This window comes from Scardinius erythrophthalmus (assembly GCF_964197995.2).
Source record: "Scardinius erythrophthalmus genome assembly, chromosome: 4".
Lineage (NCBI taxonomy): Eukaryota > Metazoa > Chordata > Actinopteri > Cypriniformes > Leuciscidae > Scardinius > Scardinius erythrophthalmus.
Window position 1 is genome coordinate 7,785,568 of NC_138224.1, and position 119,272 is coordinate 7,904,839.

The following is a 119,272-nucleotide window of genomic DNA, read 5'->3' on the forward strand; positions in this document are numbered from 1 at the left end:
GACAAAGGGCATGAAAATATGCGATACACAGGGACAGCACACAAAAGCACGCGCGTACGAAGAACGATCAGGGCCAGATACTGACGCACTTGTTACGTTCCAACCCATGTCACCAAGACGTTCACAACAACTCATCCGACAATAAATAAATAGATAGTTAAATAGTGGAAAAAAAGGAATGTGATCAATATATAAGTCAACATGAGGCTCTCCCTGTGCATGTACACAAAAAGTACAGATTAACCAGGCTCTCAGCAGTTTAAAAGCCTTTTAATGATCAGTCACGAGACATTAATCAGATCGATTACAGCAGAGAGAATGGTGTCGAATATATATAGAGAGCCTTTGAGCAGATTAGCGCCAAAGCACCTGCGATTACTATTACTTCCTATGATCATCATCATTAGAATCAGCCAGGAAAAAGAGAGACTTTTACAGTTATCAACACCAACAAATCCAATTGAAAATCAAGCCTATGTAAAGATAAAAGATCACTGAATAACAGTATAGAGTGAATGCACAGAAAGGTATCAAGTAAATTCAGGTTTTTTTTGGTCGCTTTTCTGGAGTCATTTGAAAGCAAGTTGTCCTATGACATACATCACATAGTGGGAAACCTAATGCTTTCTGAGAGTTTGGCCTGGACACCTTGCAGAAATTGAGTATTTGATGTTTAAGTAGGATTTTTAGGATTACTTCAGCTACTTTAATCCTCAGACATGCACTTTGAAGTCTCACAGCATTCCCTCGACATCCACAGACCCCCAAAAAGCCAGGGAAAGTTTCTAGAAGTTTTAAATCGCTCGGTTTTTACGGCTATTTTTCCTGTGTCTGCTGGGTATTTTTGGTGTGTGTATCCACCCACGTATTCAGACATGATTATTATAACAAAAGGGAATTCTTAAAATACATGACACGGATGGAGAGTGTTTTTGGAAGGCCATGTTCCCGAAAGACTTTGGCACGCTCGCGCCTCATATTTTGGTATAACTACAATCTTTAATTAGAGTTACAGGAATGAGCTTGTGAATTACTTAAATGACGCCAGTCGATGTGTGTTAAGAATATTTTGAGGGCATTTGATGATATTAAAAAGTGTGCAATTTACTAAAAATACTTTTTTGTCCATACAATGCGAGTCAATGGGGTCCAAAACCAACAGTGAATCACTTTGACTTGCATTGCATTTTTCAAAATATCTTATTTTGTGATGCGCAGAATGAAAATATGTTAGGGTTTGGAACGACACGAGGGTGAGTGAATGATGACAATTTTTTTTTCATTATCAAGATGGGAGAAATGGTTTTCAAATAGCACTTCGGCTAGTTTTCTCCTTTGTTATGGAGCTGTAACCTAGGCTATGGCTATTTATGGGTGAGCTTTAGCCATCATTTAAGAATGCTCCGAAAAGTCTTGCTTCTGTTTATGAAATGTGGCAAAGCTCAGCAGGATTCTGTCAGAGTGGAAACTGAGACCTTGGGGATTATAACTCATTCTCGTGACTTTATAAATCACGTGAAGTGTAATATTCCAGGCGCCAGACCTCAAAGTGCATGGAAAAGCAACAATGTGTTAATCCGGATTCAGCGGCAGTTGCTACTGTATTGTTCGTGGGTTCAATCAAGAGACCACTGTGTTTATAAATTCACAATTCGCCATTGTCTAAAACCCAGGATTTAAACCCAAACTTGCAGTAACTATACATGTGAGAAGGTATCAGATGGGGGTCTTAAACAAGGGGGTGTTAAACAAGCTCCGAAGCCATCAGAGAAAGTCTGCTTTCTTCTTAAAAGTGCATTGGAGACACGAGGTGGGAGAGTTCAGAGTCTTTTCGAACACACGGCCCTCAGACTGACAGAAATCCGATCGCACACCTTGTTGAAATCCACATTAAAGGCTCAGCGGGTTTGATCAGTGGTGTAGAAGTTAACAGCCTTTGATGAGTCTGGATGTAATGCGGCATAACCCGGTATAATCTCGTATCTGAGGACTTAACAAGATGACGATATCAAAATAAAGAATCTGTTTTGAGTACCATAAAATGAGAGGCCAGAGTCAAAGTGTTTCAGAGGCACCGAATTCAAAAGTTGCCATCAAGTAACAAGAGGTCCTTTCTGTCCAAAAAGGCACAGTATACACTCCAGAAAACCAAGGCAGAGAGCAGGAAAGAGTACTACAGCAGTACCGCAATAAAATAGACAAACACCAGGACAGAGACTTGTAACACGGTTTTCTTGGTCTTAGTTTTAGCCGGACGTCCCCTAGATTCATCCGTAGCTGTGTGGACTGCGCGGGTTAATGGGGGACTCTTCGCGCCCGCTTTGGCCGGCCAGCTGGTGGAGGCGGTGACTGAGGTTTTGCACCTGGCAGGTACCGAGGACGCATCCGACGCGCATCAGCCGGCCGTGGTGATGGTTGTGTTGGCCTCGCGATTGCACGTTGCGACGGTCTCTCTGCCTAGGGCTTTCACCTGTTTCGCTGGATTCTCCTGCTTTTGGCTGACCAACGTGGAGTGGGTTTCCTGTTGGGTCTGGAGGTGGAGGTCTGGAGAGGATGGCCCTCCACAGAACGGTGCGGTCGATGGAGACGCCATGGTCAGTATTTGGGCGCTCAGTGACATCTGGAGTGATGGGGCCTTCCTCTCTTAACTGATGGAGTCTTGTCATGAAGCCCAACCTGCAATGAGACAGAAGTAGGACTTATAAATATTGCTCTTGAACAGCAATTTACATGTTATTCTATTACACTCTGGAATACTTAATTCTGATTGGTCAATCTGAATTATATTTGACCATATTTGTCAAACACACAATATGCAAAAATTCTATTGTTAGAAATATTATATGATTACATTACATTTTATATAGTGACCACTTAACACTATATAAAGTATAAAAAGTTATATGAATGTTTCAAGTCCATTTTTGATTTTTGTAGATATAGGTATATAGATGCGATTAGGTTTTTGCTTATCATAAAAATACTGCGATTAGGTATTTTTCAAAATAAACGACACTTTTTATTTATTTAGCTAGTGCATGAATATCCGTTGTAAAGGTTTTATGTACAAAACTATTAGAAAAAATTAAATAATAGCACATTTAATAGTGAAATTTTTATTGCACATAAAAGGCTTGATTCAACATTAAGCATCATTTACTGCTGATACTAAATGTGCAGTTTGGTCAACCGTGCAAACATCTACTGCAACCACACTGCTCACATTTACGGCAACCACACAATAAATGCTCACTGTTCAAAAAGGTATGACTCTTTGGGACACAGCGTACGGTAAACACACTTGATTTACTCCGGTTAATGGCTGAAGCCATCTGCCCTCTGTTTGATTATCACACTAGACACTGAAACCTTTGTTTTTTGCACAGGCCACTAATTCAGGTCTTGCTCTTAGAATTAGCAAGCAGCGGTTAGCAGATCATGGCAGGTGCACGTTAAGGCGGTGGCTTTTTTACCCCTCGTGATTCGCAAAGATCCCTGCATTTTTGTACTTTTATTTCCAAATGAAGTGGGAAAGCATAACTGTAAAAGAGCAACCCATTTATACAAAAACCCTAAAGCTGAAATTTGAGAAATGACAGGGTGTATTGTTAGGTTGGACCACACCATCTAATCTCACGCTGTCATACTAAACTTAGTGAAAAAACTTGCTGAGTATCACTGACTTGTGCCAGACATGCGTTTAGCATTTTTGCTCACACATTCTTGAAAGCTTAAAAACCCAATTTTCCAGAAATATCAGTTATTCTTGCAGTTGCTCTTTTTTCCATCCAAAAGTTGAATTATTAGGCCTAAAATATATTAGGCCAGCAGTGTGCAAACTATGCAGCCAGCTGGTTTTTTTCCTTTGCATTGTGGTCAACCAAAATACCACTTCTTTCAAATATAATGATCATCTGCCCAAAGTGTCTCAGATGAATAGTACTTTCACCCCTGTTTTAATGTAATGTAATGCCACTGGTCTAATATGTTCAATTCTTGCGAATTCAGCAACTAAGTCTCCACATCTCAGCAGCTTCACGTGATCAAAATTAAGTGTCTGCCCCCCCGACCAGTAGTTTCTCTTTGAGCTTGATCCAACTATGACTTTTCTTTAGATGCTTAAGCAGAGATAAGCTGCCCGTAGACTTCATCCGTGTGCCCTCTGACCTTCTCAGAGACTTCATTGTCACACATCCATATTTCTCAAATCCTTTAAAATGTCTGCTAGACCACCCTCATGGCTCATCCTATGTGTCATCAGCAAAACTCACTCACTTTGCAAGGAAAGTTGCCAGGATGTTAGAGCAAGTATAGCTGTTGTTTCTAGAAATGTCCTGTTTAACCATCCTATTGTGATCCTTCTGTTATTCTGTGAGTAAACTTGAGAAGGGCAGCCACTTTCCATATAATTGAACAAAGTGCTAATTAAAAATCTCACCTGGCGACATTTAACCAACAGATCACAATGAAATAGGATCTGTGATTCTGGGGTATTTCTACGCTGAGCATAGTGTTCAGCTAGGAAAATTAGCACCTGCCCCTCGAAATTCAACCCATCTTGGGATAAAGGTGGTAATCATGTTTTGCAGAAACTCTGTTTGAAATGCGCTGAAAAGACGAGGCACTCCCAGAAACCAGAGAACCAGTCAGGTTTTTCGTAGAATTAAAGTTAAGGCTCTATCAAATGAGCAATCAACCTGGTTATGTCCTGAAGTAACAGTCTTTGATAGTGGACTTGATAGTGGAGATATGATATTGATTGTGATTTACTACTTGACCCTTTTCTGAGAGAGGCAGGTCAGATGTATCCAGATCAATCCAGTATTATTGTTTGTTCTTGCAGTAAGGTTGGGATTTTTGCACCTCTATGAAACTGGTCATGGCTGTTTGTGAATTGGTCATCAGCTGGTTATATTTAGCTGGACAGAAAAAAGTAATTATAGTACCTGCACTCTTTTATGGGAAAAGTGACTGCGAGTCAAACCAAGTGACCTTCTCTAATTACTATGAGGTGTTTGTTCCATTAAAACCAGCTTTTATCATGGTTATAATGTACATAATGGGAACTTTATGTTCAGAAACAGTAGGATAAAAAGGTTTTTTAGTGTTAAATATTAAACATAATCGTTTTAATTAATATAATATGTTTAACATACATATGAATAATGTTTTATATCATTTTAAATTCCATATAATTTACAATGTTGGGGTTATGGACTGGAAAGGTGTTTAAATATATATATATATGGGCACTTTAAGCATTAAACTGTGGAAAGAAATAGTGAAACTCAAAAAAGTGAAAGTGATTTAAGTCTGTTAATGGTTAGATTATGGCGTTGATAAGGGCTTTTTAAGCCCTTCCTCCTCTTGTGTGTTTGTTTTTATGGTTTCTGATCAGAGTGGAAACATGCCGCTTGAGGATGAGGAGGAAGGAATTCAGGTCTTAGTTACTAATCCACCACGGAATTCTGCCAGACAGATGAGTTTTTCCTTTCGCCTCTAACAATAATGACCAAGCGGCGTGGTGTAAAATGCTAATGTTTGTGTTGTAAACGGAGGACTGCATAACTCAAGTCCAAACATGACCGGCTCAGATTCCCATTGAGTGTGAACCAACTTGTCATAGACAGCATGCTTCCCCTTGAGTGAACTTTAGGACTTGTTTCCTCCAGAGTTAACAATAGGAAATCAATAGCTTAACAGCATTTTACTTAATTGACAGTAGAAGAACATTGCTTTGTCTGATGCCCTACATAACAGACAGTAACATCGACTTCCTTAAATCCTGATTATAGAGGATCAAATGTCCCAAATTTCAGTGAATTATCATACAGAGAGCCAATCCTCTCGACCACAGCGTTGAACCAGACGATGTTCGCTTCAGTCATGGAATGCAGATGATACACTTTTTAAAAATAAAGGTACTTTACTAGCATTGATGTTCCATGAAGAACCTTTGACATACATGGATGGCACCTTTCCATTGCACAAAAGGTTCTTTATAGTCTTAAAAAAATAATTCAGATTATTAAAGTGTTCTTCACACTAAGAAAGAAATGGTATATAACAGATCCCTGAATGTCTTTTGGGGAATCTAAAATGTTTGTTCCATATTGTTGTGAAAACCATAGATATTTATACATAGATTCCACATGCAACCGCTCCAGACACGTCATCGACCGCCATCTTGGAACAGTCAACGTGTCGTCACTCACATTAAAGACACTTACTCTCAACATCGTGCAGATTCTGGTTGTGAACGCTGAGATTTAAATTTCTGAAGAAATAAATAACCTTTCACAGGTGAGAATATTAACTCAATATTACAGGTTTTCACTATTGTACTTTTTAATGTTTTTACTTTTACTATGGTAACTTTTTATTGTCGTGTTAGCTAAGCCCTTCATCTTGCCGTATTGTGTTAGTTTAGCAAAATCATCTGCTGAAGTCTATTGCAGATATAGATATTCAAACATGCATCTAAGTACGGTTGCAGACGCTCAGTCACCTTTGACCGGCTTTGACCGCTCCAATATGGCGGACGGCTAACATATAGAGGCCCATTGAAACAGTCGCTAATGAGGAATATATATATATATATACCAAAAAATACCAAAATCATGTTTAAACCACTACAACGGGCTTCACTAACCACCATTTTCGATTCAGGGACAGCATGTCACAGCATGTTAAACAATAAAATTCCCTGACTGATATTGCAACGGTTGCTGTACGTTCTGTGTACATGGATGGTTATCGAACACAGAGTGAGTGAGTCCATGTGAAGAACGTAGAGTTCTCTGAGATGAATTAAGACAAGAGAGACAAAAAGCTGAGAGGGAGAGATTTTGAAAGGTCAGAGATGAGATAAGGACTTCTTTTGCGATGCTCTTATCAGGCTTTTTGGAGATTTGAAGAACCCGGCCACTTCACTGTATGCAGAAGAGCAGTGTGAACATCCTACTAAACCTCTCAAATGGGTTTGGAATGAAGTGAGGGTTAATAAATGATGACAGATATTTTGATTTTGGGTGAACTGTCTCTTTAAAGTCCGCGTGAACCGGAAGTTGCAAACGACTTTTCTCCAGTGTTGTTCCAGTGAAAAGGAATATTGAACAGAGGGCAGGGTTTTACTCTAGCGCTCCTCCTCTCTATCTCTCACTCATAGCAGACTAACGGTTTGAGGGGAGTGGTTAAGCGTTTCCCAACCCAAGCCGTCAAACCTACATCCTCAGCCATTCCAGACCGGAAGTAACTTTTCAGACTTTGATTAAAGATTACGATGGCAAACAATTTTTTTCTGTGTATTAACTTGCACGGATTCATTTTTCACCATAAGACTAGTAATATGCGCTAACAAAGTAAATAGGGTCAATTTTGATTTCAGTTGGACTTTAAAGGCACCTGACATTATTGCAGAAATACGAAACTGTCTGACACCACAGTATTTATCAGCTGTTTATTGTCGCTTTGTAACTGTAAATCAACTAGTCAGACGCCTGTGACTAAATATCAGTCTAATGTCCTCACCAAATATGGCACAGACCAGCAGAAAAGCATGCGGAATGCATGTGCAACAATTATACTGTAAATATTGTAGGTCAAGGACAAATACAGTCCTTCCCTTGACATTATGGTTAGTCATGTAACAGTATTGGGTACAATAGTGTCACAAGATATTAATGAGCTGCTATGAAGGTAAGAAAAAGTTCTATGAAAAAAAACCCTACCCATTAAATTTTGGCATTCAGGGGGATTACAATTTTCTATTACAGCTTTTCAAAGCCTGAAGTATCAGTTTTAGTTCCTCTGTTCCTCAGGCTGACAAGATGAAGAGAATTGCACCGTTCAGCAAAACGGATGTGAGCACAATATGCAGGTGTCAGCCAGAAGAGGGCACACAGACACTCATACTTTGCAATTCATTCCTTTTGTCTAGCAGTCATCAGCCAGAAATAAAGGCTTGACAAAGCATGTCATTGCTTTAATACATTTAAATTGTGGTTTTCAGGAGTAACTACCCCAATATCCTATTTCAGAGCTTTGCTGCCTATCAAATAAAAAATACAGTATAACTAAAGTACTTGATACCACACCAATCTGTTTAAAAAAAACTACCATTTTGTCAAATTTGTTGAGGAATTATTCTCTATTTCCAGCACCACTCAGTCAGGCTGTATCTTATTCGCCAAACCTTGACTCAGAAATGATACAAACGTTTATCACTGCTCAAAAAAACACATTGTACATTCATTTGTGCCGCTTTTGAAGGCATGGCAGTCACAAAATATTTTATTAATCACATGATGAGCACCAATTGACTAACGACTTTTTTTGTGAGGGTAGGAGCCAAAAACTATATGATGCAATGACTTAAGCTGCTTACATTATTTAAAAGGGCACACTGTATATAGTAAAATTGTCTTATCTGAACCTGTTTAATCTAAGTTTTTACTCTTTGGACGCAAACTGCATGCCTTTTCTAATAAAGGTTCAGAAAAGTTACTGAAAAAGTGTTTATTCCTGGTCACAGGCGGGAAACTAGTCAAAAAGTTCCACAGTAAGATATAGCTTCTTTTTTCAAATCAGGCAATTTTGGGGAAAGGGAAATGAAAATACAATAATAAATGCACATGTAAAAGTACTTGGAAATCGACTTTTCATAATGTAACTTAGTCAGTTCCTTATCCAAAATGAGGATTTGGGCTTCCCCACTGGTCGCAAATTTTTCTGCATAAATTCGATGTGAAGTGAGCATGATTTATATGAGTAATCATAAGTATTATATTTATGCACGTTTAATGCTTCTATGGAGCTTTGACTCAGCCATCATCTTTCAGAGGCACAAACTGGAATTAATTAAACAGCTCTGGTCATGTGACTCTCAAACAGCATTCATATGCGCATTCAAATAGTTACTGTTATGCAAACTTTGTCTACGAGAATGTATATAGCCTAAACTTCTTATCTGTAGGCTATATTTATAAACTACTATCGTAAAGTGTTACTATAAAAGTTTGCTTTACCAAGAAGCAGGCGGCCAGCTATGCTGGTGAATGAATGGTGGGATGCGTGCGTTTATACAGTCACGTCTACCATCCTAACTGACCTTGTTCACTGCAACCAGCCTATCGCGAGTCGCGACAAAACATCCTCTCTTTGTGTAATAAACTCTTTTTTTTTTTTTTACATAATACATCCCTGGTGCCAGCCTACTTCGAAATACTTCGGGGGAAAAAGTTAACAGTGCATTTCAACAGTGTTGTTAAACTTTTTGAAGGAGCAAATATTGAATTTGCGCATTCGACTCGGTTCTTTTGATCAATCAGTTTTAAAGATTCATATAATATTTCAATAAAGCCGTTTCTTGCTGCTGTTCATGCATTTTAATACGGTTCATTATTGTAATTTCATCCTCATCCAGTTCATAAAAACATAAAGTCTTTAATATAATTTACATTTATAATAAATAATACTGAAATGTATACATTTATTGCTTATAAAGGGTTTTGCCGCTTTTAATGAAATGCTAGACTATTTATCAAAACCTACTCAGTTTGTCCAGTAGCCTACGTTGTAAAATTTCTGCGATTCGGAAAGCAAGTAACTTGCATTTTCAGACAGTTTTTGGTTTAAATCAGTGATTTATTGACTCGAGTAGCCTACCGCCGATTGGTGAACAAATCATTTAGACCGGTTTTGTAAACCCGTTCAGCGGATTCATTAAAAAAGATTCGATTCAAAAGAACGATTCATTCAATAGACACCTCAACCGTTTTTTCATCCCTCAGAGAGCTTGGTTAGATTACTTCACCACAAAAAACACACATAGGCAACCTCCCTACTAATAATGAGCATTCACAACAAAAAGTTGGACCGACCAACAACTCTGAGACATTTAAAAGGCGGATTCCTACCTGTTTCTCACCGGTAGTGCCAACAGTTGCGAGGAGAACAGGCTGATGCAATACACAAAAACCGGGAATAGGGCTCTCATCGTGGGCGAATAATGTTCTCACGCCCCCTTGGTCAGGAGGGGGCTTCCAATGCACCTGGTCAGTATTGAATTTCCAGCTACTGAAACTTCCAAGCTGGACCCAAAATGTCCAACTCCAGGGTACTGTGGTGTTCTTAAAAAAAAGAAAAGGAAAATATTAATTGATGCTTACTAGATTTTCTCCCCGCACATATTTATAACTCATTATTGCTAGCAATCTGCTTTGCATCAAATAGCCTACTTCTGGTAGAAATGCCGGCATTTTATACAATTATATGATTAAACAAAACTAGAGTGGTGCAAGTAGTAGCTATATTAGTCCATCAGCTCTAATTAGTTGCCAACTAATTATAACCTACACATTTCCCTTAGTTTCCTTTTTTAAATAGCCTACATTCTAAGTATGTTATACTAGCACATCATGTATATAACCTTTACTGACCTTTATCTCAGGTTAAGATCTAGTGCCACGCGCAAATCTGTCTTGAGAATTTTCCCACGGGTGTGCACGCGCTCGCCAAGATCAAGCTCTCGTGAAGTCTGAGGTTCAGCTGACATTGGCGCGTTTAAATATGGGATGGGCGGGACTACAGTGCGATTTTTCAAAGGTGTGTCGAATACATACTGGATCATACAGCTACTCTGAGTCATTGTTATATATGGACAAACTTGGTTGGTGTCAAATGCGGTTATTTTACGAATAACTTGCTTGATATTGCATTTTAGGGCAGCTCATTAAATGCACGCTTTATAATTTGAATAACAGGCGTTCTTATATCTTTATGAGATAAGCAAAATATAGTTTTTGCATTATTTGGTGACACTGACCTTCCACATTCTGATCAAAAACAAAATGCACCCCTTTAAATGGTAAAAGTAACCCAATTTACAAGATTTTTCCACATAGTTTTACCAATTCACTAACATTCACTAAACCCCTTCTCTTGTGTTTATCTCTAAGCATTGGGGTGAGTGTGCAGAGGGGATAAGGATGCTATAGAGACTTCCCCAGAAATTCAGGAGGACAGGACGCACCCTTGCATAATCAATGTGCGTTTTAGTGATAATTGATTGTATAGACATTCTCTTCTACAATGACACAGAAAGCAATGTGTCACAGAAAGCAAACACTTTGTGCACTTTTTTTGTTGTGAGATTATCTGCAAAGTCATTTTATGTTGTACAAAAAGGCCTAAATATACTATATAAAGAGGTGTTTGAATGGAGAATTGTACACTTGTGAGTATTTCTTTAGTTTGAATGGGCTTAAGTGTCTTCCGCAATTATGACATAAGCTTATCTAATCTGCATTCATTTCACAGCAATATTTTATTATGAATAGTGAAACTGTTTTATATGGTTGTCATGAACTATTATTATTATTATTATTATTTACTTACTCCTTTTTTCTTGTGTCTCTTACGTCATGCTGCAATTTCAATGCCAATTCAGCATGTGACAAACTTTGAACTTCAACCATTTGTGGTATTTTCCCGTTTTCCTTGAAAAATCAAGGTGTCACAAGCTCTTGTATGTTTAATTTAAGCTTCTGAATGATTTTATGAAAATTTGTCAGTGTTTGAGCAAGATTTCATCATGCAGATAAAATCCAGCATGAAATGGGATTTGCGATAGTCTTTTCTTCACTATATATAGTCAGGTATATCCGAGTGAAACGGCTACTCGAACAAGAAAAAATGTAGGACGGGACTTGATTTTGTCCATGGGGAATTGATTGGATGGTTGTGGTTTGCTATTGGTGGATCTCATGTGAGTGACAGGTTGCCCCGCCCTCACGCCAGTAAACACGTCATCAGAGAAGGGAGATGTCATAAAATATAAAAATAATGATGTGCATGGATAAATAATTTATAATAAATACTGTAATATTCCATAACAAAATAAATAATTGTCCATTTTCATTTCATGACTTTATATGAAATTGGATAGTTTACTAATCACATTCCTTCACAGTACCTCAAGGCTCCAGTGCGTGAATATATGTCACTTATTCAGGGCAGTGCTGGACATTTATTAAAGTTCTTTGTTTCTGTTTTAAATAAGTAAATGTGTTCTGCTGCTTTGTATGTTAGTGGAAAACACAATTAAAGTGAATATAAAGTGTATTGAGCCAAGGTGACTGATTAATGCTAATTCTTAGAGATCAGCAAGTTGTACGTGTCTGGGAACAGATCCTGAAAAATCATGTGACATCAGAACTGTGAAGTGGAGCCAAATCACAGACGAGAGCAATTGGTCTCTTCCTCTGATCTCTCATCAGCTGTATGTGCCAATTAGTTTACATGAGTAACCGCAGCCAATGAATCCAGTTCAAACCGCAAGCCGCCTGTTAAACTGGGCTGATTTTCCCAAAACATATGATGACGTGGATATTTTCATTTGCAATAGCTGAGATAAAAAACCCACATTTTAATAATTATGAGTATAAGAAAAAAAATCTTTGGGAAAAATTACATGCTATACATGTCATGTATATATTAAAACACTACAATATAAAATATGTGTTATTTACACGAATTTTTTACAGTCACTAAGAACCGTTTCTCAATTTTAAGGACACTTTTCAAAACTCTTCTCACAGTGAGCACAACTGTAGTCTATGTGGGCTAAACTGTGGATCATTTTCCATTGCTTTGGCAAAACAAAAAAATCTCTCGAATTACATGAATTCTTTTTCTCACTCAGACACAAACAGTGGCAAAACTATGTACCTAAGGGACAATTTGCACGTTTTATACTTTTTCCACAAACTGTTAAACTTAAGTTCAAATCCTAACACAATATAAAACTGAATAAGGTCATGTATGAAGTGTTTTGGTAGTTTTAATGCATTTTAGATGTGAAATGTATTGCTGTGAAGAGATAGATGGATAGATAGATAGATAGATAGATAGATAGATAGATAGATAGATAGATAGATAGATAGATAGATAGATAGATAGATAGATAGATAGATAGATAGATAGATAGATAGATAGATAGATAGATAGATAGATAGATAGATAGATAGATAGATAGATAGATAGATTTAGTATACGGTTGTCTCTTGTATGCTGCCCCCTAGTGAACATTACTATAACTACACTGAATAAATATCAACAATGTCATGATGAGAGATTTCGGTGTTCAAAACAGAAAGTAATAGTATATTTGATCTCCCAGCGGGAAATTCTCATTACGTTCAAAGTGCACGTAAACAACATATCTTAAACATTTCTAACACAAAAACAAACCTCTCCAAAGACGGTCTCTTTACTCTTCTTCCTCCCCAGTATGAAATAGTAAATCCCTGTGCTAAATCGATTTGAAAACATGCTTGTTCCCACTGAGCTTGTTTCCTTCGCATGTTTACGATGGCAGAAGGTTTGAGTTTGAGAACGCAACTGGTTTGTTATGGCTCACAATCAAGTTTATTTGCATTGCTGGGATGGACAGTTAGCAGTCATGTTTGTATTACTGGGCTTCTGTTTCTTTTTTGTTACCATTACCCATCAGCCAGTGCAGCTATGTCATACACTACACTTATCTTTAGATTTGTGTGTGGGAATGGCAATCTGCTTCAGCGGTTGTGTTTGGGTGTGACTGCAGGGGAACAATGGATGTATATTTCCACAAATGGATGAAGACAAAGTCACGAGACTCTGCTAGTGGTTCAAATTGCTGGCAGACTCAGTTATAAAAGATGAATGATTGTTGCAAACACCGACCGCCTCGTATGTTTCATCATGTCACTTCATCATCCACATGACTCATTGTTATTCCCATCCTGCATTTGAACAGGATTGATCTTGCAGGTACTGGTTACTTTCTCCTGCTTCTTTGTTCAAGTTAATTCGACTTTTTAAGTTTACCATAGTTTCTCAGCAGCATAGACCACATGGTTTACCTGGTCTTTTTTTTTCAGTTTCAAAGTACTGTGCCAAGGAGAAATGTCTTAAGTGATTGCATATTACTTTCATCAGATGTTTTATTAGTTTTTTTTCTCTCTCTAGTGATCAAGTATGTTTACGAGCTGTTTAATTCATAACATTAAAACTGAATTAAAACTGAATTAATTAATTAATTAATTAAATCCATAAAATGTGGGAACCCCTAAAAGGTTCTATGAAGCACCTGACAGAATCCTTTAAGGTTCTATATAGAATCTTTTCTTCCAAGTGTGATTAGCTTGATTGTTTTTGGATACAATATTGCCGAAATATCAATAAGGCACCAGTAATAGTCATAAAAATAAAAGCAATATTAATATAAAGTAAAATAGAGTATAAAATAAACATTAAACAAGACATTATTTGGTCTGTCAATTCAACTTTTTGATATGGAAGAGAAGAAACAGGGTTTTATCCAATATTATTTATGCATTGCCTATGTCTTCATGCAAAATTGTCAATGAATTTGATCAAATGTCACTTCCTGTCAGTTTTGCATGGGTTGTTAAGGTCTGCATCTGTAAACAACATGTTTCATGTTTTATGTTTTATGTCAAAACACAAATGTAACAAACTCAAAATGGCTGAATTTACTGTATACAGAACAGAATCAAAATAAAGATCATATAGCAGCTAAATATTGGTATTTTTTAACAAAACAACACAAATACAGTATAAGCGGCTCTCTGAAATGTTCTCTTCTCACATAGTAAAATAATGTCAGCTCAAATCAGAATTTTATGGCCATTTATTGATACGATGCAGTCAGTTCATTAGGACAAAATAAACACTTCAGAGTAATGAATAAATGAATGAATGGATGAGGTATTTATATAGCGCTTTCAATGAACTTTGGATGTACAGTAGTACATATGAAAGCCTTTCATATGTACTACTGTACATCCAAAGTGCTTTACAGTCATATCAGGGAATCTCTCCTCAACCAGTCCCAGTGTGCAGCATCCATATACAACGACATATACTCACCACACACCAGCTAAAGGTGACGAGGAGAGAGAGAGAGAGTGATAGAGCCAATTGAGTGGATAAGGAAGCCATGATTGATAAGGACCAATGGAGGGAATAAAAAATAATAATAACCATGCTTGGGGATTATTATTTTTCAATTATTTTGCAAGAATGACTGCACATCATGCCTTACTCAATATGCATTGTCTCTCTTTCTCTTGTCTCTCTTGTCTTAGGTGACTCCGCGTCTCCATCCTAATTGGACGTATGGAAGCGCACCAGCTGATCGGTCACCTGACGACTGGTGTCTTTTGAAATACACCTGGAGGAGGAGAGAATTGAGTTGGCGTTGTTGTCTTTTGTGAATCAGTGTGTCATTGTAATTTAGCGGACTTGCTGTTAAATAATTTTGAATGTTTATTTCTTTATTTTCTTGTCGATTACTGTTTTGTTTCTTAAACCCGTCTGTTGGTTGTTTTTCTTTGTTTTTTTTTTCTGCTGAGCTGGCAAGTGTGCCGCCTTTTTTCTTTAAAAAACTTTATTGTAAATAGTGCAAGTGTGAATATTATGGTGCTTTTTCACCACAGAGGCTGAAGGGGTGCCATTTATTTTTGATTGTAAATCCTTTTCTCCGGTTTTTGGTGCAGGAGGTCAGGACAGACCGTCATTTCTTTTTCTTTATTTTCACGTTACAAGTATATTGAGTATTTGTGGGTTTAGTCTGCGGTATCGGAAGAGATTGCCTGAATTTTGAGTGGTGCCAAATAATATATCTAAAATAAAGACAAGCACACAGTATCTGTGGGTTCAGATTTTTTTATTTATGTTTTTTCCCTGACCCTTGACCAGGGTTGTAACAGCTGTATGTATTTTATATATTTAATCATATATTCATATGAATTAATATGTGTATTTTTGTAATATGTTACTATATGCTTTGAAACACTGAGCATTGAAAAACACATTAAACGTTTAATTAAGATAATAAGAAAATTTTTTCATCCAAAACACATTTATCAATATTTGCAGGGTTTTCTGCATAGTCCACATTGTGACATAAGGAATCGGGATGCTCTGAAATGACCTATGATTTTCAATCAGCCAAGAGCCCACTTCCTGTCTATTGGTTTGTTGACAGGATGTCATGTGACTTTCAAATCCGGGCCAAAACAGCTCCGCTTTATATTCTCCCAATAGACTATGTATCATGCAATAGGGCCCAGACACCTTTACACACAGAGCATTACCTTTAGACACATTTGCCCTTCCTGTCACATGGCGCAGACCAAAGAGCCAAAGCACAACCCATGACTCTTCCTGCGGTCTTTACACTTGTCACTTTTCTGTTTCATTAGAACATGTGGTGAAAGATATACATGGGCATTTTTTTTTTGTGTTCAGGTGTAATTATTCTGCAATATCAAGCTAAATATCATTTCATGCTTCTCTGATTGGATCAGTTGTAACCCACAATGCACTTTTCTTACAGATACACAGGTGCAGTGCATGGTGGCCCTTTTGGCTCGATAGTGTGACTGGCTCCTTTTAGGAACTGGATATGGAGATGGCCCAGCTGCACGACTGTTAATGTTGCTTTTCTCAGGGCATTGTGGGAAACTTGATCACTGAGTCCACTGTTAATCAGGAGGGATGTGACTCCACTCCTCTATCTTTTTCCCTTTTTCAGACTTTCTACTTTTTCTTTTTTAATTAATTTGCTCTTTTTGGCCGTCACAATGGAGGGCTAAAGTGTCATGTGATTCACCTGACCCGCAATGAAATAACATGACTCCTTTGGCTGGGGATCTTTCTGACTTCAACAACCTCAGTGACTAGGAAAATGACCAACAAATATAATTTCATTATTAAAATAATTATTCAAAATTATAACTATACAAATATATATAAATACAGCCAATTCCCTGGGGTATTTTCCTATGGAATATTACTGTCAACTGTAAAGCGCTTGTTATTCGATGGCAGGCTGACAGTATAACATGCCTGTGAATGTTTTTAATTCTGCTGTGATAAGTACTCTGGGTCAAAGGACTTTACACAGGAAGTGTTGGAATTCTTTTGGAGGCGTGTCGATGCTGACAGGCAAGGACACAGGCCTCAGATTGTGGGATATAGGGGGGTTATCCGGTAGGCCTTTTCAGCTTTTTCCTCTGTGATGAGACTCATAAATGTAACATTTATGGAACAACTGTCCAAACATTGTGTCTTTATAGTAAAATCCACCAAATGAGCCACCTGTTCATGCAATCGGTGTGATTCTGTTACCTAAGCAATGACAGCTGAGCTGACTTTTAGGGGGCTAGGATTAAAGGCATGAACCACCTATTGTTTGTACAGCAACCTAAGAAAAAAAAGTGCAAAATAAAACAAACCAAATAATTTGTCCTCTTTCCATTTGCATGCATCAATCTCAAACATCATCTTACTTAGCTCTCACTTTATTACAGTTATCCATATAAACATTGTTGATGTTAAAGTATCATGATAATATCCCTATTTGTTTTTTTTTTACATATATTAATATTACGGTAAAATTCTGCAAATGCTGATTTCTCGGGCGATTCGTACTTTTTGCTGATAAAAACATACTTTTTTTTTTTTTTTCTGCAAGTTTACATTTTGTAAACACAAGTTTACATGTTCCTCTACGTAGAGCCTTTTAACTTTTATTTTTATTTTTTTATCGTATAATCTTAAAGTTAACAAATAAGTGTTCTTTTTTTTTTTTTTGACAGCGTATCTCGTGCACGAGCTCTAATGAATGACTACGCAACATTCCCTGAGCGTGCGCCCCTCCCTGCCGCCGCTGAGCTCACGGCGCATGCGCAGAGCGCTGTCAGGGCACGGCACACACTCGCAGCGACAGTATGGCGGCGGGCTGCTGCAGGAGGGATGCTGCTGTCGCCGCTGCCTTCACAATGTGATCGGAATATCGTCTACTTGCGGAAAGACTACAGTCACCCCCGAGGCCTGTCGCCGTGATCTCGATAAGATGACCAGGCTCGCCGATTACTTCGTGGTAGTCGGCTACGATCTCGATAAGAGAGGTAAGAGAGAGAGACACAGCGAGCGATTCTTCCTCCTCCTCCTCCTTCTCCTCCTCCTCCTCCTCCTGATCTGTTAGATTGGAGTGTATTAGTCGCGGTTTATTCACGGTAAACACAGCAGAAGGCGGAGGGAGAGGGACACAGTCCCGACACAGCTGATTCCGGCCTGGGATGGGCGAGTTACTATTAGCCGCGGATGTCCCAGGCCTCTGGATCTTTACTCCCGAACTCAAAAGCCGAACCCCACCGAAGTCGCACGAAGACGAGACTGTCTATATGCCCTTTTTCGCGATTCATGATTAGAAGTTTGACCGCGGGTACTATTTTGTTGTTTTGCCAGGGTGTGACTGTTCTAACAGGGATTTATCTGCGTAACCTTTGCCACTTGTGTTTGTCATGTAACAGGCTGTTATATTGACCAGTATGCGCCTGTAGAGTTGAATAGAAATGTAAAAGTTGCACCAGTTCATTCCTAAGACATGTCAACAAACATCAATAACATGCAGCATGGCACTAAGGCTTTTGGTAGTGTCTAAACTTAATAGGTTGCCTTAGACAGCATGCTTGGGCTCCTGTGATTCACAAAATGCTGTCTTAGTTGGCAACAAACTAGGTTTTTGTTTACAAAAAAGTAGCACTGTTTTAGCCTGCATTGTTCTGCATTATTAAAGGAATAGTAGTTCCTTATAAAAGTTGAGTCTTTCTGAACTTGTATGGCAGTAAAAGTTTTGCAAAATGCAAAAGGAGACATTTAAAAGAGTGTCTTGTTTGGACTATGCCATGACAATGAATGGTGACTGAAAATGTCAAGCATCCAAAAGCAAGTAAACTCACAATAAAAGCATCTTAAATGTGTTTTTGTGGGCCATATTGCGATAAGTTATACAATAACTTTGTGTAAGGGAAAAAACACGTATAATTTCTTTTTTGCATTCTTTGACATGACATGACAAACAGTTACCAGGACGTTTAGCAAAATTTCTCCTTTTTTGTTCCACAGATTTTGAAACAACATGAGTTTTCGAAATATCTTCTTTGGGTTGCACAGAAAAAAGAAAGTCCAACATTTAAAGTATACTTATTTGAATGTGAATGAATGTAGAAAGCTTTGAGCTTTCTGTAAAATCCTCTGTCTTTAGTGAGTTTTGTTGTCGGGAGGTTGAGTGTTTTAGTTAGTGGCCTAGATTCGTGCCATATAATGGTCCCGGTGAGCATGCATAATTTACCAACCCTAATCCGAAGAAAGCAAGTTGCTGGAAACTCGCATCAAACCTTTGAAACCTTTATTTAGAGAGCTGCCTCTGTGCATGTCTTATTCCTTATTTATGAGGCACACACACACACACAAAACATGGCGAGTCCCCTTTTTAACGACAGTATCGGGGACTCGTGAGATGAATATGCATGTTAAATTGCATGATGTGTGCAGTGGTCCGCTTCAAGAAGAGTTATTTGGCACAGATAGGTCTTTGGTTTTTGTTACCCGTGAGATGCTGCTATTCGCATGTGGCCGTACACGTAGTCTGACAGGATGTTGAAAGGCTGCACGCGCTGCAGAATGTCTTCCTTTCCTGTTTCTAGCCTTCTGCTGTGTTTCAGCATCTGGTAAGCAGACCTTCACATTACAGTAAAGGTGTGTGGAGGAAAAAAAACGGAGCTCTCCTGAAGTCAGGGATTTGCTCTTTTTATGCCCATTGATATCCAAGAATAAAAACACATGAAATTTTAAAAATAACATGAAAGTACAACAGTTCATGTTCTAGCTTGCAATGCAACATAGCAGCAAACTAAATCAGTCTGAATGGCCCGGATTGAGCTGTCCTATGGGCAGACCTGTGACGTTATAAAGCTGTGCTGTTGTGGTTTGACATCACATTTGTGAGATTTGTGAGGAATCGGCGGGTGAAAGTGTTTCTACATGTTTGATATCTGTCTCACAAGTTTTTTTTTTTTTTTTTTTAAATATGCAAAATAATGTCTAGCAGTTAGCAGACATGCTCTGCCATGTTGAGCCTTGGTGCTTGGTGCTCATGAGGGAAATTTGAGCTTGAATCTCACTTGCAACGTCTCCTGAATCCTGTTTCTTCTTTTTCCTGACAATTTCCTGTCTTTTGTTTGTTGTACCCATATACAAAGTAGGCTTACATGGATTGTTCACCCAAAAATTACTCCCAACATACTTTATGACAGTTTCTTCTGCAGAACCCAAAGGAAGAATTGTTTTAGAAAAAAAGTGTTTTTGTTTTGGTCCATGCAATTAAAGTCAATGGGGTCCAAAACAACCCTATTGGACCCCATTGACTTACATTGTATTCAAATGGTTTTGAAACAATTTGGAAAAAAAAAAAGACAGAATAAAATTTTTTGACAAAACTGTATATTTCAAAATATCCTCTTTGGGTTCCACAGAAAAAAATTTAATTTTTGACCAAATTCTGTGATTCTTAATCTTGTGATAAGTTGTCTGGATTTAGTTTTAATGGTTTAATTACGTTGTAATAATCAATGATTTAAGAATCAATTCTTTGAAATGTCCCCCCCCCCCATAAATTCTGTGTTGTGTATTTACATTTTTCTGGCAATCAAATGAACGCATAAAATATTAATTTATTTGATCTTTTAATCATGTGAAATTAAACAAACTTTTTTTTGTGTGTGCACAACCGTTCTGCACAACAGATCTTTACTGTTAAAATTAAAACATGGAAAAAAATTGTGATTATAAGTTTAAATAATAATTATTACTATTATTATTAGTGTTAGTTTTATTATTGAGACGTGGCTAAATTCTACTGTACAACAGTAATACATTTTTGTCATAATTTCTTTAGGTTAAAGTTAAACCAAACTTTTACTTTGACGGGTTGCCGTGTAGAGCTTGATATGACGATAGTTTTTTCTCAAATGAACGGTAAAATGCTGATGAAGTTCATGTATTCATGTCCTCATATAGTGAGACGGCAGAGGCTGAAATGCTTCGTCACGCATGCTTCAGTGTGTAGGCCTATGTAGTAAATGAAACCGTGCATCTGCGCCATTCATTCACACAGAGACACTCAGAGCATGCAGGATTCAGATTTAAATAGTCTTTTTGCAGTTTAATATTCACAGACATTAGTCTATATCGTGATTTGATCTAACTGTACTGACCTACTTTTGATTTATTCATCCAAGACTTGACAAATTCTGTGAAATTCCACGTTATACAGTAAATTCCGTTTTTATGACTGGATTCCACGATTCCACGGAAATCATAGGGCCCTAAGAGAGTCATACAGGTTTGGAACGACCCCATAATTTTACGTTCACTCAAGAAGTTTGGAGTGACCTATCCCTTTAAGTCCTGTTATATTAATGTCTCTGAGAGGTGTCACATCTCTGAAAACATGTAGTAAATGTGAGCCTGGACGTGTTTCAAAGGATTTTTCTGAAGTGCTGTTGAAGTGGTGCCTACTTAACACCCAGAGGGCTGGCGCTCTTAAATGAGATAACCTCGCTCAGTGTTTTGTTTACCAGTGCAGAACACGTCCTGACCCAGGGGGCATGTTCCTGTCTCGGGCCCTTTGCCTTAGTCTCCGTCAGTCACATAGCCCACAAATCACCATTCTTGAGCCAGAATGACTGCATCAGTGGAGGGCAGTGATCTGTCAGGGTGGAGTCGCCCAGCGTCTGTTGTGAAACTGCGCAATGCCACTTGTCCGCTTGATTTCCAGGCCCTGCGAGGAGATCGGCGCTGAATAGGATTCTCTGGACGAGGGGCTTTCTGTTTAAAAAACAGGAAATGGGAGTTGAGGCTCTTGGGAGAAGACATGATTGAATGAGAATCCAGATTGTGTGAGAGTGAGAAAATGGAGGTCTAGAGTTTGGGGTGTGCTTCACTAAAAGTGGACATCCATGGAAATGTCTTTTGGGGTTCAGAGTACAGCCCCCCCCCCCATTCTTTCTCGCAGCCCTCTTTCTCTTGCTCTCTCTCGGTTTTTCTTGGGAGGAGCCCGGCTGAAAACAGAGAGGCCCTAAACAAAAGAGGAGAGCGTTTGTTCTGTTGCACACTCATTGTGAGAGTTGTCTCTGCCAGTCTGTTTTCCTGTTTAACCCTCGCATGCCGTTGAGAATGTATGTTAAAAAGATTGTCTGGAGTATGATGAGCTACATTATTAACTCATAACCAGTCATCTAAAATAAAACTAGCCTAGATTCTTACAAAAATGTGCTTGTAAAACTTGCTGCCTCAAGCAAGGGGGTTTTGAGTGGATGTCCAGTAATCTGGTTCTTTAATCAAAACACTCATCACAACTAGTTCATTACGATTCCAGGACGAATGACTCGCTTCAATTGAGCAAATTAAGTTCATACTTAAATCAGTGTTGTTGCTAACTGACTGTTCATATGACAATATTTAGTTAAAGACTTTAGTCTTTAGGGTGTTATAATTGGTTGCCAGGGTTGCCAATTAAAAACATACAGCACAACCAGTTTAGTATGATACTTTTTAGTGAATAAAACACATTTTTAATGGCAAACTACAGGAATTTTAATAAATTATTTATCCATGCACATCATTATTTTTTAAATCATGTGCCCTTGTAATCTTTAATCAACATACCTTCCCCTCTTGCAGCGACATCCCTCTCTTCTCTGATGACATGTTTACTGGCGTGAGGGCGGGACAACCTGTCACTCACATGAGATCGACCAATAGCAATCCATCTAACCATCCAATCATTTCCCAATGGACAAAATCATGCCCCGCCCTCCATTTTTTTCTTGTCCGAGAAGCCATTTCATTCAGATATGTCACAACAGGGAAGAAAATACTTCCGTTTCATGCCGACTTGAAGATAAATCGAAGCAGAATTGTTCAATTCCCATTTCATCAGTCCAAATAGTAACATGCCAAATTGTGAAACTTAAAAAAAAAAGTTGGTGGCTTACCAACAGTGGCCCACCTTTAACAGATCTGCTCTCTGCCTTAGACAAACGCTCTGACCCAGCCGGACGTCTAGAAATATTCACCAGTAGAGTACAGAACAGATTCTTATTCATGAGGAAGAAAAAGGCCGAAGGGGGCCATGGCGTGACACGCTGGCCGCTCTGTGTTACCATGACTCCCCAATTCTGGTCATCTGGCTCGACTATAAACGGTTCTGTGCCGAGAAAAGGGTGGCTGGGTCCGTGGATACAGAAGCCCGGTCCCCATGCCTGCAGCGTATGGCCGCGAAGCTCTGATGGCCAGCTGGTGGATGAATACTTCTCATTCATGTGGCAGCCGAGGGGCTAGAGGGCAATGGAGATTGCCCTCATTCTGAGAGACAGGGGGGCTCAACACACACACAGACACGCACATTTTCAATCTCTTTTTGTCTTTAAAATGGTTTGCACTGTAGGAATTAGGATTGTATGCATATGTACAGTTAACACACTGTGAGGACAACCTCAAGTAAATACATTTGAAACTCCTAGACGTTAAGTTTCATTATGAATGTGGTGGACTCACATGATATTACCAAAGCGTGTGTGATGGAAATGTCACGTGCCTCAGTGGGCCTTTACTGCATTGTCATCTTATATTCGTTGATTTTTATGCCTTATGAGTTGGCCAACGTAGAATGTGTCGAAATTGTGAGAGTGACTTCGTATTGGAAGCATTATTTAGGTTAAAACGGAAGTAAGTTTTTTTTTAACTTTGTAAAGTGTCACTAAAGACATTTCAAATAAATAATTTTCTTTTGAACTTTCTATTCATCAAAGTATCAGTTTCCACAAAAATGTTAAGAAGCACAACTGTTTTCAACATAATAAATATTTCTTGAGCAGCAAATCAGCACATTAGAATGATTTCTGAAGGGTCATGTGACACTGAAGACTTGAGGAAGGATGCTGAAAATCTAGCTCACACACAACATCATTAGGTCTAGTGATGGAATGCCTCGATAAGCAGTGACTAGTTAATAGCTGTTCGTATGCTTCATATCCAGAGGTCTTGTGGGTCAATGAGCACTCTCTACTGGAGGGACGCGGAGGTCAGGGCGGGAAGGGGGAGTGTGCTCTCCATGGCCGCAAACCTTTCATGGTCTTCCCTGGTATTTTGGGAATGCGGCCCTCTCCTCCTCCCAAACCCCTCGGGTGGAGACTGAAAATCTTATTCTTCACATGCCTATGGGGTTGCGGGAAGTAATTCTTCTAAATCCTTTTTTTTCCCCTCATTGCTGACCCACTGGATTATATGTAGGGGTCTTTAGCATTGTGGCTGTTGGGATTCAGACACGGAGGAGTGAATTATAGTCTGGCGTCCCACTCTTTCTGTCTTAATCTTGGTTTCAGCTGCAGCCCACCCATTGGTTGAGAGTGCAGTGAAGCTGATTGGTCCATAGGTGAAAAATAAAAGCATTTGCAGAGAAAACGGAGCGGATTGGTTGGCTTGCTCTGATGTGGTTAGCAGGATTTTCAGGGTCTCTTTTGGAGGGGGTTTCCCTTCTTCAGAGGTCGTTTTGGTGCATCAATTTACAGGCTATTGTAAAAACGTTTAATTCGTTCATTCAAAAAGAAAACTGATGACAAAAATATTAATAATTATTATTCATAATAATATTTTAGTTTTTTTTAAATATTGTTTTAATAATAAAAAATTATAAATACATGTACTAATAATAAATAAATATTAAGAATAAATGCAAAATTCTTTTTTTTTGGGGGGGGGGGGGGGGGTTCAATATTGTAGTTATTTTTCCCCTTTGTGTTTGATTTGAACCGCTTGCTTTACTCACATCAGCGAGGGTTAAACTATAATTATTGCAGTTCGATTTAAACCATTATGTTGCAGTTTCTTATAAAGTCCACTGTTTTATTTGCTTGCCGAAGTCAGTTTCTCCAAACCAGTCAGCTGTTATTTTTTTGCCATTATTACACATTTCTGAGTCATCTAACATAGACATGAATCATTTATACTGCAAGAGAGGCCGTCATCTTTTGAGAGTTGGGTTAAAAGCATGAGAAGCTTTAAGCCTCACATTTAGAGGCAATGACAAAAAAACGTGCAATATAATGTCACAATGTCAATACAAAAAAAAAAGACAGTTTAATCTGTGTTTCTGTCGATATCATCTGTGACTGCTGTGAGTTAAAAATGCCATATTTACAATGGGGCGAGATGTCTCAAAGCAGAAATGTAAAGCTACGTGTTCAAGACGAGTTGAAAAATTCTATGTAAATTTGCGTTGTCACACTAGTCTCGATTTAGGATGTTCCGGTATAATGTTTTGTGGCTAAACTTTTGAAACAGTGTGTGTGTTATGCAATACTTTGCCTTATTGACTTTTATTCAGTTTAATTTTTTCTTTTTAACAAACTGACTGGCAAGTTAAAATTGCTTCCTGTCCCAATTGACAGCATGCCATAGATGCTTTCTCACAGAATGTTTGCTATGTGTTGTTGCCTTGTGGGAGGATAGTGAGACGTCAAACGTCCGCTCTTAAATGCTATAACTGTTGGTGATTTTTCTTTGTGTATTCCCTGAGTTCCTAGTGCTAATCTCTTTACTCTATCTAAACACCAGTCACACAGCCTCATTTCTTCTGGCTGCCTCTTTCATGGCCCTTGCCGGAGGAAGACTGACAAACCTGATGCTAATTTCACTACTACTTTCCATATGATTTCCAAACCTTGTCGGAAGGCTTGGAATTTCTGCTGAGGTGGAATGCCTATCCAATAGCGTCAGCATTATGTAAGCAAAAGGAGTCCAAGTGCGTTCTTTTAGTTTGCTTTTCGCATTTCACGCAGGATAGCAGTCACACACTGAGCTTTAGTCCTTTGCAATGTTTATTTATTGATCAACTAGGTAACAAGGTACCTAAAATGATGTAGCTGCTTATCTCTTAGTATTTTAGCCAGAGGTTATTTAAATATATTAAAGTGTGTGAGAGAGAAGGGGTGTCTGTGTTTATCTAGTGTCCTGAAAGAGATTAGTTGTAGTACGTGTGCGTATCCTTGTTAGGGCTTGGCTAATAGAAGTTCTGTATATTTGTTAGCATTTGATGATATTGAAAATATTGTTTATTTAAAAGGTATTTCTTTATTTATCTATCATTTTGGCCAAATAGCTGTTGTTGTGAAATACATGTGAAATACTTAAGGTAAAACGCAGTAAAAACCTTGTTAAAAATAATATATAATAATAATAATAATAATAATATAAATTTCCAAGTAAAAATGTATAAATGTATAAATATAATTTTCATTTATATGCAGAATAAAACAACAAAAAGAAGTATTTACTGACACATTTTTGTTGTTGTTGCTAGAACAACTTAAAAAAGGCCATATTTCCGTGAATAAGTTTGATTATTGAATCCGAGTTTTGAATCAGCTTATAGAAAATAATCTTTTGTACTGATTCAAACTTCTTAATGCTCTCATACTTGTCTGAAACATGACAATGAGGGAGGGCACGGAAGCAGTCTAATATATTATGGCCTTTTGGAAACTTAACGGCCAAATAAAAAGCTCATTAAAATCATTGCAATGTTTCTCGCCCAGTCCTAATCCTTGTTAATGTAGCACTTAAGGCCTCTGTGTCAGTGTGTGTAAGAGTTTATCCGTAATCTAAATAAAACTCGATTTATGTCTCATGCTGTGACAGTAGTTTGTCTTAGAAGCCCATAAGCTCTTTAAGATGTTTTGGAAAGGCCAGTACTTGTCCACTGAAAACCAAAGAGCCCGACCTAAAATATCTAAAACCGCAGGTTTTTGCATAGAATATAGACAAGAGACAGACACAGCTTCACATATCGCTGACGTCATTGTGGCTGAGCAAACAAATCTAAATTGTTGGGGTTCATAAAATTTGCGATATGTGATTTTTTTTTGAGCGACACCAAAAGCCACGTATTTTTAGAAGTAATGAGGTGGTGTTTTGTTGTAAAAACTAGTGCTCTCTCTAAAAAAAAGTGTGGAAATCGTCTTGAAGCTCGAGTATTTCCTCTATTGAAAAAGCAGCCAGGGCTGAATGCGGTTGTGGGACGGGTGGTTGCTGGCGTGCAGGAAGGATGTGAGTTTGTTGAAGAGCTTTTCTGCACAGAAAGAAAACTGCGCTCACAGTATCCCCGAGCAACAGCAGATTTTTGGCAGATGCAATTCTCTCAGTGCAAGTCCACCCAGAATGACCAAGGCCAAGAGTTTGGGTCTGAATTTGTACAAGTGCATTGAGCCATTTACTCACTAGCAGTGAATTTTGCATCAGAAATAGCATTTGTGTTTATTAGGGATGCAACAATATAAAAAATCTGGCTGATGTGAACAAGCCAGTAATTATTTTCGTTTGGCCGATAACTAGAATTAATGTTCTACGATTTTGTCTAAATATATAAAAAATAAAACATTTTTTTAATATAAACAAATTGCAGTCATAAGTGTAGAAATAGGAGAAACGTTCATGCACAATTAAATATCCAAATTCAATTTAAAGAGTCTTGTTTTGATTTTCACACAATTATTATCTAACTTGCACTACCATTCAAAAGTTTGGCTCAAGTACAATTTTTTTCTTAAAGGGCACCTATTTTGCCCCTTTTCACAACATGTAAAATACGTCTCTGATGTCCCCAGAGTGTGTATGTGAAATTTGAGCTCAAAATACCCAACAGATGTTTAAATTCTCACTTTTTGGGGCTCTGAAAAACAAGCCGTTTTAGTGTGTGTCCCTTTAAATGCAAATGAGCTGCTGCTCTCGGCACAGGGGGCGGAGCCTCACGAGCTCTCGCTTCAGTGTCGGGACAATCTCTCACGGAATGTTAATATTAAAACAGAAACTCTCAGTAGCGGTGTTCATTTCGACCCAGAGTCGGGATAATAATGCCCACAGATCCAGAGAATATATGCTGTATGGTGATAGAACAGGTATAGTTCAGTTTAATTACGGATAACATATTTGTCATCTGCTTTTATCCACTAAGCCTGCTGTAGCGGACACCGTCCGAATGATGGCAAAAAATATACTGATGAGTTCAATGAGGTTTATTGTACATCACACAAAAGATGAAGCGTTAGTTTTACTCCAGAAAATCACTGTAAGAGCTGAATAAACACATCAGAAGTGCACATTAAAGTCTTATCCATAAACTCTCTCTCCCTTTCATTATCAACTTACACAGCGAATTACACAAAACACTTGTTACAACTAACAGTAAACAAATACACACCTTTTCAGGGGGTGCTTAATAAACTGGTAAACTTTATATCCGTGAAACGACTTGATGAGCTGTCATAAAGTTCGCACTCTCACTTTCATTTCTACCGTGATCAGTAACATTAGGCCTGACGCTCCGGAGACTGTAAGCTGGATCACGAACAGCTGGTACAGATCCATCCTCGAGTAACAACGAGAGTAAATGAAGACTGCTATGTTCATTCTTACTTCTTGCATCTTATAACAAAACACCTCAATTGCTGCTCAGGTGTCGAAACAATGGCGGACTCATACGCAAATCAACGTATTATAATGATTTCTGAAGGATCATGTGACACTGAAGACTGGAGTACCACCACAGGAATAAATGACATTTTCAAGTATAGTAAAATAGAAAACAGTTATTAAATATCACTGTTTTTCTTTATATTTATTAAAATAAATGCAGCCTTAAGTGAGCAAAAGAGTCTTCTGTCAAAAAACCCAAATATTTGAACGTTAGTGGATGATAAAATGCATATACGTTGCAGTTCAAATGTCATGGATTTGACAGGTTATACTGCTTAAACTCATATCCTTCTTTATTCATGTTTAGTCTCCTTTTATTACTTATATTGAGTGTTTAGACCCACGACCCATTTTGGGTCACCACCCACCAGTCGAGAACCGCTCGTATAGATGTTGGTTGACAACTTCCTGTGTCTGCCCACCTAGCCTGTGCTGTACTCCCTGACATGCTTAACTGCGGCCTCTCCGGTCCTTGCTGCCATGGTGACAGAACTGTTTTGACAACGTGGGCCGCAGGCCAAAGGAGCAGGCTGCGGTTTTCTAGGTTTTGATACAGTGCCAAATCTTTCTCGAGAATCCATGTTGAACTCTTAAACAGACCGGTTTTAAGATTAGACTTATTCATTCTAGAAAAATTGCCAGGTGACGGCAAGACATTCTTTTCGCATTTGAGAGCTTTTATAATGCAACCCAGTCTTTCACTTTGCAAGCCTACATACTTGTTTTTGCAGCCCCACCCACATGCGCTAACACACGGTCGCAAACACACTGCTTGTCTTACACAAGCGTGATAGTGAATTCCTGTGGTGCGCAGTTGCTTCAGAATGAGATGTCTGCATGTTAAGGACGTATTACTCATGGCCTAACCGCACATGCTTTAGTTGTAATCCCTCTGATTGATACATGAGTGCCAGTGCCATATTGGTGGCATATATTAGAGGTCTGCTACCCGACCCGGGACTCACGGGTTTCAGGTCGGGTTTGGGTTTATGTTTAATGAATAGCCTCTGGTTCGGGTTTGTAACTTAGAAACACTATATAGGCTATAGGCTACATAGGCTATATCTAGTTTGCGTGCCGTTTGCTTGCTGTGTTGTGATCGTAATTATATGAGCACGCGAGAGAGAGAGTACGTGCGCAGTTTCAGCCGTCCTCCTATGATTGCGGTGTTGTGACCGAAATAGTGCGCGCGGGTGCACATGCACAAAACAGTTTTGTAAAATTAGCCTATATATTAATCATTTTTATGTTATCATATCGTTTTACAAAACTGTTTTGCTCATGTGCTCCCGCGCGTGCTATTTCGGTCACAACACCAATCAGAGAAGGCGCTGAAACAATCAACTCTCGTTGCTGTTCTCTTCCTTCATAACTCGTACTGAGAAGGATATATTTGTGTAAATAGTTGTGCAACTGCGCGAACTTTGTTTTAAAGTTTAATGTTTGAGTTCCAGGGGAATTTGTGACTGTTTCACCTGTTCAACCACATAAAAATTTCGTAATTAGTAAGTCCGTGCTTTTTCTCTCTTTTTTTTTTCTTGTGTGCTGACTGATGAGAGGGTCGCTGTGCCTTGGTGAAACGGTGTTTGTACATGTACCTATTTTTTGAATTATAGTTGCAAGCAATCATAAAATACAGCATATTGAAAAAAAAAAAGGTATTTACTGTGAAAAACGGACCTCTGGTTCGGATCGGGCTCGGGCTTAAAATATAACCGCAATGTTCGGGTCGGATCGGGTTAAATGATTTCTGGTACAGGCCGGGTTTGGGCTTAAAGGGATACTTCACCTCTGGAAAGATGAATGTGTATTTAAAATAGGTCATTTATGTAGAATTATTATTTTTGAATTTGGAGCTTTCTAGACTAAGAAAAGCCAGAAAATGTGTTGTATGTGGATGAAAGACAACAACTCCCAGAATACACTTGCTTCGCTGCCCTAGGAGGCCACTCCCAAGCCACGCCTACCGGTAAGAGAGGGCAGTTGAAAACAACAAAGCTAAGCTACTAGCGAGTCTCCGTGATGAGTTTGCCCTGGATTTCGAGATCGCCCAAAATGTCCGGGATTCGGCTTTTGCGTTCTACAGTCGCCATTTATCATGTTTACTGTGGCGAGCAGGACGAGGCTGAGGGGTGCGGGAGAACGGCGCGAGGCCGGTGGCGTCATTACTGAGACGCACCGGTCTCGCATCTCTCACGGAGGAGCGGAAATTTTCTTAGCAATGTTAAAACGCACATCAACCGATCACTTGTTTAGCGTTCATGTAAACACTACGTTCAGATTCACCAATCGGAATGAATTCAGCTAGATTGAAACAAAAAACAATGAATGGCAACCGCAGAAAGCAAAAGCCGAATCCCAGACATTTCGGACGATCTCGACGGCTGGACATGTCCGGGAAAAAGAGGATGGCATTGGAAATCAAACGCCCTGGCACTGATCTTTGATAGGTCTGTTAGCGCATTAGGTCCAACCCCCTATGGGCGGGTTTGAAAGGGCGGGAACTAGTGCTTGTAGTCTCAACAGAAATCCGCCCCTCTTACACTTCCTCCGACAATGATGCAAAATGATGATTTTTGCGTCATTGTGGGAGGAAGTATAAGAGGTAAATATGGATTTCTCCCCTCTCAGGGGAAAATGAGAGAGTGTTGCACGACCATTCAATAGTATGACTGGGTTTCTAACAATGCAAAGCTTAATGCAAATGGGTGGAGTGTTCCTTTAAGTTTAAAGCCTGTCCAGACCTCTAGCATACATACATCAGTTTCCTCATTGAATAAACTGATGGAATCATGTGATTTCTGTCCCGTAGTAACTGTTGTAGTGTGTCACCTGCCTTTGGTTTCACTTCACCTGCTTCGGTCTGACCAGCAGGACGATATGACTTTCGCGTGGCGTCTCTCTCAGATCCTTCATAAAGGAGCGGGTGAAATCTCCCTATTAATAACCAGACACTATTGTGAGTCATGGTAAAGCAGAAGTGCTTTGTAATGTGATCATTCATGGTTTATGGAGGCCTTGTCAACCTTACTCCAAAAAAGATCTTTGCAAAGTTTTGCACATATATCTGCATGTTTTCATAATTGGATAAATGAGATTTGAAAGCTCTGTAGTTGTCAGGGTCATAGTTTGCATAGTCCAGACCCATTGATTTGTTTGAACTCTCACCTATAAACAGATTTTAGCGGATTTAAGTTCTTTCAAGGCCATATTAAATGGTGTGTTGTGGTTAAAGCTCATGGCCGGATTGATTCACGCAAAACAGGAGCCCCTGAGTGATGTACTTAACCCCAGGTTGCTCCAGAGGGATTGACCCTGTATTAAGTTCACAGTGCTATTCTGTTGCGATAATCACGTGAACGTTGCAGAAACATCCCAACGGTTATCATCGTTGTGTGCCAATAAAAAATAATCAAAGGCACATTTAGCTTTAGGATCACATAAACCTGAGCATTGCCTTCCATCTAAACAAGCAGGCCTTGTCTGGGAAAGATTAATCGAAGTCTCATATGTCCAGATCCGTCTTGTGTGCACATTCCCCATGTCCACTTACCATACGACCCCATTCATGAGTCGAAATCTCAGGTGCAAGGTTTTTGGTAGTCTGGTCCCACAAACAATGTGTATTGCATTGACAGACCATTGAGAAACCTTGCACGACCTCACTGACCCCATTTTTCCTATCGGATTTCTGAAGGTTCTCAGACTTGCATTGACTTTGGCTGGCTGTGGATTTGTTCTCAACTCACTTGTATTGATTCCAAGCTTTTTGTTTTGTCCCTGGAGTCCAAAAATGAGGTCAGAATTCTCCTCCGATTTGTCCAAAGCCTTGTGTGCAATGTTCCTACTTGTGCACTTATGCAAAATCTTGAGTTTAAATGTGATAAATGCATGTGCATAACGTCTTTAACTTCTGTTTAGGTCTTTCGCAGCGTTCCCCTCGGGAATATTCTTGAGAAAAACGCAGGCCTCGTTTGCCGACTCAGCTGTTATCTGGGAGCACCAGAGTTCTGGAATCGGAATGCTGGAATTCGGCATGAGTGAATTAATGTTGCAAGAACAGTGCCTGTTTGTGCTTGGACGTCTCTTTTACTCCTTCACTCATCTAGTCACTTTCACTCTCATTCTAAGATAGCGGAAAAGCAGGAGGGGTGGGAATGAAAGCGAGTTTTAGATTTCCCAACAACACGTTGGAGGCCTCAAATATCAGTTTGATGTTGGCACGCTGTTTCTGGCTCAGATTCCTTCCCTGGTTGCATGTCTTTTTTTTTTTGGTAAGAGAAAACGAAGCTAATCCTGAGTCTGCACTCTTACCCTGGGGCACTAACATGTCAGCTCACTAAATGGGGGTAGAGTGTAGAGTGACTGCCTAGGGGGCCTTGGCAGCAGGCCAGAGTTGTATATGAATATCACCTGAAGTTGGTGCATTTGCTTTGCAAATCTTTGCTTAATCTTTATCCGCCCCAATCCCTGGAGAGATAAGGGAGAACTCAAGGCAAGTGCCATCCAAAGATCATTTTCACAACAGGCTAAATTTGGCAGCGTACAGTGTTGTGAATAGGCTCTATTGTGGTGCCTGTATTTTGGACACACTCCAGATAGACTCCAGGTATTATTTTGCCCTGTATCCACTCCAGTAGAATTGCATCTCTTTCTGCCGTAGGATACAGTCTTTCCTTTTTAAACTGTATCAAAAAGTGTTTTCATTACCCTGTCGGTCATTTTGTCTATATTGTGAGGAAATAAATGAAAGATCCTGGAAAACCTGAAAGTATCCTTCTTTTCTTTCTTCCTAATATTAATTCTTCCTTCCTTCCTTCCTTCCTTCCTTCCTTCCTTCCTTCCTTCCTTCCTTCCTTCCTTCCTTCCTTCCTTCCTTCCTTCCTTCCTTCCTAATATTAATCCTTCCTTCATAATATTAATCCTTCCTTCCTAATATTAATCCTTCCTTCCTTCCTTCCTTCCTAATATTAATCCTTCCTTCCTTCCCTCCTAATATTAATCCTTCCTTCCTTCCTAATATTAATCTTTCCTTCCTTCCTTCCTTCCTTCCTTCCTAATATTAATACTTCCTTCCTTCCTTCCTTCCTTCCTTCCTTCCTTCCTAATATTAATGCTTCCTTCCTTCCTTCCTTCCTTCCTTCCTTCCTTCCTTCCTTCCTTCCTTCCTTCCTTCCTTCCTTCCTTCCTTCCTTCCTTCCTTCCTAATATTAATGCTTCCTTCCTTCCTTCCTTCCCTCCTTCCTTCCTTCCCTCCTTCCTTCCTTCCTTCCCTCCTTCCTTCCTTCCTTCCTTCCTAATATTAATCCTTCCTTCCTTCCACACGTTTATGGAAAAGTAGTAGAAATTACTAGAAATAAAACTTTAAAAACTAATGAATTTCTATATTCAGCTTTCTTTATTATTTCTTCAGCTAGGAATTCCTCTTTGTGATCTCTAAAATATCTATAAAATGAAAATTCATGAAAAAAGTATGTAATTCATTCATATGTAAGAACTGTATTTTAAAAAAAAATATTACTATAGCAATAATATTACCATGATTCAGTCTCTCTGGTGAGTCATCTGCATCATTTGCAAGATTAGAGTGTCTGAGTTTCTGTCGATATTTGTTGTCTAACCTTTTAATGGCTAGTAGGTTGGCTTCTTTGATTAGGGAGCGGTTAAAGTCTTATTCCAACTCCAGACTTGTTTAATGAGCTACACGTGCCAATTTTTAGTTAATTTCCCACAATGCCTCATAGTTTATGACTCATCTGGCTCGCTCTCGAGTAAATATAACACTCTTCATAAGGCCGAGCTGAGGTAAGGAGGAGGGCGTAGCCGTTTACACCTCTGTTTATTATAGCGCCATCAACCACGTGCACCTTATCACTCACTCAACTATAGTCAGTCGCCTTTTTATACGTGCAAGTTTGCACACACACGAGGGTTGCACACACCGTGCGGCTTCACCTCTCTGGTTTTGTGTTCATGAGCTTAACAGTTCCCTTTTTAAAGGGATTTAAAAAAAAGTATTATTTTTAAACTGTTTAGGTTATTAAAATGGTTAACAAACTTATAAAATAAACTAAAATAAAATTATTAATTTAATAAAAATATGAAGTTGAAAAATATTACAGTAATATTCATATAGTAGTAGTAATAATAATAATAATATTAATAATAATGAATAAATTCCTCAGGAAGAAGGTTTGAGAATTTATCATTTTAATGTGTTTTTTATTTTAATTATTTAATTATTTAATTGTTATTTTAGTATTATATTTTCATGGAAAAGTAGTTGGAGTACAATTTTAATTCAGTTTTACAAATAATTTTTATAAAATAGATGAAAACAAAACAAAAAAGCATGGGACTCTTGACTCAAATACAGTGTTCATTCTTTACTTTTGACCTTTGTCCTTTACTCAAAAGGAGGGCTTTTCTTGGATAAGGCTTTGGTTTGACACTTAAAGTCTTGTCCTGCTGGTCATCGCGCCATCAGCATCACATGGGCCGGGTCGCTAACTCATTTATTCTGGGTGAAGAGGGAGGGACAGCTGTCTAAATGAACTGCTCAAATCCCATGATTCCTCTGTGCAATAAGAGCACTCTCTAACTGACAAAGTCCCTGTGTTCAATCTCACAAGACTTGCTTTTCAACAGGCCTTCTACAGTAGCTCAGTCGTGTGCATGTGTGTGCGGTTGCCACATATCTGATAAGATGTTCAAAGAGACAGATGAATTCCTGACTGATGGTTTTCTGGAGTGCTGTCAGCGCTGTACATTGGATCGTCCAGCCCTGCAAGATGATTTCATTTGTGATTCGTGCATCGGGTCTTGGAAGACGTCCCAGTCATTGTTTGCTTTGTAGTGGGTCTGTTCGTGGTTTTGTTTAGCTGTTGAAAGCCCCAGACAGGTGCTGTTCCTCCTCTCCTCTCCTGTTGTGACATTCTCAGCGCTCACTTGCACTGTATCATTCTGCTTCATACTTCAAAATGCTTTTTAAATGATATATATATATATATAACATAATATATTATGCTCTTTCTCATTTTATTTGTATTTTTTCAGCCAGCTTATTCAAAATGCTGAAATATTTTTGTTTGTTTTATTCTTTCGTTTTGTTTATTTTGTAATATTTGTAGTTATTTAATCTAATTATACTATATAACATTGTTTTATACACACATACATACATATACATATACATATACATATACATGTAATAACAAATAAAGCCTAAATCACTTATTGTCACAAATCCATGAACATAATAATGTTTTTGTTTATAGGTCAGGAAGTACTCATTATCAGCCTATTATGCCAAGTTATGTTTTTTCCAGAGAGGGTTATGGGGTTATCATGTCGTGAGCTGAGCTAAACGCAGTTTCTGTCAAGTCAAATTTGCAAGGCTTTACACGAGTTCCTTTCAATCCTTATGCGTCCATTTATCTTTTGTTTCTCTTTTTGTGTAGGAGGTAGTGAAGGTCAAGGCAGAATTCACCAGCGTTTCCCAGAGAAGGACTGGGAAGATAACCCCTTTCCTCAAGGCCTTGAGCTGGTAAGCCCATCACAAACAAACTCACAGCATATGATGTCCCAGAATTCACAGATTCGTCCAACAGTATTGAATGATTCTGGCTGCGTTTTCATAGGATCTGATGATTACATCGATTTATTTTTGTGGCATCTCTTTCAGTTCTGTCAGCCCAGTGGATGGCAGCTGGTTCCAGAGAGAAAGCCTCCCTCTTTCTTTGTGTCAGTTCTCACGGACATCAACTCCGAGCGGCATTATTGCGCGTGCTTCACCTTCTGGGAGTCCGTGGAGAACCCGCAGGTTTGTGCCGAGCACGTGCAGATCAACAGAAGGAATGTGAGAGAGAAAGGAAGACCGAAATTATGTAACAGGATACAATGGGGATGATGGGTGGGGTGGATTATGCTGGTTTAGAAACTGCTTTTTTGGTTGATTAGATGTCTAATGTTTAAATTATTTGGAGTGTGGGTGTTTTATGGGTTGTGTGTGTTCAGCTACAGAAAGGAGAGCCCAGTGAAGCCGACGAAGATGACGGTCCAGATGTGCTTCAGCCTGCTCAACTCTACGCTCCTAAAAGCCTGGTTCTCGTATCCCGTTTGGACCACACAGAGGTCTTTAGGGTAAGAGACGCGCTCACAGGAAGTTCACACATGACTGTTACGGTCCAACTGTAAAGATAATGAAGCATTTTTTATTGTCCTGCTATTATTTTCATTGACCTCTATCACAAAAAAGCAGCATATTTTATATATCAGAAAAAAAATCTGTATTTTTCTAGATTTTCTTCTATATCTAATTGTTTTTTTTTTATTATTTTAATTATTATTATTATTTTAATTATTTAAGAAAATGATTTAGTAGTAATAGCTGGAAATTATACATATATATTGTAACTCTTCAACAGATATTAAATATGGAAGCTTGTTTCCACCACCAAATAAAAAATAATAACGGTAATTGCGACTTTTTATGTCACAATTGTTTTCTTGCGATTGCAAGTTTATATCCCATTATTTTTATATCCCACAATTCTGACTTTTTTTCTTAGAATAGTGAGATATAAACTCACAATTTCTAGTTATAAAATCCAAATTGCGAGATTTAAACTTTCAATTGCGAGAAAAAAAATCAGAATTGCGAGATATAAACTTGAAATTCTGAGAAAAAAATTCATTCTTGCAATTAATGAAAAAACCTCATCTATGTCAGCCTGCTAGATAATGTTAAGTTGGTGACATTAAAATCCACAGAAATTTTCAATGTTAAATAAAAAACCGAATTTGGCATAAGTGCATAAAAACCTGTATGATGTAGCAACAACACAGAAGTGGCCTGATTGGTCAAATGACATCCCAATTGTTGAACCCTGAGGTCATGTCCTAGTGTTTTACACCAGTCATGTTTAGCCAGGAAATACAGGTTCAAATCCGGCCTATGGTGTGTCCTGATCCCATTTCCCTCCTCTAATAATTTCCTGTCCTGTCTCAAAAGTATCAAAACCTTAAAAAAAACACAAGCAATAGAGGTATGATGTTATTAGATTTCCCTATATTTAAATGTACTCATGCGTCTCTTTACTCTGCAGAACTGCTTAAGTCTCATCTACACTGTTCATGTGGATGGCCTCGCCGTTCCCATGGAAACGGTGATCGGAAACCTTCTCACCTGCATTATTCCTATAGCTGGAGGCTCTCAGGTAAGAAATGCGCACAATCTAATATGTTTTAATCCAAAACCAATGTCTTTAAATATTGTTTAAAAAAAAAAAAAAACTCCCAACACAGACTGGTTTTCTCTTGATGAATGCGTGTTTTTCTCTGGAGGGATTCTTATCAGAGGTTAAAGACACATTTGTAATTAATCCTATGCATCATGGGTAGTGCGGAAGATCTGCACTATTATGGATGCCACAGATGCTCTAGTCTTAATTCTGTCTCAGAATGATGTTCTCATGATGACCCTGAATACTGTGTGTGTACATTATGTACATTAGTGCACTTGAAGACAAAAATGATGAATCCTAGTTCATTTTGATATTTCAGTAAATAAATTCGTTAATGACCAATTAAATTATTTAAACCCATATCAGGTTTTTAAAGATTTAAAGGGACAGTTCACTCGAAAACGTAAATTCTGTCATTTAATTGTTACTCCATTGAAGAATGACTTTCTTTTTTCTCTCTCAGTGAAACACAAAATAAGATATTTTGAAGAATATCCTGTCTACTCTTTTCCATATAATGAAGATGATTAGGGGGTTTGAGGTATCAAGCTCCAAAATGACACATCTAAAATGTAGTGTGTGTGAATCAAGCGCTATATTCTGAGTCTTCTAAAGTCATAAGATCACTTCATGTGAGGTTGTACCTGGAGCTTGACTGCACAAAACTTCATTATGTGGAAAAAGACTGGCCAATTTCTCCTTTTGTGTTCTACGAAAGCAAGTCAACGGATTGGAACAGTTTTATTTTTGAGTGAGCTATTGCTTTAAATATGATTGTATTTTTTTTTTTATAACATGCTCACATGTTATCATTCTCAAGTTCACGTTTGGTTTTTGTGTTGCAAACAAATGATTCCCTCCCCTCAAGTGTAAACCTGACTCCCTTGTGTTCCAGATAAATGACCCCCCTCTTTGTAGTTTAACTGACTGGCTACTGGGTTGTTTCCAGGTAACATTTGCCTTTGAGCAGCTTCAACCAATCAACCCATCTGTGATTCTGCCTGATAATCAATCGTCAATCTATGCTCTGCATTTCCCAGTCATTTTGAAATCACTGCTGCTCATGCAAATCAACAACGTGCCTTATTTCTTTCTGGCTCTTTGGCTGCGATCGATTGCACCTGAAATGCATTAATCAACTTTGTTTTGGTGACAGTTTTTTCATCTGCTTATTGTTTGTTTTATGGGACAGTGTACAGTTAAACACTTAAGCACCTCCTCACACACGCAGAGGCTTATGGGGCCAGTCTTTGTGTCCTGGGCCTGGTTGGCGTGGATTGAACATATGGGCTGGGATGGTGGCAGATGGCGTCTAAGCACACTGCAGTGTGTATGAATGACAGCCTCAGAAACACACTAGCTACAGCTTCTGTGCGGCGTTTCCATTGGTTCTCTTCTATCTTGTGTGCATTGGAAAGGGATTATTTTGTGTATTACATCATTTGTAAATTTGGTTGGTTTTGACCTTTCAAATGATGATGGATTGAATCTGAATCAATTTCTAATTGGATCAGCTATGTTTGAAGCCATTATAAAATACAGATGCGAAATACTTTTCTCACTTTTCTTACTGGTTAATAAAAATACAACTGTTCATTGTGAGTTCATACCAGGTTTTAATTACGTATTAGTAAATGTTGAACTTAAAGGTGCGCTATGTAACTTTTTTTTGTTCAAAATTAGCAAAGTCAATACACCAACAATCCTTTTTCCAAGACGTGTTTTTGTCTTACCTTGACTTACTATGGTAAGCCTGTTATAAGTGTTTATATTTCAGACCAAGCGGAAATTGCATACGTGTGTCACTCGCTCGTGCGTGTCTTGTCATATCTGTAAATAGAGAAAAGTTGCTCCAGCTACTTTGACGTGTGAATGGTGTGGCGTAGATTAGTTGTCACAACGAGCCAGAAAGGCTGAGCTCAATATGTAAAATATCAAACATGCCTGCCCTGGATATAATGAATGTCTTTGTGATCGAGACTAGATGTTTGGCAAGCATCTGTGTGTTGGGATTGGGAAGCCAGTGGAATTGGTGAGTCAGGTGTGACTTGGTCATAAATCTGTGCGTGTATAAGCCAGCAGTGCTGAAAATCCATAGAGTCTCAGTTATTTTGGACTTCCTGGAGGGCTTGTTTTACTGTCCCTGACCCAGGGCCGCAATGCTAGGTAAAACACGTATGTCTGTTTTCCCAGTTGCAAGATAATCCATACTGATAAGGCCATACCAGAAGTCCTCAATGTAATATCTAATCTGTTATGCAAGTCAGAGTTTCCCAGGCCTCACGTTTAACCTGTTAGAACAGCAGCTGTATTTTCATATTCCTGTGACCCTTGCTCTCACAGCTGTGTTTTATCATCACAACTTTGTGTTGTGCATTTTTGTCATGGATTTCCTTGTTTTCTTTTTGTTTGCTCTTTTTTTTTTTATTGCAATGTCTCTCAATTTTGGTGTGACTAACGGTTTGTGTTTTTTGTTGCTGTGTGGTTGCTAATCTAGCCTGGCCAGGACGACAGAGAGGAGAGCTCGGTACGCCCCGTTTGATTTAGTTCAGCTCTTTTTCTTACTGTCAGTTCTGCTTTCCCCTCATTTTTGGCTCCACCAATTAAAAAACACATGCTCAACATCAGGGGAACCAATTAGATCACAGTAATTCAGATCAAAATTAATCCAATATGTGACTAACCATTGTTTAGACACTAACATCCATCCATCCATCCATCCATCCATCCATCCATCCATCCATCCATCCATCCATCCATCCATCCATCCATCCATCCATCCATCCATCCATCCATCCATCCATCCATCCATCCATCCATCCATCCATCCATCCATCCATCCATCCATCCATCCATCCATCCATCCATCCATCCATCCATCCATCCATCCATCCATCCATCCATCCATCCATCGACAGCATTTTAGCATTTTTTCCCCTATTTTAATCATTACGTTTTCAATATAAGAAGGATAAAATGTGCATTGCATGGCATTTCCATAATCACTTAAAATGCCCATATTTGGATGGTAATTTTAAGTGCACAATGATTAGGGTTGTCACAAATAATCACCATGAATGCACGATTGCAAATTACGCTTCTATGCAGTTCCATGTGTCATTGCTGTGGATTTGTCCCGTCGTGAGGTTTCATTACAGCAAGCATTTTATGAGGGTGTGTAATGTGCACATGCTCTAATGCAAGGCTGTTAAACGCTTGTGTGTGCTGTGGCTGTTTGAAGTGATGACATAACCCCCCCCCATGCTGTCATTTTACAGCTTCCCTCTTTACTTCCTGTCCTGATGTGACATTTACCCTAAAAGGACGGGTTTCTTGACACCTACTGACTTCACTTCTGCCTGAATATATAAAATCAGTCCTAATCAAAAGTCCCAAAATGGCCATAGCAGCAGCATGTGTTGGGCTCCGTGGATGGATGATAAGGACTAATTACAACTGTATAATGTAAATGATTTCCTTTGGCTGATTGCTAACTGACTTAGATGAATGCTTATCAGTGAATCTTATTATCTCTTGCTAAATTTTGAAGAGGAAATGTTTGTCATTGTCTGGCATTGCTCTAAATATAACCTTCTTATGACCATACCTCATTATATATAATGCAAAACATTGTATTATTCACTTTATACTCCTAAAATTAAAATTGTGATTTTTTTTTTATTTTTTTTTTTAAGATTCTTTCTGCAGCAAATTTTCATCCTCACTCTGAACGTTTCCAACTTTTTCATTTGTAACTTTCACAAAAAAGCAGTTATTATAAATGTGACTTATTCATAACAGGAAATAGATGTTGTTTTCTTTTTGGTGCTGGTTTCTAATTGGAGAATGGCTTTAAATTCTTTTTCCCCTTCTAAATAACCTCCTGTCTTTAGCTCACTCTACGACCAGCCTGCCGCGCACACATTAATCTTTCCCATAATGCCGTGGTGGAGGTGTTAGATGGTGGTGCTTTTCTTTTAAAGATGAGTTCACTCACATTTCTCATCTCCAATCTCTTTCCCCCTTATCTTTATTTTTGTTCTCTCGCTCTTCTTTTGGATTCTACAGAGGACCATAACACTTGGTGCGGGTGACAGGCAGGTTATCCAGACACCCATAAACGACTCCCTGCCTGTAAGCGGCTGCAGCGTGGCCCAGCTTTTCAGACAGCTCGGTAAGCCAATCAGCAGCAGGCTTAGGTGCTAAACAGCAAATCAACCTCATTAAAACAGCAACAGTTAGTGTCAAGTGTCAGATGTGGGACGGTGTAATATCCACCTTGTGTTGTTAAATAAATAACAGAAGAAGTGGGACTGATATTTTTAGGCTAAGCTCTCTCTCTCTCTCTCTCTCTCTCTCTCTCTCTCTCTCTCTCTCTCTCTCTCTCTCTCTCTCTCTCTCTCTCTCTCTCTCTCTCTCTCTCTCTCTCTCTCTCTCTCTCTCTCTCTCTCTCTCTCTCTCTCTCTCTCTCTCTCTCTCTCTCTCTCTCTCTCTCTCTCTCTCTCTGCGCGCAGGAATTGCGAATGTTCTCTGTCTGTTTTGTGCTGCTCTGACAGAGCACAAGATCCTGTTCCTCTCCAGCAGTTATCAGCGTCTAACGGACGCTTGCAGAGGTTTACTGGCCATCATGTTCCCACTAAAGTACAGGTAAAGAGGGATCATATGTTACCAGCGAATTTATTTATTTACTTGCTTGATATAAAACATTTTAAACATCCCCATCCATACCATAGTTGTTTTTAAAAGTTTTGAATAAATTGAATTTAAATAAAAGGTGAAATTTCTGGTTGATTTAATAATAATATTAGTAATAATAATAATATTTGTATTTATTTATTTATTTATTTATTTATTTATTAGTGCTGTTATTACTATTGTCATTATTAGTATTATTATTATTACTACTACTACTATTATTATCATCAATAATAATCTACAATTCAAAAAAATACAAACTAATTGCACAAAATAATAATACATTTTATTTATTGCTTTATATACAAAATTCTGAACATCCCCATCTGTTTTTCCCTCATCATAGTTGTTTTTAAAAGAGTTTTGAATAAATGTAATTTAAATAAAAGGTAAAATTTCTGATTGATTTTTGATAATATTAATAACAATTTGTTTGTTTATTTGTTTGTTTGTTTGTCATTGCTGTAATGAATTTATTATTATCTGTATTAATATATTGATTAGATTAAACAAAAAATTGCACCAAATAATAATACATTTGATTTGCATAGTGCCTTTCATGCATAAAATGCAGGTCAAAATCTTCAAAATATAACAGAATATAAAAATATTTTAGAAAATTAAAATAAAAACAAGACATTTTATTTATTTACTTACTTACTTACTTACTTACTTACTTACTTACTTATTTATCTGTTTTTCCATTTATTTTTTCTAATCTTGTCTTCATCTCAATCCTCTTCCATGACTTTTTCCCACTCTCTCCAGTTTTACATACGTTCCTATCTTACCGGGAAAGCTGCTGGAGGTGCTCAGCACGCCGACGCCCTTCATCATCGGAGTCAACTCATACTTCCGCTCAGAGACACAGGAGCTGGTGAGATGTTTCCTCTTTTCATTCTCTGTGCTGTGAGGCTGATGATGTTATGCTTTTTAGATAAGGTTTGATCAGATATCTGACATATGGTGCTGTGTAACGCATGAAATCACATGTAAGATGATACAGCGTTCCATGCCATGCACATCATGGGATTAGATGCAGGAATACATGTTCCCTCATACGCCTGAGTTGGTTTATCTCGATGCATCTCAACTAGGTTTTGGCCCTTTTAAAAGTTAATAAGCATATTTATTTGTGCCTGATTATGTGTTTGGTTGCATTTGTTATCTGGTTTTTGCATCAAATCTGTAACCCATGTTTTGTGGGCTCATTATCCAACAGTTTATTTAACATAAACACTGAATTATCATGGATTTATTTCGAAGGCCATGTAATAACATGTGACTGGTTCCTTGCCCTCACATATTTTACACGATTTGTTTTGAATTTCTGGTGATAAAATCCATTCGATGGTAAATTCCTGGCCCATTTTTTTTAGTTTTATCTTGTTGAACAAGTATTACCTGCTGTTTTTTTGTACTGCCGAATGCCGAGTAAACGGGTATTTACTCCAACAATTAAACCTGCTTGACTTTGATTATCTTGGTTAGCTTAGTTCAGGGGTTTTCAATCCTTTAAATGCCATTGACCCCCCCCCCAAAAACGATCATCTTCATGCCCCCACCCTAACATTTTAAAAGCATCTATTTAATTTCTTGTATAACGGCCCAATTTATATTTATATTTTCCTGCTTGTTATAGCACTGTACTAGATGCATTCTTTTTTTATTTGCTTATTTACTTTTCTTATTTTAATTGAATTTTATGTAATTATTTATTTATTGTAATCTAATTTTTATTTATTTTTTAATAAATTATTTTATTTATTTTTTATACAGTTTTTCTCTAAACATTTAAGCCACCCTGGCTCAGTTTACGAGTGAATGTTGGACATCCCTGAGCATGTTTACATGCGCTGATCTGTATGTAGTTGAGTTCAAATGAGAGATGATATGATTATGATTCCAGGGAATGATACTTGACCTGAGGTCACTTTGTTTGGACCTGAACGTTCCAACATGTCAGAATTTTAAACAAAAGACATTTGCGCAGGACATTGGGTCTCATTCAATAACTTTTTTTTTTTTTTTGTCAGGAATCTTGAATCGGGTCTGATGTGCATCATTTAACCAGTTTGGACTTGTCTAAAAGAGTTATTCAGTTCCCTGCTTTTGAAATATGAGTTGATGCTATGCATCTGCCCATATAGAACAATGTAGTTCAATGTGGGTCCATATTTACCCGTGTGCGTGTGTTATATTCACAGCTCGACGTAATCATTGCAGACCTGGACGGAGGGACGGTGACCATTCCGGAGTGTGTCCACATATCCCTGCTGCCTGAGCCACTTCTTCATCACACACAGACGGCCATCTCCATGGTAATAAACCCGTTTTACCCGTTAGGTGGATGTAAGGCAGTCTCGGCGTTGAGTAATCACTGGCAGAGATGACATTGTCATAGTGAAATGGACTTTTTTAAAGATAATTGAAGAAACCACAGTACAGGTTGAGGAAATGTGGCAGGTTTAATAGATTGGGGCTATAAAAACACGTGAAATAAATATTTATCTTCATGATGAGGTAAATAAATGGTTCTCGGCACACATTACTCAACCATGTGTACTTCCTTGTTTAAGTTACGCTCACTGAATTGCTAAGAAGATGATTGGGCTCAGTTATTTTTACAGGCAGCTTTATAGTGGTTTAAAGTAGTTATAGGGCAATATTCTATATTATTGTAATTGATGGGGAAAAAAGGGCAAAAACATGTGGAGGGTCCATAAAACATTTTATTACATGTTAGTTTTATTATCTTTTTCAAAAGAAATGACATTTAAAGGTATTTTTTACCCTTGAGATCGCCTTTTGCACATTTTAAAATTAAAAAAGTGTTAATTCTATAATTTATAAATACTGTATGTATATTTTTTTTAAATGTTCTGATACTGATAAAAAAAAAAAAAACACTTCAAAACATTTTTTATACAGGCTCTGACAGAGGATAAATATAGAAACGCAAGCGGAAATATCACATTTAATCTCTGGTTTATTGTTAACAATTAGGAAACGTCATTTTGAACTTTACAGTATGAGGTATGAGTCAGTTTCATACCTGTATCTTTTCTGAAAGGAAGTTATTTTTATTTTCAGGAAAGGGACAATAAATAGGGTTTTCCGTTTTGTTCTCATACCTAAAAGTGTCCGATTGTCTGTCTGTGTTGTTTTAGATTGCATCACAATTGTCACAGAAAGGTCCTTGTGTGTGGCATTCACATTTTGCCCCTCTGGAAACGAGCCCAGAGTCCCTCGATATGCGTGTGTGTGCTTTTCCTCAGTCTCGCAGACACTCTGCTGTCTCTCTGAAAAGTGCGTCTGTGGCGCCAAGGCAGACAGACCATCCCAGCAGAGGTGGCAGAGGTTGCGTATGTGTGTTTGAGCGAGGAGGGCTCACATAACCGCATCCCCTCAGGGAAATAGATGATAATCATGGCTGAGAAAAGAGATCGCCATGCCTCCGTTATAAACCCATTTCATCTGTTTAATTGCCTGGAAAGCGTGGGGTTTCTTTGTTTTCTTTTTCCTGATCCTCACTGTTCTTTGTCCAAAGATTAAAGATGCTTCCGATAGTTGTGTAGGCAACTACCGTCTTTGGTTTTTGTCCTATTCCTAATCCTGTACCTTATGAATTAGCTAAGTGAGTTTTGTTATTAGCTCCAGCTCCGGACGGCAGCTTTTCTGTAATTACAGGAGCACTTATGTGCACAGATGAGCCAGATATGGATACTTTCAGTGGGAATTGTATATCGAATCACAGTTATGAAGACATTTGCACCTAATTTTCCAGTCGTCACTGAAAGCAAAATACTGCACAAAGTGATTTAAAGGTCCCATTCCATGGATTATTTTTATTATTTTATCATGTTTCTAGGGGTGCCCTTATAATGTTAGTATGTTTTTTAGATCAAAAATTCTTATAGTTTAGAAATAAAAGGCATATTTCCTAGCCTGATTTCATTCCCTGGTTTGAACACTCTGTTTGAAGGGGCGTGTCTGCTGTGAGACTTCAGTGTAAACGCCCTCTGCTTTGATTGGCTGAAATGCTTGCATATGAAATATCTGGCATTACATGTGGAACTATCTGGAAAACTTTTACTATTACAGCTATTATACGTTTTTACTATTACAGCTATCGGGATTAACGAATCGTGAGAAGTTTTTTAAGTATTTAGATCTATTTCAATCATATAAAAAAATTGCAGTGATGATTGAGCAGATGACTATGGAAGCTTGTTTCCGCCAATGAATAAAACATTTTAAAAGATAATTGCGACTTTTTATCTCACAATTGCGAGTTTACATCTCGCAATTCTGACTTTATTTCTCAGAATTGCGTGATATAAAGTCAGAATTGCGTGATATAAAGTCAGAATTCTGAGATATAAAGTCAGAATTGCGTGATATAAAGTCGCAATTGCGTCTTATAAAGTCAGAATTCTGACTTCTTTTCTCCCAATTGCGACTTTATATCACGCAATTCTGACTTTATATCTCAGAATTCTGACTTTATATCACGCAATTCTGACTTTATAACACATAATTGCGAGTTTATATCTCGCAATTCTGACATCTTTTCTCGGAATTGTGAGATATAAAGTCCAATTCTAAGGGGGGGGGAAAGACAGACTTTTTTTTTTTTTTTTTACAGAATAGTTTATATCTCACAATTCTGACTTTATAACACGCAATTGCGACTTTATATCATGCAATTCTGACATTATATCTCCCAATTGCGTGATATAAAGTCAGAATTCTGAGATATAAAGTCAGAATTCTGAGATATAAAGTCGCAATTGCGAGAAAAAAAGTCAGAATTCTGACTTTATAAGACGCAATTGCGACTATATCTCGCAATTCTGACTTTATATCTCAGAATTCTGACTTTATAACACGCAATTGTGACTTTAAAACACGCAATTGCGACTTTATTTCACGCAATTCTGACTTTATATCTCACAATTCTGAGAAATAAAGTCAGAATTGCGAGATGTAAACTCGCAATTGTGAGATAAAAAGTCGCAATTATCTTTTTTTTTTATTATTTTGTGGCGGAAACAAGCTTCCATAGATGACAGCCTGTTGATCGCGTGAAAAAAGATCTTATCATTGCAACGTAGTTTCTACTTCCATATTAAATCACTACTTGTACTTACCGCTTGCTGGAATATAGTTGAAATTGTCCCCTTCGTCAGTATGAAACGCTGAGAGAAGCCTGCTTTATATTATCCCAGGTTAGAAAAACAGTCCGTGGTGAAATGGACAGAGCAAACTAACAACTTCGAATTAAACTTTTGCGGTATCCGATTATAGATAAACATCAACCGTCTGTTGACATTTCGCCATCAATACGCCTGTGTTCCTGTGGGCGGAGGTTAGTCTAAACACGGTTCTGGTTATGTCATTAATGAAGGACGTAGAGGGGTGTAGTCCAATCCAGCCGTTTTTTGTAGTCAACTTCTGTTAAATAAAATATCTCGCTTGGCATTGAACTTTGAGCTTTATCATTTTACAGATATTATTTATACTCTAACAACAACATTACACACTAACTAAAGTTTGAAACATGGGATCACGAAGAACGGGACCTTTAATGTTTAAATTGAACTATATGGAATGTGATTTCACTGTGGGCTACACAGTATGTAACACGCCGAACAGCTGACGAAATAACATTGCTGTTGTGGCTGGTCAAAAACTCAAGGAAAATCTGATTTGTTGCTTTGTCATGTCACGGACACAATGAACATTGTGTTTTAAACTGTTGCTGCTGACATTAAACTGATTTATGACTTGACGCTTAAAATGGTAGCATTGTTAAGTAGGGGTGTAAAAATGTGTGGTGCACAAATGAAAATTCAGTGCATTCATTACAGAATTAAATAATCAACTATAATAATAATAATTTTATGCTGTAATAAATTACGTTCATGTTGGATCCAAATTATGAAAAGCCACCACATCCAGACAGTGTTGTTATTTATTAACTAAAAAAAATAGTAAAAGTTCAAAATTGTATTGCAAAAAGAAAATATACATATTAAATGACAAACTTCAACTTTCAGTTAGTTGCTGAAGATTTTTTAAGTTTAAGTACTAAAATAGCTAAAAAAAACTTAGACTGAAATAAAAATAAATTAAAGCTTAAAAAATAATAGTAAAATTAAAATGAAAAATGAAGACTGAAAATATATACTATAATGAAACATTAACCAATGTGCCTTCAGGATTTTTTTGAAAATAATAAAAAAATTGCAACCAAATATTTAGTGAATTATTATTCTGACCAAACATAATTTCATGTGTTGAATCATTTAACAAAGAATCGATGTCAGAGCAAATATTTACATCCGTCATTGTTTGTATTGTAGAGTATTTTCCTTGAAAAGAAAATTTGACGTCAATTTTGCTTCTTATCACTGTGACTAGGTATATATAGGAGGCAATTAAGTAGAGTGATTGTACTGTAATCTTACTATATATATGTTTTGTGTAATAAAGGTTCTTGATCCAGAGCTGGAAGTGTCTGATCATGCGTTTCCTCCACCTTCCATTCAACCATCCACACCTAAGATTCAGGTACTTTTCTTAAAAAAATTCTTTTTAATCCATAAATGTTTTTCCTCCTTCCTTGTATAATCGTCAGCATCTGACGTCAAATCTAGAAATGCGATTGTTTTTTATTAATGTTGAATCTTTTATGGTGGTCGTGACATTGCAGGAAGTTATTGTTTTACGAGAGTGTCATTGTTTGCTGTGTGTGTGTTGCAGGATAAAGAGATCCGCGCTGTCTTCCTGTGGCTGTTCGCGCAGCTCTTTCAGGGCTATCGATGGTGTTTGCATATAATTCGCATCCACCCTGAACCCGTCATACGCTTCCATAAGGTACTGAAGACCCCTGAATTCAATTTCACACAGAAAAAATGGTAATACAGAAGCATGAACACGCCTATTAAGCTTGTTGTATTTTCTCCAGGCTGCATTTTTGGGGCAGAGAGCACTAACTGAGGATGACTTCCTGATGAAGGTGCTGGACGGCATGGCCTTCGCTGGGTTCGTGTCTGAGCGGGGTCCTCCGTACCGAGCCACGGACCTGTTTGATGATGTGAGTCATGGGTGTACGATGGATATAGCTGACATCCAATAGGAAATGGAGAAGGATGCCTTCTCTTTGTGTTGTTCAAGCTCTCTGATCTTTCTCCCTCATTTCCTTTCACTGTAGCTCATAGCCAATGAGGTGGAGCGCATTCGACAGGAGACGGGACATCCTCATAAAGTGATGAAGCATGTTAAGGAGCTCGCGGAGCATCTTTTCAAAAATGTACGTTTTTCATGTGTCGTATCTGCCGTGCACAATGTCTAATTTGTCGCAACATTAAAAATAAAACATTTCCAGGTCAAAATTGAGACTAAAACAGGTTTTTGTTCTTTTACTTTTGTTTTACACACAACTTTTTATTTTTTACGGCAATAAAGAATATTTGCGTTAGCGATGCGCAATAATATATCTGTACAATATGTTATCAGACAATATGGGTTTTCTCTCACTTAAAAGCATAGTTCACCCTAAAATTCAAAGTTAAGTCATTATTTACTAACCCTGTTGTTGTTCTAATGCCATATGTTCTTTCTGTCTTTTATGGATTATAACTTTAACGTTTATCTAATTTATTAAATGTTTTAATTCACTAATAATTGAATTGTTCGTTGTAATTATTATTTTAAATCTCAAAATAGAGATTTATTTTCCATAGGTGCATTACAGTGTTGTAATGTTGCAATTTACATTGATTGAGTGAGTGTTTTAAATTTAGCATAGCATTTTAATATTGCCATTATTTTTAAAATCTAAATACATATGTTACATTTTTTTATTATATTATAATACATAAGAAGTGGCATTTCATTGGGAAAATTATTTTTCAAAATTTTGTTAAGAACTCTCTAAACGCAAGTTTGTCTGTTTTTCTGTCAGGAAAACCCATACCCAGCGGTGACCATGCACCGAGTTCAGAGGACAGCTGAAAACGTTCTGCACCGGCTACCACAGTCCGTTTTCCCTCACCTGGACGAGGTCTCCGTGCAGCTCTTTATAGACCACGCTACAGCAAAACTCAAATCCGCCCCTCCTGTGGTCAAGGCCGAACTGAAGGGCATGGTTCCATCCGGACCTCCACTGGGTGAGATTGCAAATCCAGTGCTCAGTTTTCAACTTGTCGCACTAATCGATATGTACACAACTGTGTGCTAATCTTAATAAACCCTTAATGGGTATTAAAATGTTTTTATTTCTCTGGCTTCCAGCGGACATAGTGGACAGGAATGGGAATGTAATGGCAAACAGCGCCCGGAGGTTAGAGGTGGTCAGGAACTGCATCACATATATTTTTGACAATAAGATGCTGGAAGCCAAGAAGGTAAGGACCTATTTTGTCAGGCTTTTTTGTTTAGGTGCCCCTATAATGCTATTTTAAAGGCTCTACAATAGGTTTAAATACATCCAAGGTCAAAAAACACTTTTTCTCATAATATACATTGCAGCTTCGCCTCTTTTCTCACTGTGTCTAAATCCGTTTCTATCAAGGATCCGATCTCTCTAAACACCTCCTTTTGCTCGGCTCTGATTGGCCAGATGGCCCATTCTTTTGTGGGAAATGTCCATTACCATATCTGAATTTCAGCTCCAGAGGCTTCCTCAGCATTGCGTAATGCGTACACAGTGATACAACAGTAATGATGGCGTCGGTTTCACTGTATCAGTTCCTCTTCCTTTGGAAGCGCAGGCAAAGTTGATTTGCTTTCTCAGCGCAGAAAACAGTATCTTCTCGACATTTCGCTACAAGTGCTACAAGTCCAGTGTTTGAGGGCGGGTCAATGTAGACGTTGAATGACATAATAATAATAATAATAATAATAATAAACAGCAGCTGATAAACAGCTATTACACATGACAGGAAAGGTAATATCCAAAAGCATAATAGGGGCACTTTAAACATAAGCCAGATTTATGGTGTTTGTTTCAGCTGAAGCTTTTATGATCTCAAATTAGTACATTTTTATGTGCATGTGTGTGTTAACTTGCTTCTGTGTGCAGTTAATGCCGGCGGTGTTGAGGGCTCTGAAAGGTCGGGCGGCGCGTGTTTGTCTGACCCAGGAGCTCAACCTTCACGTGCTGCAGAACAGGGCCGTTCTGGACGACCAACAGTTCGACTACATCATCCGTATGATGAACTGCACCCTGCAGGTAAACCCCAGGAATGTGCTTGAACAGCTGACTTACAATGAATCAAATACAGAGTGTTTATGGGTATTTCTCGGATTGTTGTGCTGCAATAAGGAAGTGGATTATATGATGTTTTGGTTTAGTTTATGATTGTTCATCATCTATTTCATCTTTTACCTCCATAAATTGTGTTATACAAATGTTTTGATGTCTGCAGATTAATGCTTCTATTTTTATCTTCAGGATTGCTCACATATGGATGAACATGGGATTGCTGCTGCCCTGCTGCCATTGGTCACTGCCTTCTGTCGGGTGAGTGAATGGAGGACTTTTAAGTACAAATAAATATATATGGTTAGCATAAAACATTTAGTAGATTCCTTAGAAGCTCAGGAGTTGCAAGATAACAATTTTGTTTTGCATGTCTGGGATGAATAACGAATAGGAGACAAGAAGAACATAAAGATGGAGGATTAAATAGAGGAGGACTTGTTACATTGCAATTAAATATGTTAGTTAAGTACTCCGTAGAAAACATAACTTGGATTGCAGATGAAAACAGTTTATAACAAAAAAATAAATAGTATTTGTGTTGTTGCTTAGCTTTAAGATAATCAGATCTTAAATATAATAAAATAATTTAAACTCAAATTAAGTGGTTTGGGGAAATAGCCATATAATAAGTGGGATAATGTGCTGTGAACTTATTTTGTGATAATGACTAGCGATTTGGCCATTTTGAGAAGTTCAAAAATGAGTGACGTGTCTGTTCCGTAAAGGTTCTGGATAAAGGGTGGATTTTCTCTGACTTCAGCAGTTGAGTTTACGTTTTTTTTTGTGTTATACAGAAATTGGGGGGAGGCATCACTCAGTTCGCCTACAGCTGCGTTCAGGAGCACATGGTGTGGACGAATATGCAGTTCTGGGAGGCCATGTTTTACAGTGATGTTCAGAAACACATCCGGACCCTGTACCTGGAGAACGGCGAGGAGGCAGACGCATCCACCAATGTAATATTTTATTTTATTTTATTTTATTTTATTTTATTTTATTTTATTTTATTTTATTTTATTTTATTTTATTTTATTTTATTTTATTTTATTATTTTAGTTTTATTTTTTAGAATTTTAATAATATTTTTAAGTTATGAAAGTTATTTTAAAGTGTTGCCTTTAAGAAAACGCTACTGTTCAAAAGTTTGGAGTTTTTGGAAAAAATATTCAACAAGGATGCATTAAATTGATCAAAAGTGACAGTAAAGACATTTATAATGTTACAAAATATTTCTATTTTAAATATATGCTTTTGAACTTTCTATTCATCAGAAATTCCCGAAAATTATTAATCAGTGTTATCAGATAATTCTTATTATACTGTAATAAAAATGTTTCCTGAGCAGCAAATCATCATCATATAATGATTTCTGAAGGATCACGTGACTCTTAAGACTAGAGTAATGATGCTGAAATTTCAGCTTTGTCATCACACAAATAAATAACATTTTTATAATATATTAAAATAGAAAACAGTTAAAATTTTCTTTAAATTTATCAACCCCAAACCTTTGAATGTTAATGCATTTTTTTTTTTATGTTTGAAAATGGATGTTTATAAGGCTGATTTTCTTTTACTGCTGCCCCTTGTATTTGACCTTTGACCTCTGCATCTTTCAGGAGGTGGAGGGCATGGGGGGTCAGAAGCAGCTGAGCGCACTAGACTTGGCGTCAGAGCAGAGCCGTCTATGGCCCACGCTGAGTAAAGAACAGCAGCAGGAGCGCGTTCAGAAGGAGGAGAGCACGGTGTTCAGTCAGGCCATTCACTACGCCAACCGCATGAGCTATCTCCTGCTGCCGCTCGACACCAGTAAAAACCGCCTGCTCCGCAACACCGGCCTGGGAGATGTGGAGAGCGTCAGCAACAGCTACGTCACTAACAGGTGTGTGCTGCTATGCTTGGACAAAGCAAGACGCTTTGAACATAACATTATATAACAGAGTAAAAAGTACAATAAAATGATGAAAAATAAATTAAAAACTTGTATACCACTAACAGCTACATCACAATAGTGCTTGAAAAGTCCTTGAAAGTCCTGGAATGTTAAAGTCCCCGTGAACTGGAAGTTGCAAACGACTTTTCTCCAGTGTTGTGACGTATTTCCAAGTGAAAGGGAATATTGAACAGAGGGCAGGGTTTTACTCGAGCGCTCCTCCTCTCCATCTCTGCTCATATAGCAGACTGACGGTTTGAGGGGAGTGTTTAAGCGTTTCCCAACCCAAACCGTCAAACTGACGTCATCAGAGAAGGAACGCCATTCCAGACCGGAAGTAACTTTTCAGATTTTGATTGAAGATTCCCACGGCAATCAACTTTTTTCTGTGTATTAACTTGCACGGATTAAGACTATTAATATGCGCTAACAAAGTAAATAGGGTCAATTTTGATTTCATGTCGACTTTAAAGTATCTGTACGAACCCTGAATAAAATAAAGAATTAGAATTGAAATTGAAAAAAAAATTCTATTAAAAATATAAATTACAATAAAAAACAATAAAAAATGGAGCAAAATAAAGCCAAAAACAAAACAAAAAAACTACAGCTACATCACAGTTGTGCTTGAAATGTCCTTGAAAGTCCTGGAATTGAATTTTACAGTATCTGTGTGAACCCTGAGTAAAATACAAATTAAACAAATGACAAAAAAAAATAATTAATTAAAAATGTAAAAAATAATAAAACATAAAAAGTAAAGTTAAATAAAGATAAAAATAAAATAAAAATTGTAGACCACTAACAGCTTTGTCACTTACAGGTGTGTGCTATAACAAAATTCAACAAAATGCATAAAGTAACAAAGTAAAATGACAAAATTAAAAAGTAAACAAAAAAAATAAATAAAAGAACAAAAATATTAGACCACTAATTTTGTTTTTCATTCGTCCAGTATTGCGGGCAGCATGGCAGAAAGCTACGACACAGAGAGCGGCTTTGAGGATGCCGAAAGCTCGGATGTTGCGAACTCGGTTGTTCGGTTCATCAACCGTTTTGTTGACAAAGTGTGCAACGAGAGCGGCGTCACCAACGATCACCTGAAGGCCCTTCACACAATGATACCAGGTAAAATGACTTTCACAGACAATGCAGCCATCCAAACGGGTCTGAACAGTGCTACATTTGTTTTTCTTTTAAAAAGCTCATATACTATTGTGTTTCTCTTGCAGACATCGTTCAGATGCACATCGAGACATTGGAAGCTGTTCACAGGGAGAGCAAACGACTACCGCCTATCCAAAAGGTAACCAACTCAATATTTTATGTTCCGCTGGGCAGGAAATGCAGTGTAGAAAACCAGGCAGATCCACCCACATACCACTTCAACCCCTCCACCCTTGTGTCAGAGTGCCACGGCAGGTACGTTTGCGTGACGGCACTGCCTCACTGACCGTGGCCTGAATGATGCATGCTGGTCTTACTGGCCTGCTGTTCTGAGCACACTTTAGTCTGATGTTCTGCCATGCTTTCCTTTAACACAGGTTTGATTTTATCGTAGATCCTGGTGCAACATTACCATAACGTCTTAGCAGAATGCTCTAACAAAACCTTCATGGTTTATTTCATTTGACAGTTCATGTGTATTGTATTGCACAATCCGCTCTAATCTTAAAGCAGTCTTAAAGGGATAGTTCGCCCTAAAATGAATACAATTATCTTCATTTACTCACGCTCATTTTGGTCCAAACCTGTTTGACTTTGTTTCTTTATTTTATTATTTTATTTTATTTTATTATTCACCTTCATTGTATGTTAAATTATTAAATTAAAATGATCTTCATTTGCTCACCGTAATGTCGTTTGAAAATCTGTTTATTTTATTTATTTTATTTATTTTATTATTTACTTCATTGTATATTAAATTATCTTCATTTACTCACCCTCATATCATTTGAAAATCTGGTTAATTTTTATTATTATTTTATAATTTTATTTTATTATTCACTGTATGGAAAAGAACACCGGATAAACTTTTGTGTTCCATGGAAGAAAGAAAGTCATATGGGTGTGGAATAGAATAAATTGAATCCTTTTGAACTATTCTTTTAAAGGTCAAGTTCGGTATTTTACACTTAAAGCCCTGTTTACAGATCGTTTCTGATGAAATAGAACGGTTAAGATTAAAATTTGGACACATGCTGCTGTCCCGAGAATTTTAGGTTTATTTCGCTTTCCCCAAAACCTCTAGAATGGGTGCATAGGTGCACTGGAACAATCCTTCATAAAACGCATTAAACTTTCGTTTACAAAGACGTGAAACTCACCGAGTGGTCAGGGGTGTTCACTGATATGCTCACACAAAAATCGCTGCAAAAGATGCTTTCCAACAGGTTTTATCGTAGTTTTTGTCCAACTCCATTGACTTGTATTGAATGTGCTGTGTGAGGTACGGTATTACTCCGCCGCTTCTTCTTCTGTGTATTCAATGAAATGCCAGCGGTTTGCTTGCAATTGGCAAAGGTGCATTATCGCCACCAACTGGGCTGGAGTGTCTATTATTCAAGCTCTCAACGGAAGAATCTACGGGTGTGAGACGTTTGGAAAAATAGATCCACAGTTTTACAACGAATGGTAAAACACCTGTTGGAAAGCATCTTTTGCAGCGATTTTTGTGTGAGCATATCAGTGAACACCCCTGACCACTCGGTGAGTTTCAGGTCTTTGTAAACGAAAGTTTAATGCGTTTTATGAAGGATTGTTCCAGTGCACCTTTACACCCATTCTAGAAGTTTTGGGGAAAGCGAAAGAAACCTAAAATTCTCGGGAGAGCAGCATGTGTCCAAATTTTAATCTCAACCGTTCTATTTCATCAGAAACGATCTGTAAACAGGGCTTTAAGTGTAAAATACCAAACTTACCCTTTAAATGCCCATCTTCTATCGCAATGGCAGAACTGCACAGTGAAGTGTGGGTAAAGACTTTGTAGTGTTTTTTTTTTTTTTTTACTTGACTGTATTTTCACTCCACCGAGTTCTTAAGAAAAGTACTCTGTGCTGGAGAAGCCAGTCATGCATCTTTCATCACTCATTGCCTAGTAACCAGTGCTGTCACGGGACGCCATCATTGAACACTTTCCCAAGAACTCAACTAAGAGAGTATGAAAGGACTTCATCTACTGTACAGCTGTAGATAGATGGACTCAAGATCGCTTCCCGTTACGAGGACACATTCCTCTGAAAGACAGTAGATGCTCATGAGATCTGTAAACCGTTCCGAATCTCAGCATCGAATGTGGTGAAACTTGCTCTTGCGTAAGCGCCTGGAGAGTATTCTGGGTCAAGGAGCGCGTTGCTTTTTGGCCCATAATACATTTGTTTATTTGGAAAAAAAGAAAAATGCTAGCATCAGTTAAATAAACAGACTACTTTTCCCCGATGAAAATGCAGCTTCTGGCATTTCTGGACTTATGAAATTATATTAGAAGAACTGTGGGAATGAAAACGTTGTTTTACAGAATGTTTTACAATCTGAATTCTAAATATCCAAGTATCCCATGCTTTATGCCAACGTGAAATCCCAAATTGACCCCATTTACTTTGTAATACACGCCGGTCCTCCTATTGGGCATGATTCATCTGTGCATATTAGGGATAATTCAGAATTCGGAAAGGCACAGAAAATGAAAAACTCTTTCTACGGAGGTTAGGCTTGCTGCGGTAGTCGGTTACATTACAGTACATCATGATTTCACTTATCACATGAATGCTTTAATGAGAGATGACTGACAGGACGATGGTGGAGGATTTTGTGCGCAACAGATCCTGAGCATTACTGAGAAATATTGTGTAAAATATGTGGTCAGTCAGTACCGCCGCCCCCTTTACACAGAGTACGCGTGATCGCAAATTCGAAATATCATATTGATAACCCGCAAATTATATACAAAATAATTACCCAACTATATAATTGCTAGAGAGTGAAAAACCATGAAAATATTTTTTTTTCCATCACCGTGCCGCTTTAGGTGCTCTGTAAAATGCATAATTTCCTTTCCGAACATAGTATTCGGCTTAAGGCACATCCCTAGTGTACGTTGTTCAGTAGAAAGGAAAAATGTCTTTTTGTAATCTTACAAAAAATATGACAACTAGAATTGCTTTGTTGTTGTTTTTGGTACTGCAGTCTTTCAAAAATATTCCAATTAAAAAAAATCGAATAATTTAATAAAAAATGATGCGAGTTAAAAAAAGTGGATAATATAATTAAAAAAATTAGGTAATTTGATACATCGGTAATTTGTAAATAAAATTTAAATTTTAAAATATTTTTTTTTGGTTAAGTTAAAACATTAGGTTGAAATGTAAAAAAAATTGTAATTGAATTCCAGTTCTTGTTAATATATTTTGCGATAATAAAATTAGTGCTGTCAAATTGCATCATATACATAAATGTGTGCGCGTGTGTGTGTCTATAGATACTGAAATACAACTGTACACACATATTATATATTTACAAACTTTTACATTAGATGCGATTATTAATGGATTTGACAGCACTAAATGGAACATGATGATACGTTTGGAAAAGAAGGCTTACCCTTAGGGATCTGTTTAGATGCTCTTATGGTGGTTCTTATTTTGGATATGTAACGCCCACATTTTTCATGATCTAATCATTTCCCATAGATAGAATCCGTCCCACTCGATTGAATATCCTGTTTTACTCGAAAATAAGTCACCTTATAAAAGCATTTTCATGTTAAGCCATAACAAAATTCTCTTGAATTTGGACTGACACGTCCTCATTAAGCTGAATGTGTTTTTACATGCTCAAGTCCATTAACCTTCTGAAATATCACACCAACTGAGAGGAAATGCACCTTTGCGGTGTGCTGTATGTTTATGTGATTTGAATGGTCTGTTTCCTCCAGTTCATGATATGGTGAAGCATTCTGCATGTTTGATGTGAAGTGTGGTATGAATTTTACATTAGAGCAACTTGAGCATAATATACACTGACAGTCATTATTTTCCATTTTTGCTTTCCTTAATTTCTCTCTGTTTCCTCTTTATTTTCCTGTCTCCAGCCCAAGCTTTTGAGACCAACTCTCTTGGCCGGTGAGGAGTTTGTGATGGACGGCATGCGGGTGCACCTCATAGCAGACGGCCGAGAGGAAGCCACGGGCACGATGGGTGGGCCACCCCTGCTGCCCGCTGAAGGAGCCATCTTTCTCACCAACTACCGGCTCATATTCAAGGGCACACCCACCGACCCGCTCGGTACGCTCCTATTGGTCATGCTTCTCACTGGGATTGATTTTGTTCTTGTTCAGAGCAGCAAGTCTCTGCAGTCATGCTGTTGGTCATGAATTATAGAAATTTCATCCTTGTCTCAGCTAATTTTCTCAGTTTAAGAGATGTAGGGCACTTAACTTGACTCATTGAGCTCATACTGTGAAGTTTGTAAATTGAAATGAACACAAAAAGCCTTTTTGGAGGTGCAATAAATGATGCCGTGTGTGTTTGTATTGTGCAGTTGGAGAGCAAGTGGTCACCCGCTCTTTCCCCATCGCCTCCCTCACAAAAGAGAAGCGGATCTCTAATCTTAATCTTCCCATGGATCAGTTCATACAAGATGGTCTCCAGCTGCGTTCCTGCACCTTTCAGGTATTGAGCATCACCTGCCTTTCCTTTAGCTCCATTACTAACAACACATGAAATTATGTAAGTGCACAAAATCCCTTCAGTTAATGCATATTAATAATATATTACATATTTATTATGTAATTTAATTTTATTATTTCACAGCAGGAGAAACATGCTTAATAATGCTCGTTTTATCGCAGATATTCACTTTACGAGCACAGTTAGCATTGCTAAGACACAATAACATCTTAAGTTCATAAAGCGCGGAAGCAACACTATAATCAGACGGATTATGAGCTGATGCAAGTACAGCTCGTATATCTTTTAATGGGGAACATCAAATTCTCCAAAGCTGTTCACCAAGCTTACGATTAAAGGGATAGTTCACCCAAAAATGAAAATTCTGTCATCATTTACTCTCCCTCAAGTTGTTCCAAACCTGTATGATTTCCTTTCTTCTGCTAAACACAAAAGAAGATATTTTAAAGAAGGTTGGTAATTAAACAGTTGCTGGTCCCCATTGACATCCATAGTATTTTTTTTTGCCTACTATGGAAGTCAATGGGGACCATCAGTCGTTTGGTAACCGACTTTCTTCAAAATATCTTCTTTTGTGTTCAGCAGAAGAAAGAAAGTCATACAGGTTTGGAACAACTTGAGGGAGAGTAAATGATGACAGAATTTTCATTTTTGGTGAACTATCCCTTTAAATTTCATATTTAAAATCTCCCATGAAATCTGACAACAACGGTCTTGTAAATCTTGTTTCTAAATGCTCAAATCATGACGGAAAACTGAATTATTCATGCTGGACCAGCATAGTAATATGACTGCACCATCTTTATACATATGAGACCCTGGATCACAAAACCAGTCACATGTCGCACGGGTTTATTTGTGGCAATAGCCAACAATACATTGTATGGGTCAAAATTATCGATTTTTCTTTTATGCCAAAATTCATTAGGATATTAAGTAAAGATCATGTTCCATGAAGATGTTTTGTACATTTCATACCGAAAATATATAAAACATTTATTTTTGTGAGTGAATGCAGCACAATCGCGAACATAAATGGACAAATTTAAAGGTGATTTTCTCAATGTTTAGATTTTTTTGCACCCTCACATTCCAGATTTTTAAATAGTTGTAACTCGGCCAAATTTTGTCCTATCCTAACAAACCATACATAAATGGAAAGCTTATTTATTCAACTTTCAGATGACGTATAAATCTCAATTTCAGAAAGTTGACCCATGTGACTGGTTTTGTGGTCCAGGGTCACATATAAAGTCTTAAGCATTATTTAGAAGTTAAGCATTATTTCCACTGTATTGGTGGAAACAGTTGCTTGCAAATATTTTATTTCGATTTATTTGTGATTCAGTGGCATGCGAATTGATCAAGCCTTTATTCTCATTTATTTCAATGTTTCTCCTCTCTTGTAGCTGATGAAGATCGCCTTTGATGAGGAGGTAGCGTCAGATCTTGCTGAGGTGTTCAGGAAACACATGCATAAGCTCAGATACCCACAGCACGTCCAGGGCACGTTTGCCTTCACTGTGGGTCAGTCTGCAAAGCTGGTGGTGGAGCACAAGACCAAGGACAAGAACCAGTCACTAAAGTAAGACCTGAATGGATGTTTGCCCTTACACACAACTCTCAATCTCAGCACATCATTTCTGTTTTTACGTCCATCTTTTTCTCACACTCACATACATGCTTTCCCAGTCCTCTTCCCGTTTGGGTCATGCAACCAGTCCCACTTGGTTAAATAAAAACATAGAACGAGAGGAAAAGAAAGGGCGTGTGATGGCATTGTGCAAGCCATGAATTATTTAGCGGTGGGAATTTTGAAAGCTGTCCTGCATTAGCAGCAAATGGGTGCCATGGCAAATTCAGACGCGGTTCTTTTCAATTATCTTCAAACTCTTTTAAGAGCAGCTTTTAGCGATTTTGAAAAATACACCATGACAACAGCTCATTCACGTTATGTATTTAAATGGTGAGTTTTCCCTCCAGGCTTGGATAGTGCTTGATATTAAAATGTTTGAGTTGCTGTTTCTTTTAGAACGCTGTCTAAAAACCTGGTTAAGACCGCAAAGAGGACCATTGGGCGTCAATATGTAACCCGGAAGAAGTATTCCCCACCGACCTGGGAAAACCGCAGCAGTTTGCAGTCAGAGTTGGATGAGGATGAGATCTCTGGTGAGATAAGCACAAAAACACACTTATTCGTATACATTTTGATTAATGATTGTTATCACCAACACGTGATTATGCAATATAATGTAATTTTTTCTGACTGAACAGTGTCTGAAGAGCCGGACCAGAGTTCGCTCACGCTTTCCTCCACCATCCGCTCGTCGGACCGCCAGACCATGAGTAATGTGGTCGAGCGGGCCTGCTGTCGTGACTATCAGCGCCTGGGACTGGGAACTCTCAGCAACAGCCTGACACGCTCCAAAAACGAACCCTTCCGTATCTCTACTGTCAACCGGATGTACACGGTCTGTCGAAGGTCAGTCCCAGAATTCCCAGAAGTTATAGTTCAAATGCTGTTAATCATTGTATTAGTGTAGTATTTATGACTAAATCTCATTGGCTGTCTGTCCGTGTGCTTCAGTTACCCAGGGTTACTGATCGTGCCTCAGAGCATCCCTGATTCCACCATCCAGCGCATCTGTCGCTGCTACCGGCAGAACCGTTTTCCTGTGGTGTGCTGGAGGAACTCGCGCACCAAAGCTGTGCTGCTGCGCTCGGCCGGCCTGCATGCTAAAGGCGTCGTGGGCTTCTTCAAATCACCCAATGCACCCTCTGCAGGTCAGAGCCTGATGCAAATTTTAGAGATTCAAATGGACATTCCCTCTGTAGTAATTGTTTTTAATATTAATTATATTATTTTATATTATATTGATATGTATGTATGTGTATATATATTTATATTATGTATATATATATATATATATATATATATATGTATGTGTATGTATATATATATGTATGTGTATGTATATATATATGTATGTATGTATGTGTATATATTAGGGCTGTTAAAAGATTAATACATACATACATACATACATACATGCATACATACATACATACATACATACATGCATAATTTTTATTTTTAATTTATAATTTTTATAAGTTTTCATTTTAATTGTACTAATTTTGTTATGTGCTTTTGTCATTTTTATTAGTTTTTTTAATAATTCTATTTAGCTTTAATTTATATTTATATCAATTTAAGTTTCAGTAATTTTCGTGCTTCCTAAAGCCTAAATTTATTTTATTTCAAAGCAACATTTCTCATCTAATGTTATAATTTATTTTATTTCAGCTTTATTCCAAACAAAGTTTTCATTTTAATTAATTGTAATAACACTGGTATATTTATATTACATGCATACATAAGTATATTACATTATATAAGCTTTTTATGCATTTGGCAGTCACTTTTATACATTCGAGACATGCATTTGATCAGTTCATGCATTCCAGTAGTTCATGCAAATAATCTTTGATTGTTGGCATGCTGGCACTGTGCTCTTCTGTTTGAACTTTACTATTTAAGCCCAGCTCTCTAACCTTTACGCCACAGTTACATGAAGCAGATGAGCACAGGAAGAGACAAAACAGAATATAGTGAAGGAATAAAATGCAAATGCAGTAAAAAAAAGAAGAAAAGAAAGTAAATGAGGTTGTTTGGTTTCAGGCCCATCCCAGGCCGACTCCACCAGCCTGGAGCAGGAGAAGTATTTGCAGGCCATCATCAGCTCCATGCCTTCGTACAGTGAGGCCAGCGGGAGGAACACACTCAGCGGCTTCACCTCCTCACACATGAGCACCTCAGGTCAGACTGTGACCCTGACCCTAACCTTTAACCCTAACCAATACTAATCCTCACAGACCATGTCACACAATTGGATATACGTTAACAATTCACTTCTGAAATTCACACCGTATTTTTTGGGCCTCAGACTCATCAGACAAGCTGAGGCAGCCTAAAATTGGAGCTTTAATGAAACAAGTCATGGGGACTAAAGAGGACGTGCCAGGAACCTTCAGTCGAGGAGGTGAGAAGTGTGTTCGAGACATTTGAAAATCCTCGCGACTTAACCCCGCCCTTCATTCCTCTGTTCCCAACCATTTATATTCAATAATTTAACATCCAATCCTACATGACGTGTGCATTTTTGTATTGGCTTAATGCTATATGCTAATGTTAATAATCGGGCTAAAATAGCTGCCCGAATTTGTTTGCTGATAGTAATGGGCATTTTATGTCATCTGACCTTAGCGCTGGGTCAGAGGGCAAAGGTCATCTCCCTCTCCCAGCCTAGAGTTTCAGTCAAGGCCCGCAACTCGCCTAGAGGTACAGTAGGCCCGCCCCTGCTCTCAAATCTAACCAATCAAATTTCTCGACAATGACGCCAGCAAGTTTGAGCACTAAGTGTCCAAGTAGTGTTGTCATCTTCTTTTATCTGTGCTAACTAATCGTTGACCACCATGTTTGTTTGTTTTATTTGTACTGTTTGTGCGGATGTGATTAGCATCTCTTTGCATGTGATCCACCGGATTGTCATTGTCATCGTCTATAATGTGTTTGCAGAAATCACAAATTCTCTACACCAATACCCAAAATAAACACACAAATGATTCCACAAAGCAGAATGAATTGCCCATTCTCCATCAGTAAATGATCTTAATTGGTCCTCTTTGTGTTTCTCAGGGAAATGGGGGAGCATTCGTGGAAGTGGCCGGCTCAGCACGTATAACCCAGATGTGGGGAACAGGCTGGCTGGGAAAGAGTCTCCTCAAGCTAACGGAGGCCCAACCGAGACCTATTTCCTTCGCCAACAGAGAGCGTACCTCTACATCATTGGAGACAAGTCTCAGCTCAAGGTTACTGTCTTAATTCTTTTTCGCCATTGACGGAAATTTCCGGCTTTCCGTATTTTCACTGTTATATGGTAGGGGGGGTTATTGTGCATCTTCTGAAAGAGTATTCAGTCTCCTGATCAAAACAAAGGCGAAAAAGAAGCAGAAACAAGTGATAGCATATGTAAGCAGATGCATATGTAAAATAACGTAATCATCAACATTAAACAGCATACAAATCAAAAGTGCCTAATGTTAGCAAATAAAATGTCGACCCAGGAAGTGGTATAGGACCATGCAAGCTTTGGGGGTGTTGATGGACTCGATCTACTCCATCTATGTTTTGATCATCGTTCTGAATCGATGTCTTTGACAAAAACGCAATTTTCTCAGCTTTTTGCTCAAAATGTTGCTTTTTTAATGAAACTTACCCGCAATTGTTGATGAAAAAAGATCGGTTCTTTCTTTTGACATATTGCATGTTCAGACATTCAACAAAATATTCTGGGGGGCCGTGAAAGTTTTGTGAAAATGATCAAAAATGCTGGCAACTTTTTTTTGTTTTAAACGCTGCTGGGGAAAGAGTTAAAATATATTAAATTTCATTGGAATATGACTCTATGTATGAAGTAACTTACTTACCACCAGAACTAATACACATTTCATTTTTGTAATTTTGAGGTCTAATGAGATTACTATGATTATTAATAATAATGATAAAGATGATGGTCATAATAATTGTATTTATTTAGATCAATAAATAATAATGTTTATTATACTAACAATACTTTTATGTATTTGTTGTTTATATAATTATTTTTACAATTATTCTTAAATATGTATTCTATTAAAGAATACATATTTTCAAATATGTATTACACTATTTATTACTATTATTGTTATTCTATTGTGGTGTTCTAAGGGTCTAAAATTTACTTTTTTTTTTTACAATTCCTACAATACAGATTCTAGATTCAAACCTATTGATTGCAATATTGAATTGTGCCTTGTGGTGTCGTGTTCAGGGTGGAAAGCAGGACTCGTTCCAGCAGTGGGAGGTGGTGCCCATCGAGGTCTTTGATGTACGGCAGGTGAAGAACAGTTTCAAGAAGCTGATGAAAGCCTGTGTGCCTTCCACAACCAACAGTGATCAAAACATGACTTTTCACCGTTGCCTGGAGGAGTCAGAGTGGATGAATCTGGTACCGTACACTTTTTCCCCTTTTAATTGGGTTTATCTGACAATTATGAAATCCAGTGTTTTTTTTTTATGTTTATATTGTGTTTGTGTCCCATAGCTTCACAGGGTTCTACAGGTGTCTGTTCTTGTTGTGGAGCTGCTGGACACTGGTTCCTCTGTCATGGTTAGTTTAGAAGATGGCTGGGATGTCACAACACAGGTAGGACACACATTTAAACGTGCATGAGTGGTGTATGCCATCAATTTTTTGCCATGTGTGCATTAATGCTGTGTTGTATTTAGGTGGTGTCCCTGGTGCAGCTGCTGTCGGATCCATACTACCGAACGATTGATGGATTCAGGCTGCTCGTGGAGAAAGAGTGGATGTCGTTTGGCCATCGATTCAGCCACCGTGGAGCCCAGACGCTGACCAGCCAGAGCAGCGGATTCACACCTGTCTTCCTTCAGTTCCTCGACTGTGTTCACCAGGTACGTGTACTGGTGGCTGTTCGATACAGGTTTTCCAGTTGCTAGAGGGCAGGGTGGCTGATAATATTCTTAACCTTCCCAATATTTTGCTTGTTAAGAAATTAGTAGCACCATCAGTAATAGTACATCCACACACCTTTGCAATATATGCCAGTACTTTAATATTTTTGCTGAGCAACTCATGTTTCACCATTTTCTTTATGCACTCAAATGCATGCTATTTTTACAGACAGGATGTGTCGCTTGTTTATATGCGTTATTTATATTTATTCAGTTTTTCAGTGGAGCTGTTTCTGGAAAGTTCTTATCTTGTGCACTGTAATAATTACATCTCCATAGTCATATTACTGTTTTGTTAAATGCTGATAAAAGCAATCACTATTTTAAAGGTGTTAAAAAGGGAATAATAATAAACTTTATCTGTTTGGTGATGATGTGAGCAGGTACAGTAAATTCAGCTGGCACGGGAAAGCAGCTTGTTAATACATGCTCCAACTTCCTGCTTTGTCACTCTAAACCTACCACACCTTTGAAGATGAGATGCCGTACTATAACTTAACGGGATTGCGCAAGCCTTATCCAGCTTATTTACCCTGAAGATAAGGACAGATTTTCTAAGATTGCTTCATAGTGGGATTTCAGGGCATTGGATCTGGATTTGACAAGATATCAAAGATGATTGTAATCTTTCACACAAGGAAAACGATTAAGCTTCTAGAAATCCAAGAGTTCTTGCTTCTTATCCTACGTCCTTCTCACTATATATCTGCTTTTACCTTATCACTAGGACTCCACTATAATATATACTGTAGGTGTCCCACAATGTTCAGTCTTGGGTCAGGTTCTTTTCCTCATATATACTGTAGATATGGTGGTTCTAAAGGTATTTTTATAATTTTATTCTGACATTCTTATTTACAGTCATTGTTTATGCAACAAAATAAGTAAAATATTTTTTAAATATTGTGGTGGGAAAAAATATATCTTCGTCCTTTTCAAGTAAAAGCCAATGTGTAAAAAAAAAAACTTGCCCACTCTATTCTCTGTTCCTTTAAAATGTCTTTTACCTCATCGCTATGATTCCACTGTTTGTAGATGCCTTCATAATTACTTTTCTGATTGATCGAAATGCATAGTAATGATTTACAGATGACCTTCTATAAGTGTTCCACAAGGTTCAGTGTTGGGCCCGGTTCTTTTTGTCATATATATACTCTTTTATATGGTTTTGTGTTGTGGTTTTGGGCATATAAACCTGGCTGTTAACAATTGCAATTTGCTTTTAGTACTCTTATAATGCTTTTCCTGTCAGTCCATGTTTAATGCCAGCAAATTTAATTAGTTGTTCTGCACATTAAGATCTAATAGATGTTACATTTCAATATTCTCCCCTCTGCTCATTTTCACAACAGATCCATCTGCAGTTCCCCATGGAATTCGAGTTCAGTCAGTACTACCTGAAGTTTCTAGCCTACCACTACGTATCCAACCGCTTCCGCACCTTCCTGCTGGACTCGGACTATGAGCGCATTGAGCTTGGTGAGTCTAAATCCACAACCAATAATCAACAAATTTGCAACAAAATGCCTTGTATAATCTTTGACTCTCCTAATGAGATGATCAAATCTTTTTATGTTATTGTTCCTCGTGTATTACTGTCAAATGTCAAATTACTTTGCGGGAAGATTCATAATGCATATTTACAGTTTTTAATCATTAAACCCTATTTTGTTCCTATCCCAATGTGTTTTCTGTTTAGGTGTCTTGTACGAGGAAAAAGGTGAGAGGAAGAACCCTCAGGTGTGCAAGTCTGTCTGGGATTACATTGATCGACTCAACAAGAAGACCCCCATATTCTACAACTACATGTTTTCACCGGAGGAGGAAGAGGTCACTTTCTAATTTTGTTCTTGTCTTACTCGGTTTAGTTTGAGATTGTTGACTTTTTCTTTTCATTATGTAATTTGCACACAATAAATTCACAAAAAATTGACTTTCAACCACTACAATATTTAAAAATATTTTATTTTAATTAGGGCTGTCAAATTTAGCGCGTTAATAACGCGTTAACGCAAAATCATATTAACGGCACTAATTTTTTTAACGGACGATTAACGCAGCGCGTATTTTCTGTTTGACCCGTGGCCCAAAACCTAGTTGGAGAAATGCAGATACACAGTGTTGGCAACTTAGCCACACTGCAGACCCCTTTAGCGATTTTTTTCCCTTCAACAAAGCGCCCAAACCTTATTTAGTTTCTGAGAATATACCGGTACCGCCGGTACTGCTCTCCCAGCACGCGCGCGCGCCTCTCTCTCTCGCTCTCTCTCTCTCTCTCTCTCTGCGTCTCACGCGGAGGAGCAGCGCTTTAATTCAGTTAAACACAGATATTATGTTGCTTCTCTAATTTTACAAATATAGCCGAAATCAGAGCACGGATATTGTCTTTAGCTTATGTGTATTTGATTTCACCAGACGACGGCTCGATTATCAGAATTTTTGTGCAGATTAACGTCTTGGAAGGGAGAGCTGGTTATGTTTATTTGGTCGCGTTTCAGTCACCAGTTCAAATTCATTCCGTTGTTTGACAACAGAAACAGTAAAATATACGTTTTATTGAGAATGTATTGAGAATTTAGCTTCATCAAAATGGGCACAGAGAGAGACAAACTACAATGTAATAATAAATGCTAAATGTACATTTAGCATTTTCAGAAGAGCTGCCCTGTCATGCAAAAATCTAAACATGTTTGTGTTAGTAAATTGCTCAGTGCAAAGAAAGAGAAGTAATGGGAACCTGGTATTTCTTTTTTCTTTCTACATGTGTCTAATAGACATGAACAAGTTCTTTGAAAAACATCTATGACCTTTGAAACATGTCTCGTCTTCATGCTATATTGACTATGGTTTCAATAATAAACATACATTTGCATAAAGCATCTATATTTATCAATGCCCACGTTGATTAGAGTATTACAAACTTGAAAAGTATTAATTTAAGGTATATTTAGAACAAATAAAAAATGTGCGATTAAATGCGATTAATCGCGAGTTAACTCATGACAACCATGCGATTAATCGCGATTAAAAATTTTAATCGATTGACAGCCCTAATTTTAATGCATATTCTTCTATTTATGTTAGTTTTTTTATACTAGTAATACACTAGTGCCCTCTTTTGGTTATTGTGTGTAACCCACATTTCTTTTTTTCTTTTTTCAGGTCTTAAAGCCCTACAGTTTCATCTCCAACTTGAAGGTTTGGGACTTCTACACGGAAGAAACGCTTTCTGAGGGTCCGTCCTTCGACTGGGAATTAGTGCGGGGTCGACAGGAGAAGCCACAGGAAGAAGCCGGTGAAAGGCAGGAGACGACAGCACCCAAGTCCCAGCGGAGGATAATCTGGCCTTGCTATGACAGCCTCATTAAAGTAGTGCCTGATGCCATCACCAAACTCTTGCAGGTGAGGAATAAAGCTAAAGTCCTTATTATAATGAAATTATTTTCTTCATACATGCATCCTGATTATCGTCTTATATGTGTGTGTGTTTGTGAGCAGGATGTACAGAACCTAGAAACTGAGTTGGGACAACCTACGGAGAAATGGAAGGACACGTGGGACAAGATTAAGACTGCCCAAAGGGTTGAGTCCAGACTAGAGAGCAGGGTAAGAGTCTCAACAACATCTTATCTCCATCTATAAATTACTAATGGGATGGCGTACTTATAGTCTGTTTCTCTTTCCTCAGAACTCCTTTTCCAGCTCTCTGCTCATGTCGTCTAATCTGAGTCACCAGCGGCGCTCTCAGGGTGTGTATCTGCAAGAGAGCGGCGTCGGCTCCTCCATTAACCTGGCACTGGACTGTGAGGGCAGCACCACGTCCACGCCTGCAGCTGGTCGGCCCAGTACCAGCACGCTCTACAGCCAGTTCCAGAGCACTGAGAGCGAGAACAGGTCTGTGAAGGCTCTCTTCAATCTTCACCGGCTGCCGCTGGGTGTGATTTGGGGGAAATTACACTCTTGGCTTGTATAGATGTAACGAGTTGATGTTTCACCTAATGTGCTTGGGTAGAGAATGCATGACACATCCATGGACTTTTACATTTTAATTTATATGAATGTATAACTGAAAATCTAAAGTGTGGGTCCTGTTACTTGTCAACAAGTTTTTTTTCTTCAGATTTGTACTTCTCAGACTCATTTTAAATGGTCCAGTGGGGTGCCTAAATTAATTTTAACACATTTTTTAAATAAATATTTTATAATATTTTCTTAATTACTTTTTTTTTTTTACCAGTGATGTTCTTATGTTAACTAAAACTATTAAAACTAATTAGTTTTTTTAAATAAAGCTGAAATACAATTAAAAATATAAATTTTAGATGAAAAACTAAACTGAAAATTAGAAATGTTCCAGTTCTGATTTAGAATTATAGCTAAATAGAAATATTTGAAAGACATGACAAAATGACATTTTTTAACTAAAATAAGCTAAATAAATTATTATATATTTTAATAACAAAATGGCTCAATTTTAAAGTAAATAAATTATTCAATAAATTTTTTTATTAAATAACAAATACTTTTAAACTAAACCTAATTAAAAATTTGAACAAATACTATAATATTATATAAAAAAATACTAAAATAACAGTTTTTATTTTTTACATTTTTTAATATGAACTCTAAAAGCTATATCATAAAGAATTAGCAAAATGCTCTTTACTGTAGTTTCAAATGCAATATGGATTGGCCTAAGTTGAATGTTTGAAGGCTGGACCTTCTCTTTAATAAAAGTGATGTATTTTTCTTTGGATATAGGAGCTTCGAGGGTATTTTATACAAAAGGGGCGCTTTGCTGAAACCTTGGAGACCACGTTGGTTTGTACTGGATAAGACCAAACACCAGGTAATTCATTGCAATTGAAAAATATTAAAAACATTTTAGGATTTAGACTCATAATAGTTTCAGTATGCGGCAGATCTTAGACGTTTTAAATTAAAAATGAACTGTTTTCGATCTGTTTCTGATCAAGAATAATTCAAAGGGACTGCTATTGATGCTCCCGTTTCTCTTTTTCCTAGTTGCGATACTATGAAACCAGGCAAGATAAAGAGTGTAAGGGAGTGATCGAGCTAGCTGAAGTGGAATCTGTCATTCCGGGGACGCCCACCATGGGAGCACCGAAAAACATGGATGACAAAGCCTTCATTGATGTAAGACCTCAATAATCAGCTCACATTGTATTATTTGTTCATAATTCACAGTGTTGTTTAAAGCACGTTAACCTCCCCTCCCTCTCTTTCAGCTCAAGACGACCAAAAGAGTATACAACTTCTGTGCCCAGGACAGCACTTATGCACAGTTATGGATGGACAGTATTCAGAGTTGCCTATCTGATGCGTAGGGGGGAGGAGCTTTGCAGAGGACAGAACTGTGACAATTTGTAGGGGGGCGGAGCCAGTGATAGACAGTGCTCATGGCCAATGGGCAACGCTTCCCCGGAGTTTACAGAGGAAAGTTGGAACGGGCTCCCGTGTTGGTGGTATTGAACTTTACGATGTCGCACCTCACCACATTTCAGCGTTTTTTTTTTTTTTTGTCGAAAAGCAATGGAAAAAAAAAGCGAAGAATTCCCTTTAAGACTGCTATCTGTGGTCTCACCCGTACTCGGCTTGTTTTAAACAGTCAGACCCCCTGGATGTTCTCCTACGGTTGTTCGAAAAGGCATGATGTGCTACCGCTCGCATCCCACCACATTGCTCCAGTACTGCCAATGGCACCTTTCAGCTATGCAGGGGCTCTACAAATGCCCAACAACAAAAAAAGTGACCCCTAATGTAACATTTAACCCCTTCTGATCTCCTTACTGTCGCTATGCCACCGCTTGGAGCCGAAATGCACATCACATGTCCCGCCTTGTGGGCTAGACAAGTTCTCTCGCTCCCTTCTGATTGGCTGGCTTCGTCAAACAGGGTCTCCGTGCAACGGTTCATGAAGGATTTGTGTTTAAGACTTTATGTTATTCACATCAAAATAATATGAAAAGATCCGTCGTTGTGACAGTTTACCATGTCCAAACAGTAAAGTTATCTGGAGGTTCACATTTCGACTGTTTACAAACTAAATTCTTGGGTTCTTCCGGTGAAAATAAAAACCACTATTGCTTTTGAGAATTTTAAGGGATGCTGAAGGAAAAGGAGGGATGTATTTTGTCATAATTTATGCACAAAAAAAAAAGATGATTCTTTGATTTTTCGAAGACGAAAGACAGACTAAAGGGGGAGGGACGGTGTGTGTGGATGAGATTTATAACCTCTTCGTTTCATCAAGTTTCTGTTTACACCAATCAGAGGCCAGAGACTGCAGCTGGTCGCAATGACAACTGGGTTCCGCATCATTTCCTGTAACAAAAAATATATGCAAACGCTGAATAACATTCCGAATGGGTACATTCAATTTCAGTTTGAGATGGGGAGTGAGATATCAGACCTGCCATATCAATTAGCAAAGTTTTGATCACAAATCTATAAATGAAAACCGAATCAGCCTGTCCCGAAATCAAATGCGGACGCCCGTGTGAGGCCAGTCGTCATGTGCTTCTGTTCTCCAGCCTCTGAGCCCTGGATCTGTCAGAATCAGTGTTTTAGTCAGTCTGTTACCTGTTCTGTTTTGAATCCTGTACATAGAGGAGTTTGTTTATATTATTCCTTTAGAGAAAGGGTCTATTTTGCTGGACTTGGTGAGGATGCATAAAAGTATCACCTGTTTATCACAGTTGCAGGTTTTTTTGTTTTTTTAAATTCCAGATACAAGAACTAACACACACACATACACACACATGGTGTAAAATAGGATAATACTTAAGATCTGTTGACAACAAAATTTGAATTGTAGATTTTTGTTTCAATAACTCCCTTTGTATATAATACTCAAATGTGTATGTTAATGGTAGTAATTTATTTAACTTTGTCTCCTGAATATGACAGTCCTCAGAGCACCACTTAACTTTTAAATTAGAAATCCAATATGTGCCATTGTTTATCTCTGTTAACGTGACTAATGATCATATATATATATATATATATATATATATATATATATATATATATATATATATATATATATATATATATATATATATAGGAAACCTTCAGATGTGACTCATAAATAAACCCTACATTTCTTTTTCTTTTCTTTTTAAAATTCTTTTTTTCTTTTACTTTGAAATGATACTTGATCAGTACACGTTCACACAATTAGAGTCCCAGTTTTGTAACATTCATAATATCTGAAAGCAAAAACGGCATAACATTTTTAATTATTTATTTTTCATACTTTTTTTAATTCGATTTATTTAATCTGATCCAGGTTGTGTTGTCAATCATGCCATATATTTTTTAGGATTAAACCACTGTGAGGTTCATGGCCTCCTGACATTTGTGTGTGTGCTGCTTTTTCTCTTTGTTTACTAGTGTCACTACAAATATTCATTTGAATTTAAAAAATGAAAACATAATAGTCTAAATATCATAATCCCTCGTTTAAACGTTGGTATATCTGCTCTTTGACTGCCACTGTCAGTCAAACAGTGAGAGGGTTTGAATAATTTTACTGTTAAGAGGTGTAATTCTTGTTTTCCATTATGGACAAATTTACCAAATATTTTAATTGTATCATCATTTAATCACTCAAATCTGGTTCTAAACCCGTGTGACTTTTTTTTCTAGAGATTATGGGCAGAATGATTGCTTTAGTCATAGTCACCAATTATTTTTTTATGTGTTCTACGGAACAAAGATATACAGCTTTTGATCACCATGAGTGTTAATAATTTTTGTTAATTTAAAAATATTAAAAATTATTTTGGGCGATGTCTGTAATTACATAAAATTAAAATTAAATGCATGTAAATTACAAGGATTTATGCTTATGTCATACCTGTCAACATTTGGATACCAAAATACGGGAAATCTGAACGCGCGGGGGTGGGGGGGTTTGGGGGAATGGCGGGGGGGATGGGGATGGCAGAGGCAGGCTAAATAGACATTAATTGCGCAGATATTAACATAAATAAATACATACATACTATCCAATTAAAATAAACATAGGCCTAAGACTTATTCATGTTTCTTTATTTATTTTTATCAATTGCAACAATTAACTACATTAATTAATCACGATTAATTGCCATTAAAAAAACTTACATTTTATAATGTAATAATTTCACAATTAATCTCCAAATTAATGTAGAAAAACATAAAACAGTATATTTTAAATATTTGTCTAACAGGTAGGAAAAATATACAGAAATTGAAGTTATAAAACAGTTTGCACTGCATACAATTTAAATTGTACATAGATTAATCCTTATTAAAGTAAAAAAAAAAAGATCTTTAGTCAAGAGCAGTGAGTGCTTTTCTCTGTTACCTTTGTTCTTTGATTAACTTTACTGACAGAAAGCTTTATTGGCTACTGTCTCTTTAAAAACAGTCGCTGACGGATCTTACACGCGTCTCATTCTCTCACAACTCTTTACTTTCATTTACGACTTTTTTTTTTTAACTAATAGACTGCTCAGACTGTTCTTATGAGGATACTCGACAAAACGGACATTTTGACATAATTGCGTGTGTTAATGCCATCTCTCTCATGTTCATCCATCCTCGGATGCTGCTGATCTTTGCGCGATTTTTCCCCCCAAACTACTTCAGTGGAAATCCCGCCCTACAGCCGATTCTAAAGATTTTATTGGTCATGTGAATCACAGTACTGATTGCCTACACCAAACACTGACCCCTAAACCTACCCGTCATTGTAACCTTAACCAATGAAATTAGCTGCAGGGCGGGATTTCCGCTTAACTGGTTTGCGCCCTTTGGGATTTTTTAAAAAAAATTATAGAAAGATTACAAATACGGGAGAAATACGGGAAAATATTTAAACGGGATGATAGCGGGATAGCAATGTAAAATACGGGAGAATCCCGGGAAAAACGGGAGGGTTGACAGGTATGGCTTATGTGTGGGTCCATAGCACCATCTGCTGGTAACTTATTAACATTATAGTAGCCGTATTGGCTACATAATGTCTTGTAACCTAAATGTAGATCTGATAATATATTCATATTTTTTTAATTGTTGGCATGAAGCCACTATTTAGTTCTCGACAATTTCTTCTTCAACCGACAGAGAACGATATGCACTGCAGTTACTCCAGCGTTGTGATTGGTTGATGATAAACTAGCTCAGACTGGTCGTGGGTTCGAATCCGGCTCGAAGGAAATGTTTACTTGCTTCAGTTTATTGTCAACCAGCAGTTTTAAATCAACATACTGCCAATATTTACGTAATACAAACAGTAACCAATTTAGTATAACAATATTAAGCGTAAAACTAATAGAAATCTAACAAATTCCACGGTAAAGAACACTATCATAACCCTTCGATAGCTCAGTTGGTAGAGCGGAGGACTGTAGAGGCTCAGCATTGTCATCCTTAGGTCGCTGGTTCGAATCCGGCTCGAAGGAGTTGTTTTTCCAATTACATTACGAGACTTTGAAGGATTTAATTCCAGCTTTATGCTGATGCGGTAGTTTATCGGCAGTGTGTATTAATAACTAACATGCCATTTAATTTGGCAAACAATGAAAATAAATGAATAATCGTATTTCAGTACATCAGGTTTCTTGCTTCTCTTTCCTAAGTGCCCTGGAAAAGCCAGCTTGTGCTCTTCCTATTTATATTATTGTATAAAATACAATATCTTTAATTATATACGATAAAAAATGATACATTTCTTCTTCTTTTTTTTAAAATGTATTATGATTTTGCCATTAATAATTGGGGCTTTTATTTTGAAAGAGTCTTTAAGGTTCCTGTTGTTGTGAAGCCAATGACGTAAAATAGCGATTTCTTCTTCACGCTGTTCTCACATGGAAACCTTAACATGGAGAATTCAAGCACAGAGAACGTAATTGATGGCCAGGTAAAGAATATTCTATATCCTTGCGTATGTTTTGATCATTCATATTCATTTCGACACGTTTGTTATGTACTGAATAAGTATTGACTCTTAGAAAAGTGTAAACTTTTACTTTAAACGTGAATTATCAATAATTCAGCGTGCACATCAACCATGAACATTAGTTAGGTCACTTTTATTAACTGATAGTGGGTGATAAAGCTCACGTTGGAAATTAATTGTTACATTTTTTTATACTAAATTGGAATGCAAGTCACTGCATCACTTATATCCGTGCTACTTAGTTACTTTAATCTTGCATGCTGGTTACTTAAAGGTACACGTTTGTTAAATAAAATAAATATTACGCAAAAAACTATGAACAGCACTTTAGAGGAATATTGTTGAAATGTTTTTTTTTATTCACATGAGGTAAAGAATCTAGACATCAGTCTAATAGGGGAAATAATACATGTTTATTCTACATGTAGCGGGTCGCCCTCTCATGGACGAATGTTGATATCACGTGACCGTATAGGAGTTTATCGAGTTAAAATAATAATACAAATATAACGTTTGCTTTCAGTCACTGCTCAAGGCATTTTATAAAGTATAAACGAAAAAAAAAATATCTAAAGAAAATAACAGACACAATATGCACAACATCAAGTTCAAAAAGCATAGCATATATTCAAATCAATTTAAATTTGTGTTTGTATTAGTCTCTCATCTCATCTGTTCTCTTAATCTCATTTTTTTTTCCAGGATCAAGATGATACCAAATCTAAAAATGAGAAAATGCAATTGGATATTAATAATACAGAGTTTCAGACTGAAACGAATGGTGATCAGAGCTCCGGTCCTCAACTCAGACCGACAGATGAAACCTTCGCCAGTGGACAGTCTGAACAAACAGGAGATCAGTGCAGCAGGGGTCGGCTTGGACCAGCAGAAGGTCCGTACACCTGTGATCAGTCTATAGACACTGGACATCAGAGCTCCGGTACTCCATCTGAACAAACTGGTGAACAGAACTCAAGCGGTCAACTTGTAGCACCATCAGAACCGTGCACCAGTGATCTTTCTGGACTGGCAGGAGATCAGATGTCCATTGTTCAGTCTGAACAAACAGGAGATGAGAGCACCAGCGTTCAGACTGGACCTGCAGAGGTGCAGTGTGGAGTTGTGGTTAGTCCACACTCTGGCACTGGCTCATTGGCTCTGTTGAGCATGCAGTACAGAGGGAACAGCTCGGATGACAACTGTTCAGACAGGTAAAATAATAGGACCTTAAAGTCTTGGTCCTTGGTATCTTCAGTTAATCTCCTTCTGCTGTAGTAGCATCATTTGAAGCTCATATACGATCATTTTATGCACATAAAGAATGTTCCAAAAAGCTAGTCAAAAAGACTATTGATTATTTAATGATTACTTTTGTGTGATTCAGTGACTCAGACTCTTCGTCCTCCACATCGTCCTCTTCATCGTCCTCATCCTCTTCTTCCTCTGAGCCTCTTGAGGTAGTGTTGAAGAATGCAGATGAAGATGATGAAGTTGTTGCAGTGAGCAATGAGAAGAGGCCAGGACCAGTGAAAATTCATGATGAGTTGCTTATCGAGGTGAGGGGAATGAGCTGTAATAGACCACTCCCTTTTTCCCCTAAACAGCAATCCACAAACCAAATTGATGTGTTTCTATTGGCAAAATTTCTAATTTTTTTGATTAGATTAGAATAAATCTGCCTTGTGATCGAATCAACCAAGATGTTAATACCTGGCATAAATGAGAAAAAAGGTATCTTCTGTGTGTTTAGGACCTTCCTGCAGTGGAGAACCTGCTCATCAGCCTTCCAGAGGACACAGAGATGGAGCCCGTTGGCACAATATCAAGCATTGTGGAGCAATTAGGTATTCAGGCTTCTGGCTAAGCATATATAAAACAATAATATTGTGAAGAAAATCTAATCATTCTAAATAACCTCTTTCTATTTTAATATATTTTAAAATGAGTGTAATTTATTCCTGTGATGGCAAAGCTGAATTCCAGTCTTCAGTGTCACATGATCCTTCAGAAATCATTCTAATATTTGCCAAATTATTTTTGCATTTCTTGTGTTTCTTAAGCAGCAGAAACATTTCATACATTTCTTATTATCAGTGTTGAAAAGAGTTTTTTGGGAAACTGACAGGATTTTAAGTATGTATATATATATATATATATATTCCACTGGGCAAAACAAAAACCATCTTAGCTAGAAGGCACCATGCAGGTTTTGTCTTGCCTGAATTTAAAGGCCATCTCATACAAAATGTATTCATGTTATTTAGTGATCGTGGAGTCATACAAGAACACACCAGCGCTGAATGAAGACAGTGTGTTGTTCAGCAAAAACAGAAACTCTGTTGGCAAGGTCAGTAACAATTATCCATCTGTGCCAAATTTATCTCCCAAACTTTTGTAACTGTATATACAATTATTTTAAATCTGTTGTCTTGCAATGTGGAAAAACGTCGTCTTTTAAAAGACATATTGTGCAATAAACCGTTGTTTTGTGGTACTAAAAGGTTGTTGGTTTCTCCTCAGGTCTTTGAAGTCTTCGGGCCGGTTTGTCAGCCCTACTACGTTTTGAGGTTCAACTCCCATGACGATATCGACCAGAAAGATCTTAAAATTCGAGACCCGGTTTACTGCGCCCCTAAAATTAAAGATTTCACAGACTACGTCTTTACAGAGCAGCTTCAAAGGTGAGTACCTCAGCATTCGAGCGGAAAGCTTGGGTTTTATTGAAAAAATGCTTTGATGCTGTTCTTCTGTGGTATGTTTCCTCTAACATTTACAAATGATACCTCTCAAACAAGGACCAAAGGCTCAGATGCATCCTGGAAGAATGACCAGGAACCACCCCCTGAGGTAAATGTGCCCTTTTCATAACAATTGTTTGGGAAATCAGGTCAGCAAAGGCTTAATCTCTATGGAGAGAGTGATATCCTGCCTTAATAGGTCATCAGTGTTATCTGTTAATAAGTGATGGTTTAGCCTCTCCGCTGATTGTTTTTTATTCTGTGTAGGCACTTGACTTTAGTGATGATGAGCAAGAGAAGCTGGCCAAACAGAAGCTGAAAGAGAAAAAGAGACGGCAGCAAAACGATTCTGACTCAGGTGGGTCGAACAGTCATTTTATGTCCACATTTTTCTTCCTTTTATTTTTAGCAGCATGTTGCGAGCTGGATTCGAACCTGCGTCGTCCACATGAGCGCTATGACTTAATGCGCACATGCTTAAACCACTCTTTCTTATCCTCTTTCTTTGGTTCCTTTACCAGAGGATGAATCGGACGTCCATAAAGAGCCTCAAAAAGCAGGCCGGCGGAAGCCCAGGCAGAACCGCAACATTCCCCGTGGGCAGCACCACAATCGTGGCGGCGGTTTTCATAGCAACTATCACGCTCACCCCCACTTCCAACCTGACTACATGTTCCACCATCAGGACCCACACATGTTTCCTTTCCAGCGCCCAATGATCCCACCCTTTCCCAGACCTCCACCCTTTCACATGGGCATGAACCCGTGGCCCCCGGGGCCCAATCAGGGCTTTATGTTCCAGCCCCCACCTCCACCTCCTCCACCACCACCATTTAATCAATAAACCTGTGACTGAATCCTCATCACAACCTGCACCCTTAAATGGATCACAATCTTTGCATACTAATATAACTATATACAGGTGTGAATCAAACTTAACTGTATATTGTCAGTGCAATTTTTCATTTTGTATTAAAAATTATTAATTTCTTTATACTGTATATATATGTATATATTATGTGTCTCTTTTACTTTGTGGTGTTAGACATGATTAATCTATTTTTAATGCTGCATTGTACATTAAGTACAAAGTATACACTTCAGTAATGAGATTTATGTTCCTATTTTTAGTAGTACGGCCCGGTAGAAAAATAACAATCGTCAATCACCTGGACAATGTAGAAAAACAAATTTTGACAGTTTGTTAAGAAAAAATGTGAGTGGTGCTTGCTCACTGTCTGTCACTGTGATTTTGCCAAGTAAGACATGTTCCTGGATCAATATATTTCAACATATTTTTGTCTGCTGCATACATCATTGAGCCTGCCTGGTAATAATAATAATAATAATAATAGAAATAATAAAAACAGCCTTGAGAAGATGCGATAAACAATGACCAATCACGAAACATTTATTCCAGGGATCAAGCGCATAGGAATGCGCACCTATACAATGATTCAGTTACCTTTTACAGCTCAAGTAACCTGGCTAAGTGAGTGATTGTCTTTTTCTTAACAATGTTGCTGTGATAAATGATGTCTAATTACCAGTTTTGTAATCTAAAGGCATCTGGTGAATGAAATGAGTAATTACATCCACTTCCCTTTGTTTTTTCTAAATAGAATGATTTTTCATGATCTCCAGAAGAGCATTTATATATAGCATAAGGTTTTATTTACTCCTGTGGTTCTCAATCATTTTGACTATATATTTAGCATTTTAATCAAGATAGTTAATATAACTTGAAATTGAAATAATTTTAAGACTTATTGGGCCCTCTTATTGGGACTGAGAACCACTGATTTAGTCCAATCTAAAATGACACCCCTGGTGGTCTGTTCTATTGTTTTTCCATCTTTACCAAAGATTTTCAAAATAGCATTATCTCTATCATCCCATGATCCCATATCCCTTTTCCTACAGATATTATGGATGTCCTGGAATGCTCTCGTCTTTCTGTTGTTTAGAAACTGTAATTCCGACCTCAGCATCCCAAGTGTTGTGACTCAAGGTCACAGTGTGTTTCCATCAGATTGCCAGTGCCCAGAGCAACCTAATCCATCTGGGAACTGGCAGTTTAATTTGCTTCCCTGCAATATGGGGCACCTGGATGGAAAGCATGGACTGCGATTGCTATCTCAAGCATGTTTGAGCCACTGAAACAGGAAGGAAACTTGTGTGGGTTATTTTGCAGTTACCTCAGCTCATTGTATAATTGGGGGTACATTTACTAAAGAAAGATTTTTGAAAGATGTTTATTTTTTATTAAAAAATGTATGCAAAATTCCAACATTTGCCAACCATAACAATTTATCCAATATTGTTGATTGCCAGTTAGGCTAATATACCCCCTGACAATCTGTTATTGATAAAATATTGAAAAAAGGGAAAACTTACAATAATGTAGTTTGACCAGTCACAAAAAAAAAAAAAAAAAAACATTTTGGTGTTGGACATAGGCTGTTTTGATTAACCAGTTTTTAGTTGCATGGGTTTGTTTGGTCAGTGGCCCAACATAGTTGACATTTTTTTGCCAACAAAAGAAAATAAGATATATAATCTTATTGAAAATGAGTCTTTTTCTTAAGTATTAAGATTTTAGAAATAATTTTAACATAATGTTGACTAATACAGGTGGTAAAGCGGCCACGTGGAGGTAAAAGGTCGTAGCTCTCAGAAAATTAGAGTTTAACACGTAAAAAAAAAAAAATCATTTATCAACAATGGACATTTAGCAACCCTAAATTGTAGAATGACGCATCGATCCTTTGCTGTGGCAGATCGTAGATTTCTGCAGCTTTAATAAGAGTCCATGTCCGTTTGTTGGCCCTGAGCTTAAAATGTTGAATTCCCTTTGAGCTTTTTTGGTGTGTGTGTTTATGTGAAACAGAGAAATGACCGAAACGGAGCGTGTTAACAACAGACCCCAAAATAACCACGTTAACCTTGAGCAGGTGTAGCTGTGTAAGTATGTGATTAAACTTTCAACTTACACTACACAGAAACCCTATCAGTTTCTGATGGTGTCTTTTTGTTTTGTATTGCGGTGTCATTTAAGGGCAACATTCCTGGCCCTGTTTCAGCGGTGATTCAGTTTCCTTTCGGTGACGGTGCCAGCTCGGTTGCCAAGCAACGCTATCAAGTGGCTGTGACAGAGTGGCAGCTCGTCGCGCGCTGCCTGACACGAATGTCCTACAATCTGAATGGTTTTGCTAACAAAGATTATAAGCTTCTGCGAATGGCAGAATATGTCTCTCAGGCAGCTGTCGTTTCTTAATGAGGGAAGTAAGTTTCCTTCCCTTAGGGTAGTGGATACGCGCAATACATACTGTATGTTGCATCTCAACAATAATACAGGTCACTGTACATCGATATATTACGTGTATATGCTAATTTAAACAATATGTGAGTAGCAAAGAAGAGTTTTGCTAAACAAATTACCCCCAATTATCATTTCTAGTCTTGTTTGATCTAGTATGTTTGTGTTTATAGTCAACAACAGTATGCAGTGTATACTGTTCTTTCAGAAAGTAGTGTGCTGGTTGTCCATAGCCTGAGACAGAAAGTTAGAGAATGAACTTTTAAACTGTTTCAAAATGTCTATTCTCATAAAAAAATAATAATAATTGTTTATGCATGTTAATGAAATATACATGTCTACATACATTCTATTTCAGAATGTTTTATTTTTCAGGGCTTTGCAACGCTGTCGTCACATCTTGCTTGAACATCAAGACCCTGATCTGGGCTGGGAGTTTCAGTACAAGGCCTTCATGTTGTTTGAATTCGCCTTGCTGGGAGAATGAAGACCAGATCTGCACAAATCACAGTCAGAATGTAAATATACCCTGCCTGAAATAGCTATGATGCAGTTGACTGCCGTGATATTGACTCACATTTATGAAAACGTCTTCAAAATCTATTGAGGATTATGGAAAAGTCGATAATAAATACAATTAATAATACAAATATTATTAATTATTTATCTGAATTATTTAACTTCGATTAAAGAAATCGATTAATCACAATTAATCACACCTAACAAAAGTTTGTAAATATGTGTGTGTGTGTGTGTGTGTGTGTATATATATATATATATATATATATATATATATATATATATATATATATATATATATATATACATATGATACATGCATATTGATATATATATACACTCACCTAAAGGATTATTAGGAACACCATTCTAATACTGTGTTTGACCCCCTTTCGCCTTCAGAACTGCCTTAATTCTACGTGGCATTGATTCAACAAGGTGCTGAAAGCATTCTTTAGAAATGTTGGCCCATATTGATAGGATAGCATCTTGCAGTTGATGGAGATTTGTGGGATGCACATCCAGGGCACGAAGCTCCCGTTCCACCACATCCCAAAGATGCTCTATTGGGTTGAGATCTGGTGACTGTGGGGTCCATTTTAGTACAGTGAACTCATTGTCATGTTCAAGAAACCAATTTGAAATGATTTGAGCTTTGTGACATGGTGCATTATCCTGCTGGAAGTAGCCATCAGAGGATGGGTACATGGTGGTCATAAAGGGATGGACATGGTCAGAAACAATGCTCAGGTAGGCCGTGGCATTTAAACACTGCCCAAATTGGCACTAAGGGGCCTAAAGTGTGCCAAGAAAACATCCCCCACACCATTACACCACCGCCACCAGCCTGCACAGTGGTAACAAGGCATGATGGATCCATGTTCTCATTCTGTTTACGCCAAATTCTGACTCTACCATCTGAATGTCTAAACAGAAATCGAGACTAATCAGACCAGGCAACATTTTTCCAGTCTTCAACTGTCCAATTTTGGTGAGCTTGTGCAAATTGTAGCCTCTTTTTCCTATTTGTAGTGGAGATGAGTGGTACCCGGTGGGGTCTTCTGCTGTTGTAGCCCATCCGCCTCAAGGTTGTGCGTGTTGTGTCTTCACAAATGCTTTGCTGCATACCTCGGTTGTAACGAGTGGTTATTTCAGTCAAAGTTGCTCTTCTATCAGCTTGAATCAGTCGGCCCATTCTCCTCTGACCTCTAGCATCAACAAGGCATTTTCGCCCACAGGACTGCCGCATACTGGATGTTTTTCCCTTTTCACACCATTCTTTGTAAACCCTAGAAATGGTTGTGCGTGAAAATCCCAGTAACTGAGCATATAACTATATATATATATATATATATATATATATATATATATATATATATATATACACATATATTTACAAACTTATGTTAGATACTATTAATTGATTTGAGTTTGACATTTGAGTTTGACAGAGTTTGAAACCAACTTTGCAATAATAAATACAATTAATAAAAATATGAAAATATTTTTCAAATAAGGAAGACTTAAAATAATAAACTTTTACAATATTTAATACTTAAAATTGTTAATAATAATAATAATAATAATAATCAAATAATATTAAATATCTTAAAGGAATAGTTTACCCAAAAAGGAAAATTCAGTAATTAATTGTTCACCCTCATGTCGTTCCAAACCTGAAAGACTTTTGTTCATCTTCAGAATACAAATGAAGATATTTTTGATGAAATCTGAGTGATTTCTGTCTCTCCTTTGACAGCTACACAACTACTTTGATCCGTCAAAAACTTCATAAAGAGATCGTAAAACTAACCCATAATGAATTGAGTGGTTTAGTCCAAATTTTCTGAAGAGACACGATCATTTTATGATGAACAGATTGCGTAGCTGTCAATGCAGGGACAGAAAGCTCTCAGATTTCATCAAAAAGATCTTCATTTGTGTTCTGAAGATGAACAATAAACTTTGTTACTTTGTCATTGTGGCCTCAAATATAAGTGCTAAATCATCAAAATGCTCCCAAAAGCCAGATGATTTAAATCTGTGATAAAATGGACCACACAAAGCAATCGAAGAGTTAACAGATGAGATGAGAAAAGAGAAAAGTGAGGCAAAAGATAAAGGGGGAGCAAGAGAGCTAGATGGAGCGAGTGAGCGAGAGAGAGAGAGAGAGAGAGAGAGGGGGAAGGAAGGAGGGAGAAGAGACGAGAGGAGGGCACGCAGTAAACGACAGATAATACACAGCGAGTAACGGAGACGTAAGCTGTCAGTGTCCTGAGCTGCACACAGATCTCATTAAAGGTAAGCAGACCAATGCTTTCTGTGTGTTGGAGAGTCAGAATGATCATGTTGCTGAAATATCCTTGATGCTGTGCAGTGTTTCAAGCTTTGTTTTGCAAGGAGACAATAAGAAACAGAGAGAGAGAGAGGAAGAGAGAGAGAACAACACAGTTATTCAGGAAGAGCAATAAACCATCTATAAGCAGGTTAGACGGTGATGTCTGCAGTTGTTTAGAGGGATATTGAACTGATCTGTGTGTATTTGTGTGTTTCAGGATGTATCGACCGTCGCAGCACAGTGTGTGTGGAGCCTGACATTCCTCGCAGGGCTGTGTGTGTCCCTCCTGTTTTCTGACCATTATCACTGCGTGTGTTTGGACATTTCACCCCCCTCCAACCCCCACCCCCCCACTTCCCGAGGCCTGTCGCCACGACAACCATGGACTGCGGATTGCGTCTGCCGCCCGTCATTGAGGAGGTCTTGGATCCTGCAGGTGTGTGTTTGTGTGTGATGTGTCTACAGGTGTTCATTTGTGCAACAACGCATGACATAATTATTGTTTTCTCTCCTCCTACCTCCATCTGCATTGTTTATCTGGTCTGTCATGAGGCAGAAAGTTAAAAGTTAAGAGAAACAGAGAGGTAATCTAGTATGTCAGTTTCTCAGTCAAAGGTAGATACACAACAAAAGTCAAAAGAAATGGTTATTATGATACAATGGTTGCTTTCTGTTTATTAGTCTTCTAATGCACTCGCTACAATGCAAAAATGACTTGTTTATCAGTATATTTGTCTTGGTTTCCCAGTACTTAAAGCCTTTATGTATAATGCTTTATAAAGGTATTTATAATTTATGTTATAATGCATTATATCTTCTCATAAATAATTGTAACCAAAGTTAAAATATATTTAAAATATACATTTTTACATTAATATATAATATTCGGAGATTGCTTGTTACATCTGAAACTGGCTGTTTGTCATGTGTTTAATGCATTATACTTTCTAAAGGTGTAAGAATGAATAGATAAGTAGTATATTGTATTATAACTGTTATTTATGATACATACAGTGCATTAAAAAGTGCATTTCAAGGCATAATATGCATTATTTATAAAGGCTTTAAGTAAAGTTTTTACAAAATATCTGGACATTCTGAAAACAAGATAAAGTTCAGTAAAATATTGCAATTTATTTTCAGAGAGTGTTCTTCAGTTAAATATTTTTCTTACATCATTGGCAATTTGATTCCCTTTTTTTAAATTCTAACAAAATTTAGCTAGTATTTATGTTTAATACAGCAACAACTAAATATTTCATAATTAATATTAAATAATAATTGTTATTTGCCAATGGGATAAAAAAATCAACTTAATTCAAGATATATTCTCTAAAAACAAGACTTATATTAAATTTTCTTAAGAGGCAGTTTTTTTAACTGGGATAAAAATGGATTAAGATTAAAAAAGAGAGACTTTTGTATGTATGTATGTTTATACAGAATATCTATATATCTATATCTATCTATATATTTATGTATTGAGTAATGGTTTCAAACCACAATTTGTACTTTTTGGGGAAATTAAACTTATAGTTGTCTCTGCATATTAAGAGATAGAGAAAGTATTTTAACATTCAAGAAATATATACTATTTAGCTTTCCAAAATTGCAAATTTTGACATCAGTGGTTCTCATGCTTCATGACTGACCTTGTCAACCAAGAAAGTTTGGTGTACTGTGGTCTGCTTGTGTGTGTCGGCTAATAAATTAAGCCTGTTTTGTTTTTACATACTGTATATTTACAGGAAAATGGAGTAGCTTTGTTACCGTAAATAAAAAGTCTTTGAAGACGTGCAGCAAGGGGTTATGGGAAACCAAATACTTGCTTTCTGATATGTTGCGTGCTCACTAGGGTGTTGTTATGAAACTATTATATTTCGAGTGTTTGTGCGCATCCATTTTTTGTGCACACTAATGCTGTAGTTTTCTCCTCGGAAGGGCTTTTATGTCTTAAATAGCTGTTGTCTGCAGACTAGAGGGATTGTTTTAAATTGTGCCTCTGATCAAAAGCAGCGCCGAATGTGAACTTCAAAGCTTCATGCCCAACGTCTTCATCTCCGTTAGTCCGTTCCCAAAGAACCTCGCCCCCTGCGACAAGATGCAGAAGTATTGTTTTACTTGATCTCACTTGGTATTACCGCAGTAAATTGGGATATATGTTTCTGTAGGTGGACTTGAGATAGATTGAAGGAGTTTTAGAAGCTTGTATGGTGTTCGGGGAACAAGAGAGGATCATTCTAGCACAGCACTTTCATGTCACACCACACACATGCCTCTTATTTGCAGTACTTCCATGACAATTCCTTCTAAATGCCCTGCTGATTTAGCCAGCAGTGATGGTGCTGCCTACCTCTCCTCCATCCACCAGACGCCCACATGCTCCACATTATTCGAGTGCCACTTGCATTCCCTGTCCACCCCCGGATGATGAAAACACACGTTCTTTCTCTCACCTCCCACATTCTGGGTGCCATAGCGTCTACAAAGTTTAGGTCCAGTCAAAACCCAAAAGTTTTTGCTACCGCAGCTCATTTACTTATAGAGGCCCTTTCTCATTTCATGCTTGTTTAAGTCTTTGTCCATGCGAATTGTTCTTGAAGAGATTGAACGGTTAGAATTTCCCTGCAGCCTGTTTTTTTTTTGTCTTTTCGCATTGAAAGAGAAGTCCGTTTTTTGACTAGTCCTTCAGTTTGTGAAATCTAAACAAAATTACACCTAAAATGCACTTAGAATGAAAGTCTATGGGGCATCACATCGAGAGAAACGTTAAAATACACAGTTGTGAAAGTATAGCCAGAAGACTTAAACATTATGGCCTGGTTTCACAGACAGGGCTTAGATTAAGCCAGGACTAGGCCTTAGTTAAATCAGGACATTTAAGTATCTTTTATATATGTGCCTTAAAAAACATTACTGATTTGCAACTTGAGACAAAACAATGGCACTGACATATTTTAAGATATACCAGTGCAAGTTGCTTTCATTTAAGACAGCTCAAACATGCATTTTAGCCTGGGACTAGACTTAAGCCTTATCTGTGAAACCGGGCATGTATGTCTTAACATGAGACTATATAAATTTTATTCTTATTAAAGTCATTAAACCTGTTACTTTTGAATTATATACAAAAATTACTTTTGAATTATATACAGAAAGACACCAGAAATGCTTTTTTTTTTTACAACGATCCACATGGAATAGCCATTCAAAATATGATTTTGGACAACTTTCCATGCAGCTGAAAAACGTTTTTACAAGCATACAGGCTGCAAAATTTGTCTTAGAAATGTCTTGTTGACATTTCTTCAAGTGCACTTATACTATACACATTTTTTGTTGTTTGTTTGTACAAACTGAAAGATGTATTGAAGTTATTTTCTGTGGTAATCGACCGCATGCTACAGCTGCACGATTAATCGTTAAAAAATCGCGATCTCGATTCAAACACCAACACGTTCTCATTCCTAAAGTGTCAATTAAACCTTTAACAAAATCACACTGGAACATTCAAATCTGCGTTGGCGCTGCCACTGACCCAGAAAGCAGTTGTCATGTTTAAGTATGAAACAGCTTCACAAACAGTCTTTTCAACCACACAGTATACTTATTTTTGTGTTAAAAATATTCAGTATAACGGAAGTACTGGAATAAAAGTTTATAGTTCAGATATAAACACTGATATCTACGGAAGTGATAAAAAAAGAGCAAATCACCTTTTGAAAGTAACTTGGCGCTTCAAAGAATTATTGTATCAATTACATCGTTACACCACTAGGTGATGACTGTAAAATAATGTATTTGTCATTAAACCAGTAATTGAAGAGATTCGTTCAGAAACGCTGATACATCCAGTTATGAAACAAGTGAAGTATTTATGAGTGAGTCATTGGACCCTATTTTAACGATCTAAGCGCATGGTGTAAAGCGCACGGCGCACGTTCACTTAGGATGTGTCCAAATCCACCTTTGCTAGTTTAATGACGGGAAAAATGGTCAATGCTCCCGGCACATGGTCTAAAATGGTTGTCCCTATTCTCTTAATGAGTAATGGGATTGTGTTTTGGGATTTACATGTGTTAAACCAATCAGAGTCTCATCTCCCATTCCCTTTAAATGCCAGTTGCTCTCACGCCATGGCGGATTCGCTATTCACATGACGGAATTTGATAGTGGAAAGACCGAAGCCGTCCCCAGAGCGCAAACGGATCTGCTCGTGCACGAGGTAAAAGTGTGCAAGCAGACCATCTACGGGACAAGCCGGATTCCACCATATCTTTATGTACACCAAAATCATCTTTTACATTATAATCCTAATATTTTAAATATTTGCTGTGCGTCCCTGTGTGTTTAATAAACAGAGTGTACGTGCATTGTGGATCCGCCTATAGGCGCACATTACTAAGGCGCTGATTAAATAACAAAAAAAATATTGTGCCGTTGACTTTAGACCAGGTTTCAGTTGGTCAATGGCGCAGTCTATTTCTGTTGCCTCAAAATAGCAACGCGCCAACAATGCGCCAGAACACCAGATTCTCAGACCAGAACGCCCATGGACGCACAAATGGGTGCAAATGCATTTGCTTATTAAAGGTGAACTAAGTAACTTTTTTTACCTTAACTGAACAGCTTCGGAGTCATTGGAATGGTTATATTACTTATTTCGGGTTGAATGGTGGTCGTTTCGCACCCCCTGGTGCCCGTGAGCTCAAAATACGCACTTGCAACTTTGAGCCGCCGGCCACCGCGTCAGAAAGTCTCGCGTGATATCAGGTCTCGCGATGTAAACAATTGCTTTACGGCCAAAAGAAATCTGCTAAAATGCTGTCATTATTGCGCTCCCTCACTACTGAGTGCTGCTTTAAACAACGTGGCGCAGTACGTGAAAATGATAACTGCGTCGGACTGAAACTAGCAAAAAACACTTGTGTCGCGCTTGGCACTGCATTGCGCCGGGTATAAGATAGCGCCCATTGAATCATTCATTCAAACCGATTTTTAGTTTAACAGATTTAAAAGACTGCAGCAATTAGACCTAACATTTTGTCAGAACCTTTAGTAAACTACATGTTATTTTGTTTAGTTGTCTGTTAAGAATCAGGATCTCTATTTGAAACAAAAAATTCATCCAGAATCGTGCAGCTCTAACCCATGCCACAGATAAAACTGATTTATTCTGAACCAAGAATGTTCCTTCATTCTTGTTTACATGTTGCAGAGGTTTACATATGTTGACCGAATGACAAAAACAAGGCATACTGCAGCTTTCCTTCCTCTAAATCTTCCTCTCCTCCTTCCTGCGGGTTTCCTCCCTCTGTTGCTCACTGACCCCATCGCAGATGTTAGGATTGGCTCTTTAGAACATTCCAGAAGAGCTGACGGCGGGAATCTCAAGGGCAGTTCGAGTGAGATCACGCTTAGCAAGAAAAGTTACATGCAGAGAGAGAGATGGTGTATATGCGCCGCTTGTGTGAGGGCCCACACACACAGAAATAAACTTTCTCATGAAGGAGTCCACTGAGAGAAACAGCTTTGGGAGTTTCTTCTTTTGGAGTTTTAGAGATTGAACTCACTTTTCTTTCCTCCTTTTTCTCTTTCTCATAGTGTTTGTGAGTTTTGTGTGCTTGTTCTCATAACATTAAATTCAGAATTAACCCATTTATTTCTCTAATCCAGAAGAGCACATTATTCTAAAGGGAAAAAAAGGCCGTTCTTCATAGTTTTCAATAAAACTTTCTCCACCCTAGCATGGACAGGGAAACATAATATGAACCCAGAAGATTTTTGGCTAGTTTTGGCCATGATTGGGCGGGTTATGTTATGCAAACCTGGCAACCCTGGTTAATGCATCGCAAATACTATTATCAATTAAAAGTAGCCTATTATAATTTGTATTTCTTGTTCTAATGTATAGTGTTTAAATGTTCATTGAATGATTGTTTTGGTGTTTGGTGTTTTTTTCCTTGCATTATGTAACTCCTCAGATGACGAGATTGTGTATGTAGCTTTTATTATGCATGTTAAAGGCCCACTGATGTGCCTCGCAATGCGCAGCATTATTTAATGTGTTGATGTAATTTCTACTGAAACAGGAAGACAGGGTGGGACATATCGAACAGCCCCTCCCCCTTTTTTAAATAGCCAATAGCGTTTTGTTTATTTCGCCCAGAGCCGTTGAGCTCGGTAAAGCTGCAGTTTCCTCCTAATCTCTAACCGTTTCTCCTCGCAATCTTCTCCGTATCGTTTTTAAATACAGCATTCTGTGCAGAATTCAAATGGGTCCAATATGTTTTATGGGATGCGCCGACTTGCACATATGATCCGCTCTGTGCTATCGTGTTTTTGGACCGGAGCTGCGATGGTTCGCGTGACACTAACGTGAAACCAGACTTCATTCGCCCCAATGGAAAGCATAATTACACTTCCCTCTCCGTTCCCTGTCCCCTATATAGTGCACTGTGTGCCATTCACCATGTAGAAAATTGTAAATGTGTGATCAAATGACCAATTTCAGCCGCAGCTTCAGCGTCTATTTATAATGTAGGGGGCGGGGCGCTTCAGATTTTAGAGAGCATTTGATTGGACAGAAAATCTGATGAGAAGCTGAAGTGCAGAGTGATGTTATCAAAATCATTGAGGTGATACACTGTAAGTTTTGAATGCTTGTATCTTCTAAATGCGAATTTTGCTATTGTTTTGGAGCACACTACCATATAGATTCAGTAAGGCTAACATATTCATATTAAAGCCAGGAAACTTCAATTTAAGTGCAAAAAGATTCTGGTAGGAGCTGTTGGGGCTTGGGCAAGGGGGATGTAACCATGGCAACAAGGCGAGAGCGTGTGAACTCCGGTAAATGTCATACAGCTCCTCCTTTTGCGTCTGTCAGAGTGAGAAACCAACAATCTCGTTTTTCGGTGCCACTTTCTCCTTGCCTTCTCCAATTTTCCTGCTTCCCACTTCCGCCCCTCCTCCCTTTTTTTCCTCTCTTTTTTTCCTCTCATTCTACCTTTCTTCCTACCAAGCCAGGGTAGAGGCGGCGTGAATAATTCATGCCACTCCTCACTGCGCCAGAAATGTGACACGCGCACACACACACACACACACACACACACACACACACACATTTAAAGCACTCTAATGCTTCTGGGACCCAGTGATATCTCACTTAAACCCAACTCTCACCTTTCCTAAGCCAAATTTATGCATTTTTCCATTTGAATCATTTATTTCAGCTTAATGGTGTTATGACACTCTGGTTTATTCTCTTGTTCTGGAAAATGCGTTTGGTTTTGATGTTTTTTCTGTGTGTTTGTAGAGAAATTAATCCTATTGGGAAGGACACTGTCAAAGTGAGCCGTTTGTAGGCTTGTCTTACCGTGCTCCGCATGTGTGTGTAACGGTCAATGATGTGTGTCTGTCAAGGTTTCAGACTGGACGGCTCTACCTCACAGCGGGCAAAAAGCTCAGATATTGTGCTAACAGGACCAACAGAGATAAAGGATATATTTGGTCTGTTCTAAATATTTTATGTGTTTTTCTTGTGAGACTAGGGAGAATCTTGCTCCTATTAGGGAACCAAATAACTAAGAAAAATTACAGAATCGTTCGATAAAGCTGGTTGTTCTGAAGCGTTTTGGGTCACACTTTATATTAGGTGTCCTTAACTACCATGTACTTACATAAAAAAATAAGTACAATGTACTTTTGGTGTTTATGTTGTATTGTTGCTATTGAGGTGGGATACGGGTGAGGTAAGGGACAGGTTTGGTGGTATGGGTGGTTTTAAGGATGGGTAAGTGTAAACTGTCTATTAATAGTCCGGCATAAAGTTTTCCAAGTAGATTTTTAAAAAATTGTCGACCGATATAATCCCAGAATCCCTGCTTTCTTGATTTTACTCACTCATTATGTGTGCATGAAAGTCTGATGAGATGCTTTCTGCTGCTTTGGTAATGTCTAGGTTGTCATCACTTAATGAGAACTAATTAACAGTGTTATAATAGAGAAGAAGAGAGCAGACATATACATAATTGGAGAATACGTAATCATCCCCCACCTGTGAGGCCTCATTGATATTCCTGAAACACAAGTCTGTGCTCACGAGCGGATGCTGATTTACATCGTGTTAGTGTGTGTATTTATGTATGCGTATGGTAGGGCTATGCAAGCGTTGTTTAATGCTTGTTTTTGGACTGATCGCTATATAGAAAATGTCACTCAGCACCCTTCTCTCTGTTCTCTCTATGTAGGCAATATGAAATCAAAATCAACCCTGTTTACTTGCTTAATAAATGCCCTTATTGGACTTATTGTGCATAATTCATCAATGCACATTATTGTAATATAAAAGCCTTTTATATTTCATCAAAACTTTCTCCGTCTCTGAAATGACTCATAATTTTCCTGTCACTACAAGGCTATGTGAAAGATTATGCTGATTAATCCAGTCAGTGCTGTTTCACAGAGTAGTTCACAGAAATAGGGCACTTTGTCATTTATTTATGAAACCTCATGCCCTTCCAATCCCATATGTCGTAATGTTCTCCATGGAACACAAAAGAAGATGTTTCACAGAATGTCCTGGTTATAATACAGTGAAAGTGTATGGGGATGTGGAGCTCAAAAAATGCCACATGACATTCTTCCTATCTACCCTTGATCTTAAATTTTATTTGCATTTGCATAATTCAAATTGAAACGTCATGCCAGGTTTGATGTCACTGATGCCAAATTGCCATATGTTGTGCCTTGTTACTTTTTAAGATGGAGTTCAATAGACACTATTCTAAAGTTTGCCATTTTCTTCACGCAGAGCTAACTCAAGTCAATTTTATTCATATAGCGTTTTTCACAATACATATTGTTTCAAAGCAACTTTTATGTTCATAATATTTTAATATCTTCATGCCTTATAGTTGCACTTAGCAAATTAGAGCCGGGCAACAGTATCATTTTTTGTGACATAAACAATCAAGCAGTTGAGATTTGCTATAGTATATATAGCTTTATGTGAGTTTACTTTATATGTGGGTATATTTGGACTTACTTGGTTGTTGTTGTTATTCAATTGTTACAGTATGTGGATGTCAAGGATTATGAAACGGTTTTGTTCATCTATAACATTTCTTCCAATGATTTGGTGAAGTATAATATCAATTGTCATGATTAAGTGATGCATACTAATGACAGGGTTAACATTTGGATCATATTGCCCACCCCTAGGCAGTTAACTTGAGGAGCTAATTGAAATTCATGACATAACACATATTACGTAATACCTTTAGCCCCTTAAAGGTGGTATCAGTGATTTCAGGCCCAAAAATATTTTTTGTGTTATGACCAATCACCGACAGGGGGAGGGTGTTGTGAGGTTTTGTGCTCGTGCACGGCTGCACGCGAAGTCAGAGCTGAAGAAAAAGCTGGCTCAAAACCTCACAACACCCTCCCCCTGTCGGTGATTGGTTGGAACACTATTTGTTTTGGTTTTGAGTGTTTGGCTAAACCATTTGTTTTTGTGTGCAGATCTCAGAGCCTAGGCTGCCTACAGAGACGCGTTTTTTTTACGGCATGCTTATGGGGCGGGCAGCTAGCGGATCGTTAGGAAAGATTAGATGAATGTGATAAAATATTTTTGGGCCTGAAATCACTGATACCACCTTTAATGCACAAGTGTGACAAGGAATGAAAAAAATTAAATTGTATAATGAAAAAAAAAAAAACCCTGTTACCATTCACTTTTATTATATGGAAAATAGCAGCATGGACATTCTTCAAAACATCTTCTTTTGTGTTCCACAGAAGAAAGTAAGTGACAGTGACTGTTATAGACCCCTTTCACATGCATCTGTTTTTCACCAGAGCTGTCAGTTTAATAACCAACAGGCACTGTTTAGCCAGCTCAGTCTAGGTCCTTTTTGCAGAGACGTTGCTATACTTATCCTGTGGTTTACTGCAGGCTTATACGACACCAAACACCGACCGCATCACTTCCCTCAGTCAAAACCCTGCAACAAACGATCTGGGAGCTCGCTTGACTTCACGAGCAGCTGTTTAACATCGACAAGTGTGACTTTTGCTCCATTACAGAAAACTTTAGACTTTGCACAACACTGCAGCAGCAGTAGCCTACTTGTTTTTGGCTGATGTTAACTATGGAAAAACAGCTCACTAGCTCACTGCATTGCAGTCATGCTTTAGTAATGAGGAGGAATGCAATTTAAGTAGAAAATGCCTTGCATGGTTAAGTGTGTGTGCAAGTATCTAGTTTTGTAGGTTAGTCTTTGTGTTTTGTGAATGTATGTGTGTGGAAGGTGTTTGCTCCTTGATTTCCCAGGGGCCATTGTGACTCTGTCCATCATCTTTCCTCTTCTCAGAGCTGTGCTGAGCTTATTAATGATGTTTAGACTCTGATTTTCATTGTGGCTCACATGATGGCGACAGACTGCATTAAATTAATCGTTTAAATGTTATTTTAGGATTTGATGGATAGCTTGAGACTAAAAGGCTGAAAAGGATGTATTTGTTTTAAGGTTAAGGTCAGTGTAGTGTTACCCTGGTCTAGCATTGAGAGTGAAAGCAGCGCTATAAACAGGAAACTGATGTCACCATCTGGATTTTAGCCAGACACGGGCTGGTCATGGACTGAAAGTGTTTGTGAAATGTTAGGCCAAACACCCTGAAAGAAGAGATGGAGTGGTGACCCCCCTGTTACATATAAAATTAAATTGAGTGTTGCATTGTAAACCTGGCCTATGATAACATGCATATGAGACTATAATAATGTATTTACATGCTGCTTTTATGATGAAAAAGCATTTAAATAATAATTATTGATGTACACAGTCAAAAACTTGTTACATTTGAAATGAATGAATTTTTTTGTAATTTTTTTGAATGAATGAATGAAAAAAAAAATTTTTTTTTTTATATATATATATATATATATATATATATATATATATATATATATATATATATATTTTTTTTTTTTTTAATTTTATTTGTATTTTTTTTTATTTTATTTTATTTTAGTTTAGTTTAGTTTAGTTTACCCCTGCAGTTTTGCCCTGAAATATTTTTCTTTCTCATAAACAGTTGCAAATGCATATAGTTGTACTTGCCCCTCCCTCATTGAGATCATACCACTCTGATTGGCTGTTGACAGTATTGATAGTATTATTGATATTTCAGTATAAAGGAGATAACATAATCAAAAATACTTATGTTTAAAAACAAGTAATAAAAACTCAGTGAGTGTTTTAGCGCAATTTTCTGACGTCATGGGATCACAACACTAAGAGATAGTAAATCTTTTCCTGGATTTTTTTTGTGCGTTCCCGAGATTAGACCTTCCTTAACATAATGCCGAAAACCCGAAGTGTCTAGGTGGTCTGGTTGAGGAGTAGATAGAAGTGCAAGATTGGTGCGCACAGACGCACAGAACAGAAATCATGAGTTAACAATCGCAATTTTGTCCGGTGGAAAATTGCGCTAAAACAATAAAAAGAAAGGAGAGAATGAAAGTGACTAAAAAGGAATTACGTAATATATAGTTTCTGATTGATGTTGTTTTTGTTATGAAAACTGCATCAATCACACATCATCAACATCAAATAACAATAATTACTCTGGATTTCTGCCAGTGCCACAGGCTGATCCCAAAGCTATGCTTGTGATTGGAATGAAATTAATTCTCTGAGCTCATGAGAACTAGACGAGAGCTATATTTGTGTTTGTGTGTGTCACGATCGTGATGGAACTCTTTGCGCGTCAACATTTAATGCCACTCATGATATTAAGATTTACCTAATATGGCCTTCCGGTCATGGTCTGAAATGAAATCGTTTAATTTTGATTGTTATCTCCAAAGCACCAAGTGCTCATTTTCAAATGAATTGTGTCAGTTGTTTAGTAAGTGAATGTCAGAGTCTCATTTTAATGGCATTTCTCATTTATTTATTGCAACGGCAGAAAGCATCATGAAATTATAATCGGCAAAATGACAAAAATTAAGGAACGGGACTCTCGCATTCACTTAAACTATTCTAACTATGTCTATTAGAACAAAGAGGCCTATTATTGGGCTGTTTCCATTAGGAATCATTATGCACAAGTGAAATCACAAGAATCTGAGTTCAACAGGAAGTGAGGCCTCTGTTCTGTCAGGCACATATGGAGCATGATGTTTTTACAAGAGAAAATAGGTTCAGTCCACATGTGTTTTGCATTCTTAGTGTTAGATTGTGCTATTTAATATGGAGTTGAATGTACTTTTGTGATGCAGTATACAGTTAAATGTGTCATGTATTTATACAATTTTAATATAATTTAAAAATAATTATAATATAACGATTATAAAGCCAAGGTTTCTTACACAAAATCACTTGTTTTATCATTTTAAATATTTTTTAAAATATTTTTTAATATATATAATTTAGTTTTATGACCATATTCCATCTTCAGCGATCGAAATTTCATTATAAAACCCCTTTAAATTTTAAAACGGGATATATATATGTTCAGAGAGAGAGATAGTTTTAACTATAAGTTCTGTATCAAAGATCATAGACTGATTAAACTGCTTTGTTCTAGTTATTTTGAAAACCACAGAGGCTACTGTTGTGTAACTACATGGCCTTATCCGTCCTTAGGGATGCTTCATGATTGTGATTTGTGTTACCTATATCCAGTGATGTATCCGGATGTCTGTGTGCATGTAAAAGTAATTTTCTGTCCCCACAGAATAATTCATAGCTCAGATACACTGGAGAAAGCTGATTTGGTGCTATCAAAGCTGCCTGTAATCCTGTGAGCTCAAGACCCTGCTTGTGCTGCTGCTTCTGCCTGTGTGTGTGTGTGTGTGTGTGTGTGTGTGTGAGTGTGAGTGAGTTTCCTCACTGGTTCATTATTATTTGATAGATGTTTGAAAGACTTTAATCTGCAAAGCATGATCAATAATACAGTACAGGGCTCATTACAGTGGGATAAATATCATTCAGGAAGAGAGAGGGAAATGAGAGAAAACCAACCAGAGGAAAAGAGAAAAATAGAGAGTGAATGAGAGAAAGAAAGTCTGAGGAATGGAGGGGGAGGAGTTGCTGGCAAGACAATTCATTTTCCGCACCGACAGATTCCGTTAATCCTACAAAGACATCTGATCTAAGAGGATCAGAGAGATGAATCGTCTAGTCAGGTCTGGCGTGGCCGACTGTCTCCCATGTCCTGTGTGTGGACTTCAGATTGTTCTGAGTTTGTCAAAGCAAATCCACACGTCACATATCATACCAAAATGCGTTTGAGGGTGTATACAATATGTCACGATCAAATCTTGATTTCAGGACATGTTATTAATGTTTTGTTCAAGTCATCAACAGTGCCAAATAGTTGTAGAATCAGTCATATATCCGATTCCTCACACACACAGCTCTTGTGGCATTAGTGAGATTGTAAGAGAGATTAAGTGTGTGTAATTGCCTCGCCAATGGTCTGGCTCTCTGAGTTCAGAGGTCAGAGGGCAAGTGAGAGAAACCTAGAGTAAGGCTAGAGTTATAGATCAGCCTGGAGGAGGAAGAGAGACGGTGTTTAGAACGAGGTGATAGAGATTTAGGAAGAGAGGAACAGGTGACTGTTGAAAAGAGGGATGGACCCGGGAAAGAGCAGGAGGATCATTTGGATAACGCAAATGAAAATAAGGTGATGTGAATGGTAAGGAAAACGAGGGAGGAAATGAGTGTGTGAGAAATGGAAGAGAAGAAAGGGAGAGAAGAGGAGGACAGAAGGGCTATTTTTAACCATCTGGCTCCTTAGTTCGGTGGGTGATTAGCACAGACTAGAGCGGAGAGCGACAGCAGGAGGAGATCTGCTGCTCACTTTACATGGGGATGTTTGTCACAAATCGTTAATGTCTTAGAAATATAATTCATTCATTCATTATTTAAAATATTTATTTCATTATTATTATTCTATACCTACTCCTTCTGCATAGCAAAAAATAGGGTCGGCTTAATGTCTTATTATATATAATATTTTGTACCTGTCAAAATGTATGTTTTTGAAAGAAGTCTCGTATGCTCACCAATTAAGGCTGCATTTATTTAATCAAAAATACAGTAAAATCAGTAATACTGCAAAATATTACTACTAATTAAAATAACTTTTCTATTTAAATATTTTAAAATGTTATTTATTCCTATGACGTCAAAGCTGAATTTTCAGCATCATTACTCCAGTCCTCAGTGTCACATGATCACAACATTTATGATTATTATCAATGTTGAAAACAGTTGTGCTGCTTAATATTTTTGTGGAAATTGTGATACTTTTTTCAGGATTCTTTGATGAATAGAAAGTTCAATGAACGGCATTTATTAAATTGATTTATTCCATTTATTAAAGCATTAATTAAATATAAATATTTTGTAACAAATGTCTACAGTTTATGTAACAAATGTCTACACCAGGGGTGCCCAATCCTGCTCCTGCCGATCGACTGTCCTGCACAGTTCATCTCCAACCCTATACACACCTGCCTTTAATTTTCAACTTGCCAACTTCAGTGATCCTGAAGACCTATTTTTATTTGCTTTAGGTGTGTTTGATTAGGGTTGGAGATGAACTGTGCAGGACAGTCGATCGGCAGGAGCATGGGCACCCCTGCCCTGGTCTATACCATCAATTTTGGTCAATGTGTTGCATCCTTGATGAATAAAAGAATTTCTTTCTTTCTTTCTTTCTTTCTTTCTTTCTTTCTTTCTTTCTTTCTTTCTTTCTTTCTTTCTTTCTTTCTTTCTTTCTTTCTTTCTTTCTTTCTTTCTTTCTTTCTTTCTTTCTTTCTTTCTTTCTTTCTTTCTTTCCTTTGTGAATACCCTCTCCTGCCACTAGAGGGCTCTTTGGCTCTCTCACACTTTGAAAGGGCCACTGCTGCTGCAGGCTGTGATTTCTTCTCAGGACTGAGTGTGTGTTTTGTGTTTGTGAACAGACAACAGGTGAAGGCAGAGGGGTGATTCATGGCCTAAATCCTTAATATAGCACACATTCCTCTAGCGCTGAGGCACTTTTGGCCTTGGTTGGGTGTTTAGATTGCTTGAGGGGGGTCTGGAGGTCTGTGAGAGTCTGGGGTCAGCAGGTGATGAAGGGCTTCCTCAGATGAAGGTGGTGGACTGGATTGATTTAGTAAGTCCCCACCAGAGATGACAGGTGGAGGTTGGGGGTGGGGGTCTGGGACATGCATAGCTGCACATCTCCAAATGTGCATGTCATCAAGGGAACTTTTAAATGTCATTTTACTGGATGAGCAAATAATTATTAGCGCAGAGAGGTTTTGGATTATTGTGGGTTCAGCACAAGGTAAACTCAATCAACATAATTTTTGGCATAATGGTGATTACAACAAGTTCTGGGTCACGTTGATTGAGGATCTTCCAATGGAAATCTGTAAATGTTTTACATACCCAATGTTTCAATAGTTATAACACAAGACGTGAACAAAAAGTAGATTTTAGTGTGAAAAAAACCCCACTGACTTATCTAATTTTACAAATTTGTCACCATGACAATGTAATGATGAAAAACCCTAAACGGTTGTAAAAATGTATTTAAACAGCTTTACAGCTGAAATAATACATGTTTTAACAAAAGTACTTTTGTAATGTTAAAAGCTTCACATTTTGTCTTTATATCCTTAAAAAATCTGTAAGTGCCTCACTATAACCATGTTTTTATTATTATTTGTATTTAATTTTATATTTTTTTATTTATTTAATCTGAGGAAAAATATACTGTGATACTGTTTATTCAACCGTCATATATATATATATATAAATGACTGTTGAATACAATTTAAAACGACCATTTAGAATCAAGTATTACATATGATCAACTGATTGATATCTTTTTCTGTCTCAGACGATGTGTGTGACTTGAAAGTGGATCGGCCGGGTATAGGCAGTGAAATGACGGCCAAAGAGCGAGGGTCACTGGAGGAGAATGAGGAGAGAGACCTGGAGGAGGTGGAGGCCGGAAATGGAGAGAAGGGGCAGGAGGATGAGCCGGAGAAGAAGGAGGTGAAGGAGGAGACAGCAGACGAGGAGGAGGAGCGAAGAGGAGTGGATGAGGAAGATGAGCTGGAGGTGCTGAGGTCACAGGTGGTGCAGCTGCTTTTGGAGCTGGAGGAGACCAGAGAGGTGTCCCAACGACACGAGGAGAGCTACAACGAGCTGCAGGGTGCGTATGCTAATAAAAGCTGTTTTTAAGGTGTGACATCATCACCGGGAGTACCCTCTGAGCATGTCCAGCTGTCATTGACCGCGTCTTTCTCGAGTCATGTCTTCACACAAACGTTCTTGGCTTTTTAATATTGTCAGATGCCAGAAATAAGTTACTTATTACTCATTTCCAATGAGATTTCCCTCTTCTTTTAATGTCATTCTTTGACTTTCTAGGTCTTTTGGAGGAAGAGCGTCTGGCAAGCGCCCACCAGGCCGAGACCTTTACGAGACAGATCCAGAGACTTCAAGGTGAACAGAAACTCACATTTACTAACAGAAACAAATGTGTATTCATCTTAAATGCAGTGCTAATAACTACACTAATAACTGCAAATAAATCAAATGAACTTAGAATATGACAGATAATAAAAATAGTTTTTTTTGTCCAATGTCAAAAATGTCCAATGCCAGTGAATAAACATTCTTGATTTATCTAGCTGTTTTATAATTTTATCAAGACCACTAATGATTTGAAGAGGCCATTTACATATTCATATTTTTGTACTGTGTTAAAAAATAGAAAACATTGGCAATGTTTGGAAATATAATACTCTTACTATATGTATAACCTGCAGACTTTTGTATGCGTTAAATACCCTAATAACATTAGACACAAGTCACAATAGACAGTATAGTACTTTATACCACAATGCAATGTGCTTGAATTTTGACAATTGACACGATCATGGATTAGTTGGAAACTTTGATTATTTTATTTTTCTAATTTTGTTATCTTATTTAATTTATTGTGTCATCTCATCTTATTTTTTTTTATTTTATTTTTTTATTTTATTTATTGTGTCATTTTTAATCATGCAATCTTATTTCATTTATCATGCAATATTTATTTTTAATTTTAATTTTATTTTATTCATGTCTTCTTATTTCATTTGTGTCATTTATTATATTTTATTTTATATTTTTGTGTTGCAGAAATGATAATTGGACACGTCACTCTAAATTTGACAGTGTAGTATACTACTGTTTAAAATGTTCCCATGTTCCCATGACATCCTGTTCCCATTTGTTTGGTCGACTGCTACTTGGGGTGCGAGTGTTTGAGCAGTGGAGAGATGGGAGAAGCAGAGGTGATGTAAATGTTGTTCTCTTCCCCAGTGACTCACTTTCACTCTCTCAGTGGCTGCGCTGTAATTAAATTAAATGAACTGTGAGGAGGCAAAGTAAACCAGCGTTTGCAGAAGTGCATGAGCTATGCCAAGATACCATCATGAGTAATGCAATCACAAATATGAATAACATAACAAACATCTGCCAGAATAAGATTCACACACTGTATAGCTGAGAAACTGTTTTTTTTTTTCGGTTTAATCACAGTCTGTGTTTTTTCTTTCCTGTCCGTATTGCCGCCTTGCAAGAAAGAGGCTGATTATAGTTTTTCAAAAAAGCCCCTGTAGACTAAAATTCAGGCTTTGTTTGGTTAGTTTGAGAGGTTTTGACATTTTTTGCTACTCAACAACAGGACATGCAGAGTGATTGCTGTAATGAGACATGAAATGAAGGCATATTTTTCACTTCAGATGTGCTTGTTTTCCAGTGAAGTAGCTGATTATAGACCTCATATGGTCTTGGTGCCCTTAAAGGTGCTCTAAGCGATGTTGGGTGACGTCACTTCTGTATTGTCAAACAAAACGGAGGCTGGCTCGACCCTCCCTCCTCCTCATCCCGTCCCCTCCCCCTACATCAGCATCTCAAAATTCAAGAGACTATAATTCTAACGTTAGTCGTTGTCGTTGTCTAGGACATCTCTTCTCTAGCTAACGTCCCTCTTCATGCTTCTCTCTCCTCCACTCCCCACACCCCCCCCCTTCATGTGCACGCGCACTAACCCCTCAACCCCCACCCCCAAATCATTCTTGTCGGTTATTGGCTTGAACACTGTTTGTTATGTTTCGTGGTCCAGGCTGGGCCAGTTTGTTTTTCTTGCCGTTTGTGGAGCCTGGGCTGTCTACAGAGTCCGCGTGTTTTTACAGTGTGTTCAGGGGACAGGCAGCTAGACAAAAACATGTTTCAGCCTAAAAAACTTGTGACATCGCTTAGAGCACCTTTAAGAGGTTCATATATAAATGTTACATGGATTTTAGTATTTGACAGTTCACACATATTCAGAAATAGCACAATACTCCTACTATTTCTGCAGTATATACTATGTATGATGTGCATAGTATCCATACTTTCTGAATACACTAAATATCTAGATGACCCACAATATTAAAGGGTTACTTCAGGATTTAGCATTAAGCTTTGTATTAGTAGAAAACCTGTATTATTTTCGAATTACCATGCTTTCCACCCTCATATCCCCCTGAGAGGAGAGATTTATGTATTTTTTGTCTGGAAAAAAATCCTCCGATGACGCAAAAATCGTCATTTTGCGTCATCGGAGGATTTTTTGTCCAGAGGCTAAAGACTACAGCCAGTAGATGGCGTTGTTCCGCATGTTTACAACCCGCCCATAGAGGGTGGGATCTCACTCACAGAATGTACACAGTATCAGCCGTCTTTCTTTGGAAGCTAAGCTAGCATGCTATTGTTCTGTGGAGAAAGCTGAATAATAGGAGAAAGCTGAGTAAGTAGGGGTTACCATCTTCCTTTTCCCGGACTTGTCCGGCGGGCGAGACTGTTAAAAATGTCCGGGATTCGGCTTTTGCGTTCTGCGGTCGCCATTCATTGTTTACATGCACACCTCTCGTTTCAATCTAGCTGAATTAATTCCGATCGGTGAATCTGACTGTAGTGTTTACATGAACGCTAAACAAGTGATCGGTTGATGTGCGTTTTACCCTTGCTAAGAAAATTCCCACTCCTCCGTGAGAGATGCGAGACCCGGCGCGTCTCAGTAATGACGCCACCGGCCTCGCGCCGTTCTCCCGCGGCCGTCAGCCTCGTCCTGCTCGCCACAGTAAACATGATGAACGGCAACTGTAGAACGCAAAAGCCGAATCCCGGACATTTTGGGTCTCTAAATCCCTGGCAAACTCATCACTTACTTAGGCTAGCCTTGTTGTTTACAACTGCGCACTCTTACCGGTAGGCGTGGCCTCCTAAGGCAGCGAAGCAAGTGCATTCTGGGAGTTGTTGTCTTTCATCCACATAAGCCAAAAATACATTTTCTGGCTTTTCTCAGTCTAGAAAGCTCCAAATTCAAAAATTTCTCCACATTTCTTCTTCTTAAATGACCTATTTTAAATACACATTCATCTTCCCAGAGGTGAAGTATCCCTTTAAGTATTTGAATTAGCTTTAATTTTCATATTTTTAAACTTTGTTTATATAGTTTACATATTTCTATATAGCAGTCATTTATTTTATTTTTAGTAATTTTAGTGCTTAAATTGGTTTAGTTAGTTGCCAAGGCAACATTTATAATTTTCATTTGTTTATTTTTTTTCATCAATTATTTATATTTTATTTGATTTCAGCTTTATTTCAATTTCCAAAAACTATTTTTAATAGTTTTAATTTTAGTTAACAATAAAAACACTGCAGGAGTTAAAGATAGTTTTACACAAATGTAGATTAGAAATAAATGTTATTTTATTAATTGTGTTTTTTTTTAACATTTCCAAGATAATAACTGGACACCACATGCTGAAATAAACGTTCAATGTTGTGATGCCATGTGACAACAATGTACCACTGTTTAAAATGTGTATTGTTGCATACTGTTTCACATACTATTTAAAACAATAGTAAGCAGTATAAAAGGCCGTATACTTTTTATAACCCAATTTTCAGTTGAAAAATGTTGTTCTGTCCCGACTTGTGACCCACAGGCCAGCTGCGCTCGGTGCAGGAGGAGCTGGACAGCCTTGAGGAGGAGAAGGCCAGCGAGCTGTGGGAGGCTCAAGAGGAGCTGCGTGTGGCGCAGGAGGAAGTGCAGGAGCTTCAGCAGGCGGCGGAGGAGGCGGCGGCCGAGCGGGAGAATGACATCGCCCTGCTGCAGGAGGAACTGTGCCGTGTGCGTGCCGAGCTGGAGCGTCTGCGCGGCACCACGCAGGAGTACGAGCTGGAGCTGACCACGCTGCGGGCCGAAATCAGCATGAAGAACCAGCGCAGAGCAGGAGGAGAAGGTCTGATTCCCACCACACTACAAGCTCAAACTATAGGGATATCTCTAAAAAGACCAGTTTATACCAGCTTCAAGCCTAGTTGATTCTGGTTAGTGCTGGTTTGGTGCTGGTCTGGCTGGTGGATCAGCAAAATTAACTAGTGAAGCCTTTTTGGCCAGCATGAGATTTCTGATGCAACTGGTTGGACAGGGATATTCTGTTAAAGTCAACATGAAACGGAAGTTGTGATAGCCTTTTCTTCACTATTGGCTTCTCAAACAAGAAAAAAAGGGCGGGACTTTATTCAGTCAATTGATTGGATTGTTGGTTCGTGTGATTGTGACAGGTTGTCCCGCACTCGTGATGAAAAATACTTACCGGTAAATAAAAAATTTAAATGCTGCCTTGAATATGAAGTAGTGCAATAAAACTATTGGAAAAATGGAAATATAAATTAAAACTATGTAGAAATAAATGATAAAGTAAAGATAAAATACAATAAAATAAATATAAAATAAAGCTGAAATAAAATATAAATGTTTGATGAAAAACTTGAACTTAAAATACTTACTGTAAAGTGTAAAGGAAAATTAAAAATTTTGCCTTGAAGTACAATAAAACTAAAACTGAAATACTGAAACATAACTGAACAATTAATTAAAGCTATGTAGAAATATATATAAAAAAATAAAAACAGAGAAAATCTAAAAACAAAAGCTAATTCAAAATATTAATAAAAACTATAATAGTATATAAATAATACTAAAATAACACTGGGCTTAATAAACATACTAAATAATACCTTAATTAAAATGTTAAAATGCAAAAATGTTTATGTGAGGATTAGGGGATATCTCAATATAAACATATTAGAAGTCAGACAAGTTAAATCTTCTGTTCTCACAACTCTATGGAGTCACTTTTTCCAGACCTCATCTGTGTTTTTGTGCATTAGCCAGCTGAGATTTCTCCAGCAAGACTTTTCTTTATGTCACATAACCTCATTGCAGCTTTATAAATGGCAGATGCTGATAGCAAATAAACCCTGTTGTGTGATACAGGCATTTTATCAACTTTCTTCCCTATTGCCAGTGCTCTGATATTACCCAGTATGCATTGCCACTGACAAATGTGATTGTATTACAGGTTCTTTCAAGGTCTAAGTGTCTGTTTGACATTCTGACAGAGTGCAGGACCTCCACTGAGCCCCATTTGTCCAGTGTTGATGTCTTTCTCTGCCTCTAAGGGCGCCGGGGCTGCTTTCTGCTCCCATGATGCTTTAGAAGTTTACTATATTAAGATCTGAAATAAAAACAACATACCAGCGATTGCTGGTGGGGCCGTGGGGTTAGACACGCTGATCGCAAAACAGTGTTGAACACGAACACATCAGAGCCTGTGATTGAGGCATTCATGTTAACTCTGATCTGAGGTCAGATGCAGCAGAGGCGAAGTTGTTTATCAGTACATGCGCTTCTGATGGTTATTTACACCACATACACACTCAGGCCTGGCAGAGACAGAGTGCAGATGCGTGTGAGTTGTTTTTACAAGTGAGATTCCTTCTAGATTAGAGACTGCTATCGGGGGTTGAACGTTGCACCATGGGGGATGTGCAAGGCAAACATGACTCTTGATTGACAGGTCAGACTGCTGCAGAGGGAAGAGAGGGTGGAATTGGTTGTTTCCATGGAGACTAGTTATAGGGTTCAGTGTGCATTTACAGCTGTCTGGTCAAATGTTTAATTTTTTCCTGCCATAGACATGTACCCTTCGTATTGCTTGCAGTTTGGCCCTTAGGACAGTGATTATGTATGTTCCAAGTGTTATACTACTGATAGCCTATTTTTTATGTAGTATGCAGCATGTATACTGGGTAAATATTTTTAGGCATGGAATATCTTAATATATATATATATCAATTTTAAATGTGTAGTTTGCAAGCAGAGAACACTGCATGGAATACTGTATCCCACAATGCAATGTGCCCAATCTTCCATTTTAAGTGAAACAGAAGCAATATCAATCTCCTTCTTGATTCACAATTTGATTGTACTGCTAAAAATGTAGACTTAAAAAAAAAAAAAAATATGATGAAATATACATGATGACTTAACACCACTCACTTAAGTAGCAATTCAACGAAGGTCATGTGACAACAATGGATTGTAGAAAATAATAGTTTGAAGTGGTTATCAATATGTACACTAGCATTTGAATGTTTGGGGTCAGTAGCATTTTTTTCCCTTAAATTAATACATTTATTCAGCAAGGACACATTAAATGTAAAAAACATGGTTTCCACAAAAATATTAAGCAGCACAACTTCTTTCAACATTGATAATAATAATAAAAAAAGCTACTTGTGCACCAAATCAGCATTAGAATGATTTCTGAAGGATCGTGTGACACTGAAGACTGGAGTAATTACTGCTGAAAATTCAGCTTTGCCATCACAGAAAGAAACAACATTTTAAAATAGATTCAAATATAAAACATACTGTACGGCATACTTCAATAAGTAGTATTGCAGTATTTAATTTTGAACATACATTTATAATGTCAGAAATAGTAAGAGTATATGCTAACATTCTGTATTCAGTGTTTCACCCCATTCTGCTTTGACATCTGTTCTCGTGTTGTAATGGGACAGGTGACGTGGACCAACTAATTGAGGAGTGTCGCTCCTTGAAGGACGAGTGTCAGACTCTGAAGAATGGCAACATGCAGCTCTCTGAGAAACTGGAGATGCTGGAGCAGCAGCGAGCCAGGTGATTGGCCACAGGGCCTGTCAGTCACACACAAACAAGATAAATCAGCCAGTGAGCATCGCGAGCGGTCTCTGTTAATAAGGCTGGTGTGACCGATGAAGCATTTAGCCATAATCTGTCTCAATGGACACTCTCACTAAAACTATTTAGCAGCTATGAAAGTGTTTCACAGCAACATGCAGCATTAATGACTGTGTATTTCATCTAATCCAAATATACTGGCTGTGAGATGAGCCACAACTATTTTAAGGCATCAAGATCTTATCTGATTTTTTTTAAACTAATGCTTCTGTAAATATACAGTACCATCATGTTTTTCAAACTAGTGCTAGATGTTTCAGCTCAAAAGAATAAGTTCTCTCCGATGTGAGAACAGCTGATTATAAACATTTTAAAGTTTTGAAAAATTTAAATATCATAAGTTGTCTGATTTGAGTTCTGGCCAAATCTGGCCAAACACACATATTTCAGCATATGAGCTAATTTTCTAATTAATGGGATTTGTTTTATGTATTTTGATTTTGAATAAATAATTATGAAAAGGATTTGATGATGAGTATGAGTACACACACACACATTCACACATTCACATTCACAGTCACAATATGAAGCTAATCTGAAAAAGTGCAGCAGGAGCTCACAAGTTCAAGTACATTAGTGATAAAAAAAAAATGCACCACTGCTTGTACATCTATCTATAATAAATGTCCTGAACGTTTCCTTGTCCCATTTCTATCGTGACAGCTCAGCTGATTCATGCCTGGCTCTAGAAGCAGAGCAGAACGATGGAGAAAATAACACAGAAAAGGAGGTGAAGGCTGAGGGATTTGTCAGCACATTGGAGGTAGAAGGTGGAAACTGGGTGGACGCTTATACCCAGAAGAACATCTCGTTTGAGGGGAAGCCCGTCACCCCGACAGGCAGGAGTGGAGGCTTCTCAGAGGTGTTTTCCCTCCGAGACCAGCTGAAACAGGCCGAGGAGAGAGCATCACAGGTCCAGAGAGAGGTACCATGCCCACTTGGCAAAATAACACTTTAGAGTGTGCATTTTCTATTTTAAACCTTATTGTGTCATTTTTAGTTAATGTTGTTCAAAATAACCACCTGTCAATTTTCACTTTGCTGATGGATAAAATCAAGAATTGTGCTTTGTGAACAGTTTTCATGTTAACTTTACTTTCTCATTGATCTGTATTACATAAGAGTCTGGTCCAAAAAGAGACATTATATGTTCAATTTATATATATATACAGTACACACACACACACACAGTATATATAATTTGTGATGATATTATCTAATATTCAAAAAAAATCTTTTTTTAAATTAATTTATGACAAAAAATACTATTAAAAATATTTTCCACTCTCAGTATGGGGTAAATTTAGTCATGTCAGGTTGAAAATAAACCCATCTGTCGTGGTATTAATTTGTTATTTTACCTTCAGTGGTTCAACAGCATGACTGAAATATTGCTGAATATATCCTGACAGTGTGACAAAAAAAATTTGATTCGTCTGTCCACTATTGAATAATGAAATGATTAAACAAAGGTTTTTAATTTACTTCTTTTTGCCACACAAGCTAAAACTCTCCCCTGTCACTGAATCTATTCACTTATCCTGTATTATTTGTTATTTCTCTATATCTCTCTCTTTCATCTTTCAGTGTGAGGGAATAAAAGGAGAGCTTGTGGAACTGCAGGGGCTGTACGAGAGCAGCCAGAGGGAGAGGGCGGAGCTAGAGGCGGAGCTACAGCGCTGTAGGGCGGAGCTTGATCGGCTGGCTGGGAGGAAGGCTCAGGTGAGGGGTCGTAAAGGGGCATCAATCAAAACACACTACTTTCTTCCCAAAGGTTTTGGAATGTGTGGACTTCCTTGGGGAAAAAATGTGACCTCAAATAACTCACTGTACTGTACACATGCTGAAAACAAACAGACATTACTCACACAGCAAGTAGGGCGAGATATTATCAACAGAATGACACCATGACTCCATCGATCTACATGTTTGTCAGCGTTTGAAAATGCTCTGTACATGACTAACGTTTTGCATGTGGGGTCAACCACCGCTGAAGTGACTGTCTGTCTAACAGCAGCACCTGTCTTTCAAAGCGCATCCTGTCTAACTAAACCACTCCGCCATTTTCGGTCGAGTATGTATGTTTCACTTTGGGTTGCTTTTTGCCCTGTCACACAACATTGATTCTGGGCTGCGTGTGTTTTCACATCTTGTGTTTGTCAAACCTCTAGCAGCTAATGTGTTTTGCTAGTTTTGTTGATCCACTGTAGCATATCAAGCTTTTGTGTGTGTACAATGTGCACTGACATAGAGGTCTTTCTAACCCCTGTACTGTCTAACAACAAGGTCTTCGAACCCAAGCCACAGAAATCCTAATTCATTAAGATTTTTTCCTATCAAAGAGTCTGTCCAGTCTGAGTACCGTGTCCCATGTCAATCATCCGTCCTCCATGGTTGTACTTTAATTGTGTGGTTAATCCCTCACTCACACTGTTCTGCCACCTTCGAATGGAGCTCTGTCAACAGAATCTGTCACATGTTAGCGAATATCAAAATCACAACTTCCAGAAGAAAAAAAATCCCATTTAGTTTAATCATTCAGAAAAATCACTGAATCAGAAATCATGCAAATTAGCAACCACATAAAGCATTTTGAATGACGTAATTGAGTCAGTCGTCCTTTATTCTCAAACTACTTCAATATGTGCACATATTTTGATATTTTGCAATGCTGTTTTTACTATAAATATTAAAATGTTTTACCATCATTTCAGCAGCTGAAAATATTCGTCTGAAAAAGCAAAAATACCCCTGGTACAGTAAACGCTATGTCAGCGTATATTTATTCATGTCAGCAGTGTGAACACACTTCACCGTGACAAAAATGATGCTAGACTACTAATATGTAAAATTTGTTCAGCTGAACAACTGATAAGCATCTTTTGGCAGATTTATCACATGTGAACACAACACCCTAAACAGCATACCGAGTTTAGTAGCCCAATTGACCTAATTTAATTACCAAAAACGTTTTTGGTTTTCGTTTCTGGCAATGAAAACTTTACACTTGGTTTCGGTAAAAAATCCATTTCTGTGTTTTATATTATAATGATTTGATTACAATTTGTGATGCTTTATGGTATGAGTGGTTCATTCCCTCTATAAGAGTAAACACAGTCCTACACCTTTCTCTTTTTTTGTGTTGTATTGTTTTGTGTTTGTTGTTCTGTCCTTCCGTTTGCAAAAACACTTACAATGTAAGACTATGGGGGAAAAGTACAACACTTTCTCCCAACTTGTCTTTACAAGCTGAAAGATGAATCCAATTTTTTTTTCCATGGTGTTCAACAACATATCTCAGATGCTGTTGACAGATTTATCCCGGTACTCTGGTTTAATAGAGTGGGCTGGCTGTGCAGTGTGGGCAAGGATCTTTAAATGCCAAGATGGCAACCTTGGCTCTGTGTTCATCAGCCGGAGGGTCAAAACGAGCACAAGGTTTCCATTTTGTGTTTAACCATCTTTGCTGTGTATCTAATCTCGGTGTATTTTCCTGTCTCCCTGCTCCCCCGTGGTCCTTCATTGCTTCGTTCTGTTGCTTTCTGACCACTGAACGCCAACATAAACATACCATAAACACCCATATGCTCACAACACACACTGCACTATATCAAATTCCAAAAAAAATTTGATGATTCCTGATAAACTGCTGGCATCTATCTATCTATCTATCTATCTATCTATCTATCTATCTATCTATCTATCTATCTATCTATCTATCTATCTATCTATCTATCTATCTATCTATCTATCTATCTATCTATCTATCTATCTATCTATCTATCTATCTATCTATCTATCTATCTATCTATCTATCTATCTATCTATCTGGTTGTTTTCTCCCTTTCATCCTCACACTCTTCATTCTTTCTCTCTGTATTACTTTTATTTGGTTTTATTTCATTTGATTGTTTTCCATGTTTTATTTACCTGTAATTTCACATGTGCACAAACCTCCCATGTGTAATCATTTTCTTTATTTTGAGTGTGTCATTTTTTTTCTTTTGTTTCTCTCACCACCTCTTCCTCCTCTTCTCCTCTCCATCCCTGCACCCCCTGTGTTTTTCCTCAGAGCTCCACTCCTTCGTCTGAGTGCCCTATTCTCTCCATACCCTTCATAGGAATGGTTGTAATAATGGGCCTGATATGGTGCTGCTGGAAGGAGCTCTTGTCCTAAAGGGGGAAAGGTATGGCTTTGCCTTTTCTTTCTCTAAGAGTCCAGAGATGAGCCTTTTTGTCCCTCCTGTTTTGTGAAACTCATCTTTATCCTGGTCAAAATATCACTTTTTATAAGCCCTAATTAATGGTCATAACTGTCATGCTAAACAAGCCTGTTTTCCCATTGGACACAGTGCCTGATTCTTTACGAGGGCCTTTTATGGATGTGCACATTGTTTCACAACCGTAGTTTTCCATTTAACTAGTCTGAAAGGAAAACTAGCGTTTAAATGGACATGTAAATCTCAACTTTGCAGGACAAAACTTATTACAAAGTGGAATGAGGAAGGCTAATGTTAGTTAAACACTTTTTCATTAGTATGTATTAGTCTTAGACTTATAGAGCAAAAATAGAGCAATTCCTGTCAACAGAAGATTCTTTTTTTCTATTTCTTTTCTATTTCCTAAACATCTTTACTGGACAGAAAATCATATTATCCAGTTGCATTGATTCTTTACTGAAAACAGGTTTCCTAAACACTTCCCTAAACACATTTAAAACTCTCTTTAGGATCAGTTCTTTGAGCAAAATGAATCCTAGAAAATTGCATAAAAACATCCTGCGCCCAAAGGAAATTGACATGATTCTTAGAACATTGCCAAATTAGTGTGCTTTTGTAGTAAAGACGAATTTTTGCATCATAGACACACTGCATTTCTTATGTTTTTGGCACCATCAAAAATCAGATCGCATGAAGTCATATTCAGGCATCCTCTGAGATTTACGAGCGTTATTATCCCGGCCAAACGCATGACACACCTCTGATTTCAACAGTTCTGCTGCCCAGCAGGACCGACCGAAGCCACACACACACACACACTTACACAGTTCCTTGATTCAGCTGGACAGTCATGTGGTTTCCACTGCCAATTTCATAACGGCAGATGGAGAGAGAGCAATAGAGAATGTAAAAGAGAACATGTGTGACAGTGATTGGAGTATTTACTGGGTCATTGCTCTTGGCTTTGTATCTCTCCACATTTCTGGATGGGTATATTTAGCTCTCATATCCAGCGCTATAACAGAAGATGACTAGGAGTAAACAACGAGTCCTCAGAAGGTTCATTAAAACCAGATCAGTTCTGTTGCCTCAGTCACTGAATTCTAGCCAGAGAAAAATTGTGTCCCAGCTCTGGTTTGTGCAGTTTCATCAACATTGGTGAGTGTTTTGCTTTTGGTGAACGCCTAGATGAAAAATGTCTAGAACACCAAAGCCTGTTTGTTAGAAAAAGTATATGGATTTTAAAGTTAAAGAAAGTTGGAAGAGAAGGATTTGAATTGTGATTTCATTTTAAATGTGTATATAATTATACAAAATTGATACCATATCGTTTATAAGCCAATATTATTTTTTATATATTATAAAATTATAATATAATTTTTCTAATTTTATTGTATGTTTTATAATTTTATATAATGTGTATATAAAAAATATAAAATTTTAATTGTCATATATATTTTTTTAATTAATTAATTTATATATATATATATATATATATATATATATATATATTCATATCAAATCTAAATCATATCAAATCCAAATTATGTCATTAAAATATCAAAATATATATGGTCAATAACCGTTAAATGGCCAAAATCAAAATTTTATACTACAAATATAATAATATTAAAGAAGAATAATTAGACAAGAATCGTAGGACAAAAATATCAACTATTTAAATATGACCTCTCTTGACCTTTACCCTCTGATGTCCTTCTTTTCTTCTCACTGACCGCAGGATAATGAGGGAGACTGGAACCTGGTGATGCTTGTTGCTGTGGCCGCAGCAGCAGTTCTACTCATTCCCAGTTTCACCAGAGCTCTGGCCTGAGGGCTGGACAGGAAGTGACCTCACCATCTCACTCTGCCCATGGTACACAACTCTACATTTAACCACCAATGTGACCTGAAAACCATTACGCACCTGGGTCACACAGGAACACAACTTGATGCTTTTTGATGTGCATTGTGATGCTGGTTGTTTGCCGCCTCAACTGCTTTGCTCTGCTTTCGTAGACAGTCATATCCGTTTCGACCAGTAGTGCTACAGACACTGATGCCATGCCGTGGGTAATTAAAAGGTCAGAATGGAGGAGCTTCTGATTGGTCTAGCTCCCCGCTTTCCATTTCATGAGTTGTTTTCTTTCCTTTATGGACAATCGCAAAGGTCCTCTCGAAACAATTTGCCTTATCACTTTTAGATAGAACATTTGCACAATTTACCTCTTTTTTGGCTATCAAAAACAAACAGATCTCTTGGGGACTGAAGAGGATGCCGCCCTTCATCAACGCTTTGGATGCAGCATATTGCTTTGTGCTTCATTGCTTTTTGATTAGGTAGAAGCATGCAGTATTTATTTAATCTTCCTGGATCTTCCCATTTGTAATAATTACGTACTGAAGTCTCAGTACTTTCAGAATGGTTTGTGTTTAGATTCAATATCTGAGAACTTCTTTCACTTTCATCCATAGCATGTTTATAACTCAAAAACTCTGTAGGTACAGTACTTATCTATATGCTCATTTTTACATTAATTTTGGTTAAAAAAAAAGGTGAGTTAAGGCTATTCCAACAGGTAAACATACTTATTTTAAACTTTCCACAGATATTTTTGTATCTGAATTGTTTATTCCAACACATGAAATGTATAGATTGATTTTGTGAGTGTAGATTGATGTATGATGCTAAAGAGTGATAGATATTTTTATACAAGCGTTCACTAATCACTAAAAGGACACTATGAGAACTCTAAAATGAGTGTAATTAACAAGCACATATCTACTGTAGTTCCACTGATGTTGCATTGATGATTAAGTCGCAGGTATTATATTTTCAAAGTGTCAGCAGGGAAAAACAGTCCTACGGTTAAAATAATGTAGCAAAATATATAAAAAAGCTAAATAAGACCTTTAAAAATGTCTGTTGTAGTCTGTAAATCTACCCAAATCATGGCAATCATTTTGCTGGGCCTATGCAGTTCATGCTAATATTAATACATTTTAACGTTTGACATATTTTTAAATGTCATGTTTTAAAAAGCTATTTTAATAGCATGTTTGATGGCCACTTAATGTGTAATGTGAAAACCAGTTGAGAACTACTGTCATAATCTCTTATAGAAAACCACAACGTAGACGTTTCTCACAATGCAATTCAATCTGTAGCATAAATCCATAGCATGAATATATTATCTAGCTAATAAAAATGCTAGAAGCGGAAACTTCCATACTGCCTTTCACCAAAAAAAGTAACGATGATAAGAAACTTGTCTTAAATTATGTATGTTTAACTAAAGAGACAAAAATACATGCTTAAATGTAGCTTTTTACATCAGAAGTCACAATCTTGAGGTCTTTGTGTGGATGCGGATTATTATAAAAGTACCCTCCTGTAGGAAGATTAATATTACTGCCACTAAACTCATATCCATCATGAGAGATTCTGGGTAAGAGCCTTGAGGTACTATTGTTATGAACAGAATCTATTACTTTAAACTTACTGTATCTATTACTATAATCGTTTCTGGTATACACACAGGTGGTCTTTTTGTCTAATTTTTTAACAGCACAAAGTATCAAAGTGACTAAACAATAGTAGACATAGACAGTTGACTAGCGTTGTCGCAGTGGTCTTCGTAGTGTGGTTTTAAGACTTGGCGTTAGCTGTTGCCGGGTCTCAGTGTTTGGGAATATTTACAGTATCCCAAGGTCAATCCAGTGCCGTTTTCTGCTACCCCGTTGATAGACTCAGAACTCAGTGGTAGCACAACTGAATGTTCAATGTATAAATGGTCAGCTGACTTTCTATAAGAGTGCATGCTACACAGTGACTTGTCTTTGAAATAAACTTGCTATTTGTCCTGCCCTGCATTGGATAGTTTGTTACTTTGATGAAATGGAATATGAATTTTTCATTATTTTACATCAAAACAAAATTCACACACTTCCACTCAGCACTTGTAAATGATGTAATATGTACAAACTGTGCATTTGCATGTCCGTGCCAGTAGATTCTGCATGTTGAGGGATAGAAAGCAGTTGTAGATTTTAGCTCCCGTCACAATTTTGTTCCAGTAGACGTCGCATGCATTGTCCAAATCTGCAGCTTAACTGATTTTTTTTTGTGTGTGTGTGTGTGTTGAATATGAAGACCATTGTCATTTATGTTCTCTTCTAAAATATTTCTTTATCTGTTACGTATGATTTGTAATTGTAGCAAATAACTTTTTGGAAAGCCCAGTTTTTGGTTATAATTTATTTTACAGTGCGTGCACTTTCAATATACATAAAGTGTACTTAAAGGGATAGTTAAAGCTTACCTTAAGGGCATCCAAGATGTAGGTGTCTTTGTTTCCGCAGTAGTTTCAATTTTGATATTTTTAGGTCAAACCGTTCTTGTCTGTCAGTCATATAATGCAGATCTATGGTCACTATGTGAAAGAGCATGCACAGAGAAGTCTAAATTAAACAATTCCCCATCGTAAGTACACATTGATGGCCTAAGACACGAAACGAGCGGTTTGTGTGAGAAAACGAACAGTATTTATCGTTTTTACCTCTTGTACACTTTACGGCGCTTGCGCAGACTAAGCCAGAACGCGCGCACACGTCACACACCAGGAAGCGCCCTCAGATCACTTGGATGTGGTTGTGTACAAGAGGTAAAAACGATATAAATACTGTTCGTTTTCTCACACAAACCGCTCGTTTCGTGTCTTAGGCCATCAATGTGTACTTACGATGGGGAATTGTTTAATTTGGACTTCTCTGTGCATGCTCTTTCAGATAGTGACCATAGACCTGCATTATATGACTGACAGATGGTTTGACCTAAAAATATCAAAATTAAAACTACTGCGGAAAAAAAGACACCTACATCTTGGATGCCCTTGAGGTAAGCTAAAACATACCAAAATTTATCCCTTTAAGGTAACCTCACTGGTTAAGGTTAGGTTTAGGGTTGTGTTCTGGGTTAGTACCTAGTTATTACCCAGTTAGTGTCATGACTACAATAAGTACATAGTATGTACATGCACTGTAAAATAAAGTGCTATCTAGTTTTTCTCTAAATGGACCTTATTACGAAATATTATATGAAGCGATTCACTTTATCAATGAATCTTGAATGTGATTTTATCTCTATTTTAAGTCCATACTGTACATTTCCACTCCAGTTCTCTCTTCTGTTCCATTTATCTTCTATTTAAAGTCTTTTAGTTGTTGAGAGAATTGCAAGTTGTACAGACCAACAAAATCGTTTGTAAATGTGCTTTAATGGATGCTGATGGGTGGTAAATGTATGGAAATGCCAGTATGTGGCGATGCTGCTGCTTGTCTGTATGTGGTTGTGTAATTGTAATTACAGTGTCTTTGATATGTTTACATGTTGTCCTGCCTTAACAGGCATTTATTTAAACATTAATAATAATGATATTTGAAGTATTTTGGTAACCATGTATATTTTGTAAATGAACAGGAACAAATAAAGTAGTTTGTCCAGAGCATCCTGATTTAATTTATGTGCTCGTTTCTTCTTGTCAGATCAGAGCTTGTTTTTCTTTCAGCCTGTTGTTGAATCATAAGGTGAGCTGACATCCATAGCTTTCACCAAATGATAAACAGATGTCCCCGTTCATTCCTCTGACCTTCACTTTTGTATTATTTGTCAGTCCACATCGAAGCGTGCTGAGGTTCTGAGTCATGGCTGTGACTTCACTGTGAGTATATGAACCTCTTCTATTCCTGGGTTTTGTGTGTCAGTCTGTGGAAAAGGTTGCTTTTCTTTTGGACACTTCTGAATTTATGTCTTTGTGTATTACACATGTCCACGGGGGTCCTTCTTTTCCAGTAATAGTGAACCATATGCCTGTATATGGTTTAGTCACAGTTCGCCACTGGAGCAAACACTCTGAATTACAATAACTCATTCTGTATTACTGTTATACGTTCACTGTATACGTTTCAGTGCAGACCCAGGATCTCGCAGTTTGCTATTGTAATGAATTCAGTCCTGTGACTACTCTATAGCATAACTTTTTATTAAATGTTTGTAATATTTTCATAAAATGTTTAAACACACACACACACACACACACACACACACACACACACACACACACACACACACACACACACACACACACACACACACACACACACACACACACACACACACACACACACACACACTTATATAGAGAGAGAATTTGTGTGTAACATGTCAAATGATACAAGCTTCCAGGTTGTGACATCTGACAGCACTGGGACCCGAGGTCATGAAATGGTTTGTAAGCAGTTTTTTTGGGTCTGAATCATCATTGTTTACATGACGCTTACATGATATGGCCATATCTCTGTAACAACAAGGTTTAAATGGCACAAACTGTAAACTAGCCCCAGTCTACCCTTTTATAATCTCACAATCCATAGCCTCTCTGATCATTTATATTATCAGAATATATATGATCTATCAACTGTTTTCCTCATGGGGACTAATATTTTGTCCCCACAATGTCAAAAGTGTCAGGTTTTACTATCTTTATGGGGATAATGATAAGAATGTAGGGAATACCTGGAACACACACACACACACACACACACACACACACACACACACACACACACACACACACTGTATAGCATCTAACATAACCGTTTGTAAATATATATTTATACATACATGTATACACACACACACACACACACACACACACACACACACACACACACACACACACATATATATATATATATAGCCTAGTTAAACTTATGAGTTACCTTCATTTTTATTTAACAAGGTATTATGTACTTAAGTTAGCTTACTTATTTGAATTAAAAAAGTGTGGGAAACACTGCTCTCTGTAGGCTATCTGTTATTGGCTAATAACATTTTTAACATTCACATTTTTATGCATTTTTCACAAGTCATTACGCTGACGTTTTTTTTATTTTTATTTTTTTACCACGTATATTAGTGCCTATGCCAACTATCAGTTTAATGCATAGGCCTATCCAGTAAGGAACTGTAACATGAACAGTTAACAATATCTCCAATACAGCTACTTTTAACAAAACTATTTTACAGTGTATGACTTCATTGACTGGAATAGAGTTTTGTC

The 119,272-nt window shown here is 37.7% G+C and overlaps 4 protein-coding genes across 10 annotated transcripts in view; 3 read left to right on the plus strand and 1 right to left on the minus strand.

Moving 5' to 3' along the window:
- The window catches only part of adm2a (adrenomedullin 2a), an 11,667-nt gene extending 712 nt beyond the window's left edge, over nt 1-10,955 (minus strand). Inside the window, exons 1-3 of the mRNA XM_081362730.1 lie at nt 10,440-10,955; nt 9,918-10,130; nt 1-2,676 (exon numbers count right to left, since the gene is read on the minus strand). The exon at nt 1-2,676 is cut by the window's left edge and continues 712 nt beyond it. Coding sequence (XP_081218856.1) covers nt 2,268-2,676; nt 9,918-9,997 — 489 coding nt within the window. The 5' untranslated portion in view covers nt 9,998-10,130; nt 10,440-10,955 and the 3' untranslated portion in view covers nt 1-2,267. The remainder of the gene's footprint in view (nt 2,677-9,917; nt 10,131-10,439) is intronic.
- A 6,804-nt stretch (nt 10,956-17,759) lies between these two features.
- sbf1 (SET binding factor 1) lies at nt 17,760-72,577 on the plus strand. 7 transcript variants are annotated; one of them, XM_081363653.1, is made up of 43 exons: nt 17,760-17,981; nt 35,910-35,995; nt 36,134-36,271; nt 36,466-36,591; nt 37,557-37,667; nt 40,192-40,221; nt 41,763-41,868; nt 42,209-42,341; nt 43,158-43,266; nt 44,597-44,710; nt 48,888-48,965; nt 49,158-49,271; nt 49,363-49,491; nt 49,609-49,707; nt 50,362-50,566; nt 50,691-50,803; nt 51,481-51,630; nt 51,853-51,921; nt 52,458-52,619; nt 53,283-53,545; nt 54,552-54,724; nt 54,829-54,902; nt 58,686-58,878; nt 59,135-59,265; nt 60,693-60,868; nt 61,316-61,452; nt 61,558-61,765; nt 61,871-62,067; nt 62,966-63,103; nt 63,231-63,326; nt 63,551-63,625; nt 63,983-64,155; nt 65,157-65,333; nt 65,430-65,531; nt 65,615-65,800; nt 67,213-67,339; nt 67,560-67,690; nt 69,023-69,262; nt 69,359-69,466; nt 69,549-69,754; nt 70,622-70,709; nt 70,886-71,017; nt 71,110-72,577. In XM_081363653.1, exons 1-43 carry the CDS (start codon nt 17,927-17,929, stop codon nt 71,206-71,208), a joined length of 5,757 nt encoding a protein of 1,918 aa, XP_081219779.1. In that variant the 5' UTR covers nt 17,760-17,926; the 3' UTR covers nt 71,209-72,577. The 7 variants fall into 7 exon arrangements, with proteins under 7 accessions (XP_081219779.1, XP_081219783.1, XP_081219777.1 ...); XM_081363651.1 differs by lacking the exon at nt 40,192-40,221 and adding an exon at nt 38,590-38,643 and having other exon boundaries at nt 17,784-17,981; XM_081363652.1 differs by lacking the exon at nt 40,192-40,221 and adding an exon at nt 38,590-38,643 and having other exon boundaries at nt 17,784-17,981; nt 36,472-36,591.
- A 3,113-nt stretch (nt 72,578-75,690) lies between these two features.
- Nucleotides 75,691-79,559, plus strand: naf1 (nuclear assembly factor 1 homolog). Its single transcript, XM_081363032.1, has 9 exons — nt 75,691-75,788; nt 76,530-77,038; nt 77,212-77,383; nt 77,578-77,671; nt 78,092-78,174; nt 78,348-78,508; nt 78,623-78,674; nt 78,833-78,923; nt 79,087-79,559. Exons 1-9 carry the CDS (start codon nt 75,750-75,752, stop codon nt 79,407-79,409), a joined length of 1,524 nt encoding a protein of 507 aa, XP_081219158.1. The 5' UTR covers nt 75,691-75,749; the 3' UTR covers nt 79,410-79,559.
- Nucleotides 79,560-84,569: 5,010 nt separating this feature from the next.
- Nucleotides 84,570-116,634, plus strand: ccdc136b (coiled-coil domain containing 136b). Its single transcript, XM_081363313.1, has 10 exons — nt 84,570-84,704; nt 84,959-85,177; nt 100,648-100,965; nt 101,184-101,258; nt 104,804-105,100; nt 107,733-107,850; nt 108,595-108,856; nt 109,519-109,653; nt 112,004-112,118; nt 113,893-116,634. The coding sequence occupies exons 2-9, from the start codon at nt 85,123-85,125 to the stop codon at nt 112,106-112,108; spliced, it is 1,365 nt and encodes a 454-aa protein (XP_081219439.1). The 5' UTR covers nt 84,570-84,704; nt 84,959-85,122; the 3' UTR covers nt 112,109-112,118; nt 113,893-116,634.
- Nucleotides 116,635-119,272: the final 2,638 nt, after the last annotated feature.

Bases quoted from the DNA above. Each gene is read 5' to 3' on its own strand.
- sbf1 (XM_081363651.1), top strand. From the start codon at position 17,927: ATGACCAGGCTCGCCGATTACTTCGTGGTAGTCGGCTACGATCTCGAT. The intron at 17,982-35,909 runs GTAAGAGAGAGA...CTTTTTGTGTAG, and splicing joins CTACGATCTCGATAAGAGAG to GAGGTAGTGAAGGTCAAGGC. The intron at 50,804-51,480 runs GTAAGGACCTAT...TTCTGTGTGCAG, and splicing joins AGATGCTGGAAGCCAAGAAG to TTAATGCCGGCGGTGTTGAG.
- naf1 (XM_081363032.1), top strand. From the start codon at position 75,750: ATGGAGAATTCAAGCACAGAGAACGTAATTGATGGCCAG. The intron at 75,789-76,529 runs GTAAAGAATATT...TTTTTTTTCCAG, and splicing joins AGAACGTAATTGATGGCCAG to GATCAAGATGATACCAAATC. The intron at 78,509-78,622 runs GTGAGTACCTCA...CTCTCAAACAAG, and splicing joins TTTACAGAGCAGCTTCAAAG to GACCAAAGGCTCAGATGCAT.
- ccdc136b (XM_081363313.1), top strand. From the start codon at position 85,123: ATGGACTGCGGATTGCGTCTGCCGCCCGTCATTGAGGAGGTCTTGGAT. The intron at 101,259-104,803 runs GTGAACAGAAAC...TGTGACCCACAG, and splicing joins ACAGATCCAGAGACTTCAAG to GCCAGCTGCGCTCGGTGCAG. The intron at 108,857-109,518 runs GTACCATGCCCA...TTCATCTTTCAG, and splicing joins CATCACAGGTCCAGAGAGAG to TGTGAGGGAATAAAAGGAGA.